The sequence below is a fragment of the Rhinoderma darwinii genome, chromosome 12, assembly GCF_050947455.1.
Source record: "Rhinoderma darwinii isolate aRhiDar2 chromosome 12, aRhiDar2.hap1, whole genome shotgun sequence".
In the NCBI taxonomy this organism is placed as follows: Eukaryota; Metazoa; Chordata; class Amphibia; order Anura; family Rhinodermatidae; genus Rhinoderma; species Rhinoderma darwinii.
This window is the reverse complement of record NC_134698.1, coordinates 30,190,257-30,334,435: the sequence shown is the minus strand read 5'-3', so window position 1 is coordinate 30,334,435 and position 144,179 is coordinate 30,190,257. Positions and strand designations below refer to the sequence as shown.

Sequence of the window (144,179 nt, the reverse complement as noted above, 5' to 3'; positions counted from 1 at the left end):
TTTTTGGGAGGATGGAATAGCATAGTAGACTATGCTTTTCCATCCCGAGGGGTCACGCAAAAAAAATAATTTACCCCTAGTTAGGGTTGCACAACGCATCGAAATATCGATACTATTTGATGCCGTGCACCCTCAAACGGTTCTGTAGCATTAATTAATTTATTAAGACACTAAGCTGTGCCGCTGCACAGGAATGTATGAGAGCGATGCTGGGGCTGTGTAATACAGCCATTGCCCCGCTCTTGAGTCCTGACAAGTGTATGCGCGCGGTCAGCATGACCAGCGTTGTACTAAAGAGCGTTACAAAACACCCCCATGGTCTGTTCTCCATGCCTGCGCTTATTAGTGCAGCGCCAGCCGCATCACCACATTCTGACGGCGCGCGCGCACTTGTTGTCAGAAGCGGGGCGATGGCTTTATTACACAGCCGCAGCCCGACTGTAAAGGTAGAGATCAGAGAAACCTCATCTCCGTCGCTCTTCCCTTGAATTCTGCGATCAAAGCTGACCGCAGCCTTCAAGGGGAAAATGAGAAGGGGGGATGCGCCTTGGATTATGTCACGGGGAATCCCTATGACGCTTCTCTGTGACATGATTGAGGGACATACCATATATGGGAGACAGTCCAGGGTCCATTGAAGGACCCCAGGGCTGTCTTACCATATTTCCTGTTGTTAGGGCATACTTGGGTATGTCCTAACAATTGCCTGTGTACTATCTGTACACAGGCTAATGTTCTGGCATATAGATATGCCAGTACATTAAAGTTTAAAAATAAAAAAGTAAAAACAAAGTAATGTTAAATCTAAAAAAATAAACATACGCGTTTTTTTACAATAAACATTTAAATAATTCTCAATACATAAAATATACACATTTGGTATTTTGTATTGAATTTTTTGTCTCATTTATGATGTGTACACATAAACTACTTTCATTCACTTGTTAATGTGAGGCACGAGGTTTGAGGAGTTTAACCTCCATGTGCCTCACCTTAATAGTAATTAACCCCATCATGTACCTCACACATTAACCCAATGTTGTCCATTATGACTGAGAAATATGATGGGGTTAATTACTATTAATGTGGGGCACATTCAAAATTCATCACACCACGTACCTCACATCAGAAAATGGAAGAACTGGTTGACAAAGTATCGTTTTGGTATTGAGAATCGCAATATTACATGAAGTATCGGTATCTAAGTCCAAATTCTGGTATTGTGACAACCCTACACCTTGGTATATGTTAGTTTTGTTTCTGAACGTAGGAGTCTATTTGTGACCTACAATTTAACATACAGGTATACATCCCCTTGCCGGCTATCACGTAAGTGTAGGCTAAGGCTTGTTTCACACAGATTTGTTTTCTGCCGTTTTTAAAATGCATGAAAAAACAAGTTAGAAAACACCAGCGGTTTTTAAAATGTAACGTTTTTATCTGACTTTTTATTGAGAAAACCATCACACGCTTTCTGTGGCATTTTTGGGGGGCTTGTAATAATCGCCATGAATTTCATGCATTTTTTTTTGTGCCCTTTTTTTTTTAGACACATATTTCTTACATCTTTTGCCAGACCAACCAATTTTTAGCAATTTAAAAAAACAAACAAAAAAAAAGGCACAGTGGGTAGTTATTCAAAAATTCCACATGGACTCATAGCTAACATCTAGCCGCATAAAAAGTCAGGAAAAACACCACAAAAAATGTGGCGGTTTTTCTAAAGATGCTGTGTGTGTGAGAAAATACTCTTGCTGACTTTGTGCTTCCTGCAGAAACAGCCTAATTGAGATGAATGGAACTGCTTTTCAGTCACAGAAATGTATGCAACAAAATCTGCCTTTGGGTCCTTTTGTACATGCTGTTTTTTAAGTCCTATAAGAGAATCCTGTAGGTAAAAAATGGCAGAAAAAAAGTTACAGCTGCATTTTGACAAAAACGCCACAAATAAAACGTATGTGGTACATTTTATGCACTCCTCGAAATTGAAATTGTACCACAAGACGGAAAAGTTTTGGAATTGTGAAAATCACAGAATTGATAGACATGTTAATGATATGCAAATGATAAAAAAAAAAAAAAGGAAAATATTCCAAACCTCTTGATTTTATTCAGGATCTCCGTCTGAGACTCAGTCTCAGAAAGAGGGGACGGCCCCCTCCAACATAGAGAAACTGGTTTCTGGTCCACACATAAGATGCTGTGTGAATCGGAAACTTAGTTCACAAGTCACGTGACTGAATGGGGAAGCCGAACGCAGCCCATGGATTGAAGATAGACGCTCAGTGAGAAAATAAATATAATTTACATGCACAAGATGCCCATTACAAACTGGCACAGTAATACAATTTTTCATTGGAGTTCTGATTGAAAAAGTCACAAAAAACGTAGCAAAATACATAGTAACATAGTAACATAGTTTGTACGGTTGAAAAAAGACACATGTCCATCAAGTTCAACCAAGGGATGGGAAAGGGGAAGTGGGATGGGAAAGGGGAAGTAATGGGATGGGATGTGTGTTCATCCAGCCTAAGGGCGGAACAGATGTGGATTTTCCACATTGGATTTAATTGATGAAAATGCGCAGCATGTTACAGTATCAGAGTGATTGAGATGTGAACAAATCTCATTTGCACCCTGTGGAAAAAATCTGCTAAGAAACCGTTCATAAATTGGCCTACTGTGAGTTTTTTTTAATGACCATTTATGCTGCGGAATCGTTTTTTTTTTTTTACAAACGGCGCGTAAAAAAATGCCCTGTGGAAACGAAATGACGTTTTTCCCATTGAAATCAATGGGCAGATGTTTGGAGATGTTCAACCCTCGTATTTTCAGCTGTTTTTCGGGGCATTTATGGCCGGAAAAACGGCTGAAAATAAGCCGTGTGAACATACCCTAAGACTACACAGGGCGGCATCGTGTTCAGTGCAGCTGTTAAACTACCTGTTAATGGCTGTGCGTTGTTGTGGGTAAAATTAGCATTTTACCTGTAAAATCATGTGGCCATTAATGAATACACCATTTATTGCCACACGGTTTTGCAGGTACAGGACTGTTTTACGTTTCATTAACAGGCAGTTTGACAGAAATGGCAAACATGGTGCTGGAGCAGTTGTTGGCCGCATCGCGGCCGAGTCAATGCCGCTCCGTTTGGCCTTACCCTAAACCTGCAGAATATACTCGGGATAGGTAGGAAACTGCTTTACTCTAATTAAAAGTACCCTTGAGCAGAAAGGGAGGAGTGCACTATATATATCTATATATCTACATCTATATCTACAGCACCGCTCCAGTGGTGGGTGCAACTCCTCCTAGGCTCAGGTTAGGAGCCCTCCGATAAGCAGCAAGCAAAAGAATTGAGGCAGCACTCCAAAGTAGTGGATGAAAAAAAATCTGTTTATCTTTACTGTTTATCTTTCTCAAGCCAAGATCCCAGTAAACCGGATGGAAACGTTGCCTGTCTGTTGGGTGAATAAACACACCTCAATTCTTTTGCTTGAGAGATCGAGATATTCATTCCTCAACATTGAAATTGCAACACCAAGAAGGGAAAGCCGTAAGGTTATGCAGATCGAGAAAGTAGCATGTGTCGCTAAGATCTGCAAATGATCACATTTTCAATCACCTAGCTCCAATCTGTGTCATGTCAGAGGGGCATAAGTGTCAGATTGAAAGCAAAGGTTTTTTAGCCACATAAAACCTAAAAAATTGGATGAAGTGGTGTGGGATGTTTGTGCGATGCCTCCTGTTCGTCGATTTGCAAGTTATCCCCACTTGTCGCAGACCGAAAGACAAAACCCTTGAACAGAGACTTTGGTTTATCACTCCGGTAGATCGCTACTCGCCTAGGCCGGGATGTCAGCACTGTTCAATGTTGCGTTTTCCGAAGGTTGGGAGAACAACAAACAACGAAAATGACAGCAAGAGGTGCGCGGAGGCATACCCCTGCACGGATGGATCGTCTGATTGGAAGAATGGCACGTAATTATCCTTTGGGTAAGTTCACACGTAGTGTAAATACTGCAGATTTTCCGTAACTATTATGCTGCAGATTTTCTGCAACAAAATCAGAGTTTGCAGCAGGGTGGATGAGATTTGAACAAATCTCATCCACACGCTGCGTAAATGATAAACCGAAAAAATGCTCAGAAATTGACATGCGGTTTTTTATTCCGCAGCATGTTCATTGTATTTGTGTAATTGTTACTTATTTGTTGCGGGTTTTACCTATTGAATTCAACGGGGAGGTAAAACCTGCAACAAATAGCAGATGTTGCGTTTTTTGCAGCGGAAACGCCGCAAAAAAGGCAACTCAGAAAAAAAAACCTGTATACTTACCCAGAACTCTGCGTTCCTTCATCCAGGTTGGCCTCCTGGGATCACATAAAATGAAACATCATCCCAGGAGACCGGGCTTCAGGTCGCGTTGCAGGATTTTCACAGCGGACATTCCGGCCAAAAAAACTGCACCTCAATTTTTGGTGAGGTTATTAGGCCGGAATTCCCTGCCCCCGCCAGGGCGGATACGCTGTGCACCTTTTTTGCAGTGTATCTGCCATATGTGAAAGTAGCCTTTCTGTACTTAAGGTGAAATTGCATGTCACATCCCCAGCCTAGCTCAGCAACCAGTGTCGACACAAGCCATAAGAAAGCGTTTGGGCTAGATCCAGACGTCCAGCTACAGTGAAGTAAATAAGTATTTGATCCCTTGCTGATTTTGTAAGTTTGCCCACTGTCAAAGTCATGAACAGTCTAGAATTTTTAGGCTAGGTTAATTTTACCAATGAGAGATAGATTATATAAGAAAAAACAACAGAAAATCACAGTCAAAATGATATATATTTATTTGCATTGTGCACAGAGAAATAAGTATTTGATCCCCTACCAACCATTAAGAGTTCAACCTCCTCCAGACCAGTTACACGCTCCAAATCAACTAGGTGCCTGCATTAAAGACAGCTGTCTTACATGGTCACCTGTATAAAAGACTCCTGTCCACAGACTCAATTAATCAGTCTGACTCTAACCTCTACAACATGGGCAAGACCAAAGAGCTTTCTAAGGATGTCAGGGACAAGATCATAGACCTGCACAAGGCTGGAATGGGCTACAAAACCATAAGTAAGACGCTGGGTGAGAAGGAGACAACTGTTGGTGCAATAGTAAGAAAATGGAAGACATACAAAATGACTGTCAATCGACATCGATCTGGGGCTCCATGCAAAATCTCACCTCATGGGGTATCCTTGATCCTGAGGAAGGTGAGAGCTCAGCCGAAAACTACACGGGGGGGAACTTGTTAATGATCTCAAGGCAGCTGGGACCACAGTCACCAAGAAAACCATTGGTAACACATTACACCGTAATGGATTAAAATCCTGCAGTGCCCGCAAGGTCCCCATGCTCAAGAAGGCACATGTACAGGTCCGTCTGAAGTTTGCAAATGAACATCTGGATGATTCTGAGAGTGATTGGGAGAAGGTGCTGTGGTCAGATGAGACTAAAATTGAGCTCTTTGGCATTAACTCTACTCGCCGTGTTTGGAGGAAGAGAAATGCTGCCTATGACTCAAAGAACACCGTCCCCACTGTCAAGCATGGAGGTGGAAACATTATGTTTTGGGGGTGTTTCTCTGCTAAGGGCACAGGGCTACTTCACCGCATCAATGGGAGAATGGATGGAGCCATGTACCGTCAAATCCTGAGTGACAACCTCCTTCCCTCCACCAGGACATTAAAAATGGCTCATGGCTGGGTCTTCCAGCACGACAATGACCCGAAACATACAGCCAAGGCAACAAAGGAGTGGCTCAAAAAGAAGCACCTTAAGGTCATGGAGTGGCCTAGCCAGTCTCCAGACCTTAATCCCATCGAAAACTTATGGAGGGAGCTGAAGATCCGAGTTGCCAACGACAGCTTCGAAATCTTAATGATTTACAGATGATCTGCAAAGAGGAGTGGGCCAAAATTCCATCTAACTTGTGGGCAAACCTCATCATCAACTACAAAAAATGTCTGACTGCTGTGCTTGCCAACAAGGGTTTTGCCACCAAGTATTAAGTCTTGTTTGCCAAAGGGATCAAATACTTATTTCTCTGTGCACAATGCAAATAAATATATATAATTTTGGCAATGTGATTTTCTTTTTTTTTTTTTAATATAATCTATCTCTCACTGGTAAAATTAACCTAGCCTAAAAATTCTAGACTGTTCATGTCTTTGACAGTGGTCAAACTTACAAAATCAGCAAGGGATCAAATACTTATTTCCTTCACTGTACATGTGTTCCATTGACCACATGCCACCACTCTCAAAGGCTATCATGGTGCACTGGAGGCTGAAATGGAGGTCTATGCTCTTCAGCGATGTCTCGGAAGCAATGATAGCCGGAGATTGGTCTGGAGACCATGTGGGCAACGCCATGAAGAGACAGTCACAGCAGTCCTACTTCCGGGGTCATGGTGTAGGATGGGATAATGTACGGTAGCCAGACCCCTCTAGTCTTCATTTCCGGTACACTAACAGCTCGGCGTTACATTGATTTGTTCGTGGAATCAGTGGTACAGCCATTTCTCCAAAGTGTCCCAGAAGCCGTTTTTTTCAACAGGACGATGCCAGGTCGCATGTGGTACAGTAAGCAGCATGTGTGGCCTAAACGTGCTACCATGACCTGCAGCATCTCCCCTCGAGCAAAGGGAGCAGCCAGTAGCCAATCTTGATTATTTGCGTGCCCAAGTGCATTCAGCATGGCATAACATTGCTCAGACACCCATTAATAACCTCATTGATAAATGCCAAGGCGTGGAAGTGCGTGTATTTCGGTGCATGGCGCTCATACTTTATACTAAATAAATCAAGATGTTTGGAATATTTTGTTTCCATTTTTTTTTAATCATTTAATGATATGTAACATGTCTGATATTTGACAATTCCAAAGCCTTTTCTCCTTGGTGTGGCAATTACAACATGGCTTATTTTCTATTTTTTTTTTTATTTTTTTTAAACCTGTTTTTATTGAATTTTCAACTTTTTCAGGAAGGGATACAGAAGGAAAAAGGGAAGGGGGGGGGGGTAAACACAATAATAAATGCCAAAATGTCCATTTCCATAAGAACATGTTCAGAGTTATTTTATATATTCTTCTAATGACAGTCAATCCAAAATCTAGTCTGATGGTACACAAGTTGCCATAGACAATATAGATCAGCATATCATCAATACAGGGGGAAGGGAGGGGGGGGGCGACAGTGGTGGGACATCCGGGCCCGTTCATGGTCCAAAGTGTTGGGTCATCACCCCAGTTATATTAATTCCACCATATCCTAATCGGTGGGGAACCCAATAGAGTCGTCTTCAAATACCAAGTAGTAGGGCCAAAGCAAGATTTTAATTTAAAGGGAATGTGTTGCCAGAAAAACATGTTTTTTTAAAAAAAATTAAACATTTAGTGTGTGGGTGATTAAACATTGTTCAAATTTTTTTTATTTTTTTGCACGAGTCCAGGAAATATTATAAATTATTTCTAATTTATAATACTACCCATTTTTGGTCACTAGATGGAGCTGTTCCCAAAATTGCAGCATTGCAACATTGGGTTAAAAGCCCTCGCTCTAGTGAGCTCTCAGCATTCCCCCCTCCTTTATCCTGGCTAGTGCCGGGATAAACGAGGGGTTTGAACGATGTAACCTCCTACACTGTGTGTCGCCATTTTTTGAGCTAACCCACAGTGTAGTAGGTTTACATACAGTAGTAAACACACACAAACACACATTGAAATCTCTTACCTGCTCCTGCCGCCGCGGCTCCCTCCGGTCCGTCCGCTCCGTCTGCTGCCGCTGCTCCATGTGCACAAGTCCGGAAGCCGCGACCGGAAGTAGTAATATTACTGTCCGGCCGCGACTTCCGGTCCACAGGAAAATGGCGCCGGACGGCGCCAATTTCGAATAGGACTGTGTGGGAGCGGCGCATGCGCAGTTCCCACACAGACGCCGTACACTGCAGTCAATGGGACGGGAGCCGTTCGCAGTCCCTATGGGACTGTGGCTGCCGTATTCCATGTCTGTATGTGTCGTTAATCGACACACACAGAAATGGAACAAAAAATGGCAGCCCCCATAGGGAAGAAAAAGTGTAAAAATAAGAAAAAGTAAAACACAAACACACAAATAAATATAAACGTTTTTAATAAAGCACTAACATCTTGAACATATGAAAATTTTTTTGGGTGATGACACTGTTCCTTTAAAGAGGCTCTGTCACCAGATTTTGCAACCCCTATCTGCTATTGCAGCAGATAGGCGCTGCAATGTAGATTACAGTAACGTTTTTATTTTTAAAAAACGAGCATTTTTGGCCAAGTTATGACCATTTTCGTATTTATGCAAATGAGGCTTGCAAAAGTACAACTGGGCGTGTTGAAAAGTAAAAGTACAACTGGGCGTGTATTATGTGCGTACATCGGGGCGTGTTTACTACTTTCACTAGCTGGGCTTTCTGATGAGAAATATCATCCACTTCTCTTCAGAACGCCCAGCTTCTGGCAGTGCAGATCTGTGACGTCACTCACAGGTCCTGCATCGTGTCGGCACCAGAGGCTACAGTTGATTCTGCAGCAGCATCAGCATTTGCAGGTAAGTAGCTACATCGACTTACCTGCAAACGCCGATGCTGCTGCAGAATCATCTGTAGCCTCTGGTGTCGATGTGTCCTCGCTCGTCTGACACGATGCAGGACCTGTGAGTGACGACACAGCATGATCTCTGGAGAACACGGCTGTGTCTGCACTGCCAGAAGCTGGGCGTTGTGAAGAGAAGTGGATGATACTTCTATACACAACGCCCAGCTAGTAAAAGTAGTAAACACGCCCCGATGTACACACATAATACATGCCCAGTTGTACTTTTACTTTTCAACACGCCCAGTTGTACTTTTGCAAGCCTCATTTGCATAAATACGAAAATGGTCATAACTTGGCCAAAAATGCTCGTTTTTTAAAAATAAAACCGTTACTGTAATCTACATTGCAGCGCCTATCTGCTGCAATAGCAGATAGGGGTTGCAAAATCTGGTGACAGAGCCTCTTTAAGCTTGATCCTATCGGGAAGAAGGGTTATAAATTTGTTCCAGATTTTGAAGAAGTGTTTTACTTTCTGTTCCTTAGACAAGGAGGCTTCTATCCAGTCCATGCGAAAGAGGGATGATAACTTCTCAAGGAAGAGTCTAATAGTAGACGGGGAGGGTGAGAGCCAGCAATGGAGTATAGTTTTACGCGCTGCTGCTGAAATAAATAGTAAGAGCTTTTTCTCATGTTGTAGGATTATGTTATGTTCAGGTGGGACAATACCAAATAAGCGCCACACATCTGCATTTGGACAAGAGTGTAGCAGATTATTGGTGACAGAAGAGTGAATTTGTTTCCAGAATATTCTTATTTGGGTACACAGCCAAAGACAGTGATGTAAATCTGCGTTGGGCGAGGAGCATTTGGGACAAGAATGATCTGTGGTGTTGCCTATCATAAATCCTCTATGTGGGGAGATGTAAGCTCTGTGAGTTGTTTTATATGCCATTTCCCAATACATCGCTGAATGGTAGGTATTTGCCGGTTGTAATGCAACCAAAATATCGTCCACCATAATGTCAGGTAGTAGAGTGGTCCAACGGATCATTTCCGCTTTAGATTTAGAGTAATCCCACTTATGGGAAAGTAGTTGATAGTATGTCGTTATTAGTTTAGGGGAATGTTGTCTGGCTGGTGTCAGTGCCAAAAATGGATCATCCCAATCTGTCCGTCATGTGATGTAGAATCTTAGTGATGTAACTGTGGGCTTGTAGATAGTAAACCGGGTGTGGACCCACTACATCATGTTTCAATCGTAATTCATTAAAGGTATATATCTGTCTCCTGGACTAATCCACTAGTTTCCCCACGCTGCTCAGGCCTCCAGAGCGCCAGAGTTTAAATATTGGGGGCGGTTGACCATGCTGAAAAGTGATAGGGATAGGGAGTATCTCGGATTAAGTGACAGTAACGGTCTACTCTTGGTCCATGATTTCCATATTGTGAACAATAGAGTTTTTTGTAACATCCTCAGGAAGTTCTGAGTATGTGGTATGTACGAGGTTAGTCAGCGACATATGAGGGAAAAATTTACCCTCTAATATGCTATCTGTGTATACAGAGGTTTGCTGCAACCAGTCTCCCACAATGCGTAGTTGTGCGGCTATGTTATAACGTTGTATGTCCGGGAAGTTTATACCCCCATTTGTTTTGTGTTGTTGCAGGATGTGTAATCCAATTCATGGTCGTTTGTTGTTCCAAATGAAACGACGAAGCAACCCATTGATGACCTTAATGTCTCGTGGTTTTAAAATAAGCGGGAGAGATTGAAAAATATATAATAGCTTAGAAAATATTACCATTTTTAGGAGATTATCCCTTCCTAAAAAGGAGAGTGTAAAGCCTTGCCATGTGGTAAGTTGGGACCCCAGATAGGGGATGAAGGCTGCCATATTCTGCTTGTACAGGAGATTGGGGGATCTAGTAATTTGGATACCTAAATAGGTAATAGAAGTGGTGTTCCAGTGGAAGTCCTATCCAGGGGCCCAAGATGGATTTTCAGGGCCTTTTAGAAGTCGTGCTTCTGACTTAGTTGTGTTAATTTTAAAACCCGATATGGAGCCAAATTTGATATCAAATAGTAAGGCATCAAGGGAGGTTCTTGGATTTGTGATATATAACAATATATCATCTGCAAAGGCTGAGAACCTCAGTTCAGTGGGACTAATGTGTATCCCCTCAAAGGGGGTCAGTGAGAGTAAGTGTCGAAGATAGGGGCCTATGGAGAGGTTGAATAAAAGGGATGATAATGGGCAGCCCTGTCGTGTGCTTCTGTGAATCTCAATGGGTGGTGTGTTACTTCCATTTATAGTGAAGGTGGTATGCGCCTGGTCTTGTGATCCCGTGAGAAAGTTTAGGAAAACCTTTTTAAAACCTCTGTATCGAAGATTGGCGTGTAAGAAAGGCCAAGAAACAGAATCAAAGGCCTTCTCCGCGTCCAGTCCCAGAAGCATTGTGGGGGTTCAGGGCCTGAATCATGGCCGCCACTGCCTGTCTAATCCCTTTGGTTGAGTGTCTATTTCTAAGAAAGCCTAATTGATTCTGTGTAATTATGTTTCCCAGGATCAGTTGCATACGATCTGCCAGAATTTTCGTTAGCAATTTATAGTCCTGGTTTAATAGGGATATAGGTCTGTAGGAACCTATGTCTGTCAGGCTTTTATGTGGTTTCTGGATTAAAATAGTACGTGAGCTGAAAAATTCATGTGGCCCAGATCCCTTGGTATAGATGTCATGCAGAAATCTAGTTAAGGGCAGTACTAAGTGAGGTGAAAGCATTTTGTAATATTCTGAGGATCTGCCATCTGGGCCTGGTGTTTTATTATTTGGTAAGGCAGTCATGGCTCTTTGTACCTCCTCTTCCGTGAGTGCCTGGTCTAGGAGTTGTTGATCTGGCAGTGAGTTTAGGCAATGTAAGAGAGGATAGGAAAGACCCTGTTGTCTCCGAATCAAAGTGTATGGGTTTGTAAAACTCCAAGAAAAACTCTCTAATAGCTTGTTGGATTTGGTCTGGGATCAACATGGTTTCTCCTATGATGGGATGAGTTAATTTCGGTATATCATATGAGGATCTACGAGGTTTGTGGATTTTCACCAGTAGCTGGCCTATACGATTGCCCCAGCGGAAATACTTGTTATTTATGGCATCAATGTGCCATTTAGCTTGTCCCTGCAGATAAGTATCCAGAAGAGTTTTAGCTTCTATAAAAAGGGACTTATTCTCTGCTGATCTGTCTGATAAATAAGATTTATGTGCCTCCATAACACCAAGATTTAATATATTTCTGCAGGTTGCGACGTCTATGTTTCAGATATGAGATGACGTTCTCTCATAACTGCTTTTGATGTCATCCAAAATAGGCTGGAATTGTCTATATGTTCCTTATTATCCATGGCATAGTGTGACCAGTGCGTATTTAGATATTGTTTAAAATAAGTATGATGGAAATTTCCAATTACGACTTTTAAGTGTTGGTGGTCCTGCATCTATTGTGAGAGTTATGGGAGCATGGTCCGATTTATGGCCATTGTCAATATTTCCGCTGAGACCATCGCAGCGAAGGCCTGTAACGACATTATGAAGAAATCTATTCTGGAGTGTGAGTGGTGAGCGTGGGAGTAGTGGGTATAGTCTCGTTCGGTCGTATGAAGTAGTCGCCAAGGGTCACATAGAGATAGTTGGGACATTAGGTCAAGAATAACCGAGGCAGCCACATCATCCTGCGTAGACGAGCTAGTACGGTCTATGTCATTATGTAGGGTGGTGTTAAAGTCTCCCCATATTATCAGCGTGTGAAGTGATTGTTGTAGTAGAAAGTTTAGCAAATTAGAGAAAATTTGCATTAGGGTAATTAGGAGCATATATATTGAGGAGGCTATATCTAGTGTCCTGGATTGTTACATCCAAATATAGAAATCTCCCTTCTAGATCTGCATAAGATTCATGAATGAAGTATGATAATGATTTATGTATGATGATCGCTACTCCTCTAGCCTTAGACGAGTGAGATGCCGTCAGGCAATCACCTATCCGGTTAGCTTTTAGGGTCTCTACTTCCTCTGTTCCAATGTGTTTCTTGCAGGAAGACTATGTCTGGCTTCAATCTTTTTAGGTGAGTTACAATTTTTTCCGCTTAAAGAGGCTCTGTCACCAGATTTTGCAACCCCTATCTCCTATTGCAGCAGATCGGCGCTGCAATGTAGATAACAGTAACGTTTTTTGTTTTTTTTTAAAAACGAGCATTTTTGGCCAAGTTATGAACATTTTTATATTTATGCAAATGAGGCTTTCTAAAGTACAACTGGGCGTGTTTAAAGTTATGTACAAGTGGGCATGTCTTGTGTATGTACATCTGGGCGTTTTTACTTCTTTTACTAGCTGGGCGTTGTGACTAGAAGTGTATGATGCTGACGAATCGGCATCATCCACTTCTCTTCACAACGCCCAGCTTCTGGCAGTGCACAGACACACAGCGTGTTCTCGAGAGAAGTGGATGATGGCGATGGTTGCCCCCAGGTCCGCTATCTTTGTACAGCTATTAAGCCTTGCCTCCGGCAGGGCTTGATAGGTGCCTGTCAGAATCACGATATACTGCAATACATTAGTATTGCAGTATATCGTGCAAGCGATCTAACAATCGCTGGTTGAAGTCCCGTAGGGGGACTAATAAAAAAAGTAAAAATGAGTTAAATAAAGTTGTTGTTTTTTTTTTGTGTAAAAAAAAAAATTATTAAAAATTAAGTTAAAAAAAACAAACCCTTTTCCCATTTTCCCCCTAGAGCATAGTAAAAAAATAAATGAGTAAACATAATTGGTATCGCCACGTCCGTAAAAGTCTGAACTATTACAATATATAATTATTTAATCTGCACGGTGAACACCGTCAAAAAAATAAATTGTAAACGCCAGAATGTCTATTTTTTGGTCACCTAATCTCCCACAAAAAATGAAATAAAAAGTGATCAAACCGTCGCATTTACACCTAAATGGTATTATTAAAAACTACAGCTTATCCCGCAAAAAAATAAGCCCTCATACCACTTAATCAACGGAAAAAGAAAAAACTTATGGCTCAGAATTTTTGCGACGCAAAATAAATTTTCTTTTTTACACTTAGGTTTTTACTTGTAAAAGTAGTAAAATATAGAAAAAACTATATATATTTGGTATCGGCGTAATCGTATTGACCCACAGAATAAAGTTAACATGTTTTAATTGCACAGTGAATTCCGTAAAAACGTCGCTCAAAAAACCATGGAGGAATCTCTGTTTTTTTCATTTTCTACCCCACAAATAATTTTTTTCCCATTTCCTAGTACATTATATGGCAAAATAAATGGTGCTACGAAAAACTACAACTCGTTTTGCAAAAATCAAGCTCTCATAGGACTATATCGATGGAAAAATAAAGACGTTATGGCTTCTGGAATGTGGGGAGGAAAAAACGAAAATGAAAATCTGAAAGTTGTTTACGACGGGAAGAGGTTAAAGGGAATGTGTCGCTAGAATTTATTATTTTTTTTTTTTTCAGTTCAACAGTTAGTATATAAGTGATTACACATTGTTTTAATTTTTTCACCAGTCAGGAAATATTATAAATTAGATTTATAACATTTCCATGTGCTGGTCACTAGCGGGAGCAATTCCCAAAATTGCAGCATTGGCAATGTGGTCATTTATGCTGCAAATTTGGGGTAGACACACTCGCTCTAGTGTCCCCCTCCTTTATCCTTGCTAGTGCCAGGAGAAGGAGGGGGTTGAACCTTCAAACCTCCTGCACTGTGTGCCGCCATTTTCTGAGCGAATGCACAGTGTAGGAGGATTAGATACAGTGGTAATCAGACAGTATAACACAAACATACACGAACGTAAAACACACATCACATACACAAACATAACTTACCTGCACCTGCCGCCGCTGCCGCTCCTATTCACTGCCTTGAACATATGGCCGGAAGCCGCGACTGGAAGTCGTCATCTTACTGTCCAGCCGCGGCTTCCTGTCCACATGAAAATGGCGCCGGATTTCGCTCTGCCAAAGACCTTCCTTTTGGTCTGTGTGGGAGTGGCGCCATTCCCACACAGACGGCGTATGCTATAGTGAATGGAACGGCTCCCGTTCGCATTCTCTATGGGGATGTATGTGCAGTATTCCATCTCTGTATGTGTCGTTAATCGACACATACAGAGATGAAAAGAAAAATGGCAGCCCCCATAGAGCAGTAAAAGTAAGAATAAAGTAAAAAGTACAACAGAAGAACACAAATAAATAAAAATGTATTTTAATATCAAACTAAAAGCAATATTATATAAAAAAAAAAATTCCGTGACACCTTCCCTATAACAGCTGTGATCAGTCCGGCTACATTCCAGGATACAAAATTTTGTGTTTGGGGCTGTGAGTATGAGTGTGTCAACATGTCTGTATCAAAAGTACTCATCCTATTCCTGTACGGTGTACGTTGGATCTGTCATTGCGTGAATACTCCTTGTCCCAGCTAGCGAAGAGCCTCCTCAGTTCCCGGAGCCCGGATGTCCAGGAGGAGGGGGGGGGGGTAGGGAGACCATGGGTCATAGGTTTATATGTTAACCTTTTGTTTTTTCATTCCTAATACATTTGACATTATGCAAAGGTAAAAGGGAAGGAAAAGCATAACCGTGTAATTGTTAGACATTTATGAATTGAGAGAAGATGGAAAGTCTCCTCCCTGGGATTGTATTAGTGTAAATCAGTCCGGTGCCTCTCTGATCAGGCGTCGTCTAGCTTCGGCCGGATCTTCATAGAACATTGGTCTGCCATCCTCCAGAACCTTCAGGCGGGCAGAAAACGGCAGTTGAAATCAGATCTTCTGCTCGAAGAGGTATTTGCAGATCGGCGTAAAGGCCTTTCGTTTCAGTGTCACTGCAACCGAAAAGTCCTGGAATATCAGGATGTTGTGACCTTGTATTTGAAGGGGATTGTGCTTCCAAAATGCTCGGAGAATCATTTCTTTGACGGTCCAGTTTAAATATTTGGCGATAACCGGTCTTGGTCTGTTGTCTCTCTCTCCCCTTAGAGGCCCAATTCGGTGAGCCCTTTCGATGGTCAAAGGATCATATGGTGGGTTAAGGTAGAGAGCCAATGGGACTTCTTTGGTAAGATAGGGAATAATGTTCTCAGCCGAGATTTTTTCCGGAATTCCTATGAATCGTAAATTATTTAGTCTATCCCTGTTCTCCAAGTCCTCTATTTTGTCACGTAATATAATTTTCAACATTTTGTCTTTGTGACATAGCTTGGTCCAAATTCGAGAAGGTGTCCTCGTGCGACAATAATTTTGTTTCAAGGTCAATTATGTTTTGAGTGTTGGTTGTTATCTGTGTCAAGGCTGAGTTTATAGAGGCGTGTAAGATGTCAAAGCGTTTTATCCAGTATTGGAAGGAGCTGTCGTGTGACTTCTTCTGCCATATCAAAAGCTGGACATTGCATGGAAGCTGGGGAAAATTCCAGCGAGGGTGCTGGAGAAAGATTGGGAGGGGTGATATCCCCATCTGAGAGTAGATCCATTGATGGTGAGGGTGTCTCTTCCACCTGTTGAGCACAAGATTTTTGTTGTGCTTTTGTATTGTCTTTCGGTTGTTTCCCTTTAGACATCTTCAGTATAGGTGGTCGTGATGATTGAAATTTTCTAGTGTGTCTTAGGTTCCTGGCTGAGGAGGACTTGTAAAGGTATTTATACATCCCTATATGGGTAGAGTAGGAGAGAGAGATCAGTTTCCCCAGGAAGGGTATCCAATTAGTCTTGTTCATGTGGAGGCCTGGTGGACCCAGATAGGCCATCTGCGTGGAAGAGGGCAGGGTCATGCGTTCGGAGAAATTTGGACACGTAACTGAGCGCGTCCCTAGGTATTATTCGTGCTGGCAGTATTCCCCCGTCAGATATATGTTAACTTTCAGAGAAACGTCTCTAGAATACCCACTCTGGGTTAAAGGCTCACGGCCAAATTTGTTGTGTCGTCAGAGTATAAACGGCTTGTGAACAAGTTGCCACAAGGGGTCCTAGTATGTATTGTAGGAGCGCTTTCAAAATGTCAGGCAGGTAGGGAGGTTCAAGCCTAGACTCCGGTCCAGACACCCTTTCCCAGGATCTTCAGGGAGCGTGGGGCAAAGATTGTACACCCGTGGCAGAGTGTATCTGTGCTGTCCAGAATAACCGTTCCACGACAGCGCTGGATCACAACTCAAGGGAGCACTGTCAAAAGGTCAGGCAGGTAGGGAGGCTCAGGCCTAGGTTCAGGGCCTTACACTCTATCCCAGGTTCTCCAGGGCGTGTGGAGCAAGGATCGCTCACCTGTGGCAGCTTATATCTGTGCTCTCTGGGGTGACAGTACAGCGGCAGCACGGAATACCCTCCTATGGGAGCACTTTAAAAAAAGGTTTTCAGGCAGGTAGAGAGGGAGGTTCAGGGCTAGGCACCGGGTCAGACACCCTTTACCAGGTTCTCCAGGGTGTTTGGGGCCAAGACTGCTCACCTCTGGCAGCAGATATCTGTGCCGTCCAGGAAGACAGGTCCGCGGCAGCGCTGGAACACCGCTCCGTTCACTGGAGACGAGCATTCCCAGGGCAAAGTCTGTGATGTCGGAAGGACATGTGGCGATGTCTAAGATGGCGGACCGTGCAATGCGGTGCCGTGCGCCAGGCAGTAAGTCCCGATTTTCGGGCTGGTTCCGGCAGAACTTTTGGGTCTCCGAGGTTCGTGTCCTCTGCAGCATGCTTATAGACACCTACTCGTGTCAGTTGAGGTGCGGATGGTGCTGATATCCCCCAGATAGTACATCGTTCTCCCGGAGCCTGTGTAAAACGCGGCCATTCTCGATGCCCCACCTACCGGAACCATTTTCTATTTGTTTATAAAAATTCGGAGACTGAACGCCTCTGCCCATTGATTTCAATGGGAAAAACTGTGTTTCTTTCCAACAGGGGTTTTTTAACCGGCCGCATGTCACTTCTTGAGATTTTTTCATTATCTCAACAGAAAAACAGCTCCAGAAACGGCCGTAAAAACACCTCAAAAGAAGCATGATGCATAAAAAAAACACTGAAAATCAGAGGCTGTTTTCCCTTGTATTTTACGGACGTTTTTGGTTTGCTGTGTGAACATACCCTAAAAATTAAAAAAACAAAACCCTTTCCTATTCTCCCCCAAAAGCAATGTAAAAAAAAGTTCAAATATTCCAATATATAATTTTTTTAACCAGTGAACGTAGCATCGCAAATAAGTCATAATTGAGATATGAAATATGTTACAGATATAATAAAATAAGTGTGTTTACATAGGACCATAACATGTTCCTGCAATAGTACTTATAAATCTGCCCATGTGTATGTTCAGCATTGTCTAGACCAGGGGTCTCAAACTCCGCCGGGTAAGTGGGCCGCATATAGAAAAAATGGGAAGTTGACGGGCCGCATTACTTTCAAATTTGATACAATACAAAATTATTGTTAATCAATTAGTTATTTGAACTACTATAACACTATATTACTATAATAATAATAATACTACATTACTATAATAATAGCGCTAGGTTTAAAATTTGAGATATTTCTCCACGTCATTATTTCAACAATCCAGCTTTCCAGTTTGTGTCGCTAAATGCAGTCCGGCGGCTCAGTTAGCACACATGTCAAGATTGGGCAGCCCCTTTTTAGATCGTGCCGCAGTGCCCTCGGTGGATGCTGCCGCAGTGCCCTCGGTGGATGCTGCCGCAGTGCCCTCGGTGGATGCTGCCGCAGTGCCCTCGGTGGATGCTGCCGCAGTGCCCTCGGTGGATGCTGCCGCAGTGCCCTCGGTGGATGCTGCCGCAGTGCCCTCGGTGGATGCTGCCGCAGTGCCCTCGGTGGATGCTGCCGCAGTGCCCTCGGTGGATGCTGCCGCAGTGCCCTCTGTAGATAATGCAACACTCCCCTAGATAAGGCCACCGTGCCCTCCGCAGATGCTGCCACCGTGCCCTCCGCAGATGCTGCCGCAGTGCCCTCCGCAGATGCTACCACAGTGATGTCAGGGGCTTGCCCAGAGCTGGAGTCCCGGAGCAGAGCCGCTTCTGGCACTCTGCCTGGGATTCCAGCTCTGCTCCTGACATCACTGTCCATATATGGACAGAGATGTCAGAGGCAACGCCAGAGCTGGAGTCCCGGGCAGAGCGCTAGTAGGCTCTTCCTGGGACTCCAGCTGTGCTCCTGACATCACTGGGACTCCTGCTCTGGGGAAGCCCTTGACATCATTGTCGATGTATGGACAGCGATGTCAGAGGCTTCCCCACAGTCCCGGAGCAGAGCCGATACTAGCGCTCTGCACGGGACTCGGCTCTGGGGAAGACCCTGACACACTGCATATGTTGACAGCGATGTCAGGGAATTCCACAGAGTCCTGGAGCAGAGCCTGTACTAGCGCTCTGCCCGGGACTCCGGCTCTGGGGAAGCCCCAGATATCGCTGTTCATATGTGGACAGCGATGTCAGGGATTTCCAGAGTCTCGGAGCAGAGCCGATACTAGCGGCTGTGTCCCGCGGGCCGCAGATGACAGGCCCAGGGGCCGCATGCGGCCCGCGGGCCGTATGCTTGAGACCCCTGGTCTAGACGTTTATCTAGCAGAGAAGCCCAGACTGAACTTTGGTCCAAGTAGCACTTGTTGCAGTAAGGTTCAGTTCACAATTAGCGTAAATACTGCGGATTTTCTGCAACAGATTTAGTTGCGGAAAATCTGCAATATAATACAGTATCAATATATAGACTCCACATACATTTGTAATAGGGGCTGGACACTGTTTATAATACAAACATCCCCCCATGTCACCTAGGCAGCTCCATGGCCATGGAATGATCCAAACACGAGAAAATAGAGCAGTTGAAGCCAATTTATATATAAATTTTTTTTAACTTGTCCTTATGCCCACAGGTGGAAATTTTTACTAAAATGGTTACTGATGATTTTAGGAGATTATCAACTTATAAAACCAACGATAACCTAACGTACACCCAAAGGAAGGCACTGAGTGAACTTCAGGCTATGGAGGATGTAGTCTTCAAGGCTGCGGATAAGGGGGGAAATGTTGTGGTTTGGCCAACAGCCAAATATGAGAAGGAAGTCTTTAGGCAGTTACGTGATAGATCGACATAATACAAACTGTCAACCAATCCAATTAATCTCTTCTCCCAGAAATTAAGGAGAATTGTAGATGGGGCTTTCGATGAAGGCATTATTCCCAAAAAAATACACGATGGGTTAATTATTAACGATCCGAAAATCCCTACTCTATATCTTCTGCCTAAGATCCACAAGGACCCCATTGATCCCCCGGGACGCCCGATCGTGTCTGGGATCGATGGACTATGTGATCCAGCATGCAAATTTATTGATTACTACTTGAAAACCTTGGTTAATGATTTGCCGTCTTATGTCAAGGACACGACGGACGTCCTAGGAAGGATCAATGGGATCCAAATTGAATCAGACATGTACCTGGTGACCGCCGTCATCGAGTCACTCTATACGAGCATTAGGCATCAAGATGGACTTGAGGTGGCCCGCTTCTTCCTGGGGACTAGCAACAGGGATGGCCAACTATGTGATTTCATTCTTGAACTATTGGAATTTATTTTGAGCCATAACCTTTTTATATTCAAGGACTGCTTTTATTTGCAGAAGCAGGGCACGGCGATGGGTGCGGCGTGTGCTCCGTCCTATGCGAACCTGTTTCTCGGCCTCTGGGAGAGACAGGTTTTCCTTGGGGACGGCGCCCATGCCGCCGACCAGGTGCAAATATGGCTACGCTATATTGATGATATTTTCTTTATTTGGCAAGGATCGGAGTCTGGTCTGATGAGTTTCATGCAGCATCTTAATCAAAATCCGTTTAACATTAAATTGACATACAAATACCATCGTCATCATGTGGAATTCCTGGACATACAGATTTTTTCTGATGTTCAGGGCTTCCTACATACAGACGTATTTCGTAAATCCACATCGGTTAACTCTTTGCTGCATGCGTCATCAGCCCATACTCCGTCCACCATTAAAGCCATCCCTGTTGGGCAGTTCCTCAGGATGAAGCGGATCTGTTCATCTGATGCCTTATTTGAACAACAATCCTTGGACTTGAGAAATAGATTCAGAGAGAGAGGTTACAGCAATAGAGTCATCAAATTCAGCTATAATAGAGCGAGAACAACTTTGCGTCATGACCTTCTGAGACCTAAAAAACAACAAAGCTGTGAATCAGGGGTACGTTTTATATCCACTTACAACGGTCAGTGGAATAAGATGAGAGCTATCTTGGAGAAACACTGGCCTATCCTCAAATCTGAACCACAGTTGGCTCAGAATTTGTCTGAAAGACCTATGATGACAGCTCGAAGAGCTATGAACTTGAAAGACTTTCTTGTCAGAAGTCATTATGTCCCACGCTAGATATCCCCCTTTGGCTCTCGGGGACCTAGAAAAGGATGCTATCCCTGTGGTAACTGTAAAGCCTGTGCTAACATCTGCCGGGCAACCAACTTTTCTTCAGCAGATGGAGGACGACTATTTGACATTAAAGAATACATTTCATGTAGCACGACACATGTGGTTTATTATGCCACATGTGGATGCCCAAAAATATATGTAGGACTCACCTCCAGAGAGCTGAGAATCCGTACAAGAGAACACGTACGCGACATCATGGGAGCTAGCGATGTGGAAGATTCAACTCAGTTAAAAACTATAGCCAGACACTTCAAGCTACATCATAGCTGTAACCCCAGATCACTATCCGTAAGAGGAATTGATAGAATACATTGTGGCATCAGGGGGGGCAATGTGAAAAAAGCGTTAGCACAAAGGGAATGTAAGTGGATAGTCATGCTGGGATCTATGACACCCCAGGGACTCAATGAACATTTGAGCTTTGTTCCATTTTTATAATCTCTACCGTCCATTCGTTCTTAGTATTTTATATTAATTATGTGTTGTCTTATATGTGTTTTTATTAGGTATTGCGCCTTAGACATCTAGCGCCCCTTATTTGATCCTTGGAAGGAGAGAAGAGTCCTCAGAATTTTTTGATGAAGATCATATTTGATGTTTTTGTGGTCTGCTGTAATAATGTGCTCTATTGGTGGATGAATGTCATGCATGAGTATTGTTTCTTGCTCTGCAATATAACATATTGTTTTTTTACACTTGGTGCATTATGTCTAAAGGGATGTATCCAACCAGAAGTGCATGGTAATTAATATAGGTCAGTAACATCTTGTATATGTCTGATCTGGAATAGGTGTATGATGTTGTAGAGAGATGTATTAGGGATTTTTTATCCTAGTCCTTGGGCATTAAATGTGTAGGTGGTTTAGAAACTTTTCTTCATCACTTGAGTAATGGAGGGTATGTACTGTGTTCTAAACTGTACAATAATTAGCATATATTACAAATATTTTTTTGGGGGGGGGGGGTTATATGTAAAATTGTAATTTTGAATGAATAATATGACGATATAAATATGTGTCTATTTAATAATATGCTTTTCACTATAGTTTGGTGTATGATTCTACACATTAATGTGTATTTTATTTGGCTATTAAGTCCTTCTTAATTTTTATTGTCACTTATTTTAATATGGTACACTGTGGTGCATCTGTACTTTGCATTCTTTTCACATTTTTTCATATATTTCAACTCTATCCGGGTTTTTTCCGGGTTCATAAGTGTGTGTTTTTTTCACTTATTTACTAATTCACATTTTCTAATTGTGCTATTTTTATATATAGTCGCGTCAGATATCAGCAGTACTTTCCCTGCCACCTGCATATCTATATACACGACTTTTAAAGTACTCAATAAAGTACAGTTTCTTCATCAGACTTGTACAAGGTAACTTATGCATCAGAAGTAAGATAGGGCACGCAGATTAAAACATTGCAAAACACATAGATCTACTCACTGACAGTTCTTGCTGGGATGCGGTGCGCATGTCCGTTGCGGCGGCTGGTTGCGATGCACTCCTCCTCCGTCTCCATGGGCGCATTGCGCATGTCCGGAACTCCCGTCACGCGTCGGGATTCCGGATGTGTGCTGCCGTGCCAGGAGCCGGATGTGGGGTCTGCCTCGCTTCCAGTCGCTCCAGCGGAGATGCGCCGTTATGCATCTCACTAATTACATGTCATGGGGACTACTTAAGGGTCGCTTAGGGGAGCACATAGACACACATCCCCCTGAGGAAGCACTCGTGGCGAAACGCGCGTCGGGGTTTATGTGGAGGAGCGGACATTATCACCTAGTTTGCTGACCATGGGTAAGGCTGGTGTCATGCTTATTGCTTTATAATACACTGTCACTTTACTTCATCCTCCTTTGTATATATATGCGTAATGGACCTATTATATACTCACTAGGTTGGAAATCTCCTTGTGGTGGGAGGTATACACTATTTTATATAAACAACTGCATGTTACTTTGTTACCCCATGTAAATGTATCAGCAACAATATTTATTACTACTTCCGCCATTTCTCACTAGAGTCTTATCTTTTTGTATTTTTACATTGTTTGTGATATATGTTGAATAAAAGTTAAAAAAAATGTATATATAAATTGGCTTCAACTGCTCTATTTTCTCGTGTTTGAATATAATACAGTAGTAGCAAACAAATCTCATCCAAACGCTGCATAAATGCGGAGCGTAAAAAATATTTTTAGAAATTGACATGCGGTGAGGTTTTTTAATCCACTGGTTGCGATTTGTATTTGTGTAAGTGCTGCTTATTTGTTGCAGGATTTCCCCATTGAATTTAATGGGGAGGCCGCAAAAAACAGAACTCTGAAAAATAAATCTTCGGGTATGCTCATGCGATAAACGTCCGTAAAATACGGAGCTGATTTCAAGGGAAGATAGTCTCTGATTTTCAGCTGTTTTTTAAGCATCGAGCGTTTTTTACAGCTGTTTTTGGAGCTGTTTTTCTATTGAGACAATAAAAAATGGCTTTAAAAAAAACTGCTCAAAAAATTGCCATGCGCTTCTTTTTTTTACGGGGCGTTTTTACAAACCGTGCTATACTTCTGTAGATTACCAGATCAAGTGCTCCTGCATACAACCATTTTGAGGCTTTGTAAGTCTAAGTTGTACTGAGCTGTAATAAGGCACTCATAGAGGTATAAGGGGCTCTACTATACCTCCCAAAATCATACAGAGGCATACAGAGTTTTTTTCTCGGATTTCATAATACAGAAGTATTCTCTGCCTAGAAGCAATGCATTATGCTTTCGTTTGTGTGCGGGTTGTAAGGAAAAATTCACACTGCGTTCGGAATTTATGTTCAGTAAGACGGTTTGAAATGGTATTGCTGAATGTATGGTCAGACATACAGTACTGTGCAAAAGTTTTAGGCAGTTGTGGAAAAATGCTGCAAAGTAAGAATGCTTTCAAGAATAGAAGTGTTAATATTTTTTTGTTATCAATTAACAAAATACGGGGGGCGTGGCTTGGCGCGCAACGGGAGCAGTCGCATGACTTGAGAGCTCCGCTGTGGTCCCGTGCTATATTGATCCTGTGAATATCCTGATCGTTCCTTACCTTCATCATTACGTCCCGGAGATCCAGGCAGCAGTCGGGTGGTAAGAGTGGAGTTATGGGCCCCACGAGAGGTCAAACGGCCACGGAAAAGCTACTGAGCTATGCCCGGGAAGATATCAAAGATGGCGGCCGTGCTTCCCTGCAGCAGCACTCAAAGGGCAGTGAGACGCGTGGCGGGACGACCTCTTCCTCAGCGGTGGTGGAGGAGACAGAGCCGGAACCTACCCCGACAGAGGTGATGAATAAACTCCTGGCAGCCATATCAGCATGCAAGACCTCGCTGACCGGTAAGATGGAGGAGGTGAAAATTGATATAGGCCTCATCAGGCAGGATATGCAGGCCTTGAGAGAACGAGTGACACATGTGGAGGATAGAGTGTCAGGGGTGGAAGACAGGATGGCGGCCATGCCACGTGCGATTACGGATCTGGAATCCATGACGGAGTTATTAAAACAAAAAAATGATGATTTGGAAAATAGGCTGCGCCGGAATAATATCCGGATAATAGGAATGCCTGAGAAATCGGAGGGCCAAGATCCGGGCGAATTCATATCTAAGTGGTTGAAAGAGATACTGCCAGATGCACCTTATTCGCAGGCCTTTGCAGTAGAAAGGGCGCACAGAGTGCCGGCAAGACCACCTCCACCGGGGGCCCCTCCGAGGCCGATGCTTGCCCGGTTGCTTAATTGTAACGACAGGGACATGATCCTACGTCAAGCCCGCCGACTGCAAGGAATTAAGTATAATGGCGTTGCTATATCCATATTCCCGGATTTCTCGGCTGATCTACAAAAGCGCAGAGCTACGTTTGTGGCGGTGAAAGGACGGCTGAGGGATCTCAATATCCCATATTCTATGGCGTATCCTGCAAGGCTGCGGGTAGTGGATAACGACCGTTCTATCTTTTTAAACTCTCCACCGGAGGCCGACGATTGGGTGAGAGGGAGGAGATCGCCCCGCCGCGTGTGATCCCTTTGGAGGGTGAGGATGGAAAATGCTGGAATTTAAAGATGATGCTGGAGTTTCTCATGCGCCTGATGCAGGCTAAAAGGTTTCTTTTTTGCTGGTTGATCTCCTGTGTTTAAGGAGGGATTCCAATGTTATGGTACACCCAACTTGAAGTCTTACCCGGCGGGTGGATAGATCCGGAGGCCCTGAAAAGGGTCATTCTTATCCTCCCCATTTCATTTGAATGGACTGTCGGGACTATCAATCTGTTACCATTCTGTTCATGGAGCTTGGCCTATAGTGGGAAGGAGTGATCCGGCCAAAGTGAAGAAGGGGTCTCGGTTGAGAAACCGCAGGAGAGATCCTGGTATATGCGCAGGAAGCATATTACGGTTAAATATTACTGATATATTGTTTACACTGCTGATTGATTTATAGTCCTCCTGTACGAATTTATGGAAAGGGCTTAAGATGTAATATGGTGTTTGAAGATGTAGATAGGGAAGGATACGTTAACACTGCCTAATAGCACGGGGCCTTCCCCGTTACTCTTTGGTGCCACGAGGAGGGCATGATTCGGCAATGGCCTATGTGTCATCTCGCATTGCCGATACAATTTACTGTTTATATGTTAGTTCTGTCGTTTATGTTTTTAACGCCGTATTTAGGCGAAATTATACTCATTTATGAATGCAAATGTCTAAAAAGTCATTTAGTGCAAAGAAGGTGGGGAAAGGTCACTAGGGAAAGTATATTGATATTATGCAGGAGTCGGGAGCCATCTTCCCTCCGAGGCAGACATAGTTTCCGGGCCCACTAATGGCGTCTATAACGATCGTGTCTTGGAATGTACGGGGGCTGGGTACCCCGAGGAAAAGGGCAGCCATTTTTGCATGTATCTGTAAATTTAATCCCTCTATAATATGTCTGCAAGAGACGCATTTAATCCCAGACAAAGCGAGATTATTGCGTAGACCTTGGATCCAATGGTCTTCACACTCTTTTCATACGTCTTACTCCTGGGGGGTATCTGTATTAATCCACAAATCTCTGAGGTGGGAAGCGGTCAAACTTAAAGTGGATAAGGAAGGTAGATATGTGTTTATACATGCTTACATCGACACTATAACATTTGTATTACTGGGCCTATATGTTCCTCCTCCGGCGAATATACAGATTTTACATGAGGCTGCCGCATTTGCTGCCGCTTACCCACAAGCTACGGTACTGGGCATGGGGGACTTTAACATGGTCATGGATCCCAAATGTGATAGATTTAGAGGGGAAGTGGATTGTGGGGTTGCATCGGTGGCTCCAACAGAGTTGAATTTGCTATTTCAAGAAATGGGTTGGATAGATATATTTAAGTGCAAACATCCGAATGTAAAGGTATACTCATGTCATTCTATCGGTAGGAATTCCCTGTCCCGTATAGATTATATCTTTGGGAACGCTCTAATCGTTCCGATGGTAACGGATATTTCTTATGAAGTAAGGGGAGTGTCAGACCACTCTCCGATGGTAGCGCGTTTCAATCACCCAGGGCCTGTGAGGATTGGTAGCTGGAAAATTCATCCATTCTGGCTCACCCTGATAGGGCCGCAAGATCGCATACCAGATCAATTGGAGGTTTTTCAAGATACCAATAACTCGTGTGATAATCTTAATATTTTATGGGATACCCTGAAGGCCTACCTTAGAGGCTGCTTGCGATCTACAATCTCCTACATAAAAAGGGAAGCGGCAAAGGAAGAGGGTCAGTTGGCACAGCAATGTAAAACATTGGAGGGCGAATATATAGAAAACCCATCTGAAGCAAATAAACATGCATGGCTGACGATGGGCCGTAAATACTTATTATTACTACAAGAAAAAGCTGATGGGAAACTGTTTTTTGCTCGGCAAACCTATTTTGAATTGGGAAACCAATCAAGTAAATTGCTGGCTCATTTAATTCACCACAGCTCTCAGAGCTCAGCAATACTAAAGATTAAGGACAGTCAGGGCCGTGAGTTGACTGATACCCCTAGTATAGCGGCCCGATTCACCCAATTCTATAGGGACTTATACTCCTCCCAGTCTACGTATGATTGGTCCGAGTGTGTATCATACTTGGAGGACTTGAAATTTCCACAGTTAGATGTGGCAGGCAGGGATATGTTAGAACTCGATATCACGGAAGACGAGGTTACACAGGCATTGAGGGTATATGTCAAAGGGTAAGGCATCGGGCCCAGACGGGGTACCATTGGAGGTATATCTTCGTTACTCTGACCAGCTCATTCCCCCATTATGTTCTATGTATTCGTATGCCCGGGGGGAGGGAAAACTCCCGGACAGTTTCTATGATGCCACAATTGTAGTGTTACTAAAACCTGACAAAGACCCTAGGGACTGTAGTTCTTACCGTCCTATTTCATTACTGAATCTAGACTACAAGATACTTGCAAAGGTACTGGCAAATAGACTGAATAAGGTGATATTACAACTCATTCACCCGGATCAGGCAGGCTTTATGCCGGGGAGGTCCACATCTGACAATATACGCAAGGTTCAAATTTTGGCTCAAATAGGAGAGGCACTGAAGGCGGACTGGGCAATGGCATCTCTTGATGCGGCCAAGGCCTTCGATTCCGTTGAGTGGGCATATTTGTTTGAAGCATTACAGAGGTTTGGTTTTGGCCCGATTTTTCATTAAATGGATAAAAATCCTGTATAAGGATCCGAGGGCACAAATTTTGATTAATGGTATAATGTCCCCTTATTTTCAACTCCGTAGAGGTACCAGGCAGGGGTGCCCTCTCTCCCCGCTATTGTTTGCAATAGCTATTGAACCTTTGGCGATACGTGTCAGAACGCACCCAGAATATAGGAGAATAGTGGTGGGAGGACGAGAGGAGAGGATTAGTTTGTACGCCGATGACGTGATATTGTATATGTCATACCCGAAGGACAACTTGGGGCTAGCTATTGAAATCCTGAACCAATTTGGTAGATTTTCTGGCCTACATGTTAATTGGAACAAATCATTTTTCATGCCTTTGAAGGAAGTGGGGTGGGCGGAAGCTGAGCACGGCCTGCAGGTAGTGTCGTCCTTTAAATATCTGGCTATTATCATAAACAGAGACCATAGGCAGGATCAAATCACCAATATATTGCCTCTGTTAGACTATATCAAGCTCAAATTCAAGGTGTGGGGGGCACTCCCACTGGCAGTGACGGGTCGCGTAAATTTAATTAAAATGGTTATTCTGCCAAAATGTCTGTATGTTCTGGAGCACGCAGCCATACCAGTATATAAGGCCTTTTTTAAATCCCTACATGCATTATTCCCGGCTTTTATATGGGGATCCAACAGATCCAAACTTAGCTTGGCTACTCTGCAGAGACCTAAACAGGAGGGGGGAATGGCACTACCGGACTTGTTTATGTACTATCTAGCTGGACAGTTGAGATATCTACAGCTATGGACAGGGTCGGACCCGTTACCAATGAGGGAACAGCACCTCGCTACATATTTGCATCTAACCCACCTTTGGCCAGTGCTAGAAAGCTCCCCGGGAACTTATAAAAAAATGCTCCCAATCCACAAGGTGGCAGTGCAGGCATGGACGGCGGGCAAACAAATTTATGCATATGCAGATATACAGGTGGACATGCCACTATGGGATAATCCCCTTCTTTCACATCTAATGGAGGGGCAGGCCCCCTCTTTCTGGGATGGCTTTGAGGTACGTAGAGTCGGGGATGTGTATACGGCTAATGTCATTAAATCCTTTGCGCAAATGCAAGAGGACTTCCAAATCCCTAGGAAAAGCTTTTATAGATATCTGCAGCTGCGACATGCTCTCGCAAGTCAATACCCTAGGTCAGACCACGAATTCTCACGATTCCCTTTGATTGGAGTTTTTAAATCACAGGGCCCCGGGGGCTGATCTCGGCTGTCTACACGGCCCTTATACAAGCTAAACTGGCCAATGTCAAATTACCGGTAAAAGATAAATGGGAGAGCCTGATACCAGATCTGACAGGGGAGGAATGGGAGGATGTACTTTTATCTCCTATGTCTGTATCGCCGGCGGCAAATAACAAAATGATTCAATTAGCTATAGTTCATCAGAGTTACCTCACGCCGGTGAGACTGCATAGAATGGGCAGATATCCTAGCACTGAATGCCACAGGTGCCGTTTTCCCAGATCTGATTTCTGGCATATAATCTGGGACTGTCCAGTGGTGGCCTCCTTTTGGGGGGAGGTGTTGAAAGTGGTTGAGGAAGTGGTGAAGCAGCCGATCCCCTTTTCACCCAAGATTTGTCTATTTGGGGTGCTGCCTGAAGATCAGTGGCCATTCCACATACGTGGATGGATCAGAGACCTCCTAGGGTGACGAAATGGAAATCGTTGATCAATTCCATTATTCCATATGAGCGAGTATTCTATAAGAAAAGAGGGTGTATTGGTAAATTTGATAAAATATGGCAGATTTGGTGTGATTCATCGTGTACCCTGTATACTCCGCATAGATTCACAGACCTGAGGGACCAGTTGCTGCAACCTTGAGGAGGACGGATGTTGCATGATTGGTTACTTATAGGATTTCTATATTTTGTATGGAATAACTCAAATTGGCCTGGAAAAGTATTTTGCCCGCTGGGATGTTATTACTGAGGGTTAACTATGTGATCTATTAGGTTATGACAAGTTAAATACCACCATAGCCATTATGCATCTGTGTTCAAAATTTGTATGACTACATAAATGTGTTTATTTTCTGTTATGTACTATGGACATTTGTATTGTACAATTCTTTCAATAAAACGAGTTAAAAAAAAAAAAAAATTAACAAAATACGAAGTGAATGAACAGAAGTGAAATCTAAATCAAATCAATATTTGATATGACCACCCTTTGCTTTCAAAACCGCATTAATTCTAGGTACACTTGCACAAAGTCATGAATTTTGTAGGATTATAGTCAGGTGTATGATTAACCAATTATACCAAACCGTTAATAATGATGATCATTTTCATATGTAGGTTGAAACAGGCATTAACTATAACAGAAACAGCTGTGTAGGAGGCTTAAGACTGGATGAGGAACAGCCCAACTCCACTACAAAGGTGAGGTTGTGGAAGACTGGTTCATGTCACAGGTCCACCATGACAAGACTAAGCACATCAACAAGACACAAGGTAGTTATACTGCATCATCAAAGTCTCACCAAGGCAAAGATTTCAAAGCAGACTGGGGCTTCAAAGTGTGCTGTTCAAGCACTTTTCAAGAAGCACAAATAAATAGACAACGTTGTGGACAGTAGATGCAGTGGCCGGCCAAGGAAACTTGGTGCAGCAGATCAAAGACATATCATACATACTTCCCTTCAAAATCGGAAGATGTCCAACAGTGCCATCAGCTCAGAACTGGCAGAAACCAGGGACCCAGGTACACCCATCTACTGCTCGGAGAAGTCTGGCTAGAAGTGGTCTTCATGTAAGAATGGCGGCCAAAAATCCATACCTTTCTGACATGGGAACAAGGCCAAGAGCCTCAACTGTGCATGAAAACCTAAGATCTGGGAAAGGTCACAAGTGCTCTGGACTGATGAGTCAAAAATTTAAATATTTGTATGTAACAGAAGGCAGTTTGTTCGCTGAAGGCCTGGAGAGCGGTACAAAAATGAGTGTCTGCAGGCAATAGAGAAGCATAGTGGAGGTTCCTTGCAAGTTTGGGGCTGCATTTCAGCAAATGGAGTTGGGGATTTGGTCAGGATTAAAGAGGCTCTGTCACCAGTTTAAGTGCCCTATCTCCTACCTAATCTGATGGGTGCTGTAATGTAGAGAAGTCATTTTTATTTTGAAAAACTATCATTTTTGAGCAAGTTATGAACTATTTTAGATTTTAATTCGTTTCTTAATGCCGAACTGGGCGTTTTTGAACTTTTTTACCAAGTGGGCGTTGTAAAGAGAAGTGTATGGTGCTGACCAATCCACGTCAAGCCAGGATGCATTGTCTATTCACACTCCCAACACTTCGGTAAAGTTTCTGCGGAACTTACAGCACAGCGTGATCTCGCGAGATCATGCTGTGCTGTCATTTACAAAGACCCTTCGGTAAAGTTACTGTGGGAGTATGTGACAGCACAGCGTGATCTCGGTAAAGTTACTGTGGGAGTATGTGACAGCACAGCGTGATCTCGCGAGATCACGCTGTGCTGTGGATCAAGTTGGGCTGGAATGAAGAGAAGTGTATGACGCTGATTGGTCAGCGTCATACTCTTCTCTTTACAACTTGGTAAAAAGTAAAAAAACGCCCAGTTGGGCATTAACAATTAGCATAAATCTAAAATTGTTCATAACCTGCTCAAAAATGATCGTTTTTAAAACTTATAAACTGGTGACAGAGCCTCTTTAATGGTGTCCTCAATGCTTAAAAATACAGGCAGATAATTATCCATTATGCAATACCATAAAATTTATTCTGCAGCAGGACAAATACGCCAAACATTAAGAACGATCTTCAGCGTAAAGAAAAACAAGATCCCTGGAAGTGATGACATGGCCCCCACAGAGCTCTGATCTCAACATCGAGTCTGTCTGGGATTACATGAGGAAGTCTACATCCACAGAAGATCTCTGATTTAGTTCTCAAAGATGTTTGGAACAACCTCCCTGCCGAGCTCCCTCAAAAACGGTATGCAAGTATACCTAGAAGGATTGATGTTTTTGAAGGCAAAGGGTGGTCACACCAAATGTTGATTTTGATATAGATTTATCTTTTGTTCACTTTGCATTTTGTTAGTTGATAATAAAAACTATTAACCCTTCTATTTTTGAAAGCATTTTTACTCTGCAGCACTTTTCCACCACTTCCTAAAGTTTGCACAGTACTGTGTGTGTTATGTATGTATGTATGTGTGTGTGTGTGTGTGTGTGTGTGTGTGTGTGTGTGTGTATATATGTATGTAATATATATATACACACACACACACAGTTGTATTGAGAAGCAAGACCACTGTGCTTTTAAAATACAGCTGGGACTTATGAAAGCCGAAGGGAGGATTTACATTTCCCTTCACAAGTTTGCCCTACCTGGGAACACCTCATTGTGTGATTTCGGTGGGAGGGAAGAAAGTGGATCTTTTGACGTTTTGTTTCCTGTCTGGAGGCGCAGAGAGGGAGTGCAGGTGAGAGAATGATGTCAGTCTGACCACACCTTTCCCAGCATTGAGATCTCATGAAGTGAGTGTGTTTATACAGGGAGCAAAGTGTCCAATGCACACAAAATGTTTGATGAGAGAGGACGTTTTGAAGGATTAAACCGTAGGATTTCTCGACTGTTTGGTAAGTTAAATATTTTACTTTATTGTCTACTAATTTTATATATTTTTATGTCTGTGGTGGTGTTCCTCATATTTGTACAACATGATTATTTTTAGCACTTGGAAAGACCACGTTTATCTAACTTTACACTAGTTTGTAGTATAATATATATATATATATATATATATATATATATATATATATACATATATATATATATATATGTTTTTTGTTTTTACAATATCCGTTGCCGTAGAATTCCTTCCATATTCTTGAATACATACACAAACTTTAAAAAGATCAAAATATGCAGCTTTTTCTTGATTCTTTTTTTTTTTTCAATCTGTTAATTTAAAACTATGTACAATTTAAGAGATTTGCAATATAACATTTCCTCTTAGGGTGTATTAACACGGTGCGTTTTTGCCGGTCGGCTGAAAACCGCACTGCAATAATGCATGCTAACTGCGGCAAATCTCATTAAAAACACATGCATTTTTACAGCGCAGTTTTCAGCCTCACTTCAAAACTGCAACATATGAATACACCCATAAAGGGGTTGTCCCACCACAACAGCTGATACACCCACCGTTCATAAGGGGACTCTGGACCTCCATTCTCTTGATCGGTGAATGTCCCAGCGGTGGGGCCCTCCGCAATCATACACTTAACACAGGATAGGTGGTTGTGGTGGACGACCCCTTTAAGTTTCCATAACCTTGATGATAATTGGCTGCTTTTCTAGTGGCTGGCTATGGTGAACTGTCATTATGGACAATGTAGGGAGGCACAATGCATCTGCTGTAACATGTCTGTTTGAGGCATTTATGTAGGATATTTTCATTCCTTATACTGAGAAACATCTCAATATTGCAGAAACAGCCCAGTTGTTACGCATTTATCGACCTACATTTACTGCACCTAAAAAAAGTCAAATTATGACGTGTGACAAATTTACAAAAAAATGTGCGACTTTTGTCATCACTCACCAAGTTTAAAGGGAACCTGTCACCAGCATTTCACCTATTGATCTTTACTTCTCCCTCACTGGCCGCTGCTATCAAAAGTTAATTACCGTTATCGCCTCTCCTAAACTTCTCCTCCAACTGTAAATAACGGTCTGCAAACATTTTGCGACTCTTATCGGAATAATCTGTTGTCCCTTTGTGCGCACACACCAGAATAGGACATCAATGCACAAGCGCAGGATTTTGTGTGCTGGGGGAAGGCGAGGAGCTGTCAATCAAAAGTAAGGAGGCGGGGTAAACTCAGAAAGTTTCCAAACGAAGATATGACTCATATGCTGTGGGAACACTAAAAAACTGAATACTGAAGGAACAGAGCTGACTAAGAAGACAATTATAGGTTATATAGAAATGATTTTTCACCCACTATCACCTGGTAGTGCTGGTTTAATAAGTGAAATGCTGGTGACCGGTTCCCTTTAAAAAGTGGTGAGACCTCCATAGCAGGCGTAGATTTTATTTTCTTCCTCAAGAGTTTTAAATGTGCCAAATTTATTAAGAGGTGTGTACTTTTTTAATACATTTTTCACAGATGACTCCTATTTCCTTTACTTAGATTGGTGTAAGGGCCTGTTCACATCAGCACTGCCCTTACGTCGAGGGGTTCCGTCGAAGGTTTCCGTCGGCTTAACCCCTCAATGGAAAGGCAAAGTGAAACCTTCGCTTCCGTTTCCCTCACCATTGATCTCGACTGCGCTATTGATTCCATCAAAACAACGGAACCCTGTCACAACGGTGACCAACGGAAACCTTTAGCAACGTTTCCGTCACCATTGAGATAAATGGTGAGGTAAATGGAAGCTAAGGTTTCAGTTTGCCTTTCCGTGGAGGGGTTAACCCAACGGAAACTTCAGATGGAACACCTCAACGGAAGGGCAACGCTGATGTGAACACAGCTTAAGTTTTATATACCGGTTTTTGTGAATATGGGCCACTGTGCTTCTCTATGTAGTGAGATAAATAGCCCCTTCCGAATGCATTCCTATGGACCGCAATTAAATCACTCACTCCAAAACAAAAGTCTAGGTCTAGCCCCAGCCTTAGGGTGTGTTCATACGTGCAGGTTTTTGAAGCCCAAACCAGTATGAATACAAATAAAAGAAGTAGTATCAGTCTTTTATACTTTCTCTCCCTTTTATCTACACCTGATTTTTGATGAAAAAACTGCATAAAAAAGCCTGATCAAAACCTGCACTTATGAATACACCCTGAGATTCTGTTTACACAGTTTGTGACGTACAACCAGCGTAAAAACTAGGAAAATGTCCTGACATATTCAACTGAGTGCCATACAAGATGCATACATTGCCAGTTTACTCCCATTGTAAAAAAATAGAGGTCTTGTTCACACAGTGCAGATTTGTTGCAGACTTTGAATGTATGTATTTTTACAGCAAAAACAGGGACAGGACCTGAACAGAAAAAATATATAAAAGAAAGGTCTTAAAGCATCTCCTATCCTGGATCCAATTCTAGTTTTGGCTTAAAAATGCATGTAAGATCTGCCATACTGGGCAGGATAACTTCTTTTTTTTTTTTGCAGTATTTTGTGGGGGATAGGTGGAGGTAATGCATACAAATTTTCCCCTGAGGACGCCACTATGGTGGTGAAACATGGGAGGGGGGGGCTTTTCGTCATTTCAAATTCAATGTGTTCTGACAATTCCAAGTCCTCTTCTAAGTGGACTTCTGCCGCTAATTCTAGTTGTTTCATACGGGCAGTGCGGTCATCAGAGATGGTGGTTTGACTATTATACTATTAGTAAGCATTCAATAGGTACCTGGGAAACAAGGGCTAATCTTTTTGCCTTTGGCAATATTGATGTGTTTTTTTGTGTAACTTCTATAAGGGGGCACAACGTTTTCTGCCATTTTACTGCTGCAGTGAATTCCCCCGCAAAGGGGCCCACTAAGTCTGTGTCGACCAAGGGCCCACATAAACCTTGAGCTGGCCATGAATATATATTTCCAGCAGGCTACAATATATTTGTGACTTTTCCAGCTCTAATGAAGATCATCCATATCAGCCTCACACCCTTCTCCCACTCCCACATTCTTTAACCATTACCGACCCATGACGTGCTGGTATGTCATGGAGCGAGCTCACGCTGTGAGCCTGCTCCATACACTGCAGGTGTCAGCTGTGTATCACAGCTGACTCGCTGCTCTAAGGCTGGGTTCACACGACCTATTTTCAGGCGTAAACGAGGCGTATTATGCCACGATTTACGCCTGAAAATACGGCTCCAATACGTCGGCAAACATCTGCCCATTCATTTGAATGGGTTTGCTGACGTACTGTGCCGACGACCTGTAATTTACACGTCGTCGTTTGACAGCTGTCAAAAGACGACGCGTAAAATTACAGCCTCGTCAAAAGAAGTGCAGGACACTTCTTGGGACGTTTTTGGAGCCGTTTTCTCATAGACTCTATTGAAAACAGCACCAAAAACGGCGCGAAAAACGCCGCGAAAAACGTGAGTTGCTCAAAAAACTTCTGAAAATAAGGTGCTGTTTTCCCTTGAAAACAGCTCCGTATTTTCAGACGTTTTTGGCTCAGCGTGTGAACATACCCTAATTGCGATCACGCTGTTCCTGGTAATTTATTTAAATGCCGCGGTCAATAGTGACCGCAGCATTTAAACCACACCACCCCCGCAATGCGAGGGACGCCGATGGTTGTCATAGCAGCCCGGGGGCCTAATGAGGGCCCCGAGATCTGCCTTCTATCTGCCTTCTGTCTGCTTCTGCTACGCCGTGCCTATGGCAGGGCTTAACAGAAGCCTATAAAAATGACAATATGCTACAATACGTTTGTATTGCGGTGTATTGTACCAGCAATCTTAACGATCGCTGGTTCAAGTCCCCTAGGCGGACTAATAAAAAGTGTAAATAAAAAGTTAAGTACATTTTTCAGGAATGTGAAAAAATATTAAATGTCAAAAAACCTCCCATTTACCCCCCCCCCCAGGCACAATGTAAAAAAACAATTCTGTATTGCCATGTCCGTGAAGATCCGAACTATTACAATATACCATTATTAAACTCGCACTGTGAACACCATAAAAAAAAAAACCCCACCAGAATCTTCATTTTTTTGATCACCTCAGCACTAAAAAAGTGATGAAAACATTGTATGTACCAAAAAATGGTACCAATAAAAACTACAGCTCGTCCCGCATAAAATAAGACCTCACACTGCTCAATTGACCCATACAGAACAAATTGTTTTTTTTAACAACATTTTTTTTTCTTTGTAAGAGTAGTAAAATATATATTAGAAAAAATGGCAAGTTTTTGGTATCCCTGTAATCGTATCGTATAAATTAATAGCTCACGCCTTTCACCAATCTGGTGCATTTTACAACTTTGCTTAGCCCACCTTTACAAAACGGTCTGAGGCGTAAAAACGGTCTAATTCACATGAAAAATAAGTGATCACATGACCTAATGATCTGATAGTGCCATTCCATCATGTGGGTCATGTTGGAAATGTTACATTATATATAGTAAGCTCTGTTCACATCTGCGTCGTGGCTTCCGTTTAAGACCGCAATGAGTGGCTAGATAAATTTTTATTTAACATTACTTGTGACATAGATATGTTCATAAATAGTGTAGGTCAATTGCTTCAGGTTGTATTCATTCTCGGCCGAGCGTGCGTCGGGAAAGATAGCTGTCCGAGTAACGAGCGTTTGGCCTACGGCTATCATAAGTGTATGGGCAGCTTTAGGGTGCGGTCCCACGATACGACGTCCGCATGTAGCCAAAACACCACCCACGAGACTGGACCAATGGCTGCACGATTTTACTGGGTATATTGGCAAATTCGTGCGGCCGCTGCCTGTGGGTGGAGTTTCAGCGGCATGTGGAAGCCATGTGTGAGACCATATCCTCTGCCTTACTCACTGATATGGGCCGTGAGCATTAAAGTGCCTAGGGCAGCATTAAGTCTAAATACAGCCCTGCCTATTAGGCATTGACAGGCACAACACTGACAGGCATAATACACTGAAATATAGAAGTTGAGTAGTGTATTATAGAAGCGATCAAATGATCGCATGTTAAAGTCCGATAGTAGGACTAAAGTGTCTGATGTGTTATTGTTTTTTTAAGAAAGTGTACAGAAACAATAAAATAAAAACAAGCCTTTTTTGCCACTTAAAAAATTAGCTATGGAAAAAATATGCCTGATTAGTATTGTTTCAACCGTAATGATCCAAACTAAAATTAACGTGTTATTTATCCTGCTGAATGATCGCCGTAAAAGAAATCTCTAGAACAGCGGTTATGCGATTCATATCCGCATGGTGAGGCGTCCGCTGACAGCCGCATCCAGATGGAGAATCCGTAAACAGTCGAGCTTGGTGTTGTCTGCTGTTTCTGTAAATCCCTGTCGTCTCTATAATGATTTTCCGCCTGTATACGGCCACCTCACTGTGTGGGACAGGGTTAGGGTAACCCTATCCCGGTTCGAACAAAAGGTGCGAGTTCCCCAGATGGGATTTAAATCTATTAGACTTTTATGGCACATCCCATGAATAAGCCATGAATGTCTAATGTGAGAATGCCACTTTACGGCCCAAAATAGTTCACAACCTTAAAGGGTTAAGGGAATTTCCCGGCAAGAGCGCCATTACTTGACTACTGTTTGGCCACATGCACAAGATGCGTAATACAATAACCGCAAGGTAAGGCCCCATGCACACAACCGTATTTTCATCTATCCGTAAATACTCTCCGTAAATAAAGATCCGTAGTCATCGGTAATTCATCCGTATATACGGAAGGGTGTCCATATTTGATCCATAAAAAAAAGAGGGAGGCTGCAAATGATGTCACCAACATGTTTCATAGCAACGCTTCTGTAAATACGTACGGTTTACAGATGCACATCCGTAGCTGTCCGTATTTACTGAAGCACCCATAGTCTTCTATGGGAGGGTCCGTGCCGTAATTACAGACAAGAATAGGACAGGTTCTATAATTTTTTTCAGCATGGACACCCATCAGTAAAACTACTGAAAGGTGTCTGCGGCCAATAGAAATGAATGAGTCCGTAATTACGGATGAAATATACGGTCGTGTGCATGAGGTCTCAAATCTCATCTACTCGTTGCAGAATTTTTCAGCATGTAAATTAACCTGCAGTGCGGATATTAAAATCTGCAGAATGTCAATTTCTCTTGTGATTCTGTCTCCGAATCGTATCTGACACATTTATTAAAAAAAAGGCATCAAAATCTGCAGCTGTTTCCACATCAAATTATAAAATCTGCATCCAGAAATGCATCAAAAACCACAATGTTAACCCCTTGACGCACCACAACGTAGTGGTACGTCATGCATTGCAATGCTTTAACGCACCAGGACGTACTGGTGCATCATGGATGTAAACTCTCACCCTGTCAAAGGACAGGGTGACATGACTGTGCCGTCAACTGTTTGACAGTTGATTGGCACAGTAAGATGGCAGGGAACCAATCACAGCAGTTCCCTGCCGGCGATGGCTGTGATTGGTCAGTCACAGAAGACTGACCAATCACCGCTCCTTGAAAACGTGTATGTGATGGAGCTGGCTCAGAAGCTGAGCCAGCGGCATCACCGCCGAGTGTCGGCTGTATATTTATGCCGACACCCCGCTGTAACGGTCAGGACTGGAGCTAGGCTCCGATCCAGCCGATTAACCCCTTAGATTCAGAGATCGCTGCATCTAAGTGGTATCTAGCCTGTCGGCACCCCTGATGTTTGCCATGGCCGCGGGTGTCTATTTGTTACAGCTGACATCCTGCTGTAATGGCCAGGACTGGAGCTAGGCTCCGACCCAGCCGATTAACCCCTTAGATGCAGCGATCACTGCATCTTGGTGGTTAGATCGCACCCGATGGTTGCTAATAGCAACAATCAGCATGACTGTTGCTATGGCAACCGGAGGCAACAATGGCCTCCTAGTACTGAAGCCTATTAGGCCAGCAAGATATTGTCGTGTATTAAAAGAGGTATGGACTCGCTGGGCAGGGATGTAATATTGCCACTTTACAAAGCATTAGTGAGGCCTCATCTAGAATATGCAGTTCAGTTCTGGGCTCCAGTTCATAGAAAGGATGCCCTGAGTTGGAAAAAATACAAAGAAGAGAAACGAAGCTAATAAGGGGCATGGAGGATCGAAGTTATGAGGAAAGATTAAAAGAACTAAACCCATTTAGCCTTGAAAAAAGACGACTAAGGGGGGACATGATTAACTTTATATAAATATATTAATGGCACATACAAAAAATATGGTGAAATCCTGTTCCATGTAAATCCCCCTCAAAAAACAAGGGGGCACTCCCTCAGTCTGGAAAAAGAAAGGTTTAACCTGCAGAGGCTACAAGCCGTCTTTACTGTGAGAACTGTGAATCTATGGAATAGTCCCTGCAGGAGCCGTCACAGCAGGGACAGTAGTTGGCTTTAAAAAAGGCTTAGATAATTTCCTAGAACAAAAAAATATTCGCTCCTATGTGTAGAAATTTTTACCTTCCCTTTTCCCATCCCTTGGTTGAACTTGATGAACATGTCTTTTTTCACCCGTACTAACTATGTAACTATATAACCTGCTGATAGGTGGGGGTCTGACCCTCACAGATCACGACAACAGGGGTTCTGTTCCTCCGAATAAATGGTGCAGCAGGTCGTGCACGTCTATGGCACTGCCGGAGAAAGCCGAACGCTGTACTCTGCTAACTTCGGCAGTCCCATAGACCGTGAACGGAACAGCAGGGCGCATGCGCGACCTGCCGCTCCATTCATTTAGAGGAACAGAACACCCTTTCTCATGATTGGTGTAGGTCCCACTGGTCAGACCCCCACTGCCACCATGTTATCCACTATCCTGTAGTTAGGGGATTATATTTAAACTTGGGACAACCCCTTTAAGTTCAGATTTTACCTGCGTTTTATCTGTGGTTTTGATGCAAATTCCGCAATTTGTTTATTTAGCCTTATACACACAAGCGTATTTCACGTCCGTGTAACGCATGTTAAAACAACGGCCGTCACGCGGCCCTATGCAATTCAATGGATCCATTCAGACATTGTGTTTTTCTTGCAGCGTGTGTCCGCTGCGTGAAACTCACTGCATGTCCTATACTTGTGCGTTTTTTGCGCATCCCTCCCCCATTGAAGTGAATGGGTGCGTGAAATTCACGGACAACACACGGATGCACATCCGTGTGCCATGCGTTTTTCACGCAATAGTTGCTAAAGTAATGATGAGGGGAAAAAAAACACCTTCAGTTTATTTTGCTGACGTAAAAAACGCGTGACATACGGATGACATACGCGCGTAAAAAACGCAGACGCACTGTGCACGGATGTCACACAGAACTACAACGCAAAAAAAACCACTACGTATTTCCCAGACCGAACGCAGTTCATGGAGCTGGGCTCTTAGCATCTTCGTTATCTGTGATGCTAGTAGTCCTCCCCTTCCCGTGGGAATACTGTCCCTTACTGAAAACATGATTACAGATCACTATGATGCTTGGAGCCCCTGACAGAACTGTGTTCTGTCAAGGAAATATGGTCGCCACGCGGTCCATATATCACAAACAGAACACAGCCATCTGAATAAGGCCTAAGGGTTCTTTTACACAGGCAGATAAACCGTCCCTAACGAGTTCTGATCGATGATAAAAAAAATTGATCGGCCAACGTTCACGGTTATTTTTATACTTTACATTGTCAGCAGCACATTCCATTTACATTTGGGAATGTGCTGATGAGCAAACAATAATTTTGTTACGCCCACATAAAAGATGCGATCAACTACAAACGAGCGTTTGGGAACGATCGTTCCAATAAACGACCATTCGGGAGATCATCATCCTGTGTAAAAGGGTTTTAAATAGTCATACGTTTCAATAAACTTTCCATAAATCAATAGTACAATCGAATATAATGGTAAGGCCACACGACCTGTTCGGTGCCGCTGTCTAATAGCCTATTAATGGCTGCACGGCAATAAAGGGTGTATAAATTAATGGGCGCAGGACGCGTGGCCATTAACCGGCTGTTTGGCAGCTGCTCCGAATAAGGCGGCGGCGCGGTTATTTGCCGCATCTGGGGCCGGCCTCAGTTTGGCTGGCGCCCTGTGCGGGACTCTCTGTTGCTGCTCTTCACAAACCAAAATGTAAACACATATATACACACGCATATACTGGAGCATATATACTGTACATTAGGGCTGGGGGAAAAATTTATGTATAATATACAGATTAACATTGAAATGCATTACAAAGAGTTGGTACAAGACAGAGATATGTACAACATAGGGCCGGCCTCAGGATAGATGGTGCCCCGTGCGAAATTATCTTTCGACGTGCCACCCCATCATAAAAAGATGCCCCATAAAAAAGTATGATGCCGCCCCACCGTATAATGCCCCTTTAGTGCCCCCATACAGCAGAATAATAATATATAATATAACCTCTTCAAGGACACAGTATTTTGTCCTCTAATTGTGCCCACACAGTATTATGCCCCCTAAGTGCCACACACCGTATATTGCCCCCTGTAGTGCCCCTACACAGTATAATGTCCGCTCGGTGGCCACCACACCGTATAATGCCCCCTCCTCTTGCTGCCACACACAGCCCCCCTTGTAGATAATGCCCCCTGTAGATTGTTCCATACAGTCTCCATGTAGACAGTATCCTAATCCCCCATCTCCCCCTGTAGATGGTGTCATACAGCCCCCGCACCTTCCCCTTGTAGACAGTGCCCCCCAAACAAAAAAATATTGTACTCACCTAGGCCCCATACCCACGACTAACAGCTGTTCCACAACGCCGACGACAGGATCCTTGCTTAGGCCAGCATGATCCTGTAGCTTAGTACAGCGTTTCCCAACCTTTTCGGACTTTAGACACCCCTGGGGAAAAAATATCAGCCCCCCCACTCACAGTAAAATGACCATCGGCACGCCACTCACAGTAAAATGACCATCAGCCCCCCCAATAACAGTAAAATGACCATCAGCCCCCCACTCACAGCAATGACCATCAGCCCCCCACTCACAGTAAAATGACCATCAGCCCCCCACTAACAGTAAAATGACCATCAGCCCCCACTCACAGATTCTCACTGTAGATAGTGCCACACAGCCCCTTGTAGAGCGGCGGTAGGGTCGGTAATGGGGCACTACTTCATGGGGCCCAGACCATTACTTGACAGTTTCTATGATAGGTCAGGTTTTTTTGTTTTTTTTTAACTTCTATACATAAGTAATTCCTGTTTTATTTGCTTCTATAGAAAACTACATCACAGCCCCTGGTAAAAAATGATATAAAGAAACAAACACGGCGCCACATAGTGTGAGTAAGCCCAATCAGACAGTCAGAGTATGACGGATGGATGCTTACCACAGCTGGATAGGTCAAACACTTTGAAATAGATGTAGATCGTGGAGAGTGCTGCTGCCGAAATCCCAAACGGTCACACCAATGAGTAACCGTGCAATATTGGTAATTTAAAGGTAGAAATAAAAGGGATGTAACCACGGCGCTGCTACTCAATAAGGATGCAGAAATTGATAATAGTATTTATTGGTAAGAAGGCTACGCGTTTCAATGCCGCACCGGCATCTTCCTCAGGCCATATGATTTGCAGTTAAAACAAGGTAGCTTTATATGCACCACGCGGATAAAAAAGCCGCCAATGTGTTCAGGGTCAGAGGGCACAAATGACGTAATCAGTGCACAGATCTCCAATGAAACAGACAAACATGTCTATGAACAAAACATGACATTAATGTTAAAACAAACACAAATGTTGACACATCGTAACATTTACAGGTTAGTTGAAATGAAAAAAATCAATAAATAAATAAATAAATGGAAACATGAGAAACAGGTCTTCCACAAATAGAAACGCCCGAATGTCACCACCCGGTACCTGCAAAAGACCCATACTATAATAAGGGCAGCTAAATGGAAAAATTGACAGAGACAATATATACAAAATACTTAATAAATAGATCTAAAAATAAAAATCCATAAATGTGCATTCAGTTAGGTCAAAAAAACTTATTAGCATATTGAATAATCAGCAAATATATTGAAATAGATCTAATTATAATTAACATTAACTGATAACATGTGTGAAAAATATATAATAATATATCTGCAATGGTGCCGGGAGAAAAAGACCGAACCCGGCAATACAATAACCAGGCACCCACATAGTCGCTAGAGAATCAGAACCATGGACAGCTCAGGGGAAAATAAATAAATAAATGAAAAACCGGACCCAAGAAAAAAAGGGGGTTTATAATGTGTACACCGACCATTATACCATTATAATACTAAAATACTAAAATGTTAAACTACTAAAATATACTGCTAAAATATATAGATAGAAATGAGATCAAAAGCGATAAAAAATGCATGAATGTACATTTTGAAAAAACAAAACAAAACCTCTTATCATAATAAGTAATCAATGAATATATTAAATGGGTATAATTGAAACTACAATACACAGAAAAAAATGCAGACAAAAGTCTGCACTAATAAACAGAAAAATGCCAAAACCCGGCAATAAACCAAGCCGGCTCCCACGTAGCCGTTCAAGAATCAGGACCACGGACAGCTCCGGAGGACAAAGAGGTTTGCAGTGTGTACATACACCATTAGACCACAGAAAAAACAGCAAAGATCAGTATATATGAATAATAAATCTCTCTAGTATCACGATTCCAAGGGAAGAAAACTGTCCGAGGACACCAAATGACATCAATGTTGGGGCAACAGCAATATCAAACATAACCACACATCAATCTCTCAAGAAAAATAATCGACAACAATTGTATACAATAATATACAATAATTTAATATACTCCTTTGGTGTATTATTGTATACAATTGTTGTCGATTATTTTTCTTGAGAGATTGATGTGTGGTTATGTTTGATATTGCTGTTGCCCCAACATTGATGTCATTTGGTGTCCTCGGACACTTTTCTTCCCTTGGAATCGTGATACTAGAGAGATTTATTATTCATATATACTGATCTTTGCTGTTTTTTCTGTGGTCTAATGGTGTATGTACACACTGCAAACCTCTTTGTCCTCCGGAGCTGTCCGTGGTCCTGATTCTTGAACGGCTACGTGGGAGCCGGCTTGGTTTATTGCCGGGTTTTGGCATTTTTCTGTTTATTAGTGCAGACTTTTGTCTGCATTTTTTTCTGTGTATTGTAGTTTCAATTATACCCATTTAATATATTCATTGATTACTTATTATGATAAGAGGTTTTGTTTTGTTTTTTCAAAATGTACATTCATGCATTTTTTATCGCTTTTGATCTCATTTCTATCTATATATTTTAGCAGTATATTTTAGTAGTTTAACATTTTAGTATTTTAGTATTATAATGGTATAATGGTCGGTGTACACATTATAAACCCCCTTTTTTTCTTGGGTCCGGTTTTTCATTTATTTATTTATTTATTTTCCCCTGAGCTGTCCATGGTTCTGATTCTCTAGCGACTATGTGGGTGCCTGGTTATTGTATTGCCGGGTTCGGTCTTTTTCTCCCGGCACCATTGCAGATATATTATTATATTTTTTTCACACATGTTATCAGTTAATGTTAATTATAATTATATCTATTTCAATATATTTGTTGATTATTCAATATGCTAATAAGTTTTTTTGACCTAACTGAATGCACATTTATGCATTTTTATTTTTAGATCTATTTATTAAGTATTTTGTATATATTGTCTCTGTCAATTTTTCCATTTAGCTGCCCTTATTATAGTATGGGTCTTTTGCAGGTACCGGGTGGTGACATTCGGGCGTTTCTATTTGTGGAAGACCTGTTTCTCATGTTTCCATTTATTTATTTATTTATTGATTTTTTTCATTTCAACTAACCTGTAAATGTTACGATGTGTCAACATTTGTGTCAAACGACGACGCGTAAATGGACTGCCTCGGCAAAGAAGTGCAGGGCACTTCTTTGCCACGTAATTTGAGCTGTTCTTCATTGAACTCAATGAAGCACAGCTCAAGATTTCCGAGCGTCTCAGACGGCTCGCAAAATGCGAGGAGGCGCATTTACGAGTGAAACGAGGCAGCTGTTTTCTCTTGAAAACAGTCTGTCTTTTCACACGTAAATGACAGCTAGCGTGTGCACATACCCTAACTGCATTAGACTGTAAGGCCCCATGCCCACTTCAGTTTTTTCCTTCAGGGTGCTAGCCGTTTTTCTGACGGCTAGCACCCTGACCCATTCATTTATATGGGGCCATGCACACTTCCGTTTTTTTGACGGTCCCGTTGCTCCGTTCCGTTCCAAAGTAGAGCATGTCCTACTTTGGTCCGAGACTCCGTGACCGTGAGGCCCATGCAAGTCAATGGGGCCATCAACAAAACTGAAGGCACACGGAAGGCATCCGTGTGCCGTCCGTGTGTGACGGAGCCGTAGCCTAGCAACGGCCGGATGGGCAGAAATACATTACAGAAATATTACACTAATCGGCAGCCACTTGTCTCTATCAATCACTGATAGAGAAAAGAGGCTGCTGATTAAAAATAAAATAAAAAGCAGTTCATACGTACCCGGTCATTGTCTTGGTGACGAGTCCCTCTTCTTCCTCCAGTCCGACCTTCCTTTCTGACGCGGCAGCCTGTGATTGGCTGCAGAGGCCGCTGCAGCCTGTGATTGGCTGCAGAGGCAGTCACGTGGGATGAAGCGTCATCCCTAGAGGCCGGCCTTCTGGCGTCATCCTGACGTGCGTGACCGCCACCACAGCCTGTGATTGGCTGCAGCGGCGACATGGATGAAACGTCATCACTGGAGGCCGGACAGGAGCAATGTAAGTATGAACTTATTTTTTTTATTTTTATTACATTAAAATTGTATTTTCCGAGCGCCGAGCATGGTACTGTCAAGGTTGCTGAAAGAGTTACCGCCGTTCAGTGCAGCCCATTAACTCTTTCAGCACCCTGGACAGTACCATGCTCGGAAACGGAAACACGGAGTGCACATGGGAGTGCACACGGCCGCTAAAACGGGCACACGGATTCGTCACAAACGGCCGTGAAAACTGTGGCGGAAGTGTGCACGAGGCCTAAACCGCATGTGTAATCCTAGCCAGGGCAAGTTTTGTCTTTTTTATTTATTTATATTTTTTTACCACAATTTTTGCAAAATTGTATCAGAAAAACACTTCGAAAACTGTCCATGTGAAAACACTAGGGTCCCATTGACATCATGTTCTTACCCTACGTTATACGGACTCCGTTGGGTGGTTTATACGTCAGGTATACAGTTTTGTTTTTTTTTTTGCTGGGTAGAATAGCGTTTACCACGCTATTCTATTGTCAGCCAGTAAAAAAAAAGTATGCGTTTAATGGATGCCAAAATAGCCTGTGGGTGACTGATGTCTCAGTATGACATCCATCACTGGCCTCCATTAAATGTATACGTCAAGGAACTTCAGTGACATCATTTTCCATTTATGGGTGACCACACCCAGTTGTCCATTTGTTCATGAATTTCTAGGAGGAATAACAGAGTATCGCACAATACAAAGTTCTAGGAAAAGATGCTCCAGAATGGTTGTCGTGCAAGGAATACAATTATTTACTAAAAATAGACCTATCAGGAGAGGTGACGGTCCTCTTTAAGCAAAGGCAGGGGTGAGGGAAAAAAGTGGAATTTGAAAAGGTATATTTATTAGAATTATTAACTTTTTTATTTTAATATTTTCAGTTCCTAAAAATGCTATATGAAAATCCATGTAATCATGTTTTCAGTACGGGACAGTAGTTCCATGGAGAGGCAGGGACTCCTAACGTCGTACATAACTATGATGCTAGGAGCCCGGCTCCCTGCAGTGTGTTCGGTCCAGGAATTGCGTCCGAAATGTTCCGTCCTTTACGGACCAAACATGCTCGTGTGAATCCAGCCTAACTATGCCTTGGGCAAACTCTCCAACAAAAGATTCAATTGAATATAAAGAAGCATGTGAAACCCATTAGAGCTCTTTGTGCTTCTTTTCTCAGAAATGCAGAAAAAAGTTTTAGGATTTCAATACTTCCAAATGATAATCTGTCCTTGTCATGTGATGATATACACAACTGGTTTGATTTAGTTACCAAAGCTCTGCTATACCAACATTGGCATAGTATAATATTATCAGCACCTACTGTTCATGTCATTTAGGCATTACAGCTCGGAAATGTCTTTTTAACTGATTGATCATTTTTGTTTTTATTTTAATAGACTCCCCAAGGCTGTCCGTCTCCTCGTCCTACAGCAATGAAAAGCTATCTAGCCCTGCCGCATTTTGTGCTGAGTTTTACAATTCCGAGTGTCCTTTAGGTGTCACCTCTACAGCATCCACTTCATCGATCAGTGAAGGTTACAAACTCCATGATAATATAATTGGTAAAACGTCGGATGATGAGCAACTGAGTCAAAGGACATCCGTTCTGGACATGGAGCCTGAGAATCTGCAGGCAAATTACCAGGAATTACAAAGTGGTTTGATAAATGGCAACTCCATGAGCAATGGAAATCGATCTAGCCTTCTTGGCTCCGCATCCTTTTCTCCATTTGGAACCAAAGTTAGTTCAATCACTCACAAACTGAATTATGTGGAACGTGTAGTTCTTGAAATTCTAGAAACCGAGAGGATGTATGTACAGGATCTCCGAAGTATTGTGGAGGTATATATACTAAAACTTCCTGCTATTTTCATATTTATTATTTATCAGCATGCTTGTAGACTATATACTGATGTTAAAGAGAGAGAGAGAGATGTTAGAAAATTCCTCATCCCTCCAAGTGCAAGAGCGAAAGGCTAAAAGTTTGCTCGGTTAACCTGATACTAAGTACCTCGTTATATCCCTAACTTTTAAGGTGGCTACATAGACATGAGTGTAAATGGAAATCACAGGGCCCCATAGGCAAAGTTGGAATTGCCCATTTACTGAGATGCAGTTTGTGTATGGCAGTGCGTTTACTGCTGTGCTTCATCTGCACATTAGCACATCAGTCCAAGGTCAATGAAGAACTGAAGGTGGATACTGGCTGGGCACTTATTCCAGGCAGGTCCAAAGACAATCAGAAGTTGCATCTGGCAGTGCTTATTAGTCAGCAGTCTTTTGATTTTGTGTGTCTGTGGGGGGACACTGCACTGACTGTAGAAGAGGCTGGCTTGGGAAATTATACAGACATTTTCTTGGTTAGGATCTATGCAAAACTATAGTCAAAGGGATTGTCCACTACCGGGAAACTGGACCTATCCACCGGATAGGTCATCAGTATATCATCGCTGTATTCCTGATAGTTTAACCACTTAGATGCTGTGGTCGATAGAGACCACGGCATCTAAGCCGTTAGAAAGAGGGACACGGCCCCCTCCGACAGCCCATCACCTCCCCCTGCGGGGAGGGCCGATGGTTGTCATGGCAGGCCGGGGCCTAATGGAGACCCCTAGGTCTTAACAGAAGCCTGTAAAAATTACAATGCACTGCATTAGTATTGCAGTGTATTGAACCAGCAATCTGACAATCGCTGGTACAAATACATTAGGGGCCCAATAAAATGTGTACAAATCATTTAAATAACGTTTTCAATAGTGTACAAGAAATTAAAAAAAAATATTAAAAGTTCAAAAAACCTCCCTTTTCCTCTAAAGTAACGTAAAAGTCACAAAAAATTGGTATGGCCGCGTCCGTAAAAGTCGGAAATATTATAACCTTATTTAACTCGCACGGTGAACGGCGTAAAAAAAAAATGACAACCCCCTGAATCTTTATTTATTTATTTTGACCGATAGTCATGAAGTGGTCGGTGAGACAGAGGGAGCAGAAAAACGTAGAACGTAGGGGGCCCCATTCTAGAGACCCGCATCGGTCTGTCTGTGGCATTTATGACATATCCTGTGGATATGTCATAAATGTCTCTGATGGGAAAACCCCTTTAAGGGAATTCATTGCAATGTTGCTAAAATTTAATAGGCCCCATGCACACGACCGTAAAAACGCCCGTAATTATGGGCCGTAATTACGTGCCCATAGACTTAGTTTGCTTACGGGAAGGTGCCCGGGCCGTTGAAAAATATAGAACATGTCCTATTTCAGGCCATAATTACATTACATAGACTTCTATGGGGCTCTCGTAATTACGGGTGGCTACGTGTGTGCACCCGTAATTACGGAAGCGTTGCTACGCATGGTACTCACTGTCCAGCGGTAGTCATTGTCCAGGGTGCTGAAAGAGTTAAATTATCAGTGCTGGATAGAGAGAAGGGGCTGCACTGATCGGCAGTAACTCTTTTAGCATGCTGGACAGTGAGTACCATGTGCGACGCCCACAATATAGATTTCTAATGTTTCGTTCAAAAGCCTGCAACAAAAAAAGTTCATACTTACCCAGAACTCCCTGCTTCTTCCTCCAGTCCAGCCTCCTGGGATAACGTTTCATCCCATGTGACCGCTGCAGCCAATCACAGGCTGCAGCGGTCACATGGACTGCCACTTAGTCCAGGGAGGTCGGACTGGAAGTCAAAAGAGGGACGCGTCACCAAGACAACGGCCGGGGTACGTATGAACTTATTTTTCTTTCTATCGCTGCGTTCCGCTGTGGAAACTCTGCCTGAAAGGGCTGTCACTTCTCTCTATCCAGTGCTGATAGAGAGAAGAGGCTGCCGATGAGTGCTGGATAAAGAGGGGAGGCTGGCGAGCAGTGATGGATAAAGAGAAGGGGCTGCCGATTAGTGCAGTGCAATATCTCTCTACGTGTAAAGAGAAACCGAAAACGGGTCCGTAAATACGGGTGACATAGGGGTGACAAATGACCCGTATTTACGCCAGTATTTACGGGAGGGAAAAAATACGGTCGTGTGCATGGGGCCTTAGGGTATATTCACACACGGCAGATTTATTTCAGAAAGTATTGCAACTGTTTGATTCATCTGAATGAGGAGTTAACTTCTATTAACCTGTTCCCTGGCAGGGAACAGGTTAACAGAATCTATATTCAATTATGCACTGCGTGCACTAACATCCCTTTCTGCCCGTCACCACCTCAGCCGGTCTCCGATATTGTAGGCGAGAGTAGTTGAAATTGCAGTCGGACCAGGCTGACAGCGCCAAGTGGGCGCTTTGGGGAGAGATTACATTATAGTATCTAAAGTGTGAGCGGGACCCTGTGCAGTACCGACCCCATGGTGGGGTTTTAAATAAATGATATAAGGCTGGATTCACACGACCGTGATCGGGCTGTGAAAAACAGTCCGTGTGTCAGCTCGACCACGGTATATGTGAACGGGACTCCTGGTATCATAGTCTTCTATGCTACAATCACACGCCAGAGAATAAAAATGGCCATTAAAAACTCAGTTTTTCACGCCCATTTTGCATCAATGTGCCTCCAAATTTTCATCCATTTCCAGTCTGTCCATTTTTAATGGCCATTTGTCATGCGTTTGCCATTTGTTTTTAATGAAAAAACTGATGTATTTCATTTATCAGATAGTGCCCCCCCCCTGTGGATAGCGCCACTGTAGCTCCCTCTAGGAACGGAGTCCCCGGGCATAGCATTGGCGGCACTCTGGCCGGGGATTCCGCACTCGGAGGAGCACCTGACGTTACTGTCCATATATGGATAGTGACGCCAGGGGCTTCTCCAGGAGCATAGTCCCCGGCCACTTCGTCAGCAATGCTTTAGCCAGGGATTCCACTCCAGGAGGAGCCACTGACGTCACTGTCCATATATGGACAGTGACGTCAAGGGCTTTCCCAAGACAGGAGTCCCCGGCCAGAGATCTTGCGATGCTCTGGCTGGGGACTCTGCTTCTAGAGGGAGCCCCTGACGTAGGGCTGGGCGATTATAACCTAAATCAAAATCACGATTAATTGAACATGTAACCTCAATAACGATGAACTATTATTTAGGTCACACCCTTTTCTGCATACCCCGCCACTATTTCCATGCTACGCCATTGAATTAATATTTATCCCATGATCCTGCTGTATACTATTGTATATAATACAAGCCCTGACACTGCTCCCATACATTATAATGTCCCCCATAGCTGCTCCCACACAGTACATTGCCCTATAGCTGCCACCACACATTATAATGCTACCATAACTGCCCTCCACAAAGTATAATGCTCCTATAGCTGCCCCCACACAGTATAATGCTCCTATAGCTGCCTCTACATAATACAATGCCTCTATACAGTATAATGCTCATTTAACTTCCCTACAAACAGTATAATGCTCCTATAGCTGACCTACACACAGTATAATGCCCTTATAGCTGCCCTCCACACAGTATAATGCCCCCTATAGCTGCCCTCCACACAGTATAATGCCCCCTATAGCTGCCCTCCACACAGTATAATGCCCCCTATAGCTGCCCTCCACACAGTATAATGTCCCCTATAGCTGCCCTCCACACAGTATAATGTCCCCTATAGCTGCCCTCCACGCAGTATAATGCCCCCTATAGCTGCCCTCCACACAGTATAATGCCCCCTATAGCTGCCCTCCACACAGTATAATGCCCCCTATAGCTGCCCTCCACACAGTATAATGCCCCCTATAGCTGCCCTCCACACAGTATAATGCCCCCATAGCTGCCCTCCACACAGTATAATGCCTCCCATCGCTTCCCTGCTCACTAAACTGGCTCCCATAGCTGTCCTCACGCAATATAATACCTACATAACTGCCCCCATAGCTGCCCTTCACACAGTATAAAGTACCAAATACCTGCCCACATGCTGTATAATGCCCCCACAAAGCCCCAGTAGTGCCCCAATAAAATACATACTCGCCTAGCCCCGTTCCAACGACGAGTGGAGGAGATTCCTCTGGTCTGTGTGGCTCAGCGCAGACAGGCACGATGACATCACTGCCTTTCTCCTGTCTGTGCCGAGCAGTGAACGTCCAGCTCATAGTGAATGGTAGAGCAGGGACCTTATGGCTCCCTGCTCTACCATTGGATTCAACTGCGCAAGATGATGACTTTTTAATGCCCGGAATTTCGGTTTCCGTTATTTTTCGATTGATTGCCCAGCCCTACCCTGAAGTCACGGTCCATATATGGTAGGAGATAGGGGCTCCTCCAGGATCGGAATGCCCAGCCAGAGGTTGCCGACGCTAGGAGTCCTTGATAGCCCACGTAACTACTGTTCCGTACCTTATAATTTTGTTCAGTACAGAACAGCAGTTCCGTGGGGAAGCAAGGACTCCTAGCACCATAAATGACTATGATGCCAGGAGTCCCGTTCATATGTACCGTGGTCGGGCCAGGAATTTCGGCTGACACACAGAGCGTTTTTCACGGTCGGGTGAAACGGTAGAGGCAGACATGGGACAGAACAAGGCAGGTGAGGCGATGGGGCGCATCTTCTCAGACGGGGCGGACCAGGCAGGTGACGAGGCAGAGCTTCTTCCTGCAGCACGGCACCACTAGGGAATGTATTTAACTATTCTGTTGAAAAACTGAATCGTCAGAGGCCTTGAGGGGCGTATTCATTTGATTAATCTCCCAGCCCTAATTCACACATCCTATGACGTTTACTACAGCGATATGTCTACGATCTGTGAATAAACAGGTATAGTCCCATGAAGTGGCTGCTGAAACACAGCTCCCTTGCGCTGGCCAGTGGCCGCACGATTTTGCCAAGTATTATCTGCAAAATCGTGCGACCATTAGCCATCGGAAGTGAGCAAATTTGCGGACGCGGATTCATGGGACTTTATCCTTCGTGTCCCTATCACTAACAGCTGCAGCACGTTGTGTTGTCCGTATGCTTCTTTTGATACAGAGTTGCAGTGCTATATTCTCTCATGCAGAAATAGTAACATTTGGTCTATAAATTACTCATTGATTTCGAATTATTATTTTTTTTTTCATGCAAGTGATATTTACATATTTCACACTTCTAACAGGCATAGAATTTTCACTCTACACCTCCACAAAAACATCACCAGGAGGGATTCCCCATCCCTAAATGGACAGGAAACGACAGGAAGCAGTTTCAATTCCCCCTTTTCCTTACCCCGTGTATATAGTGCTACAAAGCAATCCCCCCCCCCCCCCCAAAAAAAATATTGTATTTACCTTGCTCCGTTCCCGCGATGGATGGAGCGCTGCGCAGACCAGCGTGATGCAGTGACATCATCACACTGGCCTGCGCAGGTAGTACTCCCTGCGCTTTATAGGCTGCAGCCTATAGTATTCATATTCATTCCTGAGGATGCAGATACAAGTGAATGTGGCTGTCGCTAGCACCAGGACCCCCTCCGGTGCTATTCACTCCGCCGCCCGTGACAGTGTGCGGCCTCTGAAGTTTAGTGAGTGGGGGACGGTGCGCGGCCGCGCACCTTATAGGGAACACTGCTCCTAGGCAGGAGACGCCGGATCTAAATCTAGATTATATTTCATAGCCTGTGAGGGTGATAGGCTATTCGGCCACAGATTAGATGATATTCTTAAAATATCCTCAGAGAGAAGGGGTCTCCTTCTGATACCCATTTTGTTCCAGCAGAGGTGGCCCTTTCGGAACCAAAGGAAAAACCCTTAGAAGCTAAGAAGAGAGAGGGCAATCCAAGATGGCAGAATCAGAGACAGAAGAACAGAGGGTTCATGTTTAATGCCAATTCTGGACAAGTTTCCTCCAGAAATGCCCAACGGTGGCCAAGTATTTGTGGGGGGCAGATTAAAATCCTTCGCCCAGACATAGTCAAGGATCTCTTCATGCGCATGGATATTGAACATCGTGTCACAAAGCTATCAACTGGATTTCAATTCCCTACCTCCAGAAAATGTTATAATTACTCAAATACTAACCCCTTTTTCTCGTCACGAAGAAATTCTCCGTATTCTCCGTTAAAAATAGGTTGTGGTTCCAGTCCAGGTTTTTCAGCACAACCAGGGTTATTATTCCCTACTGTTTTTAGTTCCCAAACGAATAAAATTTAGAGTAATAATAAACTTGAAACGTCTAAACGAACATATTGAGTACAGAAAATTCAAGATGGAGACGATTGCCTCTACAATCAATCTTCTCAGAGCCTATTGTGTCATGGCTTCAATAAACCTACAGAATGCATATTTTCATGTACCAATACATCCAGACTCGCAAAGATTCCTGAGGTTTGCTGTAAAGTTGATGGGGGGGCGGGGGGCAGTTCATCATCTTCAGTTTCCGGCCCTACCGTTTGGCCTCTCGTCTGCCCCATCAGAAGGAGATCTTAATTATCCCATACTCGGACAATCTGTTAATCTCCGCAAATTCAGAGTAACAATTTAGTTCCCATTTAAGAACGGCTCAATAACTGTTGTCATCCCTGGGCTGGCCTTTCAACCTAGATAAGTCAGACCTGATTCCAGAACAATTAAAGATCTTTCTAGGGATTCTCTTGAATTCACAGGTCCAGGCTTCGTTCCTACCAAGAGAGAAGCGAGCCTCACTACTCCAGACCGTCACTTCCTTCACTTATCAGACATCTGCTTCAATAAGAGAAATATTGTCCGTATTGGGGTTACTAACATCCTCCACTCCAGCAGTCAGATGTGCCCAGACACACTCAAGAACTCTTCAGAACTTCCTTCTGTCTTGTTGGGACAAACAACATTTATCCCTAAACCACAAAAAGAAGATGCCCTTCAGAGCAAAACCATTTCCAGTGTGGTGGAAACAAAAGAAAAATCTCTTATGAGATCCCCTGGTCACAGAAGCATCAAGTTGTAATAAACACAGATGCCAGTTAGTCTAGCTGAAGAGCCGAGTTAGGTCAGAACATGATTCAGGGATCCTGGAATCTCTCGATCAAAAGCCTCCACAAATATGAGAGAACTAACTGCAGTTTGAGAAGCACTGAAAGCCCTAGAAGGACTAATAAAGACAAAGATATCAATATGCGATCGTTCGTCCACATACATTATTATCATGTTTGAAACGCGCCTCCCTGTGAGATGTGCTGCCGTCAACGATAATATTTTAGTTTTCTAAAATAATCTGATCAGCCGATGAACGATCATCTGCTGATTGCTGCCCTGCTTACACACGGCAATTATCAGCAACGAGCGCTCTATGAACGATCGTTTGCCCAATAATTGGCCGTGTAAAAGGGTCTTTATTCAAAGATGTTTACCATCCTTCACTCCAAAGGTAGTCTCCAGATTTCACTGCCAACAACATATATCCCTTCCTTCTTTCTGTGCCTCCCCTAAAAATGAAAAGGAAGCAGAATTTCATACGATGGATGTAAGTAGATGTTTTTCTTCTCCTATCTGAAAAGAACAAAGACGTTCAGGTGTCAAGAGCCATTATTAATCCTGTTCCATGGCAAGAAGATGAATCACAGGAGCGATTTCCCATTCCAATAAGATCATCGATAAGTATTCCCCACACCCTTGCTGCTTGAAGGTCATTCAACCAGAGCTGTTTCTACCACCTGGGCTGAGAGTGCTCCTGCCTCAGTCAGTGGAGCAGTTCTGTGAGGCCGCGATGTGGTTAAGTCCGAACACTTTTTTTCAAACACTATAGATTGGACGTAAAGTTTTGTAAAATCTAAAGCTTTGACCTAGGTTAAAAGACTGAGGATAGCATAGCTAGTTATCTGGATGGAATGGAATTCCCTAATATTGATAACAAACAAAGATCAATGTTAGATCACCTGATCACATCGGAGGAATTGAGAGCGTTCTTGCTGGAAACGCCAAGTAACAAAGCTGTGGGGGTAGACTGAATTTCATTTGAACTATAGAAGTTATACCAGGAAAAATGAATCCCTATTCTAGTGGAAACCGCAAATGTTTCCTATGTTAGAGGTAGGCTTCCGGAATCTATGGAGGCCACAGAAATTATTGTGATCCCTAAGAAAAATAAGGACCCTCCCGTACCGGCCTATTTCACTGTTGAATACTGATGTTAAAGAGGCTCTGTCACCACATTATAAGTGCCCTATTTCCTACATAAGGAGATGGGCGCTGTAATGTAGGTGACAGTAATGCTTTTTATTTAAAAAAAACGATCTTTTTTCACAACGTTAGGAGCGATTTTGGTTTATGCTAATGAGCTTTCTTAATGCCCAAGTGGGCGTACTTTTACTTTCGACCAAGTGGGCGTTGTACAGAGGAGTGCATGACGCTGACCAATCGGCATGATGCACTCCTCTCCATTCACTTATATAGGAGATAGGGCACTTATAATGTGGTGACAGAGTCTCTTTAAGCTGTTGGCCAAGGTTTTGGCCATTAGACTGATAAAGGAAATGAATAGTATAATTCACCCGTACCAGACCGGGTTTATTACGGGCAGGGCTATGGTAAAGAATATCTGCCGAGTCTTTGCTAATTTACAATACGGGAAAGTGTATGCTAAGAAGGGTGCTATCCTCTCAATCTATGCTATGAAAGCTTTTGATACAGTGGAATGGCCTTTTCTTTTTAGGATTTTGGGTTGATTTGGTATCGGGGGAAAAATTCATAAATTGAATTAAATTACAGTATAGGCAACCACAGACCAGAGAAATCTGCTTACTTTAACTTAGTGGAGTCTGGCAGGGTTCTCCTCTATCGCCTCTCTCATTTACTTTAGTAATTGAGGTTTTAGCAAAGAAAATAATAACCTTTGAGAATATAGTGGGTTTCCAAGTGGGTAATAAGTTCTTAAGGTAATAAAATCTTGTTATATGCAGATGATGTTCTTCTGTTTATAGGGGATTTATCTTCGGTCGACTTGATTATACCAATAGTTTGAGCGGGCTGTCCTTCAAATCAATTGTCAAAAAGCTAGTTTGTTAATTATCTCGGCCGACGTTAACCCCGATCAGATTTCCTCCCTGAGCTGTTTGAATATTTAGGTGTAAATATTTCTAGGGACCCCGCTGACAACATTACACTAAATATAATTCCTCTGTTTGCATCTTTAGAGGGGGAAAGTTAAAGCATGGAATAAGTTACCAATTACCGGAGCTGCAAAAATTGCACTCATCAAAATTGTTTTTTTTTAACCTAAAATATAAAGAAAATTCTCCAACTGTCCGATTTGGTTACCGGGAAAAAATGTTAAAACACTAGAAGCTATTGCTAATGACCTAATTTGGAACAGGAAAAAAAATTGCATTAAATACTAAATAATGTTCTTACCCTACCGGTAACCAAAGTGGGCTTTGCCCTTCCTGATTGGAGGAAGTACTTTTTAGCTTCTCCGTTCCGGGACTGGGAGGGCCTGGGGGTTAATAGATTTTTGTTGAAAACACTAGGGGACAAATTATCTAATATATTTGAATCTCTAGAAGCCGAGGTTCTGAATTCCCCTGATTTGGGACTTGGGCCTATTTATGATAACCAGCAGCGGGTCTGGGATGCTGTCAAACTCATTGAAAAAATGAATACCTTTATTTAAGTCGCTCCTCTATGGGACAATAGGAATATTGGTGAGTTTGACGGCCTCCCGGATTTTCTGTTTTGGAAAAAGCATCACATCACAAGGAAATCACATTTATTTAATAATGCACAACTAAAAACTTTTACGGAACTGCAGTGACTACAAGGTTCCTGATTACGGTCTGTTTATATATTTTCAAATAAAACAAACCTTTTTGGCCTTTAAATATAAATCACGGTTTGTTCTTACACCTTTTTAATCGTTAGAATGTTTAAAAAGTAAGAAAGGACTTTTATCCTCACTATATAAAAAATTCCTTTTAGGGGATGAAGGAAATCCTATTAAATCACAAAAAAATGGGATTAGGATCCTTTTGGAGGTTATTTTGGAGAAGCATTTATTAAATCACGATCACCGATTTGTTTTATGATCAATCATAGACTTTATTATACACCGAAGCTCTTATAGGTTATGGGGTTAAAGAATAACGATAATTGTCAGAAATATGGTATACATCAAGCGGATCTCATCCGCTTGTTGTGGCATTGTCCCAAGCTACATAGATACTGGAATGGAGTAGCAGCATCTATTTCTAAATTAATTCAGAAAGTGGTTCCAATCGAACCGATGCGATTTATTTTTGGCATCTCCGGTCTTCTGAAAGACAGTGGTTGTAGCAAACTAGTTCGTTTCTGGTAAGATTGGTTATCATTTATAAACGGATCTCAAAATATTTCACACGGGAAGTAGAATGGCACAATAAGGTGAATAGAGTGCTGCTTTTAGAAAGATCATATTACTTGACGCTAATTAAAGAGGAAGGGGAATTTTTTTTATAAGATCTGGAACAGATGGACAGTGGAACTATCCCCCGAACAGGAAAATACTTTAGGACTGGTTTAAAATGTAGCTGCTTGAGGAGTAATTTTATTATTTATTTTATTTTTTTCTCTTTTTCCTTCTCACTCTCTCTCCCCTCCCGATGTGATATTTTCCAGTATTTTTGGGATAGTGTATGTACTACATAATATTTTGTTTAACCCCTTAATGACCAGCCTATTTTAAACCTTAATGACCAAGCCATTTTTTAAGTTTTTCCATCGTCTCATTCGAAGAGCTATAACCTTTTTATTTTTGCGTTGACATAGCTGTATAAGGTCTTGTTTTTTGCGGGACAAGTTGTATTTTTTAATAGCACATATTATTTATTGATTAACTTTTATTTGGGGGGAAATAGAAAAAAACCAGAAATTTCGCTACTCTTTTTGGCGTCTGAAATCTACGCCGTTTACCGTGTGATATAAATAACACAATAACTTTATTCAGCGGGTTGTTACGATTGCAACGATACCAAATTTGTATAGTTTTTGTATGTTTTACTACTTTTACACAGTAAAAATGCTTTTTTTTCAAAATTATTTGTTTTTGTGTCTCCATATTTGAAGAGCCGTAACGTTTTAATTTTTTTGCCGATGCGGTTGTATGAGGGTTTTTTTTGCGGGAAGACTTGTAGTTTTTATTGGTACCATTTTGGAGTAGATGCAACTTTTTGATCACTTTTTTTCACATTTTTTTAAAGTCAGTATTCACAGAAAACAGCAATTTTTCCATAGTTTTTTTATTACATTTTTTACGGCGCTCACCGTGTGGGTTAAATAATGTAAAAGATTTATAGTCGGGGTCGTTACGGACGCGGCAATACCACTTTATTTTGTTTTTTTAATAGTAAAGCATTTTGTAAGGGGAAAAGCTGGGTTTTTCATTTTTTTCAAATTTTTTTTTAAATTAACTTTATTAAACTTTTTTTTCACTTTTTTACTAGTCCCACTAGGGGACTATAATATGCGATTCTGCGATCGCATTTATAATACACTGCAATACTTTTGTTTAACACGGACAGGCACCTGTGGCATGATCTAGCAGGCATTCACTCCAGGCAGACCTGGGGGCCTTTATTAGACCCCCGGCTGCCATTGGAGACACAGACACTCGGCGATCGTATCGCCGGGTGTCGGTGGGAGAGAGAGGGAGCTCCCTCCCTCTCTCCAAAACCACTCGGATGCGGTGCACGCTATTGTGCACCGCATCTGAGGGGTTAAACGGGTGAGATCGATACTGCCTCTGGCAGCTGAGAGCAGGGAGATTTGACAGCTCCCTGCTCTGTTTACTTATTCCGATGCCGCGACGTAAAAAGTCTATGGCATCGGAATAAGGCCCGTTAGTGACCGACGTAGAAACACGATGGGCCGGTCACTAACGGGTTAATATAATGTCAACTCTCAACATTTTCTTAGTTTTTTGTTATGTAATATGGAATATTTTGTTATGTCAACAACAATAAAAAAATGATATTTTCTAAAAAACAAAAAAAACTCTGCGACAGCGCTGGGTTATCTCCACCCTTTTCTATAAATTTATTGAAAGAATAATTACAATTTTTGGCCTGCATATTATCATGTGTCTCAGGTGTTAACTGGACAGGGTAAGAAGGAGGGGGAATTTAAAATGCTTCCTATTGTTTCCTGTCCCTTTTTGAGGTCGGGAATCCCTCCTGGTGGTGCTGTTGTGAAGGTTAAAGGAAAATCAAATTACATTGTATAATAATACCACTGTACGTGCTCAATGGTATGGTTATACAAGTGATTCCTATAATAAAGTGTGGCAGGGAAATCCACCTCCTATTTCAGCACGTAATGACAGGCTGCCATAAACCGTACCTGTATTCTGTTTTAGGTCTTTGTAGTAAATTAATTTCTCTGCCATTGCCCTTCTCGGTTATTAAAATCATCTTGCACATAAAAATGACATTAACGTGGCTCCAAACTGCAGCCTCAATGTATCCATTGTTGTAAAAAAAATTCTGTATGTAGCATGCCTATAAATGTATAACTATGTAATAAAACTAATAAGGCATGATTAACACAACACTTAAATGCCTGTAAATTTTCTTTAGGATTACCTTGGAAGCATCATAGACAAACACGAGCTACCCATGAAACCAGAACAAGTCAGTGCTCTCTTTGGAAACATTGAGGATATTTATGAATTAAACAGGTAATACATCCTTTATTCATGTTTATTTAAGAATGGGGAAGATCATTTTATTATTCGGTAAGATGTTTAGTATATGTAAGAAGCTTGGTCTTGCATAAACTCATGTGTAATACATATACTGCTCTGCATCAACAGAAGTATACGTATGTATGTAATTAATCCTTTAGTGCAGAGGTCCCGTACATTTTCTTGGTTGCGAGTCAATTATAAATGTGGCAGGTGGTGTTGAGCGACAAACTATCTTTAAAGAGAATAGCTTGTTAAAGTTTTAACAAAGTGATATTATTCTTATCCTAGTGTTAAAGGGTCTTTCCTATTGCACAAAGTGATGGGCAATCAGTAGGGTATGCCATCACTTTGTGATCGTTGGAGGTCCAGCAGTCGGGGATTCGCTCCAATCCTGAGATTGAGGGGGCCGCTGCCCTGCAACCCCCTCTCCGTTTTTACCTGAGGTGCTCCCATCCACCTGTTGTGCAGAAAACGACATTGTGGCTTGCTGCAGGTCCCCTGCATAGCGGGTGGCCGAGATGCAGCTGTGCAGAGCTAAACACTGAAGGGGCCTCAACGCTAAGGCAGCGCTGCGATCCCTTTCAATCTTAAGATCTAGAGGGGCTCCCACCGATCAAAAGAAGGTTTGGCATATCCTAGTGATATGGTTTTGACCTTCGTACCAAGTTCTAGTGATGGTTTGACCAGGTCTGGCGTTAGGGTGGGCACACTGGGCAATTGCCCAGGGCCCAATCCTCTCAGGGACCCCTGCCTGGCTGCTATGCAAGGGCCCCCCCAGCATGAGGGGAACTGTGCTGCCCAGCACACAATATTTTTGGGCTGGGCAGCACATGCCCCCTCCAGCTCGGTAGCGTTACTAGCACCAGGGGGAGGGCCCTGGTGCTAGCGACTGCCACATTCAAATCCTCAGGATGCAGATGCAATTTAATACTATGGCGGAGTAGCTCCGTGCTCCGCCATTCACTAGGCTGCAGACCACGTTCGACCTGCAGCCTATAAGGCGGTGGGATAGAATCCCTGCACAGGACGGCGTGATGACGTCACTGAATCACGCCGGCCTACGCAAGGATCCCGTCTGGAGATTGTGGAGCAGCTCCATCCGTTGCGGAAACGGGGCTAGGTGAGTACAATATTTTTTTTATTTGTTTGTCCAGCTGTGTGGCACTATCTACAAGGGGGGCTGTGAGTACTATCTACAAGAGGGGGATGTATGGCACTATATACAAGGGGGGCTGTGGTGTGGCGTCATCTACAGGGTGCTGTGTGTGGCACTATCTACAGGGAACTGTGTACAAGTGGCACAAACCAAACATTACTACTGTGTCGGGGCACAAAGGGGGCCTAGTTACTGATCAGACACTTTTTTTTATTGTGTCGGGCACTAAGGGATCATTATTACCATCTTGGGCACTGTGGATTATGAGCTTGTTTAGAGCATGGGGTATAGGTGGTGAGGGTGCTGGAAAAGCAAGAAACAAACATGACTGTGTGTCAAATTCTGCAGAGACTAGTCGGGGCTGGAATAAGTCATCACAGTGGTCTGGGTCAGATGGAGAAAAAAAGGAAAGTGAACGAGTCTGCTTAGAGAAAACATCACCTGTGAGTCACTGGATATAAATGAGCTGTAATCACTTATATTGTCTGCAGGGCGCCTGTGTATTACGGGCATCTACCACTATATGGCCACTATATATGGTGGTAATATTGGTCTTTGTATAGTGGTTTTTATACACTAACCGTATGGGGGTATTATTCAGTCACTGTGGTTATGGTGTGGTGGTATCATTTGGATCTTGTGTCGTGTTATTATTGGTAATATTGGTCTTCGAATAGTGAGTTGCGTTCAATGACAGTATGCAGGTAATATTTCATCTGGTATAGTGGTATGATTTAATAACTCTATATGTGTATGTATATCATTTTCTGTGTGAGAGGGGGGACATATGCTTTGGAGCTTGCAACGCTCGTGGATGAGCTAAAAGTCAGCGATGCAGTTCTCAGCACACCGCCTTCGAAAGTGACTGCATTATTGATACAGTAATTCATTACTTGGGTCCCACTTAAAATTTTTAGTCATGGGTATGAACTCCTACCAATGCACAATAGTACTTAGGCCTCATGCACACGAACGTGCTTTTGCGGGTGCAATTCCCCTGAAAAGAATTGGGGCCCCATTCATGCCTATGGGGCCATGCACACGACCATGGTTTTCACGGTCCGTGCATGGCCCCGGAGTTCGGAAATTGAAAATAATGACCGCGGCCATGTGCACAGCCCGCGATTTGTGGTCGGCTGGTGGCTGTCATTCTGTGGCCGGCCGACCCAGAAATCACGGCCGTGCACATGGCTACAGTCGCATGCATGAGGCCTTAGAGTTGACATCAAGTGGGGAGCCAAGTTTTGCTCAGGAGCAACTGGTTGGGAAACTCTTGCCTTATACACGCTAATTTTAAGATGTGTTTGCTCTGAGACATTTGGTTGACACTTATTAAGTTATTGCAAGGTAAAAATGTTCACATTTTTTTGCGGTCTAAAAATGCCACTCCTAATGTATTTGCAAGAATTTTTCTGAGGTCTAGTTACCACTTCAACACTTATTTAGGATTCTGTGCTGAATAAGCAGGTGACTGGAGACAAAGGTGTGTGTGTGTGTGTGTGTGTGTGTGTGTGTGTGTGTGTGTGTGTGTGTGTGTGTCAGTCATGTGAACATGGACAAGGGAAAATGTTTCTCCTGATTTTCAGACGTTTATTGAGAAACTCGTGTTTTTCGCAGCGTTTTTTAAGGCCGTTTTTGGAGCTGTTTTCAATAGAGTCTATGAAAAAACAGCTCCAAAAACGTCCCAAGAAGTCTCCTGCACGTCTTTTGACGAGCCGTAATTTTACGCGCCGTATTTTGACAGCGACGCGTAAAATAAAGGCTTGTGGGAACAGAACATCGTAAAACCCAATGCAGGCAATGGGCAGATGTTTGCAGGCGTAATGGAGCCGTCTTTTCAGGCATAATTCGAGGCGTAAAATGCCTGAATTACGTCTGAATATAGGTCGTGTAAACATAACCTTATTGTCAATCTTACATCTGCTGTTTTAGAAGTCTGCTGCCAGTATATTGGGTAGCATTTGAGGGCCTACAATTTACAAAATATCAGTCTAGAGCTAGTTATCAAATCTAAAAGGGTATATCATTTGTATATTTTAGATCTTTGATGTACCCCAGAGTGTGTAGTTCGCCAAATTCATGCTTAAAGGGGTTATCTTATGCAGAGACCCCCCCCTCCCAGAACCACTCTCTATTTACCAGAGCAGAGAGCCACTCACAAATAGTGACTTTCGCTCTGACACACCCAGCCAAACCACATATTACATGGTCATTTAGATAAATAGACAACCGTCATGTAATGCGTTTCCCCTGCAGCAGTCTAGCAGGGGAAATATATGGCTAGAAGCAGCTTTCCCTGATAAATGATCGCCGGCGATCATTTAAGCTGGCTTTTCGTCAAAAAGCGTCTTCATGAGAGCAAAAGCGACGTGGGCAAGCTTTCTTTTCTTTCAGACCATAGGTTTTGTGAATGTTGTTTTATCATAGAAAGCATTGACTCCAGTAATGTTAGCTCACCTACAGTAGATCCATTATTTTATGTGAATAAGTAGATTAGAAAATGTTACATCATATTGATGATGGCCGCCATCCTAAGTCTAATGCTATACACATTCTTTTTTTTTTTATTATTATATTTATCTCAAGATGACCATAGTAGTGAACCTGTAGCAGGTAGGTTACAGCCAATATGTTGCTTGCCCAAATAGGATTTTACATTTGTAAATAATAAATGTAGAACAACCTAAAATGAAAGAAATGCATGTATGTTCTTGTTTTCAAGTCATTTATTGTTCTGTTTTATGCATGGATATATGAAATGTTTTGGTTTTGTTTGTTTGTTTTTTTTTTTTGCTTTTTCTTCTTTGAGGTGAGGCATGACTTTTGTGAAATAGTGCATCCCATATCGCATATATCATATCCTAAAACAAATGTTACATGATTTACTTTGATGTGCATATATAGTGTTAATATGACACGAATGTGACTTTTCAACTTGTATACATATTTTAAAACCAGGTTGCAATCAGGCAAGTCTGGTCTCGGCTTGTGAAAAGTTAGATTTTGGAGTTCATTGCGTAGATATGGTACATGTCTTGGACTTCTATTTAATGTGCTGGGTGATCTGTGCTGTCCTTCTCAAATTCTGTATATACTATAGATGAAAGCACCTCTCATATCCTCCCTTCCCAACTTTAGGTGTTAAAGGTACCATTGGTAAAGGTGTGCCATCGTATTTCCGCACTCGCTGGGTGGAGTAGTGTGATTTTCTTTTTTGTAGACCGGCTTTCCCTTTATCACAGGCTGGCGGTGCATGGGAAATTTGGTACTTCCTCATATTTATATCTAAAAAGTATTAAGCAAAGAGAGCACGCGCCATTGTGGAATATAGGTTGTAAATGTGCAGTATAGAAATGCTGTACTCACATGAGGTGAAATGTGATCCTCAGTTAGAGGGCCTGGCATCGCACTCCCCCTCTGCGGTCTGTAAATAGTCCTCCGGTAGTCCTGTTGTATCACAGGTCGTGCTGGTGAAGTGATCGTATAGATCAGTCGGGCTTTGTATTTATGTGAAAAAGTAACAGACCTGGCCTCCGTGTTTGGTCAAAAAGTTACTTATTATTTTTTATTTCAAATTAGCAGGATAAATGTTATAAAAAAATTGTAGTCAAAGGACTGGTAAAATAAATAAAACAATAAATAAAAAACAATAAATAGAACCAGGAGCTCCACGTTTTGTAGGTGGTCCCTGCTTCTTGTGTGGTACCAGGTGTTACCTGCAGTGGTACCAGGTCTGTTACTTTTTCACGGCCATACAGAGTCCGACTGATCTATACGATCACTTCACCAGCACGACCTGTGATACAACAGGATGACTGGAGGACTATTTACAGACCACAAATGGGGAGGACGATCCCAGGTCACACAACTGAGGATCACAGTACAGCATTTCTACAATGAACCTTTACAACCTTTATATAACACAATGGCGCGGGCTCTCTTTGCTCAAAGATTCTTTAGGTCATGTGGCAGTTAGTCCATTCGATTAGATTGTAATACAGCAATATTGGTAAAAAGTTTGTCTATAATATATATATATGAGCGAGAGAGACGCACAGCGAGAGATGTAGAGGTAGATATATAGAAATAGAGAGATGTAGAGGGATATATATATATATATATATATATATATAGAAATAGAGAGATGTAGAAGGATAAATATATATCTTTATCTCTCTTTGTTTTGGTGTGGCATATGATTTGGGAGTGTTTTATGAAATGTCACTTTTTTTCTATTCTTTTGTTATATTACACATATTATAGATTTGTCACTAAAACCTTTCTTTGCACTCCATTATGAGATGGAGTGGAAACCATTTCTGCTGTAACATACTTTTTTTTTTTTGCAGTCAACTTCTTCAAGACCTTGATAGTTGCAGTGAAGACCCCGTGGCTGTTGCTAGCTGCTTTGTGGAAAAGGTCAGGAGTGAGCGATAAGTAGATAAGTTATAACTGAAATCTGGATATTAACTGTACATTATTGAACAACTCCATATTTATTTACATTTTACAAATTAATACATTAACACCAGTGGGTATACAGCAGTAAGAATTTAATCTTCACTTAAAGAGGCTCTGTCACCAGATTATAACTTTACTATCTCCTACATAATCTGATCGACGCTGTAATATAGATAACAACAGTGGTTTTTATTTTGAAAAACGATCATTTTTTAGCAAGTTATGAGCAATTTTAGATTTATGCTAATTACTTTCTTAATCGACAACTGGGCGTGTTTTTACTTTTGACCAATTGGGCGTTGTACAGAGGAGTGTGTGATCTGACCAATCAGTGACCAATCAGTGACCTACACTTCTCATTGTTCCAGCCCAGCTTCTTTCACTGCACAATCACACTGTAACAATGGGCTAGAACAATGAGAAGTGTATGATGCTGATTCGTCTGATTGGCCACTGACTGGTCCGCGTCATACACTCCTCTGTACAACGCCCAAGTGGTCAAAAGTAAAAACACGCCCAGTTGTCTATTAAGAAAGTAATTGCTCAAAAATTATCGTTTTTCAAAATAAAAACCACTGCTGTTATCTACATCACAGCGCTGATCACATTATGTAGGAGAAAGGGCACTTATAATCTGGCGACAGAGCCTCTTTAAATTCGTATATAAATTAGGAAGATGTTATGTTTTATGGTGTTTTGATTCATATTTTCCTGTTGATTTTCTTCTAGAGACGTGAGCTGTAGTCTTGTATAAATGAGTGAATTTTACTCCCATGCAGGAACATAACCCCGATTTATGAGTTGGCCTTTATTTTCCAAGTTACATCTATAGGGAGATCTGTTGGACTAGGTTCCTGCATAGAGATGTCCTTTTGATACTAGGGTGATGTGACATAGGAAACATTTTCTGACTTGTCAGAATTTATAATCTGTTTTTCCATTTTTTTTTTTTTAATTTTAAGGCAAGGTAAACACCTGCTCTTGGAATTCTGTTTTGCTCATACCCATAAATACCCATAAGCGGCAGTACCGTTGCACCACGGACACCACCAACCTGTTCACTTTAATGGTTTTGGTGGGGGGGGGGGGCGTAGTTTTACCAGAAACAGTGCAGCGTGCTACGCTATTGTTTTTTATATTTTCGGCTGGATCTGCGATGGAGGCCCCTAACTGAGCCTCCAACATTGGTGTGAACTGGCCCTTAGCATGAAAAAAAAAAGAGAAATATTTATCCAATGTAAGATTGATTTTTTTCTGATTACAAAAATATGCTTCTATGTAATATTTTCCTTTTTTATTTTATCCAGAGCCTGTACTTTGACATTTACACCCAGTACTGTAACAACTATCCCAAGTAAGTCTGCTTCATATGTGTTACGCAGTATACATCTATTCCTATATTTTAGTGGTGAATTAAAAACTTCACACTTTAACCACTTAATGACCAGCTACGTTTTTCAATTTTTACCTCTGCATTTTAGCAGCCATAACTTTTTTTTATTTTTTCATTGACGTGGCCGTATGAGGCTTTGTTTTATGCAAGAGAAATTGTATTATTTTTTTTTCACAGTTTGGATTCTATGCATCGTTTTTCTTTATCTTTCATCCCGTTCACGTTTCACGCTACATAACCGATTATATTAATTCTTCAGGGTATTACAGTCGCTTAGATATCTGTTATGTGTAGGTTTTTTGTTTTTATTTAGTGTAGGGACAATAAAATGTATTTTATGCCAAATAATGATTTTTTTTTTGATTTTTTTTAAAATCCCATTAAGGGATAGCTTTTTTTATATGTTAATTTTTTACTTCTGTATTAGCATACTCCTGTATGCTAATACATCACACTGTGTCACTATGACACAGGCTGCTGTTAGGGCTGCAAATAGTGTGCCCGAACAGCAAGCGGCTTACTGAACAGACAGTCCTGGGGTCCTTTATAGGCCCCCAGGGCTGACTGCAGAGGGATTCCCCCGTGTTTGATCATGTCACTGTGTTTCCGATCACTAGATCAAAGTGGGGAGTTCCCTTTGATCTTGCCGCGGTCATGGACCGTGGCGATCAAAGGGTTAAACAGCTGGGATCCGAAAGCTTTCCGACCCCAACTGTATTCAGCAGGCTTCTCTAAGATCAGGAGCTGTTAGTTACAGCTCCTGCTTAGAGGATGAGCGCCCACAGGAGCGCTCATGAGCCTTTTCTACAGCGACGCCAAAAGACGTCGCTGTAGACTAAAGGCATGCACCGCCTGCCGTCAAAAGATGGTGGGCGGTCGTTAATTAATCTACTGCTATCACTTGCTTTGTTCTTTTATTCACACTTGGTATTTTCAAACGATCATAGGAATAATTGCCTAGTGTAAATGCACAAAGAGAGTAAACATTTATCGTTCATCTAAATCAATTTGCTTACAGCAGTGTCAGTAAATGCACAGTAAGTCCTGCTTGTAGCAACATTTACAACACATTTGACCAGGGCCACCATCAGAAATTTCTGGGCCATACAGTCATGGCATCTGGACCCGTCCCCATTACCGGGGGAGGTGGGGCATTAGAAAGTGGCATGGACGGGAGTGGGGCCAGGGGGTCTACACAAATTGGCAGGGGCTCTGTGTTGGGGCAGTCGGGAGACCGGTGGATTGGGGCTCTGTTGAACAGTAGGTGTGCAGAGAGCAGCATAAATAAAATCATTGTACGGAGTCACTCACCATGATGCAGTGCTGGCTGCTGCTTCTGGCTCCTGCAGGCCGCGCCACGCCTGGATGAAATCTCCATCTCCTCCTAACGCATCGCACCCATGATACCTGCGTAGATACCAGACCGGATGTCATAGTTAATTCAGACCCCTAAATTAATACAGACTCCCAGATCAGACCTCTAAATTATACAGACCCCTAAATATTTACCCTAGACCTGGCCACTAACTTAGATCAGACCCTGACCGGACACCCTGAATTAATTCAGACTCCAGACCAGACCCCAAAATGTATTCAGACAGCAGACCAGGACACTAAATAAATTCAAACCCCAGACCAGACACCTAAATAAATACATACCCCAGACCCGATCCCTAAATATAAATTCAGACCCCGAAACACATAGACCCCAGACCAGACTACCTAAATTAATACAGACCCCAGATCAGACCCCCTAAAAAAAATAATTATACACCAAACCCCCTATGTACTTACCGCTCCCGTGTCTTCCTGGATCCACTTCCTTCTCCTGGGTGCCTCTTTACTTCTGGTGCCTGATCCTAATGCCGGGGCCCTGCTTTATAAACTCCTGACGTCAGTAAGTTGTGCGCATCGGCACATATGCTTTAGGATGTTGTGTGCTCCGCCACAAACATTTTGTCAGGACATTGGAAAGCAGGGCCCCACTTTGTATGGGCCCTGTAAAGTAATGGGCCCCGTTACTTTCTCCAAACTAACTATTACTAAAAGTAATTTTGAAAGCGGCGGCGTGCCCTATGCGGCAGTACCACTCGTACTGTCATAATGGCAGCTCTGCATTTGGCTGCCTATAGTATAGCTCTCGCAAGAGAAGGAATTATTATGCTGCCACGATGATCGCTCTTAATGAAAAATGGTTTTTAGTCATGCCTTGAAGAAATTCAGAAAAAATCTAACCAGTATTGTCCATCATCCATCTCAATCCAGTTCCTTTTGTTTCAGTTCCGTGGCTACCCTGACTGAATGTATGAGGAACAAAGTCTTGGCAACATTTTTTCGAGAAAGGCAGGAGATGCTCAAACATACCCTACCCTTGGGCTCCTACCTCTTAAAACCAGTCCAGAGAATACTTAAATATCATCTTCTATTGCAGGTAACCGGGAAAAAGCAACACTCCTGTGATTTTTATTTATTTTTCTCTACCCCTTTCCCATGTATTTAATTAGTGCTGACTTTTTTGCATTATTATTTTGTTATAAGAAAATGCATTTTTTCCCCCTTCATATTCTGCCTTTTTATGTTTTGGATGATTGCTTCAGATATTAACATTTATTTCTTTAGGAAATAGCTAAACATTTTGATGTAAATAAAGTAGGATATGAGGTGGTAGAAGAGGCCATAGAGACCATGACTGGAGTAGCTTGGTACATCAATGACATGAAGAGAAAACATGAACATGCCGTGCGACAACAGGTTAGGTGGTTAAAATTGAGACTATAGAAATCTGGCCCACCATAGATTTTACTCTCATGACTGGTGTTCTTTAACAGGAGATTCAGTCTTTGCTGCTGAATTGGAAGGGCTTGGATCTGACCACATATGGTGAACTGGTACTGGAGGGGACATTCCGTGTGCAACGTGCCCGCAGTGAGAGGGCATTTTTCCTGTTTTATAAAGCCCTACTAATCACAAAAAAACGTGGAGACCACTTTGTTTATAAGACTCATATTCCGGTAAGCACAAATTTGTAGGACTCCCTTTTGTGTTTTAAGCGTTACTTATTTTCAGGTTATTTTTTATTTTTTATTTAGTGTTCACATTTGATGCTGATTGAGAGTACAAGAGACTCCCTCTGCTTCACTTTGACACACTATAAGAACAGCAAACAACAGCACAATGTACAAGTAAGTCTTCTCGCTCAATAAATGTACATGACCTTGAGGGGGAAAATTTTGACTCAAAAAATATTTTGACAAAAAATGATTAGCAGTGTACTCCCAGCAGTATGTGAGTACATTCGCTAATGTGCATCCCGGTCCCCCGTCGGGCTGATTCTGAGATTTTCATAGATTTTTATAGTGCTGCCGGGGGACCAGATGTCTAGTTGCACAGCCTTCTTTGATGACGATACAACTCTTCGTCACGTGACCGACCCCGCTGTACTCCATGTACTCGATGTACTAGGGCTCCTGCTTGTACATGGAGTATAACTGGGTAGGTCACATGACGAAGAGTCATATCGCCCTCAAAAAAGACTGTGCAAGTAGACGTACCGAAATGCATACTAGCGAGTGTACTCACATACTCACAGCAGTGAGTATACTGCTAATAATTTTTGGTCCCCACATAACCCCTTTAAATGCTTGTTTCCTTATTGACTTAAATGCAAAACTATCATCAGAATAAAATAAAGGCAGCATATTATCCTGACAGGTCCGCTGGGCTGGAAAGGGGAATGGCTGGTCCACTGTTTTCTTTCTTACCTGCTATTAACCAAACGCCACAATATTATTTTTATGCTGCTTGGCATAATCTCCCAGGAGACTTTTCATAATAACATACTGCACTTTGAGGCAGCACATTCTGATGAGAGGTCCACTTAATTGGTTTTGGAAAGTACCAATTTGATAGCATCATTTGCCTTGCTCACCCAATTATTCCACAAGCCTCATTATCGTTAATTTGTGAATGTATTTCTTATATTTTCCTGTTATACAGGCGAAAACAGTAGAAGAGAAACGTCTGTGGACCCATCACATAAAGAAACTTATACTAGAGAACCACCATACAATTATCCCCCAAAAGGTAGGGATGATTTCAATGATGGCTTATTGTATTATTTTTTTTATATTTGTAACACTAATCTTTGATATAAATATATCATGTGAGGTGAAAATGTTTTTGTTTTATACTGCACATTTAGTATTCCCCCAGCTGGATCCCTACAACATACTCCTAGTTACATAGTTAGTACAGTTGAAAAAAGTCATATGTCCATCAAGTTCAACCAAGGGATGGGGGAAAGGGATGGGAAAAATTATAGAACTTTGTTTTACCCCTATTGATCGAGAGGAAGGTTTGAAAAAAAAATAATGATAATAAATAACCTAGGCATTAACCAATTTGCCATAAAAAGGTAAAATTCCCTCCTGATCCCAAGTCACATTCTGATTGGATCAACATTCAAACAAGAATTACCTAAATTATCATAGGCACTTTTTTTCGTTCTAGGAAATTATCTAACCCTTTTTTAAAGCCATCTACTGTCCCTGCTGTGACCGGCTCCTGCGGTGACTATTCCATAGATTCACAGTTCTCACAGAAAAGAAGGCTTGTCGTCTCTGCAAATTGAACGTTTTTTTCTCCAGACAATGCGAGCGCCCCCTTGTCTTTTGAGGGGGTTTTACATGGAACAGGTTTTCACTATATTTCTTGTATGGGCCATTCATATATTTATATAAGTTAAACATGTCCCCCCTTAGTCGTCTCTTTTCAAATCGAAATAGGTTTAATTCTTTTAATCTTTGCTCATAACTTAGATTCTCCATGTCGCTTATTAGTTTAGTTGCTCTTCTTTGTATTTTTTTCAACTCCAGGGCATCCTTTCTATGAACTGGAGCCCAGAACTGAACTGCATATTCTAGATGAGGCCTCACTAATGCTTTGTAAAGTGGTAATATTACATCCCTGTCCCGCGAGTCCATGCCTCTTTTAATACACGACAATATCTTGCTGGCCTTAGAAGCAGCTTATTGACATTTTGTGCTGTTATTCAGACGATGATCTACAAGTACACCCAGATCCTTCTCATCATTGTGCTCAAATCGGCTTGTAATTTATGAACATCTTTCATAGACTAAACTATACTATATAGCTTGGTTTCATTTGCAAAAATAGAAATCGTACTCGTAATCCCATGCTCTATATCAATAATATAGAAGTTAAATAGTAGTGGTCCCAGCACTGAACGCTGGGGTACAACACTTGTATAGCTGCCAACAGTCCCGAATTTGCCGGGACTGTCTTGAATTTACATACAGTCCCGGAAAATTACTGTCCCGGTACGTGTTACGGCAACTGCCACATTCAATTGTATCTGTGTCCTCAGGACGCCGACTGCCACACGCATTTACGGGCTGTGCTTCCATGCAAAGTAAAATGCAAAAGATCGGGCATGTTCCATAATTTTCGGAACATTTCTACGGCACGGACACCCATCCGTAGCGATACGGAAAGGTGTCCGCGTTCAATGGAAGTGATTGGGTCAGTTTTTGCAGACCGCGTATGCGGTCCGCAAAAACAGAGGTTTTTTTACGTTCGTGTGCATGGGGCCTTAGTAATGAACATCGTCAATCAGCCAGCAGCTATTAATAACGACATAAAAAAAATATTTTTGGGAAATTTAAAATAAAAACCCACATTAACCATTTTATTCAGAATAAAAAAGTAAATATATTTTCCGGGACTTGTGGCCCTGATCTTTTAAGACCCTAGCAATGTCCCTGTGTGTATGTGTGTGTGTATATATAGAGAGAGAGGGAGAGAAAACGGCAGCTCTCACAAAAAGAAGTTGTATGGGTGCAAAGCAAGTCGTCCTGATCCAAGGACTAAATAATGTAGAAAAATAGAGAGATCTTTCAGCACTCCAATATGTGAAAAAATTGTGGTTTTATTCAGTATCTATCTATCTGTCTATCTGTCTATCTGTCTGTCTGTCTGTCTGTCTGTCTGTCTGTCTGTCTGTCTGTTACATAGTACGATTGAAAAAAGACACATGTCCATCAAGTTCAACCAAGGGATGGGAAAAGGGAAGGTAAAAAATTTCTACACATAGGAGCTAATATTTTTTTTGTTCTACGAAATTATCTAACCCTTTTTTAAAGCCATCTACTGTCCCTGCTGTGACCAGCTCCTGCGGTAGACTATTCCATAGATTTACCATTCTCACAGTAAAGAAGGCTTGTCGCTTCTGCAGGTTGAACCTTTTTTTCTCCAGACGGAGGGAGTGCCCCCTTGTTTTTTGAGGGGGTTTTACATGGAACAGGATTTCACCATATTTTTTGTATGTGCCATTAATATATTTATATAAGTTAATCATGTCCCGTTGGCTTTTTTCAAGGCTAAATAGGTTTAATTCTTGTAATCTTTCCTCATAACTTAGATTCTCCATGACCCTTATTAGCTTCGTTGCTCTTCTTTGTATTTTTTCCAACTCCGGGGCATCCTTTGTATGAACTGGAGCCCAGAACTGAACTGGATATTCTAGATGAGGCCTTACTAATGCTTTGTAAAGTGGTAATATTACATCCCTATTCCGCGAGTCTATGCCTCTTTTAATACACGACAATATCTTGCTGGCCTTTGAAGCAGCTGATTGACATTGCATGCTGTTATTTAGTTTATGATTTACAAGTACACCCAGATCCTTCTCAACAAGCGACTCCCCCAGTGTAGTTCCCCCAAGGACATATGATGCATGCAGGTTGTTGGTACCCGTTAGTGACCGCCCCATAGTGTTTTTACAGCGACCACTAACTGGCTTTATTCCGATGCAATAGCCTTTTTATGGCGCTGCATCGGAATAAACAAACAGAGCAGGGGTCCTTTAAATGTCCCTGCTCTCAGCTGCCAGAGGTAGCTGAGGGCTGGGGACATCCCTGCTCGAACGTGTGAGATCGATATTCGTATTGATCTCACCCGTTTAACCCCTCAGTAGCGAGCGCTGCATCTGAGTGGTTTTGGAGAGAGGGAGGGAGCTGTGTCTCCGATAGCTGCCGGGGGCCTAATAAAGGCCCCCATGTCTGCCTGTAGTAAATGCCTGCTAGGTCATGCTAGAGGCATCTACTCCAAAATGGTACCGATAAAAACAAGTTGTCCTGCAAAAAAAGCCCTCATACAACTGCATCGGTGAAAAAATAAAAAGTTATGGCTCTTCAAATATGGAGACGCAAAAACAAATAATTTTGAAAAAAAGTTTTTCCACTGTGTAAAAGTAGTAAAACATACAAAATCTATATAAATTTGGTATTGTTGCAATCACAACAACCCGCTAAATAAAATTATTGTGTTATTTATACCACACGGTAAACGGAGTAAATTTAGGATGCAAAAAAGTGAGGCGATATTGCCGTTTTTTTTCTATTCCCCCCCCCCCAAAAAAAGTTATTAAAAGTTAATCAATAAATTCTATGTAAAACAAGACCTTATACAGCTATGTCAACGCAAAAATAAAAAAGTTATAGCTCATTAAATGAGACGATGGAAAAACTTATAAAATGGCTTGCTCATTAAGGTCTAAAATAGGCTGGTCATTAAGGGGTTAAAACCACTGGCAATTCACGAACATATTCCATAAACTGAACATTACTACATAGCTTGGTGTCATCTGCAAAAATAGAAAATAGTGCTATAAATCCCATCCTCTATTTCATTAATAAATAACTTGAATAATAGTGGTCCCAGCACTGAACCCTGGGGTACACCACTTATAACCGGGGACCATACAGAGTAGGAATCGTTGACCACAACGCTCTGGAGACTTGTCCTTGAGCCAATTCTCAATCCAATTGCAAACTATACTATCTAACTCTACAGTCCTTAATTTACCCTTTAGACGTCTATGAGGGACAGTGTCAAATGCCTTTGCAAAATCCAAAAACACTATATCCACAGCGGCCCCTCTGTCTAGGCTTCTGCTCACCTCTCATATAAACACTACAGGGTGGGCCATTTATGTGGATACACCTAAATAAAATGGGAATGGTTGGTGATATTAACTTTCTGTTTGTGGCACATTAGTATATGGGAGGGGGGAAACTTTTCAAGCTGGGTGTTGACCATGGCGGCCATTTTGACGTCGGCCATTTTGTATCCAACTTTCGTTTTTTCAATGGGAAGAGGGTCATGTGACTCATCAAACTTATCGAGAATTTCACAAGAAAAACAATGGTGTGCTTGGTTTTAGCGTTACTTTATTCTTTCATGAGTTATTTACAAGTTTCTGACCACTTATAAAATGTGTTCAAAGTGCTGCCCATTGTGTTGGATTGTCAATGCAACCCTCTTCTCCCACTCTTCACACACTGATAGCAACACCGCAGAAGAAATGCTAGCACAGGCTTCCAGTATCCGTAGTTTCAGTTGCTGCACATCTCGTATCTTCACAGCATAGACAATTTCCTTCAGATGACCCCAAAGATAAAAGTCTAAGGGGGTCAGATCGGGAGACCTAGGGGGCCATTCAACTGGCCCATGACGACCAATCCACTTTCCAGGAAACTGTTCATCTAGGAATGCTCGGACCTGACACCCATAATGACATAAATAACTCATGAAAGAATAAAGTAACGTAAACCAAACACACCAACCATTCCCATTTTATTTAGGTGTATCCATATAAATCGCCCACCCTGTATATCCACAGCGGCCCCTCTGTCTAGGCTTCTGCTCACCTCTTCATAAAAAGAAATCAGGTTGGTTTGACAACTTCTGTCCTTAGTAAAACCGTGCTGGCTGTCCCTTATAATACTATTTTTTGTCACATAATCCTGTATATAGTCCCTCAATAGCCCCTCAAACACTTTCCCCACGATGGATGTTAAGCTTACTGGTCCATAATTACATGGGGAAGACCTAGAGCCCTTTTTGAAAATAGGCACCACATCTGCCCTGCGCCAGTCCCTTGGCACTATACCATTCATTAGAGAATCTCTAAATATTATGAAGAGGGGGACAGAAATAACTGAACTAAGCTCTTTTGGAACTCTAGGGTGTAACCCATTTGGTCCCTGGGCCTTCTGTACATTTATTTTGTTTAATTTAGCTTGGACCATATTTACATTCATCCAATTCAGTATATCAACTGATATATTAACAGCACTGGCACCGGCTACATCAGCTGCTTTTTCTTCTGTTGTATATACAGAGCTAAAGAACCCATTTAGTAACTCTGCATTCTCTTGATCCCCTGTGACCAACTCCCCATTACCACTATCTAGGGGTCCTACATGTTCAGACCTTGGCTTTTTCGAATTTATATATTTGAAAAATTTTTGGGGATTTGTTTTACTATCCTTGGCCACTTTATTTCATGTAGTATTTTTGCTAATTTTATTACATTTTTACAGATTTTATTACGCTCTTTATAATTTAAAAAGGCTACAGCTGTACCCTCAGATTTGGATTTTTCAAATGCCCTTTTTTTTGTCATGTATTGCCCTTTTTACAGAAGGTGTAACCATGTGGGGTTTAATTTTAGTCGTTTATACTTGTTACCTATAGGAATAAATTTTGCACTATAATAACTCAAAGTAGATTTGAAAATCTCCCATTTATCATTTGTCCCATTATTTGACATTAGTTCTTCCCAGTCTATATCCTGAATTGCAGCCCCCATCCTGGGAAAATTGTCCTTCTTAAAACTAAGTGTTTTTCCCCTCCCAGCCTGTGTTTGTTTTTTACAGTATAGGTAAAATGTAACTATATTGTGATCGCTGTTACTGAGGTTTTCACAAACATTGACAATCCCAACAAGCTCTGCATTATTAGAAATGACCAGATCCAACAGCTTCACCTCTAGTCCGGTCTTCCACAAACGGGCCCATAAAGTTTTCCTGCAACAGGTTGAGGAAATTTCTCCCCTTTGTAGTTGAAGCCGAACCAGGACGCCAATTAATATCACAGTAATTGAAATCTCCCATTTTTACTACAGTACCCGCCTGTGCAGCCCGCTCCATCTGCTTCTTTAGCTGACCTTCCATCTCCTCAGTTATATTGGGGGGGGGGGGGGGGGTCTATAGATTACACCAAAAGTATTTTTTTCAGTGTTTACCTCCCTTTGTAGTTCCACCCACAAGGTTTCAACCTCCTCACAGTCTTCACCCACTACTCTCTTTCACACTCACCTTCTTATCACTTCTCACATACAGACATACACCACCGTCTTTCCTATTTGTCCTGTCTTTCCAAAACTGTGTAAAACCCTGTAGATTTACAGCCCAGTCGTGTGAAGAGTCCGGCCATGTTTCATCAACACCAACTAGATCTATATCTTCCTCCAGTACCAAGGCCTCCAGCTCCCCATTTTGCTTGCTAGACTTCTGGCATTTGTGAACATGCACTTATTTGATTATATGACATTCTTTGGGCATATTTATTTTCATTGCTGTTTTGTAACAAAAGCATCTCCTTATCCTGTTGTCTAGTCCTCTCCCCATCGTCTGTTTCTCACCCCACCAATATAGTCTGACCCCTTTCTAACCTGACTACCCCATTTTTTCTACATGGACTTCCCTCCTCAGCCCTAGTTTAAATACTCCGCCACCCCAGCTAGAATTCTCTCCCCCAGCATAGCGGACCCCCTTCCATTTAGGTGCCAATCATCTGCAGAATACAGTTTGTACCCCAATGAACCCCAATGTACCCCAATGAAAAGTCAGCCCAGTGCTCTAGGAACCCAAAGCCTTCTCCTCTACACCAAAACTTCAGCCATGCATTTAACTCCCTGAGCTCCCGCTGTCTTTCCTGTGATGCACATGGCACAGGCAGTATTCCTGAGCATACAACCCTTCAGCTTGTAGCCTAGTTCTTTAAAATTATTCTTAAGGCTCCTCCACCTACCGTTTATTCTGTCATTGGTAACTACATGGACCACGACAGCTGGATCATCACCAGTCCCTCCCAGTAATTTATCCACCACATGCCGAACCCAGGGAGACAGCAAACCATTCGGTTGAAGCGGTTTTGGCGACAAATTATTCTATCCGTCTTACTGATTATAGAATCCCCTACAACTACCTATTGTCTTGCCTTACCTTCATTACCATCCCGCCGACTACTAGCTAGGCTGTTCTCCTGGCTGATAGGGAGATCAGTATCCACTAGGGCTGCCATTTCTGCGACCGACACCCTCGCATCATCACCCAACTTGTCAATTTTGCTTGGAATATCAGAAACAGGTTTGGCCTTCCCTTTTCTTGGACCCCTTTCTACTGCCCCTATCTACATTAACCCAGCTACTTGCCTGATCCTGCTTCACCCGCCAGGTCTACCCCACTAACTGCTTGCTCAGTGAGCAGCATGCTCTGCTCAAGATTGTCTACATGATTGTCAACATGTTCACATCTGTCACAGAGGTATTCACCCTGCATCTCCTGGTCCAGTCATTCATACATATGGCAAACTGTACTCTAAAACCTCCAATCTTGCTATCCATTATCCCAGTTACAAAAAACAGTGAACAATTGTTAAAGTAAAAGAAAAGAAGAGTACTTACAGGGGCTTTAACTCCTCTTTTTAACTCCGGCTTAGTAACTCCACTTGATATACAAACCACTTGATTTAGCAAGCCAAAACACGTGTGTGTATGTATATATGTATATATATATAATGTGTGTGTGTGTGTTTCCTGAACCACTTTCTAATATTTTTGGACCATCACATAAGTTTGACCATATTTCTAGCTGTATATGCATCTAAAGTTGTCCAAGAATGGACTGATTTTTTTATTCACAATGTACCAGAATTCTACTTTTTTTTTAAATATTTTGGTATGGGGCATAATATATATTTTCGTTTTATAATTTAGCCTTTATTTTTGTAAAATTGCAGCAGCAGCAAAAGGTTTAAAGCGGTTGTATGAGATAAGTAGAAATGGTCTGCTTTTTAAAAAAAAAAATTTTTTTTTTTTTTTATAAACATTTTCGTTCTTGTCCACCGGTTTTGTCTGGTATTGCAACTCAACCCTAGTCTTTTGAATGAACTTTATTCTCAGACAAAAGTTTTAGAAATGGATTACCCCCCCCCCCCCCCCCCCCATATTTATCTTGTTGGCACTAAAAGGCTTTATAGTCGATATATATTTTTTATCAGATATTTGATATAATTATGATGTATTTATTTTTAGGCCAAGGAAGCAATTCTAGAGATGGATGCCATATGTAAGTTCCACATATTATTCTAATTTCTAACCTCCAGCACTTTGTATATAAACATTTTATATGGTACCACCTGTGAGCCTTTGCAGCTTAATAATAATAAATACTGATTCGATCTCTTTAACTTATAAATAAAATAGATCGTTTTGAACCGACAATGCGAACAAATTGCACAAAACGTACTAACAATGCATGTAATTTATATAGCTTATATATTATTTTTTCCCAGATCCAGGACGTTATAGATACAGCCCAGAAAGAGTAAAGAAAAGCATGTCCGTAATTGAGCCAACTGTCACACATCTGTCAGGACGAAGGCAGTCTGGTATGATGCATACGATTTGTCACATTCAAATTGTTCCTGAATCAGACAGGTCATAAACGTAAGTTGGGTAGGATCCAAACTCTGCAAACCTTTCCGTTGTCCCTGTCTTCGCTCAGGGAGCAGGACAAGCATACACCATCACTCTCCATTAAGATCCATGGAAGCATCGTAAAAAGCCGCACAAACTTATTCGGCTGTTCCAACACTCCTGGAGGGACAGCACACGCTCCTCCTGGTCACCAAGCGAGGACAGGAATGTGATGGTTGCCGAGTTTGCTCCCCACCTAACTTAATTTTATGATTAGTCTGACTGACGCGGTTCTAAAAGTATAGAAAAGGTATTCTAATACGTAATGGCATAAAGGTTTATAGATACTGTTATACACTGAAGCGTCTGCTCACTAATAATCCTAAGAATCGGTGGCATAGCTATAGGGGTCGCTACGGTCGCAATTGCGACCAGGCCCCGAAGCCAGGTGGGCCCACGGCCCCCTGCACCACATCAATAAACAGTTACTATAGTAACTAGGGCCGCGGGCCCCTGTTACTATAGTAACTGACAGTACTTACCTTCCTGGTTCCGGATCACAGCGGAGGTCCTGACGTCACTACGCTGTGCGCAGCGCTCGACATCACAACGCTATGCGCCGCGCACATCATCGTGATCCCGGATAGAGTCAGGACAGAACTTCCGCCGCTGTTGAAGAGGGGGGTAAGATTAATATCCCTTTCTGCTGAAGCTAATTGGCGGAGTCCGACTCCCGGGAGCCAGCCAATCAGCTGTTTTGAAGGTGCCACAGACAGCTGCTTCCCCTTCATTCCGGTCACTTGCTCACACTGTGAATCCGTGTCGGCGATTCACAGTATGAGCGAGTAAGGGAAATTAAGGGGAAGCAGCTCTCGTACGAGTGCTGCGGCCCCTTCAAAACAGCTGATTGGCCGGCTCCCGGGAGTCGGACCCCGACACATCAGCTATCGATGGCCTATCCTGAGGATAGGCCATCAATGTTTAGGGACAGGACAACCCCTTTTAAGCCTACGTTGTAGCAGGCTTAGAGGGCCCATGAGACAGGATCACAGATTGTGTGATGCTGTCTGCTGGGCCCTGTATCTAAGCCAATCACATGGTAGGCTTAGATACATGACCCATGTGTGATCCTGTCTGATGGGCCCGGTATATAAGCCTACCACATGGTAGGTTTAGATACAGGGCCCCAGCACACAGTAATCTTATACTGTATAAGATTACTGTCTGCTGGACCCTGTATCTAAGCCTACCTTGTGGTAGGCTTAGATACAGGGTCCCACAGACAGTATCACACATGGGCCCTGCATGTGTTACTAATCGTTTTTTGTGTGCTTTCTTACAGGTTCGGTGGTTGGACTACGTCGGATTCGAGGACTACTTCGATGACGGCTTTTTTTTATTATCAATAAAATGGTTAATGAGGGTTGTGTGCGTTTTTGTTTTTTTATTTCAATAAAATATTTTTTCTATGTCATTGTGTTTTTTTTTAACTATATTAGTACCGCCTTAGTAATGGCAGCCGGCTGATTGACGGCATCCATTGCTAAGGCGGAGCTTAGTGTTAGCCGGTGCAGAGGCTAACACTAACCCCCATTATTACCCCGGTACCCACCGCCACCAGGGGTTCTGGGAAAAGCCGGGTACGATCCAGTACCTGACCATCTGTAGTGATGGTCGGCCACCGGGACGGCCGCAGGCAGGGACAGGCCAGAAACAGTGGACCTTCCCACACTGGTGATGCTAGGCCTTCCCAGCCTAATACTACCTGCCTGCGGCCGCCCCAGTGCCTGACCGTCACTACAGATGGTCGGGTACTGGTTCGTACCCGGCTCTTCCCAGTACCCATGGTGGCAGTGGGTACCAGAGTAATAATGGGGGTTAGTGTTCGCCTCTGCACCTGCTAACATTAAGCCCCGCCTTAATAATGGAGGTTGTCAATCAGCCAGCGGCCATTACTAAGGCGGTAATAATAAAGTTTAAAGAAATACAAGTACATAGAAAAAATATTTTATTGAAATAAAAAAACACAACCCCCATTAACCATTTTATTGAGAATAAAAAAACGCTGTAATTGAAGTAGTCCTCGAACCCGACGTAGTCCAACAACCGAAAAAAACACAAACACACAAAAATAATTAGTAACACATAAAGAAGCAAAATTATTATTCTTACCTTTCCTGGGTCCAGCGCTGGAGCCGCAATGTCAGCGAGCTGGGCCCTATATCTTATCCGATCATGTGTGATACTGCCTGCTGAGCCACTGTATCTAATCCTATCATGTGTGATACTGTCTGCTGAACCAATGTATCTAATCCGATCATGTGTGATACTGTCTGCTGAGCCACTGTATCTAATCCCATCATGTGTGATACTGTCTGTTGAGCTGTGTATCTAATCCCATCATGTGTGATACTGTCTGCTGGGCCTTGTATCTAATCCTATCATGTGTGTTACTGTCTGCTGAGCCAATGTATCTAATCCCATCATGTGTGATACTGTCTGCTGAGCCACTGTATCTAATCCTATCCATAGTTGATGGGGTCGTAGTGCTATAGATATGCTGTCTCCTATACACACAGACATTTTTTTGTTGGGGGGGGGACACATGTATTGGGGCTATTCCCCCTGATGTTTTAAGTCCTTAGTGACGCCCCTGGCTGCTGGTGCTGCATTGTTGGGTTACTTAGGAGACCCAGCGATGCAGCTGAAAGCTGCGGACCGTCGGCCATGAGAAGTTTGTGGCGGGGGGGGGGGGCAATTAGAACTTTTGCATCGGGGCCATGTGAGCCTTAAGCTACACCCCTGCTAAGAATAACTGATGCGTACAGGGTACTGGGCTTCGATCTAGGCAAAGTATCCCCAAGACTGATCATATACTGTGAAAAAGAACAGATGTGAACCCCTGTGTACCAAAAATGGAGGCAGTCACCACCCCCACACATACAACATGAAACACAAAAAAGGTTGGTCAGCGCATCCTAGCAAAATGAAAAATGTACAGATGCATGTACTCTTTGACTGCAAACAATACATGCAAAGAGAAAAACATTGCAATAGCAAACACTAAGGTTGTGTTCACACGCACATAAAAACGGCTGAAAGTTGCAGAGCTGTTTTCAAGGGAAAACCGCATCTGATTTTCAGCAGTTTTTAAAGCAGAAAAACGTTTTTATGAGGCTTCTTTCTTTTCAGCCGTAAACGCTCCTGAAAAACGTCTGAAAATACAGAAGCATCTCCAAACATCTGCCCATTGATTTCAATGGGAAAACCGGCATTTCGTTCCGATGGGGCGTTTTTTATGCAGCCGTTCGAAAAAGCAATGCGTAAAAAAATGCCCCGTAAAAAGAAGTGCATGTCCCTTCTTGAGCCATTTTTGGAGCCGTTTTTCATTGGGTCAATAGAAAAACCGCTCCAAAAACGGCCAGAAAAAAACGCATCAAATAACACTTGATGCTGAAAATCAGAGGCTGTTTTCCCTTGAAAACAGCTCCGTATTTTACAGCTGTTTTTTTTTTAGCGTGTGAACATACCCTCAGACCGCAAAGGATCTAGACAACACTGAATTAACTTAAGGGGGAGTTCACACAGTGTTTTTTGTCAGGCAGAAAAAATCTGCCTTAAAATGCCTTCAGTAATTTTGAGGCAGATTATGAATTGGCAGCGTTTTTTGGCGCAATTTATTTTTTTTGATCATAAGCTGTATAAGGCCTCATTCACACGTTGCTGACTTTGTTAGTATTTTGCATCAGTATTTTAATGCCAAAATCAGAAGTGGATGGTAAGTATCGAAGAAGTAGAAATCTTTCCATTATATTTCCCCTGGGATCCACTCCTGGATTTGGCTTCGAATTACTACCCAAATCTACAATGTATGAAATGTAAATTTCACATGGCCTGAAGCAGAAGACTGGACAGAAAGAACCAGTTAGAAGCCACCACTAATTTTAAAAAAAACTGCATATTAAGTGTTGATATTTTACCTTGGGGCTCTCCACACTTTTTTGTTTTTTAAATATTTTTCTATGACTGTTTGATCATTTAGAATAGTTTCGATATTGGCACCTACCAGCAGTAGAGTCCGTAAGCTAAACTTCTGAATCCAACTCTTTCTAATAAGGCCAGTTGTCTGCTCGCTATTTATAAATGTTGTAAGAAAAGAGAGAACAATGTTCACTTGGATAACTTTATGCATCTATGTATATTTCCTGAAAATCAGGTGCAAGTCTGAATGGGAATAATAGAAACATTTAAAAAATGTTAAATGTATATGTAACTGCTATATTACCTTACTTATAGTAAGTAAGGTATTACCTGTACTTCCCCTAATTCTATTTTCCTGTTCTCTAGCAGTTCTGAGATGACTTTTCCAAGCCCCCTATTTATCAAAAAATAGTCCTATCTAGGATGTTCTAATGGCAATAGAAAATCGGTTCTCACCTCCCGTTGTTATCTCTTCTCACTAAAGCTGACCATATATTTCAAAATGACCGGTAGGGGCCCGCTTTACCCATGGGGGAAAATGGAGCTCCTGCATCGGGCCCCGTTGGCAGTGGCACCATTTTCAACTGTGTTTGTGCCCTCCAGACACAGATGAAAACTTGTATGGGTTTTTTTGGGGGTGGATACCCAAGGAGGAGAGCAGCATTGTTGTGTGTCTTCCGATTTGTGTATGTGTCCCCTGGCCGCAGCGCTAATGAATGCTGTAGCATTCCGGGTTGTCAGGGAGACCGTTTGCCAGGCTAGGAAGGAGGAGGCACGCAGGGACAGCTGGGCGCCGAGGGGGAGGAGATAAAGTAGCAAGGGGAAGTGTTGAACTACAGAGTGGAAGACCGCGTCATAAATACAGCATAGTCCTGATGCAGCCCGATCACCGAGAATAAAGACAATTTTAACCCTCAGTGCTCCAGTCTGTTTAGGAGGGGGGCCACTCATAAAAGTTTTTCACACTGGGCTCACCTAAGTGTTAAAACAGGCCCCGCACTCTCTGGTCTTAAGAGGGGGAACTAAACTACTGAACATGTTCAGCACGGATTCGAAGGGCCTTGGGGCAGCAGCATGAAAATAGTGCTTGTTCACACAGTGCAGATTTGGCAAGTATTTTTTAAGACAAAACCAGGAATGGACCTAAACAGGAAAATTATATAAATGCAGGCCTAATAGGTCTTCCCTCCTGGATCCAATTCTGGTTTTGGCTTAAAAATGCATGTAAAATCTCGACTGTGTGAGCAATGTGGCTATACACATTAGATGTATGTTGGCCGAACACATCAATTTTGGCAGGACCGACCATCTGATGTGTATAGTGGTGTCCCAACTCTACCCCGACAGCAGATGTCAGAGGAGTCTGGCAGCGGGTTTACTCATTCTACCTTTTTGAGAACGCATGCATGTGTATGTGGGAGTCAGGACGAATAGCCGTCGGCCGAACGATCGTTCACCGTCAGCTATCTGAAATGTATGAACCGCTTTAGGGAGAAGAGACCACAACGGGAGGTGATAACTGATTTTCTATTGCCATTAGAACATCCTACATATTACTATTTTTTTTAAATATAAATAGGGGGCTTAGATTGATAACCTAACATTTATATTATAAAAATTATATAAACTTTTCTAAATTCATATTAAGTACATATGCAACGAGCTATAAATTTATACAACATTAAGAATGTATAACATTTAATATTTGTATGTTGAAGTTGGTATACTGTATTTAATCTTATGATAATTAGTGTTTTTTTCTTTAACATTTTGTTTTTCTTTTCTTTCTCTGCTGCTTTTAAAGATACAGTGCGTTTAAAGGTAAGATATTCTTTACAGTATTTAAACTATATCAACGTTGTCTAAAGAAAAGCGTAATCTGTGACTAGGCATTAGTGTGTGTGTGTGTGTGTGTGTGTGTGTGTGTGTGTTGTGTTAACGTTTAAACTATATAATTTTCCAAAGTTAAGCAGGTAGAATATTTCAGTCCACTCTTAACCCTATGGCGACATGTCATGTACATCTACGTGACATCCGCCAAGGGAAAGTATGAAGTTCCCTCTATACGGATTGCGGAGTCCCGATGGTTGTCATCGGGAGCTAATGAAGTCCCCCAGGTCTGCCATCTTTGTACTCCTATTAAGCCCACGGCCCAAGCCATCTTCTGCCAGCACCAACCCTGCATAGCTTCCGGCAGCCGGAGCAGCTGATTGGTGCAGAGTCATATACTTATGACCTATCCTGTGGCAGTATAAAAATACAGCCCCCAGCATGGACAACCCCTTTAATAGAAGCCTGTTAAAATCCTGATATACTGCAATACATTAGTATTTCAGTATATCGTGCAAGTGACGATTATTAAAAGTACGTAAAGAAATATAAAAACGCCAGACTTGCTGTTTTTTGCTCACCTGAGCTCCCCCAAAAAAATTATTTAAAAGTCGTATGTACCCCCAAAATGGTACCAATAAAAAACGACCACTTACGCCACAAAAAATAAGACTTCATACCACTGAATTGACAGGAAAAGTTATGGCTCTCGGAATATGGCGACACCAAACAATATAATTTTTTTTAAAGGCTATGTACGGCTTTGCAAACTATATATTTAAAAAATAAATAAAACCGTGTATTAGTGTGATTGGTGCAACTTTCAAACTACTTTTTATTAAAAATTACTTTTACTTTTTTAGATACAGCTGCTTTGTATCCTGCATACAGAGTAGCTGTATATAGCACTGAAATCGGTATCCGTCAGGTCAGTTGGACTGACTGGTTCAGTGTCAGTGGGTCCTGCGTATCTCTGACATTCAGGATCGAGCTGTTACCGACAGGGTTGTCACGATACCAGAATTTGGACTTCGATACCAATACTTTGTGTAGTATTGCGAATCTGTATACCAAAATGATACTTTGCCAATAATAATTAAAAAAAAGTTCTTCCATTTTCTGATGTGAGGCACGTGGTGTGATAAATTTTGAACCTCCATGTGCCTCACATTAATAGTCATTAACCCCATCATGTTCCTCAGAGTCATAGAGGACAACATTGGGTTCAAGTGTGAGGTATATGATGGGGTTAATGACTATTAATGTAACGCACATGGAGGTGCTGAATTCATAACCCCTCGTGCCTCACATTAATAAGTGAAAGAAAGCAGTTTTTATTTTATTTTCAGCATACACATCATAAATGACGCTATAAATTTGTTGTGCAGGTTATTATGGTCGCGACGATACCAAATATGTGTATTTTATGTATTGAGCCTTTTATTTTAATGTTTATTGTAAAAAAAAAGATGTTTGTTTTTTTTTACTGTTTTTTTTAATTTAACAGTACTTTTATATATTTTTTATTTTTAAACTTTACTGTACAGGCATATATATATGCCACTACATTAGCCTGTGTACTTATACAGGTAGTTTTTATACCTAGGTATACCCTAACAACAGGAAATATGGTCAGACAACCCTGTGGTCCTTCAATGTGCTGGCCGCATCACATCATGATGACCGCACGCGTACGCTTGCCAGGAGTGGGTAATGGATGTATTATACAGCCCCACTCTGACTAAATTCATGTACAATACTAAGCTGTGCGGCCGCACACCTTAGTATGGAAATACATTCATTAATAGTATTGAACCGTTTGAGGGTGCACGGCATCTAAATAGTATCAATATTTTGAAGCATCTTGCAACCCTAGTTACCGATCACATCTAAGTTAACCCGTCAGTGACAGTGGGTTTCAGCGATAGATACAGCTGCTCTGTATGAAGGATCCAAAGTAGCTATATCTGAAAAATGTAAAATTATTCTTAATAATAAGTAGTTCGAAAGTTGGACCACACTGTTTTATTTCAACAAAAAAATAATTTTAAAAGGTTACATAGCCTTTAACAAATAGATTTTTTTTCTTTGTAAAAGTGGTAAAATGAAAAAAAAAACTAAATTAATTTAGTATCTCTGTAATGGTATCAACCCATAGAATAAAGTACCGCACAATGAAAGCCGTACATACAAAACTCAAAAACAAAAGCGGAATCACAGTTTTTTTTGCCCATTTCCCCCATAAATAATTTTTTTTCAGTCTCCCAGTACATTACATGTTACATAAAATAATTGCGTAAAAAATCCAACTCGTCCTGCAAATCACAAACGGCAATGTCGACGAAAAAATTAAAAAGTTATGGCTTTTGGACGGTGGGTATGAAAAAAAAAATGATAATACAAAAATTGACTGCGTCTCTAAGGGGTTAAACATTCATACCATGAGTGATTCTCCAACTTGTGTGTTTGTTAGAAGAGCTTTCTTTCACATGGCCATCATTACACAAAGCAGAAATCGCCCCTTTGGAACGAGCTACTGAGCAAATTTACTAGATGGCTGCACAACAAATATTCCTCTGCACTAGTTTTCCAATCCTTGTCCAGTAACCAGTATATATTTCAATACACTATTGTATACTGTTCATGTTTTCATTTTACACATACACCCAGTTAATATTTTATTAGGTACATCTTTCTAATACGGAGTAGTACCCACTTTTTAACAAAGCTCATTATAACAATAATGTACAAATGCAGGCGTATAGTTAAACAGTCTAAAATGCTACTGGTAAGTAACTGGAAAAAATAGAGCAAACCGTAAATATTTATATGTTTTATGAGTATACGTTTTTAAAGGTTTTTTTGGTTTTATATGTAAAAACAAAAAGGCCTTATCACTGTATTACTATACACTATATATTTTATGTTTCAAATCTTCACCTTCTTCAAAATATTAGTTTGCAGTCTGAATAAGATCATGGTTGTTTACATTAACAGGCTGCAAACTGGTAGATCGCTAGTCTTGTTCTCGGCTGAGAAGTGGATACATTTGTATCTAGTCTAGGCAATGTACCGTGATCTAAACAGATTCCAGATCCCAAATTTGCCGGCACTGTTTCGAATTTACAGAGATAGTCCTGGCAAATTACTATCCCGGGACGTGTCCTGTATTGCGATAGGGTTGAGAAAACTGCCACATTCAATTGTATCTGTATCCTCAGGACGCAGATATAATTGAATGCTAGGGCAGAGCAGGAAACGATCTGGTTCCTGCTCTACCATTCACTCCTGGAGCACCAAAATTCCCGGACAGAGCATTGTCTACGCTCTGGCCGGGGATTCCGCTCATAGGTAGAGCCCCTGACTAAACTGTCCATATATAGTGACGTCAGGGGCTCCTCCAGAAGAGGAATCCCTGACAAGAGCGTCGACAACTCTCTGGCTGGGGATTATCCTTCTAGAGGGAGCCACAATGGCTCGATCTACAGGGATGGGGGGTGGCGCTAGCTACAGGGGGGAGTATGTGGCATCATCTACAGGGGGGAGTATGTGGCATCATCTACAGGGGGGAGTATGTGGCATCATCTACAGGGGGGAGTATGTGGCATCATCTACAGGAGGGAGTATGTGGCATCATCTACAGGAGGGAGTATGTGGCATCATCTACAGGGGGAGTATGTGGCATCATCTACAGGGGGGGAGTATGTGGTATCATCTACAAGGGGGAGTATGTGGCATCATCTACAGGGGAGAGTATGTGGTATCTATAGGAGAGAGTATGTGGCATCATCTACTGGAGAGAGTATGTGGCATCATCTACAGGAGAGAGTATGTGGTATCATCTACAGGAGAGAGTATGTGGCATCATCTACAGGGTGGGGGGAGTATGTAGCATCATCTACAGGGGAGAGTATGTGGCATCATCTACAGGAGAGAGTATGTGGCATCATCTACAGGAGAGAGTATGTGGCATCATCTACAGGAGAGTGTATGTGGCATCATCTACAGGAGAGAGTATGTGGCATCATCTACAGGGTGGGGGGAGTATGTAGCATCATCTACCGGGGAAAGTGTGTGGCATCATCTACAGGGGAGAGTGTGTGACATCATCTACAGGGGAGAGTGTGTGACATCATCTACAGGGGAGAGTGTGTGACATCATCTACAGGGGAGAGTGTGTGGCATCATCTACAGGGGAGAGTGTGTAACATCATCTACAGGGGAGAGTGTGTAACATCATCTGAGAGTGTGTGGCATCATCTACAGGGGAGAGTGTGTGGCATCATCTACAGGGTGGGGGGAGTATGTAGCATCATCTACAGGGGAAGTGTGTGGCAACATCTACAGGGGAGAGTGTGTGACATCATCTACAGGAGAGAGTATGTGGTATCATCTACAGGAGAGAGTATGTGGCATCATCTACAGGGTGGGGGGAGTATGTAGCATCATCTACAGGGGAGAGTATGTGGTATCTACAGGAGAGAGTATGTGGCATCATCTACAGGAGAGAGTATGTGGCATCATCTACAGGAGAGAGTATGTGGCATCATCTACAGGGTGGGGGGAGTATGTAGCATCATCTACAGGGGAAAGTGTGTGGCATCATCTACAGGGGAGAGTGTGTGACATCATCTACAGGGGAGAGTGTGTGACATCATCTACAGGGGAGAGTGTGTGACATCATCTACAGGGGAGAGTGTGTGGCATCATCTACAGGGGAGAGTGTGTGGCATCATCTACAGGGGAGTGTGTGTGGCATCATCTACAGGGGAGAGTGTGTGGCATCATCTACAGGGGAGAGTGTGTAACATCATCTACAGGGGAGAGTGTGTAACATCATCTGAGAGTGTGTGGCATCATCTACAGGGGAGAGTGTGTGGCATCATCTACAGGGTGGGGGGAGTATGTAGCATCATCTACAGGGGAAGTGTGTGGCAACATCTACAGGGGAGAGTGTGTGACATCATCTACAGGGGAGAGCGTGTGACATCATCTACAGGGGAGAGTGTGTAACATCATCTGAGAGTGTGTGGCATCATCTACAGGGGAGAGTGTGTGGCATCATCTACAGGGGGGAGTATGTGGCATCATCTACAGGGGGGAGTATGTGGCATCATCTACAGGGGGGGGAGTATGTGGCATGATCTACAGGGGGGAGTATGTGGCATGATCTACAGGGGGGAGTATGTGGCATGATTTACAAGGGGGAGTATGTGGCATGATCTACAGGGGGGAGTATGTGGCATCATCTACAGGGGGGAGTATGTGGCATCATCTACAGGGGGGAGTATGTGGCATCATCTACAGGGGGAGTATGTGGCATCATCTACAGGGGGAGTATGTGGCATCATCTACGGGGGGGAGTATGTGGCATGATTTACAAGGGTGAGTATGTGGCATCATCTACAGGGGAGAGTATGTGGCATCATCTACAGGGGAGAGTATGTGGCATCATCTACAGGGGAGAGTATGTGGCATCATCTACAGGGGAGAGTATGTGGCATCATCTACAGGGGAGAGTGTGTGGCATCATCTACAGGGGAGAGTATGTGGCATTATCTACAAGGGGGAGTATGTGGCATCATCTACAGGGGGGAGTATGTGGCATCATCTACAGGGGGAGTATGTGGCATCATCTACAGGGGGAGTATGTGGCATCATCTACAGGGGGAGTATGTGGCATCATCTACGGGGGGGGGGAGTATGTGGCATGATTTACAAGGGGGAGTATGTGGCATCATCTACAGGGGAGAGTATGTGGCATCATCTACAGGGGGAGTATGTGGCATCATCTACAGGGGGAGTATGTGGCATCATCTACGGGGGGGGGGGAGTATGTGGCATGATTTACAAGGGGGAGTATGTGGCATCATCTACGGGGGGGGGAGTATGTGGCATCATCTACAGGGGGAGTATGTGGCATTATCTACAAGGGGGAGTATGTGGCATTATCTACAAGGAGGAGTATGTGGCATCATCTACAGGGGGAGTATGTGGCATCATCTACAGGGGGAGTATGTGGCATCATCTACGGGGGGGAGTATGTGGCATGATTTACAAGGAGGAGTATGTGGCATCATCTACAGGGGGAGTATGTGGCATCATCTACAGGGGGAGTATGTGGCATCATCTACGGGGGGGGGAGTATGTGGCATGATTTACAAGGGGGAGTATGTGGCATCATCTACAGGGGGAGTATGTGGCATCATCTACGGGGGGGGGAGTATGTGGCATGATTTACAAGGGGGAGTATGTGGCATCATCTACAGGGGAGAGTATGTGGCATCATCTACAGGGGGAGTATGTGGCATCATCTACAGGGGGAGTATGTGGCATCATCTACAGGGGGAGTATGTGGCATCATCTACGGGGGGAGTATGTGGCATGATTTACAAGGGGGAGTATGTGGCATCATCTACAGGGGAGAGTATGTGGCATCATCTACAGGGAGAGTATGTGGCATCATCTACAGGGAGAGTATGTGGCATCATCTACAGGGGGAGTATGTGGCATCATCTACAGGGGGAGTATGTGGCATCATCTACGGGGGGGGGAGTATGTGGCATGATTTACAAGGGGGAGTATGTGGCATCATCTACAGGGGAGAGTATGTGGCATCATCTACAGGGGAGAGTATGTGGCATCATCTACAGGAGAGAGTATGTGGCATCATCTACAGGAGAGAGTATGTGGCATCATCTACAGGAGAGAGTATGTGGCATCATCTACAGGAGAGAGTATGTGGCATCATCTACAGGAGAGAGTATGTGGCATCATCTACATGAGAGAGTATGTGGCATAATCTACATGAGAGTGTATGTGGCATAATCTACAGGGGAGAGTGTGTGGCATAATCTACAGGGGAGAGTGTGGCATCTTCTACAGGGGAGAGTATGTGGCATCATCTACAGGGGAGAGTATGTGGCATCATCTACAGGAGAGAGTATGTGGCATCATCTACAGGAGAGAGTATGTGGCATCATCTACAGGAGAGAGTATGTGGCATCATCTGCAGGAGAGAGTATGTGGCATCATCTGCAGGAGAGAGTATGAGGCATCATCTACAGGAGAGAGTATGTGGCATCATCTACATGAGAGAGTATGTGGCATAATCTACATGAGAGTGTATGTGGCATAATCTACAGGGGAGAGTGTGTGGCATAATCTACAGGGGAGAGTGTGTGGCATCTTCTACAGGGGAGAGTGTGTGGCATCATCTACACGGGGGAGTGTGTGGCATCATATACAAGGGGGCTGTGTGACACTATCGTTGAACCAATCATGGCCCAAAATATATTAGACTGAAATTTTAGATGAGTGTTTCAACTGACACTCACTCAGAGAACTTATCCAGATCCAAATCATAGCTTACATCGATATATCGGAGAGAAGAGATACAATGCTTGTATGCTTAAAAATACTCCTCTGATGTTTATTGATCAAACAATTACAATAATATATTTCAAAAAATGTGTAGGCTTGATGTTAACCAATCATTTACAATATGACAACAACTCTGGTTCAGCCAATCTCATACAATGAGATTATTTCATATTGAGCCAATCACAGAGATACAATACATTTCAAATTTGATATTATAATTTTTCATTAGATGCTTACATCAGACTTAAAACCTGCAAATTCTCTAGCAAGAATACATTACCAAGTTTATGAGCTAGTTCTCTCCTACTAAAAGTATCATTTTCTGCAGGCCAGGGTGAACTCTTATCTCAATCCCCTTCTTTCCTTATGAAAGAGCTGTTTTTCCCTCTACACCTCCACGACGGCACCACCAGGAGGGATTCCCCGCCTCGAAAAGGACAGGAAACAACAAGAAGCCGTTTAAATTCCCCCTTAACCTTTCCAGTTGTTTCCTGTCCCTTGGGACACGGGAAGCAGGATCCGGACGGATCTCCGTGGGATCAGTAGTTTCTTTTCATCAGGCACCCCGGTCTTGTCTTTTCCCCTGGACGAACGAGCGGTGTTTCGGCATGAGGATCGGGGCAAGGAACTGGGCTCAGAGCGGCAGATGCCTCCTCTCCAGCTCCTTGGCATGTCCTCCAGTGCATGCAGCCTCGGGCTTCCGTGCCTATCTCCTACAGGTAACGGGGGTCAGCGCTAACCTGTCAGCACTAGACTCAGGGATTTCCCCTGGGCAAGGAAATCTCTTATTGCACATGAAGCCGGCGTCTGCAGCATCCAGAAGTGCTTAGTGCACATGCGCGAGGCTTAACCAGCTTCTTAAAGGTACAGAGTTTGACATCTTTGGTAGCAAAAGCTCTTTAAAACCCAGTACTGCTGGTTCGATCTGGGTAATAGTTGTGAGTTATTTCAGGGCTGCTACTTGCTGAATTCATTATGAGTTCAGCCGAGATGTCCTGTGCAGAGTCTGCTGGCCCACTTAGAGCCCTTAGCCCGGTAAGAATGTGGTTATATTTTTATATAACCCCCTCCCTCCCTCAAAATATTTGACTGAAATGTTTATTTTTCAGGGAGGCAAAGAGGGAATTTAAAAGATCTGATCTATTAGAAAGTGCGTAATTTGCAAAAAACACGTTTCCTATCCCACATAAGAAAGCGCTATGCCAGAAATGTTTGGAGAAAGTTGTGAGCGAGGTGTCTCCATCACTTCTACAAAATATCAGAAGTAGGATACGAGAGGCGGTAGATATAGTGCTGTCTCAGAGCCGCCCACCATCTCCCATGCCTTCCACTTCTAGATCTAACCCGTAGCTAATGTTGGACTCTGATATCCATCAGGAAGAGGGGGAACTAGATTCTGACGATTTATCAGATGATCATAGCGGAAGACCTTTATTTTTGGCAGAGGACACCGATCAGCTCCTCAAAGCAGTCAGGACCACGATGAAGATAGAGGGTATCAAGGAGCCCAGGTCTGTACAGGATCAGATGTTTGAGGGACTGGATTCTAGAAGGAGACGAGTTTTCCCAGTCCACAAAAATATTAGGAAATTGATTAAAAGAGAGGCTATTTATTCCCAAAAACTTCAAGCGTAAATAACCATTTGCAGATGAAGATTCAGAGAAATGGGATAAAACCCCCCAGATTGATGCCCCGGTAGCGAGAATTTCAAAACTCACTTCCCTACCATTTGAGGACATGGGATTATTAAAGGACCCTATGGATAAGAAGGCAGAGTGTATCCTTAAACGAACATGGGAGGCCAGTACAGCAGGTCTTAAACCAAATATTGCTGCGACATGTACGGCAAGATCTTTAAAGATTTGGATGGAGCAGGTAGAAGATCATCTAAGATCGAAGACTCCAAGAGACCAGATTTTAGCCTCCATGGCAGTACTTCAGAGGGCAGTAGATTTCATTTCTGATGCATCGGCCGATTCTGTCAGACTTAAAGAGGCTCTGTCACCAGATTTTGCAACCCCTATCTGCTATTGCAGCAGATAGGCGCTGCAATGTAGATTACAGTAACGTTTTTATTTTTAAAAAACGAGCATTTTTGGCCAAGTTATGGCCATTTTTGTATTTATGCAAATGAGGCTTGCAAAAGTACAACTGGGCGTGTTGAAAAGTAAAAGTACAACTGGGCGTGTATTATGTGTGTACATCGGGGCGTGTTTACTACTTTTACTAGCTGGGCTTTCTGACGAGAAGTATCATCCACTTCTCTTCAGAACGCCTAGCTTCTGGCAGTGACAGACACACAGCGTGTTCTCGAGAGATCACGCTGTGACGTCACTTCCCCAGGTCCTGCATCGTGTCAGACGAGCCGGCACCAGAGGCTACAGATGATTCTGCAGCAGCATCGGCGTTTGCAGGTAAATCGATGTAGCTACTTACCTGCAAACGCTGATGCTGCTGCAGAATCAACTGTAGCCTCTGGTGCCGATGTGGCCGACACGATGCAGGACCTGTGAGTGACGTCACAGATCTGCACTGCCAGAAGCTGGGCGTTCTGAAGAGAAGTGGATGATACTTCTCATCAGAACGCCCAGCTAGTAAAAGTAGTAAACACGCCCCGATGTACGCACATAATACACGCCCAGTTGTACTTTTACTTTTCAACACGCCCAGTTGTACTTTTGCAAGCCTCATTTGCATAAATACAAAAATGGCCATAACTTGGCCAAAAATGCTCGTTTTTTAAAAATAAAAACGTTACTGTAATCTACATTGCAGCGCCTATCTGCTGCAATAGCAGATAGGGGTTGCAAAATCTGGTGACAGAGCCTCTTTAATGCTAGAACAGCCACTCTCTCCAATTCTGCCAGAAGAGCTATCTGGCGTTGTTCCTGGGCAGGAGACACAGCATCCAAGTCCAGATTGTGTTCCATAGCCTGTGAGGGTGATCGGTTATTCAGTTCTGGGCTAGACAATATCCTGGAGAAAGCCTCAGACAGAAAAAAGGGGTTTCCTTCGGAAACCCGTTTCTTCCAGCAAAGGCCCTTTCGGAACCCGAGGAGAAACCCTCAAGAGGTTAAGAAAAGAGAGGGCAATCCAAGGTGGCAAAATCAGAGGCAGAAAAACAGAAGATTTATGTTTAATGCCAACGCTGGAGATGGACCTTCCAGAAACACTCAATGACGCCAGAGGGTCTGTGGGGGGCAGACTAAGATTCTTCTCCCATACATGGTCAGGAATTTTTTAAAGTTCATAGATATTGAATATTGTATATCAATGGTATCAACTGGAGTTCAGTTCCCTTCCCACAGAGAATTTTGTATTGACACAAATATTAGCCCCCTTTTCTCGTCAGCAGGAGTTGGAGAGAGAAATAGAAATCCTCCTGCAGAAACAGGTGGAGATTCCAGTCCAGACTCCACAGCACAGCCAGGGTTATTATTCCACTTTTATTTCTAGTCCCAAAATCAAATGGAAGATCCAGAGTGATAATAAACCTGAAGCGTCTGAACGTACATATCCAGTACAAGATGGAGACGATTACTTGCACCATCAATCTGCTCAGACCCTTTTGCTTCATGGCCTCAATAAACCTACAGGATGCGTACTTCCATATACCAATACATCCAGACTCACAAAGATTCCTGAGATTCGCAGTAACATTGAAGGGGAATGTTCATCATCATCCGTTCCAGGCCCTGCCATTTGGCCTCTCGTCTGCCCCCAGGATCTTCACCAAGGTTGTTATATACTTCTCCACATTCATCTGATCATCCAGAACACTTGAAAATCCAACCCCCATCAGGTCCTGTAGATGTCTGATTAATACCACAAATAAACAAAAAATGTTTTACTGAAATCTGGCATAAAACTAACAATGCTCGGACAATTTTCACCTCCTTTTGAAATAAATCTGTAAAGACTCATCTGTGAGTGACGTCAGCTCGTAGTCCTGTGCAGATTTTCTGGAGGGGAGTGTTCTGTTACGCAATACCTCATGTTGAGTGACTACAACACAGCATACCTGGTGCCATTCTGGAAGGATCTGGAACATCTACACAGAAAAACTGAAGATCTGGGTTACTCTCCTACACATTCAATCCGGGTTACTCATACACATTTTGAAGACCACCTAGCTCTAAGTTCATGAAGTCAAAACACAATTGTGCGTGATCATGGAGACGTAACTGATCAGTCTCATCACTACCCCCACTTTTTGAAACCTGTGGAAGTACTGCAACAGAGTTCAAAACTGCATATCTTAACATAGTAAGGTTGGGCACTCTATCTAGGGACACTTGTTTGGCCCCTTGTAATACGCAATAGCCCTGAAAAAAAATTATCTTCTCCTGACAAAACTGCATTTTATCTTTAGATACCTTGCAGCCGTTTGCTTTTAAAACATACATTTTCAAAATGACATTTAGGCAGTCTTATTCTGACTCACAGGCCAGAAGTACGTCATCAACACACTGCAACAACTGAGCTACAGCAATGGCCTGGGTCCAGCCTTACAACACTGCAGTACACTGTACTACTTGCCTGCATGTGTAAAACCAAAAATAACAACTATAATTCTTCTAGTAAAACAGAGAATAATATGTCTAAGTCAGTTATTGTTAACCAATAATAATCTGTGTGTGGGAGTAGGGAACAGTAGGGGTACATAAATGTACTCATACATATCATAACAAATCATATATGCAAAGAGGGAGACTTCATAGCGCTACACATTCCAGCAGTCCACATTTTGTAACTTTTATCTTTTGTGCAAACAGACTAAGCTTTAGTATAATATTTTACTCACTCTCTCTCTGCGTACTAAGGGACAGCAGCGCATGCGCACATTCCTTCTCACAGCAGAGAGAGATGGGAGGGAGGACATAATGTGAGCCCTCAGTATTAGTTGTCTCCCGCATTTCACAGACCTCACAGAACCTGTTCTTTAGGCCCCATTCACAAGTGCGTGAATCACGTCCGTGTGCTGTCCGTGTGTTGTTTTCAATGGGGCCATTCACACATGCGTGATTTTTCATGCAGCGAGAGTCCACTGCGTAAAACTCACTGCAGGTCCTATATTGGTGCGATGTCACGCACCTACTTGCCCATTGAAGTTACTGGGTGCATGAAAACCGCACACGGATGCACATGTGTGTGCTTTCCGTGATTTATGCATCAATTCAATGAAAAATAATTTTAAAAAAAAGAACTGCTGTGCGAGTGTGTGAATAACACATGCTATTTGCAAAGCACACTGATGCATAACGCAACACACACAGACCAGATTTCCGCGCGTTTTTCACAAGCGTGAATCTGAGGCCTTACACCCATGCTTTTCTGGAAGAAATTAAAACTCCTCACTACATTTATAACTTTACAACTTGACTTTACACAGTTAAAGCTAATTATTTATCTCCACACACAAGGCATACCAACAAGTCAGAAACATTTACACCTTTTACTTAAAGAGGCTCTGTCACCAGATTTTGCAACCCCTATCTGCTATTGCAGCAGATCGGCGCTGCAATGTAGATTACAGTAACGTTTTTATTTTTAAAAAACGAGCATTTTTGGCCAAGTTATGACCATTTTTGTAGTTATGCAAATGAGGCTTGCAAAAGTCCAAGTGGGTGTGTTTAAAAGTAAAAGTCCAAGTGGGCGTGTATTATGTGCGTACATCGGGGCGTTTTTAATACTTTTACTAGCTGGGCGTTGTGTATAGAAGTATCATCCACTTCTCTTCAGAACGCCCAGCTTCTGACAGTGCAGATCTGTGACGTCACTCACAGGTCCTGCATCGTGTCGGCCACATCGGCACCAGAGGCTACAGTTGATTCTGCAGCAGCATCAGCGTTTGCAGGTAAGTCGATCTTACCTGCAAACGCTGATGCTGCTGCAGAATCAACTGTAGCCTCTGGTGCCGATGTGGCCGACACGATGCAGGACCTGTGAGTGACGTCACAGATCTGCACTGTCAGAAGCTGGGCGTTCTGAAGAGAAGTGGATGATACTTCTCGTCAGAGCGCCCAGCTAGTAAAAGTATTAAAAACGCCCCGATGTACGCACATAATACACGCCCACTTGGACTTTTACTTTTAAACACACCCACTTGGACTTTTGCAAGCCTCATTTGCATAACTACAAAAATGGTCATAACTTGGCCAAACATGCTCGTTTTTTTAAAATAAAAACGTTACTGTAATCTACATTGCAGCGCCTATCTGCTGCAATAGCAGATAGGGGTTGCAAAATCTGGTGACAGAGCCTCTTTAAATTTAGTGTGGTATAGCTATATTTGTTATACACTCTAAAATAATTAGCAATTAAATTAGTTTAGCTACATTTGTACTAGTCTGCTTGTCAGACCACACACTGCACACGTTACATCACCCGTCCCGTCATAATCTGAATTCTTCATCATCATTAATTAATTGCACACAGCACTCTCAAACGCTCCTGGTCATTCAACGATCCTTGTCCATCTCTCCACACAAACAGCCATTTATTAACATCCACACCGCCTACAATTTTTCACAATTTGTTCTAAATCTTTTCCATTCACGTTCTTCCAACGTTCCACAAAATCCAACTCCCATCGTTTTTAACATTCGTTTACAATCCTTGACAGCCTCAGCTCCTTTTGCTCTTTCTACTATAGTAGGCTATCCCGCATTTTTGTCTTATTTTCTCCTGACCCCGTGGTCGGAGAACGTAGGAAATCTCCGGAAAATTCCCTACCTCCAGACAGACTGGCTATACCTGTCTGCGGACAGACTGGCTATACCAGCCCTTCTAATATCTCGGACAGCCATCTTACTAGTTTCGGACAGACTGTCTTACTTGTACGATATCTGAGTAGTTCCTCCAGACTATTTTAGCAGTGAGATATCCTTTTCTCTGGTCCCTCACTGTTTTGAACATCAAGAACAGACAAAATGCTGCCAATGCACAAATTTTAAGAGCAAATCCTTCAACACAATTGACATTCATGTACCTCCATTGACTCCTGCAGGAGTCGGTCCCATTAATTTTAAACGTCTACAAATCACTCAATTCTTTCAGTTATGCAAAGTACAGCTTTTGGTTCATACAGCCTGTGATGTATTTATATCCCAAATTATTTTCTCGGGCACTTGACAACGGTTTTACATGCAAATTATATCTCATCCTCCCAGCTCAACCATTGACTCTGTGGGTTGTAGTCTAGGGGCTTGCTATGTATTTTGGTGATGATTTCTTTAGGGGACCTTGGAGCGACCTAATACCAATCTCCTTCACTTTAATTTGTGTAGGTAGTTATACTATTACGACACAGATGGCACTTTGAGTATGTGTCAGGGACATTCATTGAACATAGGTTGTTATTTTACAATGGTGTTCAGTCCGGACGGTTTTATGCTATACTACTACGGACTTACTTGGTTGTTATTCTACAACAAAGTCTATAAGCCGGATTATCAAATACGTGCTAGAAATTAGTCTTTGCCGATTCCTACTTTATGCCCGTCTGACAATGCATACAACTAACTGTTTTTAAGGACCCTTACACACCATATTACAAGCTGGCAGTCTGCTAGGAGCGTATAAATGGTTATTCAATAAAACATTCAAAGTTTTCCCTATTGCACTGGGTAATGGTACAGCGCGCAAATTCAATATAGACACAATTGCTCTCGACCGCTGAGCTGGCCTGGTGCTCAACGCTCTCACACAAGCAAGCAACAGGGTAAAGTTGCCGCTGATCCTTAACGATGTTACACAGCAGTCAAATAAAAAATGACATACTACACCAGACCCATAACAATACAACACAACTTAGTCCTAACAGTACAGTTCATTATACACAGCCTTCATCTTTCTCACCATACACAGACAGCTGGAATGCAATGAACACATTACCTCTGATCAGCACAAGTTTTTTTTTTCTCCCTGTCCAAGCTGCAATCCTTCAATTTCAAAACTTCACATGTAAATTACAACTCCTCTCAACCAACCGGTACATCACTGCATTCCAAAGGGGGGGGGGGAGAGTCATCACTCCCTTCTCACAACTTTACACTTCTGGTAATAATCATCTTAACAGTTTCACTGCGGGCAAATTTCTCATGTGCTCCATACTTTGAACTCGAGGCACAAATTTACACATCTTCAACATTAACTCAAGATATACGATATAAAGTTTTTAACGTACCTTTAGATTCATCCTTTCATACCACCTCTGGATAAATTCCTCTGTGTCTGGGAGATGTGATGTCATGACTGACAATTCCAGCCCGGATATAGATGAGTGAAAAAGGTTTGTGTAGGAATAAGCTTCTTACGTACCGCGTTTTTTTTTATTTCATGGATGCAATGCCCGACCTCCAGTGTTTGCTATCAGACTATTAATCTCCCGGGTTTCGGCACCAAAAACTGTTGACGCAATCATTGCCCAAAATATATTAGACTGAAATTCTAGACGAGTGTTTCAACCGACACTCACTCAGGGAACTTATCCAGATCCAAATCATAGCTTCTATCGATATATCGGGGAGAAGTAAGAGACACAGACACTGCTTGTATGCTCAAAAATACTCCTCTGATGTTTATTGATCAGGCAATCTCTGTATTTAGCACAGAACATTGCCTAGACTAGATATAGCTCTGTCCACTTCTTCGTTGAGAGCAGGACTAGGTATGTTTTCATTAACTCACAGAAAATTTATATCCTGAAAATGGTGAGTAAATGAAACATAAAATCCCATAGTGGGACTGATATAACTAATAAAAAAAAAAATGGTTAATAAAGTTTAACAGACAAAAAAAATTCAAAGTAAAAAAAATAAAAACATTTTTCCGTTACAAAATGCTTGGCCAGATACCATGTTGTACCCGCTGGAAATCGACCTGATGTAACAATAGCACCCTACTGTGCAATGTTTTTGCACCAATACAAGCTCTTTCACTGTATACCTCTGATGATGCACCAGTTGTGTTCCTCTGGTGCAAAAACGCATCAGGTGGCCTTCATTGTGTTAATGTTGCAGTGATCCTAGTTAGTTGGTGATCAGTGGTCCCCAACCAGTGGCACAGGAGCCACATGTGGCTTGCAGCCCACCGCTTTGTGACTCGCCATAGGAACCCTGAGATATCGATATGCTCTTGGTACAATATGACATCCATATTAACAATATTACAGACATATCCTATCCCCAGAAAAGTGCACATTTTAAATAGAAAATCATGATATTTCTATTTGCAGGTAAATATTTCAGTTTTTATATGTTTTAATATGTTAACATTTTGAACTTAAATGCCCCCCCCCCCCCCCCCTACACACACACACACACTATGTTTGGTCTCTACTATTTAGTGCCTGAATCGGGGATATTCACTAGGGGCAGTTAAACCCTAGACATTTTAGTTGTAGAAACGACATTTCATTTTAAATGTTCTTTCAGGCAGTTTTTTTATTATCGTTCAGTGAACCACTTGTTTTTGATTTTCCAATATACAATATTTTATTACATGGGATTTTTAATGAAGTAGATTTTTTTTTTTTACAAATACCTGTTTTTGTTTTTTTTTTTAAATCGTTTTTTAAAAGACTGTTGAATATTTTTGATTTGGTTTATGCTAATTGTTATTCATGTCCATTTTGAGTTTATATATGTACTTCACCACTGTTTTTATTTCTTGAAAAACGCTGAAACATAACATTTAACTAATCTGGTAGTGTCTTATTAGAAACTTGGAAATTATTTCATAAGGGAATACATAAATGTTAGCACAGATTAAATATAACCGAATACGTTGTAAGCCTGAGAATAGGGTGATGTTCGTATAGGAATCACTGTCCTCTTAAATCAATGACCCTCACACTCCAAAATTTCAATTTGAGTGTATTTTTTTAGTACTGTGTAAAATTAGGAATTATCATTGCTACTTAAACGTAATCTGTAACGTATTGCATGGTCTGCTGATTTAGTGAAATACGTGATCTCTGTGTGGTAATTAAAATAAATGCTTGTTTGTTCAGCATGCAGGCAGTGATGGAGCTCTACTGGATTTTGGTGACATCCTGCAGCACAGTATAAGCAGTCTGACACCAAGTTGTAATGATCTCCAGACTGAGGGAGTTAAGGAGCATCCAGTCAGTACTGAGCATATTAGAGGCCCAGGGGATGAACTCCGTGCCTCTGAAGAGGAAAATAAGGATGAGATGCGGTTGGAAGATAATGGACAGGTAGCTAACACTATCCGCTCTCTGTATTGCTGGCAGTATAGGGCAAAGTCTTTGCTTGATACATGGGGAGCTTCTATGGTGATGGTCTTTCTATCTCTTTTCTTTTTGGTCATGTTTCTAATTTCATTCTAGTGAATTGTTTTCTCTGTTGCTTTATCTGATTCATGTCATGTAAAATAACATGCCCTGTAATTCAAAGCTGGACTAGTTAAAGAGAACCTTTCACCTGCCCATACATGTACTGTAATCATGTTTTCAGTACGGGACAGTAGTTCCACGGCGAGGCAGGGACTCCTAGCGTCGTACATAACTATGATGCTAGGAGCCCGGCTCCCTGCAGTGTGTTCGGTCCGGGACTTGCGGCCGAAATACGTTCCGTCCTTTACGGACCGAACATGCTCGTGTGAATCCAGCCTAAGGCATCATTTACATGACCGTGATATACGTCCGTGCGACGCGAGTGCTTTTCACGCAGGTCGCACGGACCTATACAAGTCTATGGGCCAGTGCAGACAGTCCGTGAGTTTTGCACAGCGTGAGTCCGCTGCGTAAAACTCACGACATGTTCTATATTTCCCCATTTTTCGCGCATCACGCACCCATTGAAGTCAATGGGTGCGTGAAAACCACGCAGGTCGCACGGAAGCACTTCCGTGCGAACTGCGTGGTTCGCGCAACAGCTGTCATTCTCTGAATGTAAACAGAAAAGCACCACGTGCTTTTCTGTTTACAAACATCCAAACGGAGTGTCAAAATGATGGCGGCTGCGAGAAAGTCTCGCAGCCGCGCATCATACACTGATGACACACGCAGCTGTAAGTCCCTTTTGCGCACGCAAAACGCCGCGTTTTTTGCGTGCGGAAAACGCACACGCTCGTGTAAATCAGGCCTTATTGACAAGGAAAATGGTAACACCCAGTTGTCAGTTTAGTCAGTCATTTTTAGATGGGGTAGCAGAGTAGGAGCATAATGCAGAGTTCTAAGTAAAGATGCTCCCCAATAAATGGAATGCAAGTATTTCTTAAAACAGGCATATTACAGCTAAGGAAATCTAGCAGAAGAGATTTAAAAAAAAAAGAATGAAAAAAATGGCAATTCGTGTACATAACCCCTTAACGCTCAGCGACGGTATATTCCGTCGCGCTGACCATGCCATTCGCACTCAGCGACGGAATATTACGTCGCGGGAGTAACGGCCATTTCGGCTGTCTTCCCAACACATGCAGGAGCTGTGACAGCTGCTGTCTCGTACAGCAGCTGCCGCAGCTCCTACATCGGCGACCGATCGCTATGTCCCCACTGATTAACCCCTTAAAAGCTGCGTTCAATACCGAACGCAGCTTTTTAGGGGTTAAGCTACAATCGCCGGCCTGCTACACGATAGCGGCCGACGATGGTGACTATGGCAACCGGACACCTAACAATGGCATCCGGCTATGCCATCGATGGAAGCCTAGTGGGTCCTGACAAAGTCAGGACCCACTGTGCTTGCTGTCAGTGAGTAGCTGACAGTTCTAATACACTGCACTACGCATGTAGTGCAGTGTATAAGAATAGCGATCAGAGCCTCCTGTCCTCAAGTCACCTAGTGGGACAAAGTAATAAAGTAAAAAAACAGATGTGTAAAAATAAGAAAATAAAAGTTTTAAAAGTAAAAATCCCCCTTTTTCCTTTATCAGTCCTTTATTATTAATAAAAATATAAACTATACATAATTGGTGTCGCCACGTCCGTAACGGCCTGAACTACAAAATTATTTCATTATTTATCCCGCGCGGTGAACGGCGTAAAAGAAAATAATAATAAACCGTACCACAATCACAATTGTTTGGTCACTTCACCTCCCAAAAAATGGAATAAAAAGAGATCAAAAAGTCGCATGTACCTAAAAATGGTACTGATGGAAACTACAGTTCGTTACGCAAAAAATAAGTCCTCGCACAGATTTATTGATGGGAAAAATAAAAAAGTTCTGGCTCTTAGAATAAGGTAAGACAAAAAGTGAATGATTTTTTTACAAAAAGTATTTTATTGTGCAAACGCCATAAGACATAAAAAAAACTATAAACATCTGGTATCGCCGTAATAGTATCGCCCCGCAGAATAAAGTGAATGTCATTTATAGCGCACGGTGAACACTGTAAAAAAAATAGAATGAAAAAACAATCGTAGAATTGCTGTTTTTAGTCACCACTCAACTTAAAAATAGAATAAAAACGGATCAAAAAGTCACATGCATCCCATGAAAACTACAAAGAATTCCTCAAGGGCTCTAGTTTCCAAAATGGGGTCACTTTTTGGGGGTTTCCACTGTTTTAGCACCACAAGACCTCTTCAAACCGGACATGGTGCCTAATAAAAAGGAGGTCTCAAAATCCTCCAGGTGCTTCTTTGCTTCGGAGGCCGGTGCTTCAGTCCATTACCGCACTAGGGCCACATGTGGGATATTTCTAAAAACTGCAGAATCTGGGCAATAAGTATTGAGTTGCGTTTCTCTGGTAAAACCTTTTGTGTTATAAAAAAAAATGGCATAAAAAGGATTTTCTGACCAAAAAAAATAAATATGTAAATTTCACCTCTACTTTGCTCTAAATTCCCGTGAAACACCTAAAGGGTTCATAAACTTTCTAAATGCTGTTGTGAATACTTTGAGGGGTCTAGTTTCTAAAATGGGGTGTTTCATACGGTTTTCTAATATATGGGCCCCTCAAAGCAACTTCAGAACTGAAATTAAAATGAGGCAATACTCCGCTTCTTACATTATACTGATAATGAGCCGTGCCCACCCCGAGATGACCCCAGTTTTGACCGTTTGTATAAACGGAGACCCCTATTAGACCGTTTCAGTGCCAGGTTTTCCCAAGCATTCACCCCCGAGAACTGTATTTCTATTGATGAGTCCTTGGTACATTTTAAAGGGAGGCTTCAATTCCGCCAGTACCTGCCGGGTAAGAGGGCAATGTATGGTGTGAAGATGTATAAGCTGTGCGCGAGTGCATCAGGGTATACCTACAAATTTAGGATATATGAAGGGACACCAGTATTCAGCCCCCAGAATGCCCCCCCCCTCTTACTGGGAGTTAATGCAAAAATTCTTTGGGATTTGGTGCACCCACTGCTGGACCAGGGTTACCAACTCTACCTGAATAATTTTTATACCAGCTTTCCACTCTTCAACTGCCTCGCTTCCAGAAGTCATGCGGCACTGCTAGAAGAAATCTGAGAGGCCTCCCTAAGACTCTGCTTGGGCAGACACTCAGAAGGGGTGAGAGCAGGGCACATTCTAGCAGCAACATATAGTGTCAAGTACAAGGACAAGAGAGATGTCACACCAGTACCCATGTACCTGTACGAGGTACCAGTACAGAGACCCGCAAACCAGACTGCATCCTGGACTACAATAGTTACATGGGAGGGGTGGACTTGTCAGATCAAGTCCTGAAGCCCTACAGCGCCATGCGGTGTGGTATAAGAAGCTGGCCGTGCACATCATACCGATGGCATTATACAATGCGTACGTGCTACGTCGATGGGCAGGCCAGAGGGGAACTCTCCTGGAATTTCAAGAGGTGGTTATTAAGAAACAATTTTTAGGGACCAGGAAGCGGGGGTGGGGGCTCCCAGTACTTCTGGAAGCGAGGCCACACGCATCGCACCAGGGCAACACTTTCCAGGAGAAGTTCCCCAAACTGGCAAGAAGGGAAAAAGTCAAAAGAGGTGCAAAGTCTGCTATAAGAGGGGGATAAGGAAGGACACAATATGTCAATGTGACACGTGTCCCGAAAAACTAAGGCTCTGTATGAAAGAGTGTTATAAAATGTATCATACATCCCTTGATTTTTAATCTACGCCAGTTTTACTTACCCTGATGCACTCCGCACAGCTTATCCCCCTCATCTATCCCTTCTGAGCCCTGCTGTGTGCCCAGGCAGCTGATAACAGCCACATGTAGGGTATTGCCATACCCGTGAGAACACACATTACAGTTTATGGGGTGTATGTCTCCGGTCAAAATGCTCACTACACCTCTAGATGAATGCCTTAAGGGTGTAGTTTTAAAACGGGGTCACTTCTCGGGGGGTTTCGACTGTACTGGTACTGGGGCTTCTGCATACATGACTTCGCATGAGGAAAATCCCCAGTAGGCCAAATGGTGGTCCGTTCCTTCTGAGCCCTCCCATGGGCCCAAACGGCAGTTTATCACCACAAATGGGGTATTGCCGCACTCAGGACAAATTGGGCAACAAAATGGGGTATTTTGTTTCCTGTGAAAATAAGACATTTTGATCAGAAATTACATCTTATTGGAAAAAATGAAATTTTTTTAATTTCACAGCCCATTTCAAATACGTGCTGTGAAAAAACTGTGCTGTCTAAATGGTCACAACAACCATAAATCAATTCCGTGAGGGGTGTAGTTTCCAAAATGGGGTCACTTCTAGTGGGTTTCCATTGCTTTGATACCTCTGGGGCTCTGCAAATGCGACATGGCACCCGAAAACTAATCCAGCAAAATCTAGACTCCAAAGAACAAATAGCGCTCCTTTCCTTCTTAGCCCTCCCATGGGCCCAAACGGCAGTTTATCACCACAAATGGGGTACTGCTGCACTCAGGAGAAATCGGGCAACAAAATGGAGTATTTTATTTCCTGTGAAAATAAGAAATTTTGAGCCAAAACGAAATAATATTGGAAATTATTATTTTATTTTTTAAATTCCCAGCCCAATTCAAATAAGTTATGTGAAGAAACTATGGGGTCTAAATGGTCACATTACCCATAAATGAATTCCTTTAAGGGTGTACTTTCCAAAATGGGGTCACTTCTGGTGGGTTTCCATTGCTTTGATACCTCTGGGGCTCTGCAAATGGGACATGGCACCCAAAAACCAGTCCAGCAAAATCTGCACTCCTAAAAACACAAAGCGCTCCTTCCCTTCTGAGGCCTCCCATGGGCCCAAACGGCCGTTTATCGCCACAAATGGGGTATTGCTGCATTCAGAAGAAATTGGGCAACAAAATGGGGTATTTCATTCCCTGTGAAAATAAGAAATTTTGATGAAAAATGACATTTTATTGGAAAAAATTTCATTTTTTAAAGTTCACAGCCCGATTCAAATACGTGCCGTGTAAAAACTGTGGGGTCAAAATGGTAACAACAACCATAAATTAATTCCTTGAGGGGTGTAGTTTCCGAAATGGGGGATTCTTTTGTAGTTTCCGAAACTTTTGGGGGATTCCTACTGTTTTGGCACCTCAACACCTCTTCAAACCTGGCATGCTGCCTAAAATATATTCTAATAAAAAAGAGGCCTCAAAATGCACTAGGTGCTTCTTTGCTTCTGGGGCTTGTGTTTTAGTCCACGAGCGCACTAGAGACACATGTGGGACATTTCTAAAAACTGCAGAATCTGGGCAATACATATTTAGTAGTGTTTCTCTGGTAAAATCTTCTGTGTTACAGAAAAAAATTAATACAATTGAAATTCAGAAAAATGAAATTTGCAAATTTCACCTCCACTTTACTTTAATTCCTGTGAAATGCCTAAAGGGTTAAATAAACTTTCTAAATGCTGTTTTGAATACTTTGAGAGGTCTAGTTTTCAAAATGGGGTGTTTTATGGGGGTTTCTAATACATAGGCCCCTCAAAGCCACTTTGGAACCGAACAGGTACCTTATAAAAAAGGCTTTTGAAATTTTCTTAAAAATATGAGAAATTGCTGTTTATGTTCTAAGCCTTGTAACATCCTTGAAAAATAAAAGAATGTTCAAAAAAACGATGCCAATCTAAAGTAGACATATGGGAAATGTGAACTAGTAACTATTTTGGGTGGTATAACCGTCTGTTTTACAAGCAGATGCATTTAAATTCTGAAAAATGCTATTTTTTATAAATTTTCTCTAAATTTTGCAAATTTTCACCAATAAACGCTGAATATGTCGTCCAAATTTCACCACTAACATAAAGCCCAATGTCTCACGAGAAAACAGTCTCAGAATCGCTTGGATAGGTGTAAGCATTCCGACGTTATTACCACACAAAGTGAAATATGTCAGATTTGAAAAACTAGGCTGCGTCCTTAAGGGGTTAAACATGAAATGTATAGGTTGAGAGCACCTAGGTCATAGTGATCACAATATAAGTTTCTGCTTTAAAGATAAATGCTAATCACAATTTGCAACGACAGAGACAGAAGCTGTGCCCCCCCCCCCCAGAGCACGTTACAGGAAAAACTGGCCATATTGCCCGTTGTTATAGGGTAAATCGGTCTGTGTACTTTGAAATTGAAAACACCCTTTGACAATTAAAAGAAACATGCAAACACATTTTTTTTATTAAATTAAAATAATTTTGATTGGTGTAAAAAAAAAAAAAAAAATTTTTTCTCAAAAGAAAAAATATATGAATTCAAAATTTGTTTTGTACTGAGAAATGGCACATAAATATCGTATAATCTAAAATTCAAGTTCTGATCCACAGAATGTAAAATCTCACAATAAAAATATTCTATTCCCAAACGTTTAGAAATTGTATCAAATATAACTATCTAATGATCTATTTATACCCTGTAGTCTGTAAATATAACAAGACGGCATCCACTACATTAAGACTACAATCACACGCGCATGTCCGATTCACGCACGTAAGTCTGGTCCGTGTGTTGTGTTATGCATCAGTGTACTTTGCGAGTGGCATGCGTTTTTCACGCACTCGCAAAGCGAAAACGCACCAATATAGGACTTGCAATGAGTGGACTACATGTGCTGTGCGTAGTTTCCATGTGCAGCACATGGATGAGATTCACGCTTGTGTGAATGAGCACTAACATGAAATAACATTTTGTTATACTATAAAAACAGTGAGAATAAATGCCCTTTTACACAGGCCAATGATCGGGCAAACAAACGTTCATATGAACGCTCGTTCCTGATCATTGCCCTGTGCAAACACTCGTTTATGCAGCACAAAATTAGCTGCCGACATGATGGTAATGCATGGGGACGAACGATCTGAGTAACGAGTGCTCGTCCCCATACATAGCACCTTGTGAACAGAGCAAACGAGCGCCGATCAACGAGCGGTTTCACTGATCGGCTCTCATTGTTACACCCAAAATTTTCCAGTGTAAAAGGAGCCCTAAGATACACTCTGTCACAGGTTGTAGTTAAGGTTTCCACAAGGTTCTTGATGTCTTTTTGGAAGATGTTATATTACAGCTTGTGCATACGATTGCTTAACCCCTTCCCTCCGCAGCCAATTTAGTTTTTTTCATTTTTGTTTCTTCCTTCCCGCCTTCCTAAAGCCATAACTTTTTTGTTTTTCTGTCAACATAGCCGTATGAGGGGTTGTTTTTTTTCTTTGTTTTGTTTTTTGCAGGATGGTTTTGATGTTTTTTTATGGCACCATTTAATGTACTGGGAAACTGAAAAAAAAATTCTTTATGGGGTTCAATGGGCAAAAAACGGCAATTCCGCCATTAATTTTGGGATTTCATTTTTACGGCATTCATCGTGCGGTACGTCATGTTCCATTTATTCTATGGGTTGATATGAATATGGCAATACTGGAATGCCGCTTATATTCCCAGCGAAAGAACAAAAATCTGGGGTGGGGGGAGATGCTTCTACCTCCCATTGAAATCCATTCTGAGAGATTCAGGATGATGTTTGGCACTGATTTGATGTGGTTTCTGTGTCAAAATCAGCAACAACAAAAAAAACAAAACGCTGTGGGAACAGGGCCTTACGTGATGACTATTACTTACTACTACAAAGGGGCTTTATTTTACCTTTCTCTGGGTCAACATTGTAGGATAGTAAGTTGGTTTGGATGGACTTTTGTCTTTCTTTTCAACCTCACTAACTATGTAAATGTTAGCTAGACCTGTCTTAAATTGGTTTCAGAATTTATAAGAAAGTTATAGAATAAAATTATACAGTTGGATACAGTTAGCCTTTAGGTGCGGTTTCTGAAGATTTAGTTGAAAAGTCATAAGTTTGAGGAAAGTTGCATTTCTTTAGCTGCCTATGGTTTCTAACAAGATAATTCATCTTTAGCAAAAGTCATTCTGAGCTTTCCATTCACATTAGACCACTTGAAAATATTTTGTTGATACATATTGGTCACTACAGCGACATTGTGCACAAGTAAATAAAAGTAGAAGTTTGACTCCTTAGGCCTCATGCATACTTCCGTTGGCCATTGTACAGCCGTTAATGACGGTTCCATTAAACACGGGCAACACACGGATGGCTTCCGCGTGCAGTCCGTTGTTTCACAGGCCAAATTTAATGAAAAGGCCGAGACTGTTCCGTCAAAAACGGACAGGAGGACTTCCGGTTCCGGCGCGCACATGAGTAGACGCGAGTAAGGAGAGCTCCGTTAACCCGACTCAAAAACCGGGGTCCCGAGGCTTTATCTGACCTGAGGCTGCTGGCTGACAACCCTACGTACAGGCTTCTCTCCGGCGTATGGAGAGATATCTGGTGAAAACCGGGACCCCAGGATTAAAATCACAGGCCCTGCAGACTGACGACATGCTGCCGCTGGGGAAAATGGCGCCTGAGCCGGCCAGGAACACGAGGAGTACGAGCTCGCGCTCGGCGTCACAACCTCCTCTGGTGCAGCCAGAAGGGGAAGAAGGTGAGCCTGAGACTATGTTTCACAATATGGACATTTCATGTCGAGTCTTGGCCAGGGAAGTAGCGAAACTTATAGCCCCAGATATTACAGCTTCTCTGGAGGCGACGGTGTCGAAATTATTGCACCAAATTCAGTCGGATGTTTCAGCTCAGGCGGAAAGAATTAACGATTTGGAACAACGGTTCAGTTTATTGGAGGATGAGCTAGCGGGAACACAGGAGGAGGTGAAGAAGGTGATAGCTTGCAATCTACAGCTGGTTGATAAAGTGGATGACCTGGAGAATCGCTCGAGGAGGAGCAATTTACGTATTATTGGGCTCCCAGAGTCTATACCAGCAGGACAGCTGCTAAAGTTGTGTGCGGTGGAGTTGCCTCAGGCGCTGGGATTGCCAGCCCCGCTGAGAGCGGAGAGAGCTCATAGAGTGGGACCGATGCGAAGTGTGACCCAAGATGGCGCCCCAGCACGACCGCGACCAGTCATTGTGAAGTACCTGGACTATGTGGATAAAACGAATGTGTTACAGGCCTACCGAAGGTCATCGGCACAAGTGAGAGTGCGAGGCAGCAGAATCGTAATGTTTGGAGATTACTCGGCTGAGGTTACACGTAAGCGGCGGGCTTTTAGCACGGTGTGCTCTCTACTGGTCCAGAAACGCATTCGGTTCTCTTTGATGTTTCCCGCCATTCTCAGGATCTTCGAACCCGGTGGTGGGGTGGAATCGTTTTCTTCTCCAGGGGAGGCGGCTAAATTTGTGGAAAGCTTGTCCAAAGACAACAATGGTGATAGCCAGTCACACAGGGACGGATTGCCTCGCAGGGGACGTTCCAGAAACAGGAGTATCAGGAGGGGTCTCACCTCTTCTTCCCCGGATTGAAGGGAGCTGCCCAGGCGGTGATGGAAGAAGACTCATGTTATTTTAAGTTTCACATTGTTTGAGACAGAATTGTTATACCTATCGGTGCATCGGAGGTTGAGGTTTACTGATGTTAATGGTAGGGGAGGGCCCAGCTGAAGTGAGGCTTGAGGAAATTTTTGCAAGGAGTCGGGTGGGAGTGTAAGGTGCTGTTGATACTTTCCGGGTATACAGGGAGTTCATGGTATACCAAGGGGTATCTAGTGGTGGAATGTACAGAGATTCCACGCTAAAATGTGCGAAAAAAGAGAAGTCTGAAATTAATAATGATCTGTTGTTGGGGTTTCAATTTTGTTTTATGTTTAGGGAGGGGGAAGGAAGGGGGGAAACTGTCTCGGTGGATGAGGTTTGCTTTGCCATTACTGTGAGATGCCTAAGGTAATAACATGGAATGTGAAGGGACTGCAGTCCCCACATAAACGCATGATGGTTCTTCGCCACCTGAAAAAGCTGAAAGCGGATATAGCGATTTTACAGGAAACCCATTTATTGGAACGTGATTTCCAGAGAATGAGCAAATTATGGGTGGGCACGGTAATGGGTTCTCCAGCAGTTAATGGCAAGGCGGGCGTCTTACTTCTCATACACAAAAGAATTGAATGTTCTGTGATTACTTCTGAGCGGGATGAGGGGGGTAGATATTTGCATGTGATCTTAGAGGGTGCCATGGGGAGAGTGAGTTTGTACTGTATATATGCACCAAATGACAACAATCGGGTTTTTTTAAAATTTCTGGAAGGAAAACTTTTAGCGGATAAAGAACCTCAGATTCTGCTGGGAGGGGACCTTAACTCAGTCTTATGCACAACAGAGGACAGGAGAAGGGGAGATGGTAGGGTGTTGGTTGAAAGAACACATGATAAAGTCTTGGCCCCATTAATGTCTTCCACGGGCATGGTAGATGTATGGAGAACACAATTTCCATTAGGTAGAGAATTCACTCATTTTTCTCATGCGCATACCGCATGGTCGCGTATAGACTATTTTATGGCTTCTCCGGTGCTCCTCTCTAGGATCCTTAGTGCTCGAATAGAGGACTTGGTGATTTCGGACCATTCACCGGTTTCTCTGATCTTGGCAGATACATTTAAAAGGGGGTCGGATATATTGTGGAAATTTCCGTCGTTTCTGGCAACTGATGAATCCTTTCAATCATGCTTGAAGGGGTGGTTAGGGGAATATAGTCAGGAAAATCAAGCTCATAGAGAAAACAGCCACTTGTTTTGGGACACAGCCAAGGCAGTGCTGAGGGGGAGGATCATTTCCTATGTGGCGTCGCTTAAACGAAAAACCAACAAGCATTACAACGAGTCTAGTAGAAATCTTCGCATGAAATACACAGCGTACTTGGCAAACTCGACACTAGCGCTTAGGGGGGACTGGCTCACGGCTAAGGCAGAGTTTGAAAGGTGGCTGGATAAAAAAGAAAGGTTCCAGAGGGAGCAAACAACTGCACATTTTTTCAGATATGGGAACAAATCAGGCTCCCTGCTGGCCAAAATGGCGAAAGGACAATTTCGCCCGACTCACATAGGGGGGTTGAGAGATGGGAATGGGGAAGTACAGAAAGATCCAAAGGTCGTCAATGATATACTGGGAGATTATTACACTGCGCTATATGCACAGGACATTTCGGAGAGGACTGAGGGGAGGGAGTTTCTGGACTCCTTAACGTTACCATCTCTCTCGGACTCTGATAGAGAAGCATTAAATGCATTGATCACGGAACAAGAGATCATATCGACCATTAAATCATTGACGAATAACAAAGCGCCAGGGCCAGATGGATTTTCTAGCGATTTTTACAAATTTATGAGGGAGGAAGTCACGCCCATTTTATTGCCAGTGTATAATCATATGCTGTTAAATAAGGAATTCTTGAAATCGGGCAATGTATCTTATATCAAAGTCTTGTACAAGGAATCAGGATGTTAAAATATTGTCGAAGATACTGGCAGACAGGTTGGCTATGTTTCTCCCTAATTTGATTGGGCCACACCAGGTGGGGTTTGTCAAGGGGAGGTCGGCGGTCAAAAACATACGCACGGTTTTGGCGGTACAAGACGCAATGAGGACTTCTAATATGGAGGGACATGATTCGCCAGCACTTTTAACGTTAGATGCCGAAAAGGCCTTCGATAATGTACACTGGGATTGGCTGAGGTTAGTTCTAGATAGATTTGGGATACAAGGATTGTTTAGGAACTACCTGGAAGCGTTATATTCAGAACCTCTAGCTAGGGTGTTCACTGCAGGTTTTCTGTCAGCACCGATACATTTACAGAAGGGAACAAGGCAGGGATTCCCCCTGTCTCCGTTGCTGTTCGACTTGGCCTTGGAACCGCTAGCGAGACATCTTTTGTCCTCCAGGGATTTTGAAAGGATTATGGTTGGCAGCCAGGAGATCAAACTAACATGCTTTGCTGACGATCTTCTGTTGTTTCTGAAATCGCCTGGGGATCATTTGGGGGGGGTGCTGGAGAAGCTAAAATACTTTGGGTCATTCTCAGGCTATAAAGTCAATGCGCAAAAGAGTCAATTACTTTACTTGAAGGAATCAGGGGCAAGACCACCCTTGCAGGGCACGGTGGAAATAGCCAGATCTTATATCACATACCTGGGGATTAAAATAGGCAAATTTCCCTCTTCCCTCTATAAGCTAAATTATTCACCCTTGTTTGAAAAAATTCATAAGGAACTAAATCGATGGGCGTCATCGCCATTGTCGTTGTTTGGGAGAGCTGCTCTTTTAAAAATGATAAGCTTTGCTCGACTGCTATATCCAATGCAAACCATACCCATATTGATCAAGCACCTAGATAACCAGAAATTACAGACAGCATTTTTACAATTCTTGTGGCAAAGGAAGAGACCTAGGATTGCATATAAAAAATTGGCTCTGCCCAAAGTGGATGGAGGTATTCAGCTGCCACTTATACGATATTACAATTTAGCGGCCATCTGCAGGCATATAGGGGATTGGATACATAACACTAATATGTACTCCAATGTTCAGCTGGAGCAGGATTTGGCGGGATCGGTTCCGCTGCAGGCCCTGCTACATCTGCCATATGCTCAACTGCCTAATAATGTTTATTCTGACTCCCCTGTGGGAACATAGGGTTATCCCACAACGGCCAGAATTTAGAAAGACCATACGGAAGACCAAAAAGCTTCCGCACCGCCTTCCAGGCACCGATTGTATCTTTCAGCAACAGACTTGCCTTAAGTCTGTTGCTGAAAGATACAATCGGTGCCTGGAAGGCGGTGCGGAAGCTTTTTGGTCTTCCGTATGGTCTTTCTAAATTCTGGCCGTTGTGGGATAACCCTATGTTCCCACAGGGGAGTCAGAATAAATTGTTTTCGCAGTGGAGAGATGAAGGGATCAATGTCCTGGGCCAACTCATGAATGTTGAGGAGGGGAGATGGCTTACGTGGCAGGAGGTCTCTAGCAAATATAATTTGAGGGGAAATCAGTATTTGCAATATGCTCAAGTAACAGGGTTATGTAAAACCAAAGTCCGCAATATAGATGGAGTGGAGATACGGGGAGCATTTGATGGGATGGTGCCGCAGGGTGGTACGGGGAGAAGTCTTGCAAGTTTATATGGTAAACTTCGGAATGCTCATCTTGATTCCTTTAGTACTTCCTGCTTTAGAACGTGGGAGGTGGAGCTGGAGGATCCAGAAATCTCCAGCAAAATTCGAGAGGGATGGGAGAAGGTGAGGAAGGTCATGGTAAATGAACAGTGGCGTGAGATGCACTTCCGGCTTATGCACAGAGCGACATACGCCTTTAATTTATCCTATAGGGACGCTCCAGCACACTATCTGCGTAGTTGTCCTAAATGCGACTTACACAAAGCTAATTTACTTCATGGGATGTGGTTGTGCCCACAAATTCGCACGTTTTGGGATCGGGCTCTACAATTTATTAAAGACACCTGGGGGGAAGAGGTGCACGCAAACCCACAGGCAGTGTTGTTTCACTATATCCCTTTGGATCCAGGGGGGGAGGGACCACCTATAGTGGCCCGGAAAGGAGTACATATGGCATTATTGGCTATCAAGAAGTGCATCTTGCGTCACTGGTTACAGGCATCGGTCCCGGAAATTGCGGAGGTCGTGACTACTCTCAAGACTTTATTGGGATATGATAAAACGGACCTAGAAAGACACAAAGAAAGGTCTACAGAACAATTTTTTAAAACTTGGCGTACATTCATCGAGCAACATTATCCCACAGCAGAGATAGGGGTGTTCATGCGCACATTTCGACACACATCATGGTATAGTTCACAGAGTATCCAGGGCACGCTAGGCATGCTGGTGGCTAGTTAAGAAAATGTTCACCGAGATGGGGGAGAGTTGGGAGGAGGGAAGGGAATTGTTGGCTTTGTTTTGTCTTATTAATTGCTTTGTAACTTAATGATGACAAGTAAAATGGAAAATAATTTTGAAGCTGGAACACATTGTTATTTGATGTACGTATTATTGTATGTGTGATACACATTGCATACTTGTAACTGTTCTGGTTTTGAATAAAAATATATTTGAAAAAAAACAAAAAACGGACAGGAGTAGGACCTGCACTACTTTTGACGGAACGACCACACGGTTCTGTTAAAACAACGGAAGTGTGCATGGCCCCATTGAAATGAATGAGTCGGGGTGCATTAGTTGAAAAAACAGTGCGTGTTGCAGTTCCGTGTGTCATCAGTGTTTGCTGCGCGGCTGCGTTATTTTCGCGCGTATGGCATCCTTATGTCACGCGGTTTTGAGGTTTACAAAATGAAATTAAGGAGGTGGTTTTCTTTTTCCCATCATTTCTTGAGCAACTGTTGCGCGAATCACGCACAGCACACGGAGGTGCGTCCGTGTGCTGTCCGTTATTTTCACGCACCCATTGACTTCAATGGATGCGTGATGCGCTAAAAACGCTCAAGTATAGGACATGCAGTGAGATTCACGCAGCGGACGCGCTGCGTGAAAAACACGGAATGTCTGAATGGCCCCATTGACTTGCATAGGTTCGTGTGACGTGCGTGATTTTCATGTGCGTTTCACGGACGTGAAATACGCTCGTGTAAATAAGGCCTTAATATGTAGAATATTTTTTAACCTACACAGGATGTTTGGGGGAGCTGAATAGTTTTAAATATGTTTTTAAAGAGAATCTGTCACCAGTTTATTAATTCCCTATCTGCTAACTAATCTAATAGGAGCTTTGCTGCTGATAACCACAGTGTGATTTGTTTTAGAAAACGTTTATTATTTTAAAAGTCAGAAGCATTTTTCTAAATATGTAAATGTGGCTCTAATAGCCAAATAGGAGGTGATTGTTTCTTTTCACTCTGGGCGGTGTAATGTTTTGTTTATGGCGCTGTCCAATCAGCATACAGCTTCTCCCCGTTGCCAGCCCAGCAACACATTGTGATCATATAGTATACAGCTTCCATACCCGACTGTGTTTTCAATTGGCGATATCTCCGGATGTGTCACAGCTAGAACTGTGCTCATAGTGTCAGAATCTCGTCTTTCATATGACATCAGAACCGCTGTTCTACATGGTCCACAACCCGAGATATGGCTGTTTGAAGTGATCCCCCTTCCCTCCAGCCTCAGTCTCTCACTCTGTGTGAAGCAGCTTGATGCTGATAGGACTGCGTCAGAGACTGTGAGGTAGCTCCACCTCAGGAGAATCGCTGCTGTTACATCCCAGTTGACTAATAAAGGCTCATTTACATATTTAGAAAAAAGCCCATAACTTTTAAAATAATAAAAGTTTTAGGACACAATTTTCACTAGCATTATTAGTGTGACAGATCCTATCAGATTAGCTAGGCGATAGGATCCTCCTTAAGGACATTTTAAATAATGATTATACTATTAATGTCAAAGTAGATAGCCCCTAATGGACCACCAGGATCGACTTGGATTTATAAATTTAGATACGAACATATCCATGTGTGTGCTTCTTACCTTTTTAACAATCTCTGTATGTATTTAAAATCACTTTACTATTTTAGTCCATTTCTGTGTTGGTTTTACAGAGTATGTATATATATATATATATATATATATATATATATATATATATACATAGTGAAGGAAATAAGTATTTGATCCCTTGCTGATTTTGTAAGTTTGCCCACTGTCAAAGACATGAACAGTCTAGAATTTTTAGGCTAGGTTAATTTTACCAGTGAGAGATAGATTATATAAAAAAAAATAAAAAAAATCACATTGTCAAAATTATATATATTTATTTGCATTGTGCACAGAGAAATAAGTATTTGATCCCTTTGGCAAACAAGACTTAATACTTGGTGACAAAACCCTTGTTGGCAAGCACAGCAGTCAGACATTTTTAGTAGTTGATGATGAGGTTTGCACACATGTTAGATGGAATTTTGGCCCACTCCTCTTTGCAGATCATCTGTAAATCATTAAGATTTCGAGGCTGTCGCTTGGCAACTCGGATCTTCAGCTCCCTCCATAAGTTTTCGATGGGATTAAGGTCTGGAGACTGGCTAGGCCACTCCATGACCTTAATGTGCTTCTTTTTGAGCCACTCCTTTGTTGCCTTGGCTGTATGTTTCGGGTAATTGTCGTGCTGGAAGACCCAGCCACGAGCCATTTTTAATGTCCTGGTGGAGGGAAGGAGGTTGTCACTCAGGATTTGACGGTACATGGCTCCATTCATTCTCCCATTGATGCGGTGAAGTAGTCCTGTGCCCTTAGCAGAGAAACACCCCCAAAACATAATGTTTCCACCTCCATGCTTGACAGTGGGGACGGTGTTCTTTGGATCATAGGCAGCATTTCTCTTCCTCCAAAAACGGCGAGTTGAGTTAATGCCAAAGAGCTCAATTTTAGTCTCATCTGACCACAGCACCTTCTCCCAATCACTCTCAGAATCATCCAGATGTTCATTTGCAAACTTCAGACGGGCCTGTACATGTGCCTTCTTGAGCAGGGGGACCTTGCGGGCACTGCAGGATTTTAATCCATTACGGCGTAATGCGTTACCAATGGTTTTCTTGGTGACTGTGGTCCCAGCTGCCTTGAGATCATTAACAAGTTCCCCCCGTGTAGTTTTCGGCTGAGCTCTCACCTTCCTCAGGATCAAGGATACCCCACGAGGTGAGATTTTGCATGGAGCCCCAGATCGATGTCGTTTGACAGTCATTTTGTATGTCTTCCATTTTCTTACTATTGCACCAACAGTTGTCTCCTTCTCACCCAACGTCTTACTTATGGTTTTGTAGCCCATTCCAGCCTTGTGCAGGTCTATGATCTTGTCCCTGACATCCTTAGAAAGCTCTTTGGTCTTGCCCATGTTGTAGAGGTTAGAGTCAGACTGATTAATTGAGTCTGTGGACAGGAGTCTTTTATACAGGTGACCATTTAAGACAGCTGTCTTTAATGCAGGCACCAAGTTGATTTGGAGCGTGTAACTGGTCCGGAGGAGGCTGAACTCTTAATGGTTGGTAGGGGATCAAATACTTATTTCTCTGTGCACAATGCAAATAAATATATATAATTTTGACAATGTGATTTACTTTTTTTTTTTTTATATAATCTATCTCTCACTGGTAAAATTAACCTAGCCTAAAAATTCTAGACTGTTCATGTCTTTGACAGTGGGCAAACTTACAAAATCAGCAAGGGATCAAATACTTATTTCCTCCACTGTGTATGTATATATATATATATGTGTGTGTATATATATATATATATGTACATGTGTATATGTATGTGTGTGTGTATGTATATATGTGTGAGTGTGTGTGTGTGTGTGTGTGTATATATATATATATATATATATATATGTCATGCTATATAGAGGTTTGTTTATTTTTAAAACCTTTTATAACCACTTTTTTTTTTTTTCTTTTACTTTGACACCAAATGGATTTTTGCCATTATTATTTGTATTCCATGCAGTTGTGGCTATTCATACTTATTACATCATTTTCACCACTCGTTCACATATGTCATACGTTGTTAAAAGGTAGCAAGTCATATTTTCACATGGTGCATCACTGTATTACTGTAGTAATCTGCACCAATCTGCTTTGTCCTCTGGTCCAAGATTTCTTAGCAGGAACTGGTTATAAGTGGAATAGCCTATGTTATGTTTTGAAAGTTGACATTCATGATATCTTTTTTTTTTTTTGTGTTTCTAAAACAAGGATTCTCTACAGCATGATACATCAAAAAGATTTAAGAAGCAAAATAGTCACTGTCCTGGCAACCCTGAAAAGAGGAATATTGAAGTCACAGCATATAGCCAAGAGGTGAACGTATTTTGTTATGTAAAAATTGCTGAATACTTAGGTTGATCTATCCCAACGCTTTTTTTAGTTCTATGAAATACAGTTCATGCCTAATTTTCTAATCAAAATCAGTCAGATTCTCCCCGTCTGCCTGTCCTGAAACCTCTCCCTCCTGATAAGCTATTATTGACCTCCTGTATCTGTGATCACACTACTTATGCATGTTGTTTGGAAAATATCTGTGGTCACCAATAATAGCAGTTGGAGAATCTCCTATACAAGCACCAGGGTGGTTCATTGAAAACATGCCCTCAAAGCTTCAAAGATTTTTTTTCTTTTTTTTTGCAGCATAGGGGACATTAGAGTGAGAGCATGTTCTTCCTTCTGGAGGAAAGCGATTTTGCACATTTCTGCAGCATGTGAATGGGGTTTTACACTTACCTCTTTTTTAAAGTGTACTTACCTAGGTCCTCGCCTAACTTGTCAGTGCCTACAAATTTTCTGGCCTGTCTTAAAAAACAAAACGTAAATGTATTTGTACTTAGGCACTGGTATTAGGGATGCACGATGCATCAAAGCTTCGATACTGTTTCGATACTGTGCATCCCCGAACGGTTCGATACTGTTATTTCATGTATTGCGATACTTGCTGTGCGACCGCACAGCTAAGTATAGTAACACATGAATGTATGAGAGTGGGGCTGCGGCTATGTAATACAGCCATTGCCCCGCTCCTGAGTACTGACAAGTGCGCGGGGTCCGAATGAGTTGATGCAGCTTTTAGTGCAGCGCCGGCCGCATCACCCCAGGCTGACCGCGCGCACTTATTGTCAGGAGCGGTGCAATGGCTGTATTACACAGCCACAGCCCCGCTCTATAATGGCGGAGATCAGGGAAACCTCTCATCTCCGCCGCTATTCCCCTGAATGCTGCGATCAAAGCTGACCGCAGCATTCAGAGGAAAATGAGAAGTGGAGATTCCTGTGATGCGATCGAGGACCATACCATATATGAGCAGACAGTCCAGGGTCCATTGAAGGACCTCAGGGCTGTCCTACCATATTTCCTATTGTTAGGGCATACTTAGGTATGTCCTAACAACTGCCTGTGTAATATCCGTACACAGGATAATGTACTGGCATATAGATATATACCAGTACATTAAAGTTTAAAAAGACAGTAAAAACAAAGTAATATAAAATTTTAAAAAAATACACATACACCTTTTTTTTTTTACAATAAACCTTAAAATAAGTCTCAATACATAAAATATATACATATTCTTTATTGGCGCGCCCGTAATAAAGGCACAACAATTTTTTTGCGTCATTTATGATGTGTACACTAAAAAAATTCAATAAAAACTGCTTTCTATCACTTATTGTGGGGCACGAGGTGTGATGATGAATTTAACCTCCATGTGCCTCACATTAATAGTAATTAACCCCATTATGTAATTACTATTAATCTGAGGCACATGGAGATTCAAAATTCATCATCATCACACCTCACGCCTCACATCAGAAAATGGAAGAACTTATTATTTTTTTTATTACTGTTGGCAGAGTATCGTTTTGGTATCGAAATCTCAATACTACACAAAGTATCGATATCGAAATCCAAATTCTGGTATCGTGACAACCCTAACTGGTATATTAAAAAACAACAAAAAACGCCATCTACCTGGAAATTTTAGAGCACTTCATGCTTCCCTCTTCTGACAAGCTTTATGGAGATGCTGATGTAATTTTTCCATCAGGGCTTGGCACCTGCCCACACTGCCAAAAGTACCAATACCTTGTGTAATAACCACAGTATCACTGTGCTTGATTGGCCAGCAAACTTGCCTAAACTAAACTCTATAGAGAATCTATGGGGTATTGTCGTGAGGAAGATGAGAGACACCAGACCCAGCAATGCAGACGAGCTGAAGGCCACTATCAAAGCAACCTGGACTTCCATATCACCTCCATGCCACGCCGCATTGATGCAGTAACTCATGCAAAAGTATTGAGGGCATATACTGTACATACTTTTCAGTAGGCCAACATTTCGGTTTTGAAATTGGGCTTATATAATAATCTAATTTTCTGAGACACTAAATTTTGGGTCTTCATTAACTGTTACCATAATCATCAACATTAAAAGAAAAAAATGCTGGAAATACATCACTCTGTGTGTAATGAATCTATATAATATAGGAGTTACACTTTATGAATTTAATTAATTAAATTAACTTTCTGTCATATTCTAATTCATTGAGAAGGACTAGTATGTATGCGTACATAGATATCAATTGATATTTTCCCCCTTCCTTAGTTTCCTATTTTTGCATAAGGGGATGTTCACATGTTCAGCCGTTTTTAAGGGCTTAAACGTCCCAAAAAACAGCTGGAAAAGCGGAAGCAGAATGCCTCCAAACATCTGCCCATTGATTTCAATGGGAAAAACGGCGTTCTGTTCCGACTCTGCGTTTTTTTGAAAAACGGCCGCGAAAAAGAAGTGCATGTCACTTCTTCAGCCGTTTTTCATAGACTCTAGAAAAACAGCTCCAAAAACGCTGCGAAAAACGTGACTTTGATTAAGAAACGTCTGAAAATCAGGAGCGGTTTTCTCTTGAAACAGCTCCGTATTTTCAGACGTTTTTTATTTTGTGTGTGCACATACCCTAATTGTTGCACTTAATTTTTCAAGATCTTCCACCTAAAATAACGTTTTTAAATTACTTTATTTATTTGCAGAATTGCTTTAAATGAGCCACATTAAGGCTGGATTTACACACAGCGTTCTGAGTTTTTTCGTGGCGTATTTAACTGCATTTTGATTGTTGTTTTTTTTTGTGCGGCCAGATGTTAAAATAAAGTCTGTAGTAAAATATGAAATATACTACATACAGCTGCATTTTTTGATTCATTCCTTTAGTGCAGCCAGAAGTTACCTTTATGTCTATAGTAAAATATAAAATGTCCTACACACACTGCATTTTGGTTTGTGGTGTTTTTAAGGCAACTTTGTGGTGAGTAGCGGTTTTTTTTTTCTCCAAATGCTACATGCTCTGGATATGACGTTTTTTTTCTCGTAGATTTTCTTGTTCTTTGCATTGGGGAACACAGAACGTGGGTATATGCAGTTGCCACTAGGAGGTTTGACACTATAGAATAAAAAATTGACTCCTCCTACAGGATATACCCTGCCCACAGACACTGATAGCTTAGTGTCTGTAGGAGGCAGATACTTCTACTGATAGCAGCAGAGTCTCTACCAAGAATTTTATTTTTATTTTATTCTCTTTATAAAGAAAAACTAGGTTCACCTCCTGTGTTCTCATTCAGTGGGCACACAGTGTAATATGCAAATGCACTGTTGACCAACCTGCCTATGAAGACAAGCGGGACATGAGCGTCACCTCCTCTGTCACCCACCAGCCTAAGGATCACCTCTAACACCTCTCCTATCGGTGTCTCATTGGTAAAGGCAGGATTACTGGGGGTTACTCCTGTTGGTCAGTACATCTGGGGTATGGAGAGTTGGGAGAGTGTTACTTAACCCCCCCCCCTCCCAAACCGGGCCACCGCTTTTGCACAGTGGTGGTCTGCTGAACCAGCCTATTTCCTGGGGCTTTTCCCTTAGTCCTCTCTGCACTCCCTGACAATTTTGGGTGACAGAGCTGCTGCTTCTTGCCTCAGGAGGACTTCTGACATCTTGGAAGTGAGTAGGATCAGCCTTTGCTGCTTCTATTTCCCAACAGGTGCCCTAGCCTACAGACACCGAGTTCATTTCCTAAGGGAACATACTCTTTTCTTACTGTGCTAGTTTTCAGTTAGTACGCTTTGCTAGCACCGCTAAGTGAGGCAGCCATTACTCCCTGAGTACTCCTTGCTACACAGCTTGAGTGATTTTGTTCTGTTTCTTCCTTTTCACTGCTTCAGTGTGAAGTTAAATAACACACTCTACTGAGATGTCTGACCCCAAGGGGGAACCCTCACGCCAGACAATCTTTGCCATTTATTATGTCTGCTTCAAGTGCAACACTACATTTCTGTGTGGTCAGTCTACTTTCTTATGTAATGCATGCCGACCTTCTAGCCAAATGCCTGCAACCTCTGCCACCCCAAGTGTTACTCACCCCTGGTATGATGAGTGTGGATCCGGAATGGGCTATCACCCTTTTCCGGACGATTGATAACCTGGCGAACATTACTCTGTCCTTTCTGGGTGGCATGTTTTCTCGCCTGAGGGGCTCCTGTTCTGCCCATCCTCTAATGGACTCCACCGTCCATATCTTCCCCTTGTGGCCGACCCTGCAAGTAGACCAGAGTTTCTAGTTTGCATTTTCACCGCTTTCTTCTGTTTCACCACCCGGGCTCGGTTGTTGATTTATTTACTTCCTGTGTAATCAGTACAGCAGGTTGTGTGTGCTGTTTGGCAGCAGAAATAAATGGGAGTCAGTTGACAACATTTTTTTGATTAGGTTTTTACAATATTTAGAAGGGATGGAGTAGAGACACTCCCGCAGAGACCAGGGGAGATGCATACAAAGCCTTATCTGTGTGTAAAGTGTTGCTAGCCTTTTAGTACCAAAATACATCTGCCTACCATGTCCGCTTTATTGCATATACAGGCAAAGGATAAGTGAGCTACAGGAAATGAGAAATATCAGTTTTTTGGGTCTTCTCTGGTGGCCAGTGTGAAAACGATAATATTTCAAGATTATTCTTATTATTAATTTTTTTTTATGTGAATAGTTACATAATAAAATAAAAGAAAAAAACACCACCAAAAATTTATATAATAGAAACCTTATTGAAATAATAAGTCATTTTCTGAGGATTAAGACGGATTTCCTAATTAGACATGTTTTATTTTATTTTTTTTAGATGTTGGATGAAATGGCAAAAAGTAATTCTGATCCAGAAGAGGTGTACATTGCTGACATGGTCAGTAAATCTGGAATTGCTTTAGAAAGCCCATTAGCAACTACTGACAACCAGTCATTTGAAAAAGTAACCGAAAGATATCCTGATGTCTATAAGCCTCTCGAAAATGGAATAATTGAAAATGGAAAAGACATTAAGACTTTTAGCAGTGAGGAGGACGAAGAGGAAACCACTATCCATGAACCATCTAGCATCCTTCCACCATCTGTGTTGGATCAAGCCAGTGTAATTGCGGAAAGATTCATTAATAATCTCTCTAGGAGGAGCAGTTTGGCCTTGGAGGATGGGAAAGTCATTGGCTCTATAACTCCAAGGCACTTGAGCAGAAGTAGCAGTTTGATAAACCTAGATTGCACAGATAAAAGTCTGTGCCAGAATGGATCCTCTAATTTTCTAAAATCTCAAGTTGTCATGCCAAACTGTGAAATAGGTTATGCCGAGACTTCACTCAGTAAAGTTAACTCTGTCGAAAATGTAAGTGAAGAAAAAGATAGACCCATTTGTAAACAAAGAGAGTCTATTCTGTCCTTCGAAGATAGATTACTTATTAACAAGATAAAAACCTATTATGACAAGGCAGAACATCAGGATGCATCTTTTAGCATTAAACGCAGAGAAAGCTTAACGTACATTCCTGATGGAGTCGTTAAAAACTCTATATTTAAGACTAACAGTCTTCCTAGATATAACAATCCGAGTTCTTCTACTGGACAGAGAATTGAAATGTCTTCCACTAGTATTAACTGTGAGAGTAGGATGTACACCAGATATCCAAATGCTTCCACTTTTGTAGAAGCCGGGGGTACAGATTGCTCAACTCAACACACACAACCTCTTGGTACTGCTAAGAGTGAGGTTCTAGAGATGCAACTTCCAGTTTCTGATGAAGCTTTCAAATGTTCATCAGAAATGATTAAAGTGTGGGAGGAAATTGAGAATCTGAAAGAAGAAGGTGAAAACCCAAACAGTGGCTCTATTAGCAATCCCAGAGAACCACCAATATCAATAGAAAACTTAATGAATCCTCATGAACCACTTATAATACTTGAAGAGAGTGATTTTGGTACTATTAATCAAGAATACCAAAATCGTATACCAGACACTACATCTGAACAGCTAAGAAATAAATGGAACAATGTGAGTTTTAGCGATCAGGACGAAAAGACCCCTATCAAGGTCCATCCCACATTTATGGAGCTTGCCAGCTATATGGATGTAAATCTGTCAGACAACATGAACAATAGAGTATATCAACTAGCCAGACAATACAGCCAAAGGATAAAATGCAATAAACCAGTTCCTTACAGGCGTCTTAATGAAATAGAAGATGATATGAGAAGGGGCTGTCTTCCTTCTGTAAAAGAGGAAAACAATGAAGAAAAATGTAAGTATTCCATAGCCGTTTAGGACAGAGGTTAAGTTATTAACCCCTTCAGGACTGAGCCTGTCTTGGCCCTGAGGACGAAGCCGATTTTATTATTTTTTTTAAATCTGACGTGTCAGTTTGTGGGGATTTAACTTTAGAATGGTTTTACCTATCCAAGGAATTCTAAGATTGTTTTCTCCTAACATATTGTACTTTGTTAGTGGAAAAATGTGGTCGATAAATTCAGTATTTATTTGTGAAAAACACCAACATTTGGAGAAAATTTGCCAAAATTAGCATTTTTCTAAATTTAAATGTATCTGCTTGTAAAACAGATGGTAATACCACCCAAAATCGTTACTAGTTAAGGGTATGTTCACACAACCTATTTTCAGACGTAATTCAGGGGTTTTACGCCTCTAATTACGCCTGAAAAGACGGCTCCATTTCGCCTGCAAACATCTGCCCATTGCCTGCAATGGGTTTTACAATGTTCTGTTCCCACAAGCCTTTATTTTACGCGTCGCTGTCGAAATACGGCGCGTAAAATGACGGCTCGTCAAAAGAAGTGCAGGACACTTCTTGGGCCGTTTTTGGAGCAGTTTTTCATAGACTCTATTGAAAACAGCTACAAAAACGTCTGTAAAAAACGCAGCGAAAAACGCGAGTTGCTCAAAAAACGTCTGAAAATCAGGAGCTGTTTTCACTTGAAAACAGCTCCGTATTTTCAGACGTATTTTGTTAATCGTGTGAACATACCCTAACATTTACCATATGTCTACTTTTATACTTGCATAGTTTTTTGAATGTTGTTTTGTTTTTCTAGGACGTTACGAGGCTCAGAACTTTAGCAGCAATTTCTCACATTTTCAAGAAAATTTCAAAAGGCTACTTTTTAGGGACCAATTCACTTCTGAAGTAGCTTTTAGGGCATTTTATATTAGGTAGACCCCATAAATTCCCCATGTTAAAAACTGCGCCCCTCAAAGTATTCAAAACCGCATTCAAAGTTTCTTAACCCTTTAGGCGTTTCACAGGAATGTAAAGCAATGTAGAGGGGAAATTGATAAATTACTTTTTTTTTGCCAAAATTTATTTGTAATAAAAAAAATTCTATAGCAGACCGTTTTACCAGAGAAACACGACTCAATATCTTTTGGCCAGATTCTGCAGTTTTTAGAAATACCCCATATGTGGTCCTAGTGTGCTAATGGACTAAAATACAAGCCTCAGAATCAAAGGAGCATCTAGTGGATTTTGGGGCCTCCTTTTTTTAGAATATATTTTAGGCACCATGTCAGGATTGAAGAGGTCTTGTGGTGCCCAAAACAATGGTAATCACTCCAAAGTGACCCCGTTTTAGAAACTACACTCCTCAAGGAGTTTATCCAGTGGTATAGTTAGCATCTTGACCCCACAGGTCTTCTGCTATATTTTTTGGAGTTAGTCTGTAAAAATGATGATCTACTTTTTTTCTGGAAAAAGGTAGACCTTTTTAATTTTTACAAGGAAAGAATAAAAAGCACCCCAAAATTTCTTAAGCAAATCTCCCGATTACGGCAATACCTCATATGTAGTAAATAAACTGCTGTTTGGACCCATGACAGGGCTCAGAAAGGAAGGGAACGCCGTTTGGATTTTGGAGAGCAGATTTTGCTGGAATGGTTTTCGGGTGCCATGTCTTATTTGCAACGCCCTGGAGGGACCAAAACAGTGGAACCCTCTCCCCCCAAAGTGACCCCATTTTGGAAACTATACCTCTAAAGGAATTTTTCTAGGGGTATAGTTAGCATTTTGACCCCAGAGATTTTCTGCTCAATTTAGTGGAATTAGGCCTTGAAAATCGAAAATCTATGTTTTTTTCTGAAAAAACATAGAAATGTTTACATTTTACAAGGAATAAAGAATAAAAAGCACCCCAACATTTGTAAAGCAATTTCTTCTGATTTACGGCAATACGCCATACGTGGTAATAAACGGCTGTTTGGACACACGGCAGGGCTCAGAAAAAAAGGAGCGCTATTTGGCTTTTGGAGCTCAAATTCAGCTGGAATGGTTTTCAGATGTCATGTCGCATTTGCGAAGCCCCTGAGAGACGGAAACAGTGGAACCACCCCAAAAGTGACCCCATTTGGGAAACTACACACCTTAATGAATCTATCTAGGGGTATAGTGAGCATTTAGACCCCACAGGTCTTCTGCAAAATTTATAAGAACTAGGCCGTGAAAATTAACATCAACATTTTTACCACTAAAATGTTGCATTTTTTCATTTTCACAAAGGATAAAGGAGGAGAAAGAATCCCAACATTTGTAAAGTAATTTCTCCTGAGTATGGCTATACCCCACATGTGGTCATAAATGTTTGTTTCATTAAAAATTAATTAACCCTTTCAGTACTGGGAAACTGAAAATAAAATTCTTCGTCTGAAATTGGAAAAAACTGTGATTCCTCCATTGTATTTTGGGTTTTGTTTTTAAAGCTTTCACAGTGAAGTGACAACAACAACTTCAATTTTCTGCGACTCAATACGATTACGGTGATACCAAATTTATATAGTTTGTTTTTTATATTTTACTATTTTTACAAAGCAAAAACTATTTGTTAAAAAAATATAAATAATGTTTTATTTCACCACATTCCGAGAGCCATAACTTTTTTTTTTTGGTCGATTGAGGGCTTATTTTTAGCAGGACGATCTGTCGTTTTTATTGGTACCAGTTTTTGGTACATACAACTTTTTGATCACTTTTTATGACATAATTTTTTTTACAGCTAGGGTGACCAAAAAACAGCGATTTTGGTGTTTTCAATTCTTTATTTTCTTTACCGCATTCACCGTGCGAGTTAAATAATGGTATATTGTAATAGTTTGGGTTTTTCATTGGTACAATTTTGGGGTACATATGATTTTTTGATCACTTTTTTCATTCCATTTTTTGGCAAGCAAGGTAACCAAAAAACATTAATTTTTTTTATTCTTTTTTTTTTTACCCTGGACAATAAATGACTATTTTACTTTATTCTGCGAGTCGATACGATTACGACGATACCATATGTATATAGTTTGTTTTACAGCGTTTTGCACAATAAAATCTTTTTTTATATAATAATTACATTTTTTTTGTATTCTGAGAGCCATAACTTTTTTATTTTTCAGTCAAAAAAGCTGTGTACGGGCTTGTTTTTTCCGAGACTGGTCGTAGATTTTACTGGTACTATTTTGGTATTTGTTCATTTTTGTCTTCTCCTCCCCCCCCCCCCCCCCCTTCGAAAAGCCATGACTTTTTTTAATTTTTCTGTCGCTTAAAGCGGCTAGTTTTTTTGTGAGACCAGTTGTAGTTCTTCACGGCACCATTTATTGTACCATATAATGTATTGGGAAAATGGAAAAAAATAAATTTGTGGAATGAAATGGGAAAAAACTGCGATTCTAACATCTTTTAGGGGGTTTCGTTTTTCTGGCATTCGCGGTATGGTAAGGCATCTTAACTTTATTTTGCGGGTCAATACGATTGAGGCGATACGAAACGTTTTACTACTTTAACAAGGAAGAAATTAATTGTTAAAAATAAAATGTGTGGTTTTTTTTGTCGTCATATTCTGAGAGCCATAAAAAAAAATTCTGTCGGTTGAGCAGTAAGAGGGCTTATTTTTTTTTTTGTGGGGCGAGCTGTAGTTTGTATTTGGGGTACATGAGACTTTTTTATCACTTATTTTTTCTGGGAGATAACGTCACCAAAAAACAGCGATTTTTATGTATTTAAAAAATAATAATGCTATATTATAAGGCTTTCGCCCGGAATGTCTGCTGTGGAAAACTGAAGCACTTAGCCGCCCTGCTAGCAGGTCTGCCTCCTGGGATGACGTTTCATCCCAGGAGACCTCTGCAACCTGTGATTGGCGGCAGCGACGGTCACGTGGGATGAAGCGCCATCCCAGGAGGCTGGCTTTCTAACATCACCCAGGCCGGCCTCCTGGAATGACGTTTCATCCCGTCTGATCGCCGCTACAGATTGTGATTGGCTGCAGCGGTCACATGGGATGAAACGTCATCCCAGGAGGCCACGCTGGAGCGAGGAACACAGAACTCTAAAAAAATACAACTACTGCTATTTGTTGCAGGATTTAGCTCCCCATTGATTTCAATGGGGAATATCCGCAACAAATAAGCAGCGTTCACACAAATACAAGTGACATGCTGCGGAATAAAACTCTGCACCGCAGGTCAATTTCTGAGCGTTTTTACCGCTCAGTATTTATGCAGCATGTGGATGAGATTTGTTCACGTCTCATTCACTTTGCTGCTACTGTATTATGCTGCGGATTTTCTGCAACAAATTCCATTACTAGTTAAAGAGGCTCTGTCACCACATTATAAGTGGCTTATCTTGTACATAATGTGATCTGCACTGTAATGTAGATTACAGCAGTGTTTTTTATTTAGAAAAACAATCATTTTTACGGAGTTATGACCTATTTTAGATTTATGCTCATGACTTTCTTAATGGACAACTGGGCGTGTTTTACTTTTTGACCAAGTGGGCATTGTGGAAAGAAGTGTATGACGCTGACCAATCAGTGACCAATCAGCGTCATACACTCCTCTCCATTCATTTAGTGATCTTGCTAGGGTGCAGTCACATACTCACACACTAAAGTTACTGAAGCCAAGACAGGATGTCTATTCACTGCCGACACTTCGCTAACATTTGTGTGGAACTCACAGCACAGCAAGTGTAATCTCGCGAGATCACGCTGTAAATCATGCTTGCTTTCATTAACTCCCATACTAACGTTAGCGAAGTGTCGGCACTGATGAATATACATCCCGTCCTGGTTGGACGCGATGTCTATTAAAGAGACTGTCACCACAATATAAGTGTCCTGTCTTCTACATAAGGAGATGGGCGCTGTAATGTAGGTGACAGCAGTGCTTCTTATTTAGAAAAACGATCTATTTGAAACCACTTTATGAGCGATTTTTAGCTTTTATCAGTTTCTTAATGCGCAAGTGGGCGTGTTTTTACTTTAGACCAATCAGCGTCATACACTCCTCTCCATTCATTTACACTGCACTAGCGATATAGTTATATCGCTATGTGCAGCCACATACACAAACACTAACATTACTGCAGTGTCCTGATAATGAATATACATTACCTCCAGCCAGAACGTGATGTTTATTCAGAATCCTGACACGTCTATAGCGTCTCTGTGAGAGTTACAGCAAGGCAAACGTAATCTCGCGAGATTACGATGTAACCTGTCATTTCAAACAAGATTACGTTTGCCTTGCTGGAATCTCACAGAAAATATTCAGAAGTGTCAGGATTCTGAATACACATCACGTCCTGGCTGGAGGTAATGTATATCCATTATCAAGACACTGCAGTAATGTTAGAGTAACATTAACTTGTAGACTTGTGTCTTCCCCATGTAACAAGGGTCAGGCCACCTGGGAGACCTTCGGGGGGGGGGGTGAGGAATCATTATAATACATTGAAATATTCTCATTAGCTGAATCAGAGTCATTATTATATTGTAGCTGATTGGCTGAAATCAAAGCCTACACCCCTTCTGAATGATATTATTGTAATTGAGTTTGGCAACAAATCGTAGAGAAGGATTTTGAGCATACAAGCATGGTCTCTTGTGTCATCTTTTCTCTCAGATATATCTATCTATCACCTATGATTTGGAAACTGGATAAATCACTGGAGGGCGGGTATCGGTTGACATACCCATTACAAATTTCAGTCTAATATATTTTGGCCCATGATTGTGTTAACAGGACACATAGGACTTTTTAATCACTTTTTATTTAATTTTTTGAAAGAGGAAATAACCAAAAACAAGCATTTCTGGAATTTTTTTATTGGGGTTTTTTCAGCATTCACCGTGTGCCATAACTTACGTGTTAACTATACTCTGCGGGTAGATTCGTTCACACTGATACCATATTTATATCATTTTTTCATGTATTCATGTATTGCACAACAAAATCACTTTTGAACAAAAAATTATTTTTTTCAGTGTTGCCATATTCTAAGCCCCATAACCTTTTTATTTTTGCGTAGTCAAAGCTGTGTCAGGGATTTTTATTTTTTTTTGCAGACAGGGTTGTCGTTTTTATTGGTACTATTTTGGGGTACATGTGACTTTTTGATCACTTTTTATTCCATTTTTTTGGAGGAGTTCTGACCCCAAAAACAGCGATTCTGGCATTGTTTTTATATCGTGTTTTTTTATGGTGTTTACTGTGCCGGATAAAAAACGTAATAGTTTTATGGTTTGGCAAGCCTATGAGGACCTATTGAGCGCAGCATCTGAGGGGTAACTCGGCTGGATCGGAGGCTAGCTCCGGTCCTGGCCGTTACAGGAGTGTGTCAGCTGTAAGTTATAGCGAACACCCGGCGGTGATGATGCGTGCTCCGCGACGTAACTGTACTACGGTTAGCTCATATCACGGGCCTATTCTAGCTTTTCTGCTGCGTGAGGCGAAAATTGAAATTGCGCCCCCCCTTGATTGACTTTCCCCTGGCTGTTCTACATCACTAGCAGCCTCACAAAAAAAAGTCATCATACCACCCATTATCTCGCTGCAGATCATACAGTGACTACAGTACTGATTAGATGCAGAATAAACATTTACATTAAGTGACTCACAGGTGATGTCTCCATCCGGTCCAAACCACTATGATGATTTCTCCCAGTCATTTCCCATTTCTGCAGTTTTCCCACTCAGATGTCTTCAGCTTCTCACTTTTCAAACATTTCCCCACCTATACACGAAGATAAAATTCTCATGGTGCCACTCACCATGCCCATAAATATAATCGCTCCATACACTGCACCTCTAATTCTATTAGAACCATTCACTGTGTCTCTCATTATAATAGCACCATACAATTTGTCCCACACACAGTGCCCCCTGTAGATAGTGCCCTAAATAGAGCCCCCTGTAGATAGTGCACCACATAGAGCCCCCTGCAGATAGTGCCCCACATGGAGCCCCCTGCAGATAGTGCCCCACATAGAGCCCCCTGTAGACAGCGCTCCACATAGAGCCCCCTGTAGACAGTTCCCCACATACATAGTGCCCCCAATAGAGCCTCCTGTAGATAGTGCCCCACATATGGCCACACCTGTTGATAGTACTACACATATGGCCCCCTTTAGATAGTGCTCCACATATAGCCCCCACCCCTGTAGATAGTGCTCCACATATAGCCCCCTGTAGATAGTGCTCCATATATAGCCCCCACATACAGCCCTCCCTGTAGATAATGTTCCACATATAGCCCCCCTGTAGGTAGTGCTCCACATATAGACCCTCACACTTTTAACAGAAAAAAAAACTTTACATACAAACCTAAACCTGTTCCCGTGCCGTCCTCTTGCAATGCAAGCCTGATTTGATCTTTGCCGGTCTGCTGGGGCTGAACGAAGGCGCTGAGTGGCAGGGCAAGTCATTCTGCCCGGCCAATCAGCACCTTTTAACTTTGTGTCGTTGAAAGGCGCTGATTGGCAGGCTGCCTTGCCCTGTCAATCAACAAAGCAAGCGATGCGATGACGACATACACATGTATATTCTTGCAATGTTTTTCTTCCTCGCCTACCCTCCCCTGCTGACCCTTAAAACTAAACCTTCCTTTCTATCTATTAGAACTGTATGAACGTAGTACAACATCTCTTGCATGTTTTGTGTATTTTGACAAAACTTTCAAAAGAAATCCAATTTAGAAAAAATTTACATATGCGTTAACCCTGGGATTGTTTAGCCATTTGTACAATTTCAGTAGATATTATTTCAATGATTGTTGAGTTAGAAACTCAAGTCACAACATGTGAATCACCATATTTATGTGTATATGTTAAAGCGGATCTGTCCTCATACTACCCTGTTTAAGAAAGGTCAGCTGCACTACTAGCCCATCAGGGGGAGCGTTATCCTGTCCCTCTTATCAGATATTAATAACTTCCCATGTATACATGGAGATACATGGCAGCCGTCAGCCACTGGTGATGGTGGCGGGGGGATTGCTCCTGATATTAATATGCCTATTTGTTAAATCTTTTCATTTCTAGCTGTTTTTAGCCAAATGGACAACATTTTTATTTGTGCCATTTGGGCTAATAGTGCGCTGGACCTGTCTCTAAATTTGATGCTGCCCTTAAACAAGGCAGCACAGTATAATGACCAATCCACTTTAAAAACACTAAATAGCATTACCTTTGATATAGTATCTGAAAGAGCATTCGATAAGGTGTTGTTTTAAAAATAATTTCTATAAGTGTTTGAAATATCAATTATTTTTTTTGTTTGCTTGTTTTAGGTAAGTTGAGGACTGTATTTTCTTTTCCCATATATGATCTCGTGGTTTCACAAGAACACAGTCCAACAACTCCAACAGCCGCCTTACACAGTGAAAAATCTCCCAAGCGACTCACTTTCAATTCTGCTGATACCCCTGACCCATCTTCTCCATTAAAGTCGGATTGCAGAAGCCCTTTGAGTCCAGTCAAAACAGAAAAATTTCACTGGCCAGATGTCCGAGAACTGAGATCTAGATACACAATTACAGCTGGGGCTGGCACAAACCTTCCAGTTAACAGAAGCCAATCACTACCAGATAAAATGATGGATCATCACATGGAGAATTTGCCAGAAGCGCAGAATAAAGATTATTGTAGGCATTTGTACAAAAAGAACATTAAACAGTCAGAGAGTATGAATGGTGTATTAGAGGAAATAAATCTCTTTGATAAAATATATATTCAAACGCCAAACCTGACTTCAAGTACTGAAACTGTGCACAATGGGGACCATGGGCAAACCATAGACGACTGTTACTATATTAGCGCAGAAGCACCTCTAGAAAATAACAAAAAGGTGGTAATTCTGGAAAAGATACCTGCAGCCTCGGTCTCTGATGTGGATGACACCTATGTACACATCCGATCCCCTACCACCAGAGAAAAGATTTCAATAAAAGCTGTGATAGAACGATGCAAAGCTTATCAGGAATCTGAGGAATATAAAATGAGGGAAGATCTCTTCAACTCAGAGTGTTTAACAGACGTTACACGAGACCAATTAAAACCAAAAGTCTTAACCACTAGTGATATTGCTCAACAAAACAGAGTGAAAAACTTAAGAGAGAAATTCCAGACCTTGAATTCAAAAGTCACCAAGCATTATGAATTGGTCTAGAATTTGATAAAGTTGAGAATTCCTATTCTTAGATTAAAGCAGAATGTAAATTTAGATTTTCTTTATTATTAGTTGGACATGGTTTCACACTTGTTTTTTATGATTATTACAGAAATGTACTGCAATATTGCTACTTATAGGATGTTTTAATGATACTGTAGAGAGCATCTTTGTATATAGTGTATTTTAACCATACTTATTAATCTATGGTACTTGTATATATTATTGACCTCGTTCACATTAAATATCATAATAATAAAAATATATATGAAAATAGATGACATTAATTCTTTGTTAAAAACCGAACTATATTTCGACATTTTTGTGGAAATTAAAATTAGAGCAAGACATTTGTACATTTGAGATTATAAACGGTAAAAGTATATCAAGAATAGTACATCCCTTATTGGAACATTACAACTATGTGGCATGCTAATAAAAAAACGTTTTTTAAATTTCATGAAGGATGGCATTAAAAGGAGAAAGATCCAAGTCACAAAACTGTCTACAAGAAGTAAACAAAAGAGATATATACACGTGTGTGTGTGTTGTGTGTGTGTGTGTGTATATATACAGTCGTGGACAAAATTGTTGGTACCCTTCCGTTAAAGAGAGAAAAAACCCCAATGGTCACTGAAATAGCTTGAAACTTACAAAAGTAATAATACATGTTAATTTACTGAAAATCAACTAATGTAAATCAGAAATTGCTATTGAACTCTGGTTCAACAGAAACATTTTAAAAAACAAACTAATGAAATTGGCCTGGACAAGAATGACTGTCCCTTTAAGGCCTCATTCACACAGCCCGCATTTTTGGCCCGTTCTCCCATACAAAGTATGGGAGCATGGCCCGTAAAACGCAAAAGATAGGTCATGCTCTATCTTTTGCGGTACAGTTCTACGGTACGGACACCTATCCGTAGCGATACGGAAAGGTGTCAGCGGCCAATAGAACTATATGGGTCCATAATTGCGGACCGTATTACGGTCTGCAATTACGGAGATTTTTTACGGTTGTATGCATGGGGACTAACTTTATATTTTGTTGCACAACTCTCAATGAGACTTCTGCTCCTGTCCACAGGTATTTTGGCCACTCCTCGGGAGGACACTGCTCCAGCGGTCTCCGGTTTGAAGGGTGTCTTCTCCAGACTGCAGGTTTCAGCTCCTTCCACAGATGTTCAATAGGATTTAGATCAGGGCTTATAGAAGACCACTTCAGAATAGTCAATGCTTGGCTCTTAGCCTTTCTTGGATGTTTTTAGCTGTGTGTTTTGGGTCATTACCTTGTTGGGGGACCCATGACCTGTGACTGAGACTAAGCTTTCTGACACTGGGCAGCACATTTAGCTCCAGAATGCCTTGATAGTCTTGAGATTTCATTTTACCCTGCATAGATTCAAGACACCCTGTGCCAGATGCGCAGCCCCAAACCTAACCGAGCCTCCTCCATGTTTCACAGTAGGTACAATGTTGTTTTCTTTGTATGCTTAATTTTTTCATCTGTGAACATAGAGCTGATGTGACTTGCCAAAAAGCTGAAGTTTTGTCTCATCTGTCCAAATGACATTCTCCCAGAAGCTTTGAGACTTGTCAATATGCATTTTGGCAAATTCCAGTCTCACTTTTTTATGATTTGCTTTCAACAGTGGTTTCCTCCTCGGTCGTCTTCAATTAAGTCTACTTTGGCAAAGACAGTGACGGATTGTGCGATTTGACCCTGATGTACCTTGACCTTGACCCCTCTAATCTTTTTGGAAGTTGTTCTAGGCTCTTTGGTTACCATTCGTATTATTCGTCTCTTCAATTTGTCCTCAATTTTCTTCTTGTGGCCACGTCCAGGGAGGTTGGCTACAGTCCCATAGACCTAAACTTCTGAATAAAATGTGCAACTCTAGTAACGGGAACATTAATTTTGTCCAGGCCAGTTTCATTAGTTTGTTTTTTCAAAATTTTTCTGTTGAACCACAATTCAAAAGCAATGTCTGATTTACATTAGTTGATTTTCAGTAAATTAAAACCTATTATTACTTTGTCAGTTTCAAGTTATTGCCGTGACCATTGTTGTTTTTTCTTTCTCTAACGGAAGGGTACCAACAATTTTGTTCACAACTGTGTGTGTGTGTGTGTATGTATATATGTGTGTGTGTATGTATATATATATATATATATATATATATATATATATATTTTAGGTAAATATTATTCAAAACACAATTTTTTTGTCCAAAAGCTTGGAAATAATCTTGGATAATGAGTCATTTATCCTCAACTCTTGCAATTTCCTTTAGTTGAATCTTGACTGTAAATCAGCCATTGAGGAGAAGTGGTGTCCCATGACACAACCGTCCTATAAAGAAAAACACAACTATATCTGTGGGGGGGCCATTGTGATGCCGCATCAGGAAAATTCCTGCACCTTTCCCCCAGTGAAAAGTTGGGGCAAGATGCATGGCTGGTACAAGAGGTAGGCCAGGTGTAATGAATTTGCCTGTCAAAGCTTCTTTGTTGACGCCCGTGATTAATCAGCCTGCATCTCTGCCTAGGTCTGTTAAGTGACTCGATCTGCTACCACTCAGGCTGGGAGGCTGAGGAGTGGGAGAACCTATCACAGCCTGGCCAGACGGAGCTAGCTCCCGCCCTCTGTCTATTTATACCTTCATTTCCTGTGATTCTGTCTGGTTTCCTGGCTCTGCTGCTCCTGCTAATACTATTGACCTCTGCTTCAAATTGACCCTGGCTTTACTGACTACTCTCCTGCTCTGCGTTTGGTACCTCGTACACTCCTGGTTTGACTCGGCTCGTTCACTACTCTTGTTGCTCTTGGTGTCGCCGTGGGCAACTGCCCCATTTCCCTTAGCTTCTGTGTACCCTTGTCTGTTGGTCTGTCGTGCACTTATTGAGCGTAGGGACCGTTTCCCAGTTGTACACCGTCGCCTAGGACGGGCCGTGCAAGTAGGCAGGGACTGAGTGGCAGGTAGATTAGGGCTCACCTGTCTGTCTCCCTACCCCGTCATTACACCAGGTGCCTGCAAGGCCACCCCTGGCATGGAGTGCAGGAACAATCTTGATAGGGGCACAGTTGAGTCGATGGGACTACAATTTGTCTGTGGCTCCAATATGTTGAGGTAGTATTCCCGCCAGACCACCTTCCTTAGGCTGAGTTTACATGTGCAGGATTTTCCATAGGCATACATAGAATTCGCAACAGAAATCTGAGGCGGACACTATTCAGTGGGGCTAATCTCTGGCTTTTCCATATGGAATCTGAGAGAATGAAAATGCTCATTATTCTCGCAGTAGATTTTTTTTTTTAATTTTTTTTTACACGCGTGAACACAAATCTGTTCTGATTTTTTTTTCCCACTGCATGTGAATGGGGTATAGAACCCGTGCCTAAATCCTGACCAATTCCTGAATGTGTGAACATTGGCTTATTGCTTGCCTGTACTTAACTTAGCTTGTCCTAATGCTCAGAAAATACACACATCCAAACGAAACACGGAGACTCCACGAGAAGAGGAACAAGTGCCTCGACTCGCCAGTGTGACATTTCGGGAAACCATCTCCTTTCTAGCCAGTCACCCAAAACATTGGTGTGTCAAGACACGTGTTCCTCTCCTTGTGTAGTCTCCGTGTGGATTTGCTTTTTAATTCGATAACGAACTGCTAATATCCTATGGATTATGAACTACAGGAAAATATTATCGATTTCACTCAAGACATTGTACATGCTACTTTTGTGAATTTATAGAAGTTTTGCATAAAGAAATTGTTTGGATGTGCATATTGTGTGAACGTTGAGTGCTATGGAGGATTGAGGGAATCCTCTTATTGCACTTTTGCTGTAGATGCCTTGAGGTTTATTGGTTCCAAATCTATCATTTATTAAGTTTGTCCAAATGCCTACAGTTCGAATAGCTCTCTGCAAACCATTCAGGCAAAAGTCTAGCAGCAGGTGATATTGTGTCAGATGAGGTATAAAAAGGCTTGCCCAATCAAGAGGTTGCTTGTGGTAGTGCAATATCTAAGGCATAGCTGGTTAAAGATCAAAAGGTAAAACACTGCTGCCTTTTTATTAGTCTAAGGATCTGTTCAAGCGTCAACCCTATGTTTGTTGTATACCGGAAAATGTCTTGGTTTATACGTAAAACGTATCCACGTCTCCACGTTATCCACGTATCCACGTCTCCGTCCACCCGTCAGAAGCGAAAAAGAGTGTCCTCTTGGCGTCTGTCTGACCTGTATAGAAAAGCGTAGTCTGCTACACTTTTCTATGCAGAGGCATCCCGCACTAAAAATGTATACTGCTTGACATGTTTTGTTTGTTTTATAACATAGGAGGAAATAGGCAACCTATGCCACTGTGTGTATATACAGTGGCACCTATGAGAGGTAACTGTCAGGCAGTTACTGTGATTTGGTAGATTAAGTATACCAAAGCATTCTAGAAGCAATCAAAAGCTCGCACTGTGAACTCTAGTGGGACTTAAAAAATGTATTAATTGAGTGAAGTTTATTTAAAAAAAATAATAATTTACATATTTGTAACGACCCGAGCAATAAGCTGTACAGGTTATTTAAGCCGCTTGGTGAACGCCGTACAAAAACAATGTAAAAAACTGCAGCTTAATTTTTTTTCCCACCCCCTCTTCCCAAAAAATAATTTAATAAGTTAATCAGTCTCATATACCCAAAGTTGTTGTAATAAAAATGACATCTCGTCCTGCAAAAACAAGCCCACATACGGCTACATCGATGGAAAAAGAAAAAGTAATGGCTTTTGGAAAATAAAACGATTCTTTTAAAAGGTGTTTTTTTTTTGTGAAAAAATTGTTAAACCTAGAAAAACTATACATATTTTGCATGACCGTAATCGTACCAACTCATAAAATAAAGTTAGAATGATATTTACGCCGCCCGCCGATTGGCGTGCATATAAAGCACAAAAAAAGTTAATAATAGTTTTTCAATGAATGATAAGTACCTCAATGATGCCATTGAAAAATACAATGGTTTCCGCAAAAAACAATCCCACATACGGCTATGTCGATGAAAACATAAAGTTATGGCTCTAAGAATGCTCCGATGAAAAAACTAAAAAGAATACGAAGTCTCGAAGGCCAAAATAGACCTGGTCGTTAAGGGGTTAAATTATTATGGGGAGAGTTCATCCCTGAGTTAAAAAGGCAATTTAATTATAATGACTCTTTCCCGACTTCTCACAGTAATTATACGGTGGGTGGTAGAGGTCCTATTGGTCCCGGTGTTCATGGGACTGGTCACATGATTGCTATGATGCTGTTAGGGGTCGTTCGCATATGTCCGGCATCTGCTTCAGTTTACCTCCGGCGTGTTGAAGAAAAGCCGGAGACAAACTGATGCTAGAATGGATCCCATAGTTTCTATGGGATCTGTTCTGGTAAGGAGGACATCAGTTGTGGCGCCGGACCTGCGTGGGAGCCGGATCTAAAAACGCTACATGTAGCGTTTTTGGTTCCGGCTCCCAGGGAGGTCTGGCACCGTATCCTATCTATTTTCATGGTGGCCAGGTGCTGCCGCATCCACCTGCCGGCAGCACCCGGCGGCAAGGTGGGTGTGAGCTAGGAGCAGAATCCCCGGTCATAGAATTGCTGGGGATTCTGATCCAGGCGGAGACCCTGACTACCCTCCCACCTAGGGCTGGCTTTAGGGGTGTGCGACCTGTGCCATTGCACATGCTGCATCAACCCAGCAGGTAGAAGGGGGCGCTGCGCAGGCTCCCTTCCCCTGCTTGTTTCAGAAGTGCCTGGGCCTCAGCAATCGCCTTGCTTCCTGACCGCTTCTTCATTCAGTGGCGCCACTGTGTCACGGTCTGTGGGTATGTGGACCCACTAGGCCGCACCGCCGTAGCGGGGAGGCAGCTGGCCAAACCACAGAGTACCCCAGCAATACAAAGTCCCACACTAGGGTACCTGAATAGTCCAGACAGTGGCTGAGGCTATGGGACGGATGGAGGTGGGTGCAGCACAGCAGGTTACGCCAGACGTGGCAGATGACAGCAGGTGCAGCACGTTGCGCCAGATGTGGCGGATAAAAAATGAATGGAGACCCTGGGTAGTCGGCAGGTATAATATATAATGAACAGAAAGAATGCCTGCAGGCAAACAAACCCTTTTTCCCGTCTACCCCAAAATACAATAGGAACTATATTTTATTATGCTACGTATAGCAGAACAAGACAGACCACATATAGTTATTCAAATTGTCAAGAGCCGGACATGAAAGTAAACTGCTGATACAAATGCAGCACTGTGTCAGCAACCATGAGGGCCGTCATAGGTAACATTAACAAGTTAAATTGGTGATAAGGCAGTAGATACGGCTTAGGCAGGAATTAAAACAAACAGAGCCCCCCCCCCCGACATGTTTCGCTAACTAGTAGCGTCCTCAGGGGTACACGGGGCTAATGGCGGCGCGGCGAGAAAACGACTCCTCTTAAGGGAGTGTATGATGACGTAAGTGCAGGGGGTGTGTCGGAGCAAGCAGCCAATAAGGTGAATCGAGAGTGTACAGCCGTCAGGAGAAACGGCTTGACCTATAGCAAGTGGCGTGACAGAAGCCAATGACGAGTAAGGGGCCGCGCATGCACACTGCTGACAATTACGGAGATAGTCTAAATGGTAGATAGATGCATGCGCAAAGAAAGAAAAGGAGGACTTAGAACAATCTGCTGTATAGCAGAGACAAAACGACTCGGTGCAGTCAGCGTCCTTGTGGACTTAGTGGAAAAACGAACCACCGCTATAGTTACAAGGTAAGTATATGTAAAGGATTATTATAAAAAAGGACCGACACAGCAACCCCCAT

General features: G+C 42.2%; 1 protein-coding gene across 2 annotated transcripts; it reads left to right on the top strand.

Annotated features, from left to right (window-relative positions):
- The first annotated feature begins 47,902 nt into the window (after positions 1-47,902).
- On the top strand, positions 47,903-137,552 carry LOC142665278 (pleckstrin homology domain-containing family G member 3-like). Of its 2 annotated transcripts, XM_075844924.1 has the most exons (16): positions 47,903-48,220; positions 60,866-60,966; positions 66,481-66,550; positions 67,900-67,946; positions 70,266-70,416; positions 70,605-70,736; positions 70,814-70,996; positions 71,075-71,167; positions 71,982-72,068; positions 80,167-80,200; positions 80,427-80,522; positions 86,336-86,352; positions 103,761-103,967; positions 121,723-121,827; positions 126,684-128,127; positions 136,450-137,552. In XM_075844924.1, exons 1-16 carry the CDS (start codon positions 47,990-47,992, stop codon positions 137,325-137,327), a joined length of 3,876 nt encoding a protein of 1,291 aa, XP_075701039.1. In that variant the 5' UTR covers positions 47,903-47,989; the 3' UTR covers positions 137,328-137,552. The 2 variants fall into 2 exon arrangements, with proteins under 2 accessions (XP_075701039.1, XP_075701040.1); XM_075844925.1 differs by lacking the exon at positions 103,761-103,967.
- Positions 137,553-144,179: the final 6,627 nt, after the last annotated feature.

What these genes read in the sequence shown, in the direction of transcription:
- LOC142665278 (XM_075844924.1), top strand. Translation starts at nt 47,990, where the DNA reads ATGGAGCCTGAGAATCTGCAGGCAAATTACCAGGAATTACAAAGTGGT. An exon ending in AACAACAGCACAATGTACAA is followed by an intron (nt 71,168 to 71,981) that starts GTAAGTCTTCTC and finishes CCTGTTATACAG; the next exon opens with GCGAAAACAGTAGAAGAGAA. An exon ending in TCACAGCATATAGCCAAGAG is followed by an intron (nt 121,828 to 126,683) that starts GTGAACGTATTT and finishes TATTTTTTTTAG; the next exon opens with ATGTTGGATGAAATGGCAAA.